Raw genomic sequence first — 144,179 nt, forward strand, 5'->3', positions numbered from 1 at the left:
TAAAATAGCTGTACACGCTTCTTCAGTTTTCTTACTTACTTACACCTGTTACTCCTAATGGAGTATAGGCCGCCAACCAGCATTCTACAACTCACTCTGTCATGGGCCTTTCTTTCTACTTCTATACAACTCTTGTTCATTCTTCTCACGTCTGTCTCCATTTCTCCGCGTAATGTGTTCTTTGGTCTTCCTCTCCTCCTTTGTTTAGCTTTGAGGATTTCAAGTGAGGGATTGCCTAGTGACGTAGTTGGGTGCTTTCCTCAATATTTTTCCTATCTACTTCCAGTACTTCTTCCTAATTTCTTGATCCTCTGGGATCTGGTTTGTACTTTCCTTCAGTTGGTTGTTGCTAACAGTGTCCGGCCAACGGATCTGAAGTATTTTACGTAAACAACTGTTAATAAACACCTGTATCTTCTGGATGATGGCTTTCATAGTTCTCCAGGTTTCCGCCCCATACAGTAGAACTGTTTTGACATTTGTATTGAAAATCTTGGCCTTGGTGTTGTTTGATAGTTGCTTTGAGTTCCAGATGTTCTTCAGTTGTAAATATACTGCTCTTGCTTTACCGATCCGCGCCTTCACATCTGCATCAGATCCACCCTGTTCATCAATGATGCTGCTCAGATATGTAGAGGTTTTTACATCTTCCAAATCTTCTCCGTCAATTGTGACTGGATTGGTGCATGCTGTGTTGTATCGGAGAATCCTGCTTTTCCCTTTGTGTATATTGAGACCTATTGCTGCTGAGGCTGCTGCCACACTGTTCGTCTTCTCCTGCATCTGTTGTTGCGTTTGGGATAGAAGGGCCAGATCATCAGCGAAGTCTAGATCGTCCAACTGCATCTTAGATGTCCATTGTATCCCGCGCTTCCCTTCAGATGTTGACGTCTTCATGATGCAGTCGATCACCAGGGGAAAGAGAAAGGGTGAGAGTAAGCAACCTTGCCTGACACCGGTCTTTACCTCGAACGAGTCTGTCAATTGTCAGTATTATTAAATCCAAATTAATTCACTAATAAAACTATCTCTGAATAATTAGTAATAATAATAATTGAGAGTAATTGATAAGGATTAACAATGAATGAAACAAACACAACTAATCTAACTTGAAGCACTTCAACATTTAACTGGCTAAAAATTATACATAAAACCGTAATGTAAAAACGTTTTTATGCTTCAATAAAATCTTTCTTTGTTTACAAACGTCGGAATAATTTGTTTTATTGAAGTTTAGCAGATAAAAAGATTTTTTTATAAAAGATGATTATTATCTACGTAAAAGACAGTGAATGAAAAAGACTTAGGGCCAATAACGGTTTGGAATATCATGTGACGTATTACACGATCTTATTTTAAGACATAACATGTTGTATGAAGACTGTCAATACAACGGTATACAAACATTTGTTAAATATATTAATTGAGCAAACGTTATGTGTAAGCGAGAAATCATACAAATACCGTTCATGATCTCAATCAAAAACTTAATAATCTCCACAACCCCTATACTGATAATTATCATGTACTCACTAGTGACTAGTTTCGTGAGGAAATTCTCGGAGTTCTAGTGAGAAGCCGTGACCAGTGGAGCTACCAAAGACAATGAAAGATGGTCGCTCAATTTGGTGGATTGGTTGAGGTTAGACAATAACATCATTGGATGCCGGCACAGTGGTCCGGAAGGCTAAGCAATCACGCGCGAGACTGAAGGCCCTGGGTTTGAATCCCGCGAGTGGGATACTGGATGCGCATTGCTGAGGGGTCCCACAATAGGACGAAACGGCCGTCCAGTGCTTCCAGGTTTTCAATGGTGGTCTAACATCAAATCATACAAATACCGTTCATGATCTCAATCAAAAACTTAATAATCTCCACAACCCCCGTACTGATAAATACCATTCTATTGACAAACACATATGTGATGAAATGGATTCGCTTCACTAATTTAAATAAAACGAAAACGACACTATTTGCAAAATCTGATGAACTCATTATATTTTAATTCTTTCTTCTTTATTATATGTTAGCTAATATAAGCAGTCATGAATGGTGGCTAACAGTGAAATCAGTAACGTGCATTTCATCCTGTTTTTGGATTCGTTAGATGAATGTAACTGCATCTCAGAGTTGATGTTCACTCCGAGACTTGAACGCAGTAGCTCATGCTTCAAACTCCATCGCATTATCCACTTAGCTACTGAGTCCAGATAGCTACTGTACATTATAATTAAAGTAAAAAAAAGAAAAGAAGAACAGAGGTACGCCGTTGAACTAACTGAATGAACACAAACATATCAGAAGAATTGTCAAGATTATTAACCCAGAGATATGCGTGTGCATAAAGACGAGTATCAGATTTTTAAACATTTTTCAGTAAAATACCATTTAATCGGTATTTTGAAAATAAATTATTCTAATCAATCTTTATGAGTGAATCATACAGGCATGGATGATTCGGATATGTTACTATTATTAGTTTTAGACTGTAGAAATATAAATTAATAACAATGTAGGTACATTTGTGATTCATAAAATGATTTATTTCTATTTATTATCATAAGAATTTTGTGGTGATTGGTGAATTTTTACAGCTTATATTAAGAATAGATAATAGTTAGACCATCTTTGAAAATCAGAAAGCTTTGAAGGGATATATGTACTAATACAAAATTCCTCCCGTAGTGCACATTTACAACATTATCAAATAGGGATCGAACTTAAAACCGTTAGTTTTGCATGCGAACAATTAACCTCTAGAACCAGAAACCAATAACATACATTTTTAACTTCAACTAAAGATTTTTAAATGAATAACTAAAGATCGAAGAAATGAAAGTGTAAAATGATACTTACAGGAAGATATAAAGAGAAATGAAATGAAAACTCAATTCAACTCTTCAATTGCCATCCAATTTAAGCTAGATTATGCAGTATTTCCAATTACAGAACAATATATTATCATACTTTGTTTTATAAATGGATTATATTATTTTTCAGATCAACACTTGAATTTTATCGATCGTTTTCATTATTATAACTATTATTATTATTATTATTATTATTATTGGCTTTATTCAGTGTTATATTTCCGGTACAATATAGAATTCTCAGTATAAAGTATTTCAAAAAAGTTTCCTTTTCTTATTTCTTGATCGGTTCTTGAGATAAATATTGAGTGGTCGCCAGTTAGATGTTAGCAGTTTGACATTTGAATAATTTACATTGTTTTCGATGCATATTGCGAGCAACCACAATGTTTCTGATTGGGCTCTTTTGTAACTTGTACAGTGAAATATCGTAAACTTTTCACAAACGTTCCTAAATAAGTTATGCAATTAATGGGCATAATGATGTGTTAAAACAAATAAGAAAACAGATAATTTGTTGAAATATCCAGATGGCAAGAACAGGTAGCCCAGATATTCAAACAGGCCTCCTAGAAAGTACTACTGATGAAATATAATTAATGAACTTAAATTACAGATCAAAGGAAATGAATATTTATTTATTTTTAAATTAAAATTTAGTATCTAATAATGTATTAACTCTACCTGTAAACTCTTCTAGGGATACTGTCGGTTCCAAGCTCGGGTAAACAGATAAATAAGTAATAACGCATTCAAACTTTAGTGATTAGTGAGTTTCGAAGTAATAATTGATCCATAATAGTAGAATAAAATATTAGAATTATATATAAGTGAGTACTTAAATCTATTTGTTACTTAGATATTACATATCAATAGATTGAATACTAGATTGTCCTAGGTCAGATTTAATTGTTACCAATATCTGATAATTATATTTATTTTACATTAGTGTTATCACTTTAGTTATATTATAATAAGAGGCATTAATAATTGTAAATGGATGTTTATTTATTTATTTATTTGAACATATAGACATTGATACAAGGGGGCACCGAATACATATGCACCACTCAATAACAATGAGATCAATAGCAATTATCATCGAATTGTGTGAGGGCTGTGATACTGTCCAGGTTCCTAAACCGAAGAAAGTGGTTTTCTTAGAGGACCACACCCCGAGCCTTTTGACCTAAAGGTCTGAGCCATAAGGGAGTGGAGCAACGTTAAGAGATGCAGTCCCATGATGGCCGGTGACCAACAATAAACTCATGTATCTTTTATCCCCTCAGAATCCTGGATTTCATGTTCACTATTGATTTGAAATCAGGATTTTCCAACTCCCCTAGATGGATCGTCCATATCCGCCAATCCGGTTAAAGCGCCGGACATCCAACTTTTGTCCTCTGAATTTCTTAAACAACAGTTACGCCGCGAGGAGTCAGTAAGTAGGATTTCCCAGTCAGTGGTTGTATACGAGTGACCATGTGAGAGCATTTCAAGAAAGAGCACGGACTCTCCTCGGCCGTATCAGGACATTTGGTGGTTAAATGGTTGCGAACTACTGAGGAGTCCCATACTAAGAGGAAACGTCCATCTAGTGTTTTCAGATTTTCACTGGTGGACTAACATTGATCAGTTCATGATTTCAATGCAATCCAATTATCTCCAAAGTCCCAAACTGAAAGTAGTAAGTGTGACTAATACATAAAAATGTATCCATCATCACATTGTATTTTATCGTAAACAACGTTAAAAAATGTGTCACTATTTACATATATTTATATATATGTATGATAGCAAATACTATCTACTGTGCATTTGTTCACTTTGTATCAATCTGGAAAAATAAAATGTTCTAATATTATTTTATTAGTTTGAACTTTGCACACTATGATTTTACAAAATATATACAAGATTTTTATAAGCAAAGATGGATAATGGCTAGCACTGAAATCCGAGATGCGCGTTTCGTCCTATTTTGGACCCATCAGCTGGATGTACCTGCATCCCGGATTTGATGTTCGCTACGGGATTCGAACCCAGAGCCGTTTGCTTCAAACACCATCGCGTTATCAACTTACCTACTGAGTCTTGATACTGGGTTCGAGTCCCGGAGTGAAAATCAACTCTGAGATGTAGGTACATCCAGCTGACGAGTTTCGAATGGGACGAAACACACATCTCGGATTTCAGTGCTAGCCACTATCCATCTTTGCTTATAGAACTTGTGACATAAGGCTATATCGAGGCCATCCGCACAGTATTCACATATTCCAACAAGATACGGATGAATTGCAGTTTTAAATAACAATGGGAAGATACAAGTAAAACAATACCAAGTAAATTAAGATTTTTATAGTTTTTTATCATCATTAATACTCCTAAAACAAATATTATTATTTGTTCAATATCAATCTTAAATCATCACGAGTAAAACAAAATGATATCGTGTTTTTTCGTTCCTCTTCTTCTTCTTCTTCTTCTAGAAAACAAAATGTAAACACTATGATGAACAAGAAACTATTACTTTAGGCTAAATGTATGTGTATAGTTATGTACGGAAGATTGGTTGTGCTTTAAGCTACACAAGTGTAAATGGTTAATATGAGTGTAAAATTGAGGGAAAAAAACTTTTCATGATAAAGTGTAAATCAAACAACATTGAAAAGAATAATGAAAACGATTTATTATTGTGTGTATTTAATATATAATAATAGACAATAATTAATGAATAAGAATTGAATTCTTAATAAGTAGTATAGTTAGTTTTTTTTAAACAATCAGGAAATACTTGATACTGACATTTTATATTTTGTTTAGTATTATTCACGAATAATTTTTTGACAAAAACAAAAATAAATCGAAACATTTTTGATTGAGATCATGAGTTGATCGAAGTAAAACCTGCAATAAAAACCTGAAAGCACCCGATGGTCGTTTCTGCCTAGAGTGGAACTCCTTAACAGTGCACATTTCACTATCCTGAACTTGGGATTCGAACTCAGGACCTTCGATCTCGTGCATGAACGCTTGACTACTAGACCACTGAGCTGACATTCAACAGTGTCAATGTCTAAATCCAACCAATCCACGAAATTGTGCGATCATCTTCGATTGTTTTCGGTGGGTAATTGTCTCATACCTTACACAGATTAGCTCTACTGGTCATAAAATACGACGAAAATATTTCAAAAAAGTTATGTTCATGAATTACAGAACTCGATTATGAAGGTAATACATTTTTAAATTACTGATTGAAATGTTTTATTCTAAACAACTGATATGGAAAAAACATTTCATATTTATCGTTTAGGATTATAATGAGTGTAAAGTTTTGGCAGTCATAGTTTGTTAGTTCTTGGAGCTTGGCGATCATAAAATTAAATGTTGATAAGATTTTAGGCATGCGACTTTGGAGACTCAAAGATGTTTGGATATCACTAACCTAACGATTTTCTATTCATTTACATAAAAATTATTAAATTTAGCATTAACGTTTTATACGCATATTCATTTTCGAGTTCTATCTATTTTAAGGCAATACCTAACATCTCAATAGTTTACATCTCAACACTAGTATAACTCACTAAGCTAAACTAATTTTAAATTATTGATGCCTACACGAGCAAGCGTTTTAAAATATTTAGAATAAAACAATGTATATTTGTGAGTGAATTGAATAAAAGTCATCAGTACAAACTCACGACATTTTCTACTAAATCATGTTATAAGGGGGACAGTTATTACCGATGACTATTGCTTCAGATTGTGATTTGAATAAAGTTATAAATCGAAAAAATTAGGTTACAAATAAGTGGTTTAGACGCAAATTATTAGTTGTGAAATATGAAGTTCTTGAATTCCATCTCTCATGTACTAATTAAGTATGTACTAATAAAACGTCTCAAAATAGGACAAGCATCTATTTACTCCTTCTTAATTCTTGATAGTTTTCCAGCTAGTCATAGCTAGTAATGATAGCCATCTTTTCGCTTTGAAATAATCTATCGAGGGGGATTGGTTCGAATCTCGCATGCAGGATCGTCAATGTGCACTACTGAGAACTCCCATACTAGGGTGGAACAGCCAACTAGTGCGATAAGGTTTTCACTAGTGGTCTAGCATTGATCGCCCCATGATTTCAATCATAATCTACCTAATTTAATCAGGAATCAGTAGTTAAGTAGATAACGTGATGGCGTTTGAAACGAACAGTACTGAGTTCGAGTCCAAGAGTGAACATCAACTCTGGGATGCAGGCGTATCCAACTAACAGGTCCGAAATAGGACGACACGCGCGTCCTGGATTACACGGTAAGCCAGTACCCATTTTTGCGTATAAAACAAAAGTTCTCTAGTTTCAACTTAAAAAGGATGAAATAAGTAGACTTTCTTACTTTTTAGTTCATTTTCAAAATGCCCGAATAATCAATAATAAAAGAAATTGTATATAAATGTACACCTAGGTATAATATTAGTGAATCATAAAAATGGAAGGACAATTACAAAGTGTAATTGAGAATTTTAAAGTGAAAATGATATAAGAAATAAGCTTACGATTAATAGTATAGATACATCTTACTTACGCCAGTTACTCCTCGTGAAAGTGCATAGGCCAAACACCAGCATTCTCTATCCAACCCTGTCCTAAGCAATCCTTTCCAGCTCCTTCCAGTCGTTATTCATCCTTGTCATATCTGATTCTATTTCCCGACGCAATGTGTTTTCTGGCCTTCCTCTTTTCCGCTTCCCATCAGGATTCCAACTTGGGGCTTGCCTCGTGATGCAGTTTGATGATTTGAGTAATGTATGTCCTATCCACCAACTCCATCGTCTTTTCCTAATTTCCTCTTCAGCTGGAAGCTGGTTTGTTCTCCCCACAGAAGGCTGTTACTGATGGTATTTAGCCAATGGATGTTGAGTATCCTGTGTAGACAGCTATTTATAAATACTTGTACTTTCTTGATGATGGTTGTTGTAGTTCTCCACGTTTCAGCTCCGTACAGTAGAACTGACTGTGTTGATGTTCGTATTGAAGAATCTGATTTTGGTGTTGGTTGACAGACAGTTGTTTTGAGTTGCATATGTTGTTCAATTGTAGGAATGCGGCTCTTACTTTGCCAATCCTCTTCTTTACGTGTGCATCTGATCGTCTTTGTTCATCGATGATACTTCCCAGGTATGTTAAGGATTCTACATCTTCCAGAGTTTCGCCATCAAGAGTGATTGGATTGGTGTTCTCCGTGTTGTATTTGAGGACCTTGGTTTTCCCCTTGTGTATGTTGATGCCTACTGATGCAGAGACTGCTGCTACACTGGTTGTCTTCATCTGCATTTGTTCGTGTGTATGCGATAGGAGGGATAGGTCATCTGCGAAGTCCAAATCTTCTAGTTGATTCTGAGCTGTCCATTGTATTCCGTGTTTGTCCTCAGATGTCGAGGTCTTCATAATCCAATCGACCATCAGAAGAAAGGGGAAGGGAGAGAGTAGACAAACTTGTCTGAATCCGATTCTTACTTGGAATGCGTCTGTCAGCTGTCCTCCATGCACGACCATGAACTGTTGTCCGTCGTATGAGTTGCGGATAATATTGACAATCTTCTTAGAAACTCCATAGTGTCGAAGAAGTTTCCATAACGTCTTCCTATCTACACTGTCAAATGCCTTTTCATAATCGATGAAGTTGATGTACAGTGTTGAGTTCCACTCAATTGATTGTTCGACGATGATCCGTAGTGTAGCAATTTGGTCTGTGCACGACCGATCCTTATGGAATTCAGCGTGTCGACCTCAAAGTTGGGCGTCTACTGAGTCTTTCATCCAGTTCAGAAACACTTTGTTAAAGACTTTCCATGGTATTGACAGTAGTGTTATGTCTCTGTAGTTTTCACATTTGCTCATGTCTCCTTTATTTGGAATCTTGATGAGGTGTCCTTCTTTCCAATCCATCGGCACTTGTTCCTCCTCCCAAATCTTTTTGAATAGAAGGTAAAGCATGTTTGTAGTTACTTCGATGTCTGACTTCAGTGCTTCAGCTGGTATATTGTCGAATCCTGCTGCTTGGCCTGCCTTCTTTGTCCTTGACCGGTCTCTCTGGTTTACTATATTTCCCTTCTAGTTTCTTCGTTGTATCGTGAAGCTGTTTGATATTTCCTTCTCTTGCAGCTTTTTCCGCTGTCTTTGCTAGTTCTTCCACGTATTTCTGCTTGTCGGCTCTAGTGCTTTTCTTCACTTGCTTGTTTGCTTCTATGTACTACTCAGCTTGTGCTTGGTTTTCCTCTGCTCGTGTTCAGCTGTTTTAATTTGTTATAACTTGTGAATCTGTGTGCCCTGTTATAGTATAACGCAACGGTACCGCCAATCAGAGAGCAGCGAATTATCGATCGAACCATTGACGCATAAAACACCTGCGAGCAGCCTAGAGTCCTGATTGGTCTCGCCTCCTGTATAGCCCAGCCAGTTAAGCCCAGACCACCAATCTCAGCCTCTGCGATATGAATCATTTATTTCAAACATACTGGGTTTATATACCAACCAAACCGACTACAACGTACTATAAAATAGAAAATAACATTTGTACAGTATTTGGCCAAATGTGGCTGTGAATGAGAGATTAATAGACAGGTCATAACTCAAGAATCACAAACCGTATAATAATGGTTCATAGGTCAAAATAAAACATAATAAGAGGAACATGAATATAAACAGTTTAGTTACATAACAATTATACGATAAAAATATACTCATAGCATTGGTCCATAAATGAATCCCAAAAATTATCGTTCACTTTTCTTATCGGGATATAACTTAATTGCTGTCTTCTTGTTCTTCCTTTCTTTGATCCTGTCCAGTGTCTCTATAGAGATCCATTCCTTATGATGATGCTTCTTGAGACCCAGAACTGAACCTCTTGACACATTGAAGTTAGTGCTTCATTGATACTTTTCCAGTTTCCCTCCATGGTCCTTTCTCCTTCCCTCAGTAGATCCTGTAATGCTTAAAACCTGTTGTTGAGAGCTATCCTGAACTCGTTGATTTTGTTAGTATCTCGAAGGAAGGCTGTATTGAACCTTTGTATTGGTGTTTGTCCAGTTGTCCTGTTCTTCTTTAGCTTCAGTTTTAAATTGGCCACAACTAGATGGTGATCTGAAGTTATGTCAGCTCCTCTCCTGATTCTCACATCTTCCATTGTCCGTCGGAATTTTTTGTTGATGCAAATATGATCTATCTGGTTCTCTGTAGTGTGGTCCGGTGAGATCCATGTAGCCTTGTGTGAAAATATTGTGCCGCCTATGACCAATTTGTTGAATGCACACAGATTTGCAAATCTTTCTCCATTTTTTTTTCTCTGTCTCAATTCATGTCGTCCCATAATATCTTCATATCCGGTGTTGTCTATTCCGACTTTGGCATTTAGATCTCCCATTAGAATGGTGAGGTCCTTTTTTGGGCATTTCTCTATGATTGACTGCAGCCGCTCGTAGAATTGGTCTTTAATGTCGCCATTGCTGTCATTGGTAGGTGCATAACATTGGATAATATTCATTAAGATCCCCTGCTTCTTTACTCTGAATGATGCTTTGATGATTCTGGATCCGTGAGATTCCCATCCTACAAGTGCATTTCGTGCTACTTTGGACAGCATAAGAGCGACTCCCTGAGTGTGTGGAGCATTTTCCCCTTCGTGACCGGATTATGGTAGCATCTCTCCCGTATTTAGCCTTTTCTGTCCAGCTTGGGTTCAGTGGGTTTCGCTGATTCCCAGTACTGCCAAGTTGTATCTCCTCATTTCCGTTGCTATTTGACTGGTCTTCCCGGTCCACCACATTGTTCGGACGTTCCATGTACCTATAAAAATTGTTGCTCTGGTTGTTAGAAGGGGCATCGGCCTCGTGGCTTTCGAAGGAATTGGCTTTCACTATGAGGCGTCATAATTCTAAATGAAGACCTTCTGATTTCCATGGCAGAGTTTAAATGGTTTGAATTATTTTTCTGGTAAGCGTTTTTTAGCGAGTTAGTTTTTTACGAGATGGGGTGGCTAATCCCATGCCCAACCTTCCTTTTTTACGCGGGCTTGGGACCGGCAGTAACTCTAGAAGAGCTACACGCGGAGTTAGTATAGATACAAGGTTAATGAAATTAGTTGTTTGATGAGTCGAATAGTTTTGAATATTCAAATGTATGTTAACATATTACATGAAATAGTTTTTCGTAAAAAAAATTCCCTAATTTGACTAGGAATAATGAGAAGAGCAGTTTCGAAAAAACCAATTTACAACAGAAATGGAAACATGTAGATCCTGTTTACTAATTGTGTTACAACGAATGAGTTACAAGACATAACTTTCAAACAAGAGTTCACTCATGTTTTTTTTTAAAAATAAGCTAATATTTTTGTAATATCCCAATGAGTAGAAAAATTAGATTTTCTGACGTTTCGTGACTTAGTGTAAGTCACTTCTTCAGAGAATAATGATACCTACAAACTTATTTATTTTTTGTTAGCTTATAAAATCTTTTCTCTGTTTGCTAGAATCAAATCTATTTGCGAAATTATATACTAGTCAGGTGAACACTTTATCGTCCTCTGATTATCCTTTTTAGGAAATATCATATCCTATATTAGACGTTACAGAAGCTTTTAAGATATCAAATACTTCATATGATAATTTTCGTTACAGGTGTAATAAACACAAGTCTCAATGATAGTGGAAAAGATTTTCGATGGTTATCGCCAATATGAATTACTATTGGTTGTCTTCTGTTGAAACATAGTTACGTATATAATTTCCTATACCATACTTTGTCTGATCCTATTGTTCAAAGGTGACATTTAAAGATCAATAAAAATGTGCTGGGAGAATACATAACAAGTATTCATATGCATGCAACCAGATATTAACAGCACGTTTATGAAGAAATTGTCCACTGTCAACTCAACCCAATTGAGGGGATTCAGATTACATATAAGTTAGATACTGTATGAGACTTAATAACTGATTCGGATTTACTGGACTTATAGACTTACGGAGATAGAGATTTAACAACATGATCAGATGTCTTAGTTATTACAAGATAATTGGTGGTACCACAATGACCTATTTATTTGATACGCTTTTTATATGTTGATTTGGATTGTTTAAAAGTCTATGTAAATCAGTAGTGCTTAGTACAAACTAAATTGAGGAGACTGTCACCAATAATTTATCAGGTAAATGGGTAAATGAAACACTTTCATAATTCCTATATTCAATAAAGACAGAATGTTGGGACCGTTAAAATTGGTCTATTCATATAGAAATTGGATTTATTGTGCTTGTTCGACCATTTTGTTAGATAGTTCTCTTTGCATCGCAATTTAGATGTTTTGTATTCGAAGCTCATAATAATTAACACGTAAAGAAACATTAATATCACGCTTAATAACTCCCTTTTTATGATATAAATAAATTGTTTTAACAATGTATACGTGTGGCCTTTTATTGAAGTGAATCATATATCCTCCGTTCACTTAGGACAATAGTTCGTTGAATAACATTATTTTACACTAAATTATATTTTTCTATTTATTTCTTACTTTATATCTGAGCTTTATTGAACTAGTCAGTTGTTTGTTTGTTTTTAAAATATTACATTATCTATGACATTAATATTTTATTGCTAAAAATTCTGTTGCCATGGCACCTACATATATTCACTCAATCAATAAATTACCATTTAAATAACTTTGTTTTTTTTTAAAAAAAATATTTTTCACAATTATTCATGTTTATTAATCTACCTGTCAAACTTTTCTAATAGAAAATAGATATTATTGTTTTGATATTTAATGGGTAGTTGAAGTGAATCCTTAAAATAAATGAATCCATATTATTCTACTACAAAGAACTGTAAAAAAACAAACAAACAGAAAAACAAACAAACAAACTTGTAACACATGGTAGATTAAATACAAAATAAATGATTTACAAAGTAAAACTTTCATTAGATTAAATTGACTTTGATGTTGTTTATTTAAATCTTCTCATTGATATTTAAGACTGCAATTGATCAGTCTGTTATTGGCATATGGGTATACTGTGAGAATCGCCTCGATATTGCCTTCATTCACAAGCATTATAAGCAAAGATGGATAATGGCTGACAAGTCCCAAATAGGACGAAACGCGCCTCCTGCATCCCACTGCTAGCCACTATCTATCTTTGCTTATATTTTCTTAGATTAATTTCTAAGCATATTTTAAGAAATTTTCCATTTTTCCATTAATTTGAAATAAATTATTTGTACAGTTTTGATGTAATTGTGACCACAAACTTTATTCAAACGATAATATTATTTATTACACTCATCTACAAAGTATTATATTCCATAGGGGTTTAATTTTAATTATTCGTCTTGTTTCTTTGTTTACATAATGTCTATTAACTAGGCTATATAATCACTGTCATGCCTAAATGATATTTAAAAAGCATAGATCTATATATTTAGAATTGTTACTTAGTTCTATCCAATAGATTAGTGTATTGTCTTAAATGTTACCATATAAATATGTAGTAGTCAAGTTAGTTTAAATAATTAATTCATGTTACTATGATTATTACTTAAAGGAAATAAATACACTATGATTAATTTATGTAATCTATTTTATTGATCGCTTTTTAAATCTAGGCATTTTGTTAAATGACTAAGTATCATACGTAATACAGATGAATTGTTAAGTTTTATGACAAAGTTACAAAGTGAAATGTTCAAATTTTGAAAAATAAGACAGATTTTTTTTATTTATTAAAATTTAGTTGCCATGACAAGTGATAAATACGAAATTTGAATGCTGAGTGAGCTAAAGTTAAATATCCTAAGAAAAAAAATGAGGTAAGTTTCCTCTCATCCCTCCAAACAAAAAGAAAATAACTTCATGTACAAATTATTATATGAGAACAGTGTTTGGTTGCTGTTGTTGTTTTTTTTTTCTTTTGAAACATTACCTATTAAAGAAATAATTAATATTCATTTAGTAACTAATCTATGTTTAATGTTGCGTAGTTTTGATTATAATGAAATTTGCCTATCGGTGAACTTGTATTCAATAATATTTAACTAAAACAAATAGGAATCCTTTTCAATTTATTATGAATATATCCTTTCATAAAACAGAATATGATATAATAGTAAAGTAACTTTATTACTTTTGAGTAAATGTAACTTACAAACTAACTTTTCTTCTTTCTTCTTGTTTTTCTTTTTAAACAGTGAATTACTATTGTATAATAAGTGTAGATTATAAGGAAATATTTTAAGTAGGTTTAATGTAATACAAAATATAATCTTAGAAGAAGAAAAAATATACCAACTTGAGCTATGACCAATGACGCTATCAGACTTAATTTATAACTAAGTTTTAATGAAATAATTTTTGTTGTTGTTGGTGGTGGTGGTGGTAGTGGTTAAATGGCTAATTTTTAGACGATGATTCATATGGATAAGTAACGAAATACAACAAAATATTCCACCCAAAAATAATCATACATAGTAGTAGTCATAGTACTACTACTAGTAGTAGTGGTAGTGTTTATGAACTAGAATGTATGAATGTTGAGGTAGTTTTTCTGTGATAGAAAAGAAAAACGGAAGTTTTTTTTATTACAGAATAAACAATGGAAAGACTATTCGAAATTAGTTACATTTTAATGATAATTGTTATGGTAGATCATATCGAATTTTTAATAATAAGGATTTAGTGATAAGATGTAACTATTGGTTAACTTTTCATCATGTGATCCTCCAAAAAGACATAAGACACAACTGCCAATGATGATTATCAGTGTTTATCTAATCAAAATCAATTCATTAGGTAAATTACGAAATGAAACAATCGCCTCAATATTTTATTGTAAGAATCACTTACTTTCATGAAATAAGTAACAGAGGGATTGTCTTTTATTTTTAGGAATCGTTATTTAGTCAGTTTAAATTGATGGTATTCTTTTGTATGAAAGTAGACTTATTTTCAAATGTAAAACCCATACATACCTTAAAAAGTATGAAATCACAAAATAATATTGTTTTGAGACATCATAACCATGTTTTTCTGCCCACTGGAAATTACTTCATACATTTTAGAAAAAAAAAAGGTATTTATTAGAAAGCAAAATCCATTGAATGAATAAATTTTGAAAAATGTTTAAAATAGTTTTTTTAGTAAAATTGGATAGTAACTAACAGTGGAATACAGAATGAATATTTTATCCATGTCGGAATTCATTGACTAGATGTGTCAACATCTCAGTGTTGATGTTCTTACCAAAACTGTAACCTAGTACCATTCGTTTAAAAAACAACTAATAATTTATTCATTCTATAATATCACTCAAACTATAGAGCTTTAAATTTTCAATGTTCATACTTCCATACACACATATACGAATGTATAGACGTGATTTGATGTAGTATCATTAAGAGTTTTGTAAACTTATAATCACAAATAAAAACCAACTCAATCACTCAATGAGCAGATATACTAAAATTAACTAGTGAAATTCACTTCTGAATGTCAATAATTGTAAATCATAAGTATAGGATTGTGCAAATTATTAAGTTTTTGATTGATATCATGAACTGATTGATGTTAGACCATCACTAAAAAATCTGGAAGCACTGGATAGCCGTTTCGTCGTATTGTGAGACTCTTCAGTAATGCGCATCCACGATCCAGCTTGCAGGATTCGAACTTGGGGCCTTCAGTCTCGCCTACCGTTGAATGACAGCCTGCTCAGTGGTCTAGAGGTTAACTGTTCGCGCGCGAGACCAAAGGTCCTGGTTTCGACTCTCACAAGATGGAATTGTGGATGCGCACTGATGAAGAGTCCCACAATAGGACGTGGTGGCCATTCAATGCTTTCAGGCTTTCAATGGTGGTCTAATATCAATGAGCTCATGATCTCAAACAAAAACAAATTGTAAATCATTTTGATCAAAATAATAATACATAATTAGGAATATTATATATATATATATATATATATATATATATATATATATTCCCTATTTTATGCAACAGTTTGTTGTTAGTGTTCAATGAATGAAATACTATAGTTAAACAATAATTCTATTTTGTTTTTAATTATCATGGTTTGTAAAATGATAAAAGAAAACTAGCTTAATTATAGTTATTCGATGAATATTATTAAACTATATTTCAATCATAATTATATATTCAACTATTATCCTAAACTTTATGTTTAAACAAAAAATCATATTAAGAACTATTTGTTTCTTTATAAAATATAGAGAAATTCAGATTATGAGTAAGTTATCTCCCTCTCACGTGCTTATAGTTGGTAGATATTATTATTCTTTAGTCAACAATGTTAATATATAATCCATTAACATTGTTACTGAATTTGCCACTTAATCTATAGACCATGTAGGTTTACCCTTTTTTAAAACTATTAATTAAGAAAGATAGATAGTGGCTAGCAGTAGAATCCATAATTGGCGTTTCATCCTATTTGGGACTTATCAACTAGATGTACTTGTATCTCAGAGTTGATATTCACTCTGAGACTCGAACCCAGTACCATTCGTCTCAAACGGCAGCACATTATCCATTGAGCTACTAAGTCCTGATAGCAAGTGAATTTACTAATTAGAATATTAGAAAACTAAATGAGTAATAGGAAGTATATTTATTCATTTGAACTTCTAAATTACGTGACTATTTATATAAAATACAATTGTACAACGTATGAATATTTATAAACCTTAATAAGTACACAGCTAGGATATTTTTCAGACAAAGTTGTCTAGCAAACTAAGAGTTAATTGACTGTAATTCATGAATAGAAAAAGGTATGACAAGAATTACCAATTCAAAGGAATGACTTATAATTAGGATAGTATAAAAATATAAGAAAACAACTGTTGTATGAGTACTCATTAAAAAAATCCAGACAAATTCATCAAGGAGTAGCTACATAACTTTGGTGCATCCTTTTACTTACGTTTTGAAAGCATCTACATTATAAACTTAAGAAAAGTTGATACATAAATCACTTATAGTGGTTCGTTATTTACAGGTCAAATAATGTATATGAGTATAGGAAGTTTCTAGAGATTGTTGAGTGTTAGTGAGATCAAGAACTAAACAAATTTAGACAACCATTAAAAACCATGAAACATTAAATAGATGTTTCATCTTTGCACAAGACTGTTAGTGACTGAGCATCCATTCCTTCACTGAATGTTCGTTCTAGAACTTTCATGTCTCTATATGTGTTCGACGACAGTAGTTACGTTTTTTTTATACACGGCTTTAATAACCTAACCGTTTTAGTAAATTAACATGTTATCTGTAATTCATTTCGGAAAACATATTATGATAGCTAAATTACGAGTCAAAGAATTGGTTGTGTTTGGTTAATTTTCCACAGATGAGTAATAATTTAAAACAAAATCTTGATAACAATTTGAGATATTCTCTTGACTAACTAGTACCTATTTTTTAATTAATACTAACCTCAATATCTAATTTCTACAATAGCTAATTTGAAACCTAACCAGTTTATTAAGTAAAAACTGTACTGCCATTACAAGCTAATGAGAATCAGCCACTCTTTTGCTCGCAATTTAGTAACAGGATGATATATTAAATATTTATTTATGATTACATTGTGCTTTGAACATACTTTAACGCTATTTAGTGTCTAAACCGTTTAAACTCTTCTTTTTACGTATGTATTTCTTTTTATAATAAAAGTGACATGCTTATTTTCCTCACATTTTAAATACTTTACAAATAATTGATAATGTGGTGTGTGCTACTGATATCAACAGATATAAGTAGTATGTATCATCAATCGAAAATGAAATGCCTGGCGGCAGAACGTGAAGATCAAAGAGGAGAGAATGAGAACAAAGAATGATTGGTGTGGAAATGAAAGAACAATGAAGTCAGAGACAATTGGTTGACATTTTTCAAATGAAGTAGTTACGGCATGGTTCTCAGATTTTACTAGGAGATTCTGTGATTTTATATTCAAACACATTTTGTTATTTCCGTTAATATTCGCATTCCCCACAATATCAATAGAGTAATAATTATTATGACAATCAACCTACTGTGCATTAAATAGAAAACAAGTAGAGCCAACGACAACAACAAAAGTCACGCGAAAAAGACTTCAAATTCTAAAGGGAAAGAATGAGAAACATTGAAAAAGTTATAAAACTTAATTTTCCAAAAGTGAAAACATTCATTAAGATAGTTAGAAAAGGAAAATGATGGGCAAGATTAAAACGTATATTATCATTACATTGACATCAGATTGTATGCACGCTGAGAAAAATGAATGAAGACGAACAGTTTTATCGGAATCTCTATAGTTACACTTAAGGAAAGATAAACAAAAGAGAAAAAAACAAACACTATATGACATTGTCCAAAAAAGAAGTTTAGTTTTTTTCAACGTGTCAAGAAACAAAACATGTAGAATGAAGTTTACTATGTTTACAAGGATACAGAATACTTTTATATAGTGGTAACATTGTAGTTACCGAGAACACGATGTTGAAAACCAAATGTACTGTAAAACAAAATTACAGAATCTACTAGTAAAATCTGAGAACCATACCGTAACTACTTCATTTGAAAAATGTCAACCAATTGTCTCAAACTTCATTGTCTCTTCGCTTCCGCAGCAATCACTCGCTGTTCTCGTTCTCTCCTCTTCGATTTTCTTAACGTTCTACCGCCAGGCATTTCACTTTCGATTGACGATGCGCACTACTTATATCTGTCGACGTCAGTAGCACTGACAACAATATTACTGGTTAAGTAGGAAAGAATTTTTTTAAAAATCACTACAATGTAGAAATGTGTTTTTCACTATTCAATAATAACAGAAAGGTTTTTGTGGATATTATAGTAATTTCAATGGTTGATATCACGAGTCAATTGAAGCTAGACCATCATGGAAAACCTGGAAGCAAAAACGACCATTTCGCCCTATTGTGCTACCCCTCAGCAGTTCGCATCCACGATCTCGCCTCTCGAGATTCAAACCGAGGACCTATCGTTAGTGGCTGGCTTCAAGATGTATATCCTGGAGTTCTAATGGGAAATGATCGATGATCAGTGGAGTTCAATCGGGTCTGTTGTGAGATGGTAACTCACTGATGACTATGGTGGATATGTCACTCGATTTCGTGGATTGGTTGAAGTTAGACATTAACACTGTTTGATGACGGACGGCTCAGTGGTCTAGTGGTTAAGTGCTTGCGTGCGAGACTGATAGGCCCTGTGTTCAAACCTCGAGAGGCGGGATCTTGGATGCACATTGCTGAGGAGTCCCACGGCAGGACGAAACGGCCGTTCAGTACTTCCAGGCTTTCCATGGTGATCTAGCCTCAATCAACTCATGATCTCAACCACTGATATTCAATAATAAGCTAATGTTGTCATTTATCAACATATTAAATGTTCAATGTATGCTGAGAAAATTATTTATTTACCTTGAATAGAATTTTATCTTTGCATATGATGGAACCATACAGAGAATCACTAAAAAATCAAGTTCCTATAAATAAATGTTTCTTTTGGATTTGTAGGCTTTATGCAGTAAACACCTTACGTCCTATAAACCCTTTATCATGTATATTTTCTACTGAGTTTCATTTTCTATTAGATTATGAATGGTGAGATGGTGGAAAAGATTTGTAGCTCAGGTGGATGATTTTGATGGAGTTTTGTTCTTTGAGAACAAAAAGATTATGAATGGTCACAGAATAGAACTATCGAAGAATGATATTGTAAAATACTTGAGATCACTTATTTTCAAAAGTTATCCATTTAATGTAATTGAAGGAGAGAATATATTTTCAAATTTTACAAATCTCGACAAATTGTATGTATATTTGTATTCTGTGGTATTTTACTCGCTGAACTGAAAGATGTATCTACTGAAATGCAAATATAGCCAGTTAAGTCGATTATATAATTTTAACTAGTTCTAAGATATCAAGTCAAATATTGCATTTTCTTTTCATTCTAATAAAAATAGTTAGGTCAAAAGATGTAACCGGTTATTTGGTAAACAAATCAATCAGGATATTTATGTTTCGTATTAAGGTTTAGTGAAACTTTAAGTGGTAATCCTCATTCTAATGTTCAGGCTGATATCAGAAGTAACAAAAGGTCGATAGATGGCAATCAGAAGTGACCTAAAGGACAAGTGCATTTCTTTAAGGTCAATGGGTCAATTTTCTAAGGTTAGAGTGGTATTTATATATGAGTATTTGTGCATTTCATTCGGTCACCCAATACACTTTTTCGTTCACTTTTGTGTGTTAGCGCATAGCACACCGTGTATCAATATCAGATTTCGGGCACCACACGTCATAACAAAGGCATGGCTAGTGGAGTTTAAGTTAAAGGAATTCAATTAGGACTGTGTTTAGTAGAATGTTTATTTCCGTATTTTGTTTATTAAATTATGTAAACTGATTACTAAAGTGTTAATTCCAATCAGTTTCATCCTAAAGGATAAACAGTGAACTCTGCTTCTTGTTTGGAGGATTCGAGGTTCTTGAGGGATCATGTAAATTGTGTGTGACCAAGTTTGTCTAATGTTGATAACCAAGTCTATCATCGATATAATCCTTTCAGGATTTTTCAGGTTACAGTCTTTAAGTTTCCGGTTTGTGATTTCATAACGCTATTTCACCCTCCCTACTTACTTGGTCTAACCTCCTATACCTTTTTTGTTTCGAAATCCAAGGTAGTTGTGTGAGGTGGAAGTACTGTGATTAATTGGTGACAATAAAATCTGAAATAAGGAGACAACTGTATAGCTTCAATTCTAAGGTCTTTCAGGGATGTTTTAAAAAAATGAAAATGGATATAGAACAAATGTATTGTCAAAAATAAGGTGTATTTCGAAGGGAATAGGACTATTGTCGTTTCTCACTCTCATGTTTCAGTGCCAAGTCCATGTGATCTCTGTAAGACTAATACACTACATCATTAGTCTATATTATGGGTTTAAAGTGAAAAAAATGAGTTATGTACTCTGTATTCGAAATAGATTATCTTACGTTAATCTGTTCTTAAGAGACACTGCGTTTCCCGACTTACTAATCAAAGAATTATGATATGACCAGTAAAAATGAAGCTTCAAAGAGAATAAGCCTTTTGTCTATACGCATTTCAGTTACTAATAATTTGTCAAATTTACTTTCAAGATTATTTACTAGGTAACTCTGTCAAACTTGAAATCTGTTTCATGATAACATCTTCATTTCATGTCTACGCATAAACAATAACTTTGAACAAATTCTGATTTTTGTTTCATCTTTGGAAGTAGTAGGCAACTCATTTATTTATAACTTTTTTAATTTTTAAAATAAAACCAATGCCATTATGTTAAAATTTTGACTTAGTTGTTGTGCGATAAATTACTAATGAGCCTGAATAACAAGGGAATCATTATTGATTTATGGAATAGTGACATATAATTCAGAGAGTGACTCTTTCTCTACCAAACTTAATTATAAAAAAATATTGAATAATAATTTAGTTAGTTGGTTCAGTTGTGCCATTTCCCTATTTATAGTTATATTTGTATTGCACATTCTTAAAAGACAATAAAATGTATCTACTGATACTACTATTACCACGGTTACTGTGGTATATGATTACTATCACTACTACTACTACTACTACTACTACCGTGGTGCGTGCTACTTATATTGATATAAGTAGTATATGACGCGAGTCAGGAATGTAATGTCCGGCAGCAGAAGATGGGGAAGATCAAGAAAGGAAGAGCGGGAATAGAAAGCAATTAGTATGGAAATGCAAGAACAACGAAGTTCGAGACAATTATTGAACATTTTGTTAATTAAGTATTATCGTATGGTTTTTCTATTTTACCAAGTAACTCTGTAATTTTGTGCTAAATATATTCCGGTTGTCCTTACCTGTGCTCTCGTTCACTACAATACTACTACTACTACCACTTGTGTAATGTTCACATAAAGAACTTCAAATCTCCATTGCTTTATTTTTCAAAATTGTTTATAGAAAGGTTTTCAATTTGATGTATAATTGAGAAACGTTTATGAAATAGATAGTCAGTTAATATAAGATAATTTTGTTTATGTTGTTTGATAACTGAAGATAAGCATAAACGACTAGACTAATTTGAAGAGACCTAATTATGTGACAAATCATCGGAGCAAAAGTAAGTTGTTTTTTCATAAAAGAAATGTTCAAACACTAAAATTATATCGTACAAATACTCTTTAAACAGATATTTTCAAAAGAAAAAAATTTTACTTACCGACTTTAGGCTGACACATTCAAGCGTTGAAACTGTCATTACGAAGTTGTTTACGCTCTGAAGCGGTGAATAATATATCACCTAAAACTGTGATATGTATATTCCTGATCGATAAATATTAAAGTACAAATAAATGTTTAGAAGATTCAAGTTATTTTATATTATGAAACGAATTCATCAGTACTCAAAGTCTAAAACAGAATCGAACCAAATGACTGTTGTGATTTCTCAGAATGAATCGCATCATCCATTTACTTAGCCAAACTCCTGTCACCTACATTTTTTTGTTATAGTCTATGATCATTGGTAAGTATCTCCATCGTATTTCTAACTTGGTTTACTTCACAGTTTATGATTCCCTATTAAAATCTCATAGAAGCATTTTCAAGACCAGTCACCTACGATAAACAAGTCTTTATTTAGATAAATGATTTTAAGAAATAGAAGGGACTTTCTTCTCGCAGAACATACTGAGAATAATCAAGTCATCTTTTTGGGATTTTCGAAAAAAAAATCTACTGGAATATAAATGAAAGTAACTGACAGTTCTTGAAGAAAGTTAAGTGCGGATCTGGGCTTCAAGTATTATTCAAATCTTATAGTTTGAACGACTTTATAATTACTTGATCCTAAGAATGCTTTATTATTCAAACTCTCAAAGTAAATGTCGAGTGAAAATTAGTAGGGAGTATAGAGCTGGTAATCCCTAGTTTGAGAAAAATATATTAAAAACATGATATTCCCAATGGAATAAGCCATACTCATTTTGAATTTTTTTCATCTTTTAAACATATTGAAGGTATCTTCAGTTAATTGTGATTAGCTTTTTATTATAAAATATATCAATAAAGATTATGGATATTCTGAGTTCAATTTTGAAGAGATTACCAATAAATAGTGGGATTACTTTGGGTGATTTTTACTTGTATGAATACTGTCGGTTTAATGTGAGCATTCTGACAACTGAATTAAACCTTTCTTGTGTCCATAAAGGCATCAAAATCTAACCTAAGACCTCCTCGTGAAGTTGTTGGATAGTGGAGTTAGCTCCGCTAGCCAACTTAAGCGGTCGTAGAGATCGAACCGATCACCTACTTTGTTGTATCTGATCAATCTTAGGTTCTATACTCGAGGCTCAGTTTACCACTCGAGCTACCCGATATCTCTATAGATTAAGGACATTTTTGGATTGTTAATACAAGTATGTGCTATTATATTCAGCCTAGTTCATAAATAGGTTAATAGACTTGTAACCCTTTGATTCTATCATTGATTTCATTAAACTTTAAGTGGATCGAAAATTGAAAAAAATTTCTTTTTATTATTATTATTATTTCTAAATCAATAAATAATACAATAATATTGATAAATAATCATGAAATACCTTTGAATACACACAACTATATTCAAACCTAAATATCTTTACATCCGTTAACAATTAGATACACATTCATCGATACATACTTCCTTCTTCATTAATCTTATTCATAGAATGAAGAAATTCAAAAAACATTTCCAAAAATGAATGTTGAAAAAAATCAACAACAAGAACAACAACTAAGCAACCACTTATTTTATTCATTTATTTCACTATAATTTAATTTGTTGATTACACTTATCTAACTATTTAACCTACTATTTCCATCTACTTACACAACTACTTATCCATTTATATTAGAATGTAACAACATTTCTATTAATTAGTACACGTCAATCTTCGCCTTCTACTATCAATGATGAGAATATATTGCTTGTTCTGAATTTTTAACTATTTCATTTGTTCAGTTTTATCAAGTACAAATATGCTCTTACCTTCTTTCTTCTTTTTTTCTTCATAGTTCTTACATACAATCTATATATTCATCCATCAATTGAACACTAATTCTAGGAAGAAGACGAAGAAGAAGGAAATTGTGAACGTAAATAATTCAGTGAATGAGTAAGTTAATTAGAATAAAGCAGTTGAGTAGATTTCAATTATATATTTTGCGCTGGTTGGTTGTAAATACTGTATATAAGTTATGTTCAACATAATGGAAATACTTTGTAATAAGAATATTAAAGGTTAGATATATTGTCTTGATGTGGAGGCAATATTTATATAGTAAACAATTAAAACAATATAATTATGAACACCATGAAATTTGTTATCATAGTTCATTAAATTAGAATGATTACTACACTGAAGAATGAATAAGAAAATTGACTGCCAATTAATTATATTAAATATGGCGTCCACATAAATGTTTGGTATATAATCCATTGTATTCTAATGTGATATAACTAGAAAGACAGGCAAACAGACCTCATCAACATAGAGCCTGGTACAGATGTACGTTAGTTCAAAATTATTATACTAGATTAGCTCGACGAGATGAGAATAACAAAGGTGATTGAAATAATATAGTGGAAAGAGAGGCTGAACTTTGGGAATATGGCTTGAAAAGACAGAGTAGAAAGGTATGTGTTATGATATACTGGAATTAAATATCATGGGGAAGATAAAGAGTGAATGCATCTACGCCTTTGTGAATGATTCTGGGTCATATAATCCAAAATCTTCAACCACTAATGGCGGTTAATACATGAACCCCAATCAGGTACTATGGATTCGCAACATAGATTAGACTGATAGTAAAGGGCTTCATGGAATTATGCTACATCTTGATTAGGCCGATTTTAACCTTCTTCCAACCTACTTCTGAACTAGGAAAAAAACTCTCGTCGAGGCAGGAGGTAGTAAAGTATATGTAACACAAGTCATCACTACCTCTGTTGATGAGCATTCACCACCTCGTCAATCAGTTTGCACATTTGCCTACTACCCTACCCCTAAACTCATCAGTGCTCACTCAGTCACTTCATGGAAAGTGAGAAATATTTCAATGAAACATATAACCAAAACCCTTCAACCTACGCAAGTATTCTACTTCTATAGACCATATTCCACAGCCGTAAAATAGTACATAGCAGAGTACTCCGCAGCACATACCCCCGTTTAGTTAACAGAGAGACATCTTGCCTGTCCCAGAAATGACGCAATTTGGCAAACGATACATGAATTTTCTGAGTACAATCTGAGATTTTGTCAGGCTCCGATCCAGTGCAGCTGATTAGACTTCCAAGATAAGCAAAATGGCAAGCGCATTCAATATCTTCACTACCGATCACCAGTTAAGACCTTGACGCAGATTGATCCTGAAGCAAAGGTTTTTTCACTGAAATCCTGAACAGATCAATGTTGGAACACTATTGGAAACCTATAAGCATTAGACATTATTTGGAATTAAATATGTAAGGTAGTCAATTTCATAAAGCATATCAATAAGTGGTATAAAGTAATTCATGATTGACTGATCACTGAGTAGTGCTCGGGGTCAAATTACAATATGATTCACTAGTCTGAGCGATAAAGTTCTATTAATAATGCTTAAATGTTGGCCAGTTTAAGATAGCAGGGAAGCATTCTTGAACGTGAGTTTTATCCTAGTTGGCACTCATCAATCTTTAGTCTTGAAAAAGCCTATGCTAACTCACGGATTTGAACTAATGTCGCTTAGCTTCGTAATCTGAGAGCTTATGGGTGAACATTTTAGTCAGCAACTAGCCTCTTATAGGACTAACATAATTTTATCAACATATCAGCACTTGTTACTCTAGATACTAAAAGACATTTTATTCAAATTCATATCCAATCATTATGAAAATCATATTTCATTTACTACCATGTTCTGGTTTATAATTAAATCGTTTTTTTTTCTTTATTTCAATCATTCTCGTTTCTTTTTCTCTTTCTAATTCTACTTTGTTTTTTTTCTTTCTAACTTTTGATCATGTTACATAAATGTTTTATATAGAATTGTAATAATATTTATTTAGTTTTAATGGTGTTTGTTTTAAGTCTTTCACCATGATTAACCATAACAACAAATCTGATTTTAAGTTTCAAAACAAGAAAAAGTAATTTGTTTTATCTTGTTTATTTAGTTAGATAACATGTTTAACAAGTTACTGTCGGTATTAAATATAATGAAAATGCTGATAAATCTAGTTTGCACTTAATTTTGAATGAAACTATAATAAACATACAGTAAATTTGTGAAAATCGGAGGGTTTTCATAATTTAAATGACAAGCTGATCTTAACTAGATCACTATTGGAGATATGGAAGCACTGGACAGTCGTTTCGTCTTAGTATGGGAATCCTCAGAGATGAGGAACTACAACTCTGTCCAAGACATCCAGTCTCGCGTGCAAACACTTAACCACTAGAAGTCTTAGTTGGTGCTCAATGGTGTACATGTGTGAATTCATTCAGTTTAAGATGTTGCACAAACCCCGTTTACTGCTTTCTGTAGATAATTGTCTCACACCCAACGTGGTTGAACTCCAATGGTCACAGTTTTATATTGAAACTCCAGAAACTACATCTGGAAGTAAATGAATAGTGAGTACATGATTATTATTAGCTTATGAGGGAAGTTATTGGGAAATAGAAAGGATGTTAGTTCTCAAGTTGTTATGTAATAATAATAAAGTGTTTAGATATATCCTTTCCAAATAAAAGCATTTCTTATGATTAAAATTTATACACACTGTCTGGTGTTTCGGTCTCGGCTCTCTAGGAATTCATCAAAATGAATGATTTGAAAGCCACTTAGTGTTGATGAAATTACTGTTTTTGTTTCGATTGAAAAGATAGAGACATGTTACTTACTTAAGTTCCGATTTATTCTCAAAATATATGGATCTTCAAGTAGATGAGGGGTTCTAAACTCTTCAGTAATGCAATATTCAAAATCTCCATACACCTGTTGCCATTACAGGTCCCTACGAGCCTGAAATAAGTTTCTGAAACCGCCCTTTTCGTTAGCAGTTTATATACAAGTATATATACAACAACTTTTTGAAATAATAGAACAGATTTGCAACTAAGATGGATGCTTTTGATGGTGTTATCTTCTCTGATCCAGGTGATTTAGTTACGGAATTAACGTTATGGTTCTTCATAATATTATCACAACTTCATATAGATCTTTATATAAAGCAGACGCTAGTGATGTCGTCAACAACGACGAAGATGCTCCAAAACTAAATATTCAAGCTTGGTGTGGCCCTTCATTTCGACATCAATTAGATCGGACGATGGTGTTATCGACGTACTCATCATTTTTAGTGGCCCATGCATCTGACTCTAGTTTGGTCGTATGAACGATTTCCATCGAAGTACATACCGTCAACCCTCGTATATAATCATTGACTTAAGTCACTTTAGTGAGTAATGACGTTAAGTAAGTCTAATGCGAGAATGAATTCCGAATACGTATATTTCATGCAATCGTTGACCGAACAAACAATCGGGGGAACGAAGCAAATGAAACAAAGAAGACATGTTGTGGAGAAGGCGAGTGAGCCAACTAGTTTTAACCAAGCGTGATTCAGTATTTATATTCAGACGAAAATAAATTACAGGCACATAATGAATAATGTAAGTAATTAACACACATACTATCACATAAAAACAGTCGGGATTAATAAGCGAATAAGTGACAAGGTAAAAATGTAGCTTGAGAAGAATGAATAGACTGGTTAGTTTAGAAGCCAGAATAACCTATGTAGGCTTGAAATAGTACTATAGTAAACAAGACCATAAGTGGGAACAATCTTATGTATTTAAATACAACATTACACAACATCTTGTTATAATCTGATAACCATACAGTAAATACTTCATTTGTAATATGTCAATCAATCGTCTCAAACTTCATTGTTCTTTCGTTTCCACATCAATCATTCTTTGTTCTCGTTCTTTTTTCTTTGACCTTCTTAACCTTCTACCTCCATGCATTTCACTTTCAATTGACGACACATACTTCTGCTATTTGTTGAGATCACTAACACACACTACAAGACCAGCCACTGTATTATCAAAAACTACATAGGAATTGTAAGCACAAAAAATTATTTCGTACAGAAACTTAGTTCCCCAATTCAATAGGTTCTGGAAAACATACTACATATGAATAACATTTGTGGCAGCAGCCTCAGCAGCAGTAGGTCTCAATATACACAAACAGAAAAGCAGGATTCTCCGATACAACACAGCGTGCACCAATCCAGTCACAATTGACGGAGAAGATTTGGAAGATGTAAAAACCTTTACGTATTTGGGCAGCATCATTGATGAACATGGTGGATCTGATGCAGATCGGCAAAGCAAGAGCAGCATATTTACAATTGAAGAACGTCTGGAACTCAAAACAACTGTCAATCAACACCAAGGTCAAGATTTTCAATACAAATGTGAAGACAGTTCTACTGTATGGGGCGGAAACCTGGAGAACTATGAAAGCCATCATCCAGAAGATACAGGTGTTTATTAACAGTAGTTTACGTAAAATACTTCAGATCCGTTGGCCGGACACTATTAGCAACAACCAACTGAAGGAAAGTACAAACCAGATCCCAGAGGAGGAAGAACTTAGGAAAAAGCGCTGGAAGTGGATAGGACACACACTAAGGGAAGCACCCAATGCGTCACAAGACAAGCCCTCACATGAAATCCTCAAGGCTAAACAAAGGAGGAGAGGAAGATCAAAGAACACATAACGCCGAGAAATGGAAATAGACATGAGAAGAATGAACAAGAATTGGATGGAACTAGAAAAGAAGGCCGAGGACAGAGTGGGTTGGAGAATGGTGGTCTGCGGCCTATGCTCCATTAGGAGTAACAGGCGTAAGTAAGTAAGTAATGAATAAGATTAATTTACTTTTGAATAAAAGAATATCTCTAAGACTTATTGAAGAAAATATAGACAAAGCGACAATGAATACAATTTATCTCATTACAATCAGAAAGCAAATATATTGATTCAGTGAAATCAGGAAAATTAGACTTTATATTGAAATGAAAGATTCTTTTCAATGAATTAGTTGAATAATTGGATTGTATACTATTGTTTATTATACTAATTTAAACTATTTTCGTAGATCAAATTCATTCTTATTATGAATAAAAAATTATTTTGTTTATTTTATCATAATAATTACTGCTTGTTTACGTTCAATGTTTATGATTAATTTGATGAAATTAGAAATTTTTAAAATCTAATATGATTAATCACATAAATCCTAGATAGTGTCTGACTCTCCTGAAAGTGAGATTAAGCTGTACTGATCGGGTTATAAAGTTTAAACCTGGATGGTGTCTGGTTCTGATGGAAAAGGGATTGAGCCGCAATATTTGGGCTACAAATTTTAAGCCTGTGTAGTGTCTGGCTCTTCTGTTAAACGGGCTTGAGCTATACCGTTTAGGTTGTCACGTGAACGCCTGAATGGTGTCTGGTTCTCCTGAAAAAAAATGTAAAATTACCCTGACCAACAAGGGTATATTATATATATATATATATATATATATATATATATATAACTTAATGAGACAAAACATATCATGTCATGCATTTACAACAGTCAGCTACAACGTAGGACCAGGCATATACATATAAAGATTGCATATATAGATGTTATACTGTGGTATGTGCTACTTATGCCTACGTAAGTAGTATATAGTACCAACCAGAAATGGAATGCTTGAGAGCACAAGGTTTAGAAGGTCGAATAGAAGAGAATGGGACCAGAGATTAATTGATATGGAAATGAAGGAGCAATAAAGTCTAAGACAATTAATGGACATTTTGCAAATGAAGGGTTGAAGATATGATTTTTACATTTTAACAAATAACTCTGTGTGTGTTGATACATGGTCTGTCGTCCTAATCTGTGTATTCGTTCATTCCAATACGGTGTGCTATGGTAAGTGTTGGTGAGATGTTTTGAGAAAATAGATTGTTCATTTTGTCAAATATTATCATCTGTAGATACATTTAGATTAAAGGCTCTGATTGCATTCAAATATGTTTTCTTATGCAACGTGTATTCTGTGGTCTTCACGAACCTTGGAGTAATTTATTTTCTATATGTGGAGGTATTCCAATAACTTTTCTAATTTTAAGTTTGCTTCAACTAACTATAAATGTTAGCTGTATAACGTATTCCTGGGCTTTTATAAAAAGCATAAAAGCTATTGAAATGCTAGATGTTCCAAAATTCAATTAAGAACACACAATGGTCAATTTACTTTTCTCCTTTTCTGTTCTTTGTGAAAATGAGAGGCGACCATAGTGGAATTCATACTTTAGAGGAGCAAAACGTGAGGGGAACATTTGGGGATGAAGACGAAAGACTGATAATCACTGTTACATTAAATTTGTGGAATTTTTTTATATATAGTGACAGTTTTAATTGATATCAAGTATAGATTAGTACTAATTTGGCATAATTTGCCTTCATAAATCCTTGTTTTATGCAAGATTTAGTAATGAATTACTAATATTTAAATGAATAATATTCTTTACAGTATATTCTTTTCAGGTTCTACAATTATAGTAAAATACAGTGAGTATTAACTAGATTGCTTCTTGCCGATTTCATATAGCTTTATACATTGTACGGTCTTGCACCAAACATTTGATCTGATTTTTAATTGCATTGTAGTGAACGAAGACGTGGTGGGAGAAACCTATACGTTGTCGAATACAAAAATTACAAAATGTCTTTCAAAAAAATGGAAACCACACATTAAATACTTCATTTGCATATCTTCCTCCAAGTGTCGCTTATAACTCTCATCAGTGCTCAATTCCTGTTCTCGTTAAAATAACTCTCTGTTTCCCTTTCTATTTTCTTCAAATGAATCTACTCAATCTTCTGCTGCCGGGTATTTTACTTCTGATTGGTGTTACATACTATATAAGTAGCATAAACCACAGCACAACTATTTCGCTCGCCCTATCTGACACATATTTATTCTGATCATTAATCTCATAATTTCATTTGACGTATAAGCTTATTCAAATTAACGTCTCATACTGGTCATTTCAACATTAAAAATGAAAATGTACTTTGTCGTAAACCTGGCCGCTTTTTAGATTTATAGTTTGAATATATAATTATAGTGTAATGAAAGAGAATACAAGTGGGGAAAACTCATATATTTTAATACGAAATCACAGAATGTCTTGCTAAACTATGTGAATCATACATTGAATACTTCATTTGTAAATTTCAATCATTTGTCCTTCATATTGTGTATGATTCTTCCTATTCTCAATTCCTTTCTGTTTCCGTTTCTATTCTCCTTAATCCGATCTTTTTGGACTTCTGCCGACATAAGTGGCATACATCACAGTAGCTCCTGAAGTGAATCTATTGAAAAGATTATTTTTCGTTCATATATTAGTATTTTAATATGATGGAGATTTTTAAACAATTAAAGTATAGTTTAAAACCCCCCATAGTATATTCAAAAACAAAGGATATTTGAGTTCATATTTTACTCGAATATTCTTTGGTTTTGAATTAAAATATAATAATTAATATACAATTATTATTAACGTAAATCTGTTTATTTTAATTGCTAGCCATTCACACTAAACGTTTAACGGACAAAGCACATATATTTTCTTTACGCTATGATTTCACTCAGTGAATACCAGTAGTGTGAAAGTGTTAATTACTGACCTAATGAATGATTTCGAAGAGAAACTTCGAGTTATATGATCCCGTATAAGTTTAATCAACTTTCTATATATTTTAATGAAAACGTTTAGTTACTAATGAGTAGTCACGTTATAAATATGAATTGTTTTAATGTCAATTAAAAACTATTACAGTATGTATATGTTTATCTACAAAAAACTTATTCTAATATATAAATTGAAGTAACAGTAGATTTGAGGAGTTTAAGGTTCTAGAATTCATTCACTGTCAACTTGCAGATTTTCCTACAGATACGGAATTTGATTCATAGTTACTCTCAATTATTTGGAAGGGAAATATTTAATAGTGGTTTTTCGAAAGGTCGACTGACTAAACAACTACATCAAAAGATGCGGTAGAGTTTATTATGTGTACGAACTTACAAGTGATAGACATAGCTGCAATAATAAATAGGCTATTGTCGTTAAGTCGTATTGCACCACAACACATTTATTAGTTATGAGGAAGATTTGGAATAGATCAAATAAAAATTATTAAAAGGCTCTGAGCAATGAACGTTATGAGGCAATGTAAAACGAATATTTTCACGAGATTTGGTTTGACTTCAGTAGAAACTTCATGCGCTATATGAGGCTCGTTCTCTATGAAAATATCCAAATAGCTATATTTTTATTATTACACTCTATCATGGTATTACTTAAGGACAATGGATAGAGAACTCAATGTTCTTGTGCCGTACTTGAAAAGACAAAACAACTTTACAGGGTCCATAAGTGTAAAAAGGTGTGAGTAAGTGAAGAAAATCACAATGATCGTAGTAACGAAAACTTATTTGTTAATGTCAAATTAATAGTTGCAACATGAAATGATTTTTCCCAAGACCGTTTTTAATGCATTTAGTAAAATTATTGCCTATAAACTATAGGTTTGAGAATAGCTATTATACCAAATACATGTTTACTATAAGAAGCTAGTATATTTGATTCATTCTACATGGAACCAAATTTAATTCTGCTCATAAAATTAACATTATTATAATGTTTCCTTCTTCGATGATTAGTGGATTGATATTCTGTCTATTTGAATGCATAAAGAATTGCTACAGATGAGCTAAACATTCAAAGTCTACAATAGTATAGCTAAATGGATAACGTGATGGGGTTTGAAGCTAACGGTACTGAATTCGAGTTTTGGAATGAACATCAACTCTGGAGTAGAGGTACATCCGACTGACGAGTTTCAAATAGAACGAAACGAGAGTATTGGATTCCACTGCCAGCCACCACCCATCAATAGTTGAATGTTCAAATATGACCATATGAGTATCAGTGACAGTTTTATTTAATTTTTTGTTTCACTACTCTCTTATTTTGTATTTATCTAAATGAAAATAAGTTTTATCATCGAGTTCACCCAGTATAACAACATTTAGTTATGTTTATAGCACCATTTTCATTAGAAAGTCTTTAATAAAATAAATTCCGATTACTGCTGCTATCTTGATGTGGCGGTCGGGTTTTCCCATCATAATGAACCAGTCGAGCTATATTGGCTGGAGTAATCATTTCTCAAGGTCCTATAATGCCAGGCAAATCAGTTGAAGAGTGGTAAGACTAAAAGCAGCAAACCCAAGGTTCGAGGACGAAGTCATACTTCTGGCTGTACAGATCTGTGACGGCAGTAAGGAGTTTGCCCCAAACAACCAGTTCATCAGTGATGCTGCCTTTGCACAAGGAAGGGTGGAATCAGAAAAAGTTGACCCTAAAAATGCACACCTCACCTCGTCCCGTGGACATCAGTCTCTGGCGATAAGGTCTCAACACAAAAATTACCCATAAAAAGGTCATGTGTGACTGGCAGTTGTCTTTTGGGCACTGTCGTCACGCTCTCAGGTCACTAAGACCAACTCTGACACAATTTCCTTTCCAGCTGCTTCCAGAAAAACCCTTCCACGGTGTGGGCAACCAGGAATTGATAACTTCCTTCATACCTCTAACAACACTCAAGATCACTGTATTCATAGTTAATCTCTCTCTTCAATTCTTATTATTCCTCATACCATGACTTTTAACTTTAAACTTCCTCTTTTGGCTTCCTCATCAAGTATCATCATGGCCAACGATTCTAGTGCACGAATCACTACCCCAGGTCTACTGAAATCTCGCTTCAAACTACACGTCTGAGCGTTCAACGTACGCACCCTATGTCAAATCGGCTAACAGGCCTCCTTGGCTAAAACCCTAGAACCTCGTACGGTTGATGTATATGGAGGCTCCAAACCACGTACACAGGATTCTAGTGTGATCACTCACTTGACCTCACCTAGTCAAAACGGGGAGCCGACGAGCTACGCTCTCCGTTTAACTGGCGACCTGATGGCTAGTTCTCGTGGACTGGTGGGTGTAGACATAGCACCAAGTATGAGAGTAGAAAAAGCACTATTAGAATGAATTTCTGTTAACAATCACCTATGTGCCGTCCGGCTAAATGGCCCCCGAAAGAACTTGGATGAATAGGGGCGCACGTCGTTGCATTTTCGTTATTTCTGTCTACTCTCCCATTGACTGCAGCCTAGATGAAGTACTCTTAGAAGGTGGCTTTAACCAAAAGTCTAAGGGACGATTGTGAGAAATGGTGGGCAACGAAAGCAAAAGAGATGAAAAAGGCGGCAGCTGTAGGTAACGCAAGACAGATTTTCAGAATAACAAAGGAAACTGGAATTAAGGACTCAAGTGAGACGATTTCAGAAAAAGACAACACTCTCATCTACTTTCAGTCTAGACTTTAGAAAGATGAGTGGAACACTTTAAAGAGCAGTTCAGCCAGCCCTCAGCTACTCTAGAAGTACCCACCATTTACAAATACCCTGAATGGAACATTGAAGTAGGCCCTCCGACTCTAGTCGAATTTCAAAAAGCTATAGCTAATCCGAAAAGAGGAAGGGTAACTGGTCTAGATGGATTGGCTCTAGAGGTCTTTGAAGATGGTGGTACCGTTTTAGTGATTAGGTTGACTAATATTTTAGCTAAAATCTGGGAGTTGGATGTAATCTCATCCGAGTGATTTCAATTACTGATCGTCCCATTACATAAGAAAGGATCAAAATCATCTTATGATAATCATAGGCGGATTAGTTTAATTAATATAACTTCCAAAATATTAGCCTCAATAATTATCGGGCGCCTAACAAAGAATCATGAACTGAAAACACGGGAAAATCGGGCTGGCTTTAGACCTGGTTTTGGCTGCATCAACCACATATTCACCATTTATCGGGTTTTAGAACACCGACATTCTTATCGGCGTCCGACACTGATAGTTCTTCTTGACTTAGAAGCAGCGTTTGACTCCGTGGCAGTGTCTGTCAATGAAAGGTGTATCTCATAATTACATAAACCTTGTGAGGGCTTATTAGTCGAACCCTGCTGGTCGAGTCAAAGTCAGTTGAATCCGCAATCTCAAGTGATGTCCTTCAAGACTGTCTACTATCTCCATTTTCGTTCAGTTTCTTCATAGACATACCGATGGAAATAACGTTCTCGTCTTCTGAATTTTCAGGCATTGATCTTCTACTAGGAGGTCCACTTATCGACTTAGAATACGCAGATGACATAGTCCTATTTAGCGGGGACGCTGATAAAATGCAGAATTTTCTGGTAGCACTAAGCAACAATGCCAGAATGTTTGGAATGCGCTTCTCTCCCTCCAAATGCAAGTTGTTGCTTCACGACTGGTCTGCGTCAACACCTGAACTAAGGATAGGGAGTGAAGTAGTCGAACGCGTTGACAACTTCACTTATCTTGGAAGTCTGATCAGCCCTTATGGATTGGTGTCTGACGAAATCTCAGCACGGTTTCGAAAAGGTCGTTAGGCTTTTGCCAAATTACGTCATCTATGTTCAAAGCGAGATATCCGTCTATCAATAAAAGGACGAGTATACTGCGCGGCGGTCCGTTCTGTTTTACTTTACGGCAGCGAAACATGGCCATTAAGAGTAGAAGGTACTCGTAAGCTACTAGTATTTGACCACAGATGCCTTAGAAATATTGCTGGCGTCTGTTGGGATCACCGGGTAAGTAATAGTGAGGTTAGACGCAGGGTATTAGGGAATGATGGTAAATCAGTTGTTGAGGTTATGAATCTTCATCGACTGAGATAGTTGGGCCATGTGTCATGCATGCCCAACCACCGATTACCACGACGCACAATGCTGACTAGTGTTGGAGCCGGACGGAAGAAAGTTAAGGCGCTCAATCCAAAACGTTGCATTAGTCATTCAAGTCACTTAGCCATGTTGATAGATGCAGACTACTTGGTTGAGGTCCGTGTGACTATCATAACCAATGGTTAGAGACTCTGTGTGACATGGCTCAGAATCGGTCACAATGGCATCGGTGTATACACTCTTTGTCTTCCCTTAAGCCGTGAGATTAAAATTACTTTATACCGTTCTCTCTAATTCTTTCTTCCTGTGCTGTATCCTTATACAGTCTTTCCTTTTATATATTACCACCATTGAAGTGACCACTTCTATTAATTTGGTGTTCATCTTGTCGTGCTAATAAGGTATGGCAACTTGGACCGATTCATATATGTGCCTGATGCTGCGTTGTATTTGACAGACTAACTGACTACAATAAATTGTTTTGTTTGGTAGGGTCACTAAGCAGTTGACACACATATTCAACCCGTCCAAAAATTAGAAAACTTCATAAAACACTTGAGTAATAAGAGTTGTGTGTAAATTCTATGTTTACTTAAATACATAATTAATACACTACAGGATAACTAACTTTAGAAGATACACGTATTCCAGTTAAGCAGCTAAGACTTATACTGAAGATTCAAATGCAAAGGTATTAAAGAATTTATATAGAATGTATAGTTTTATACCTCTGGATAAAGTATTTCCAAAGTACTTCATGTTTTCGATTTTTAATTGAATTCATGAATCTAAAATTCGCTTGCAAAATTTGAAGTAAAGTCCACATGAATATAATTCTTTTTTATTCAATTTATGAATACATCAAATACAAAAATATAATACTTACTTACTTACGCCTGTTACTCCTTGTGGAGGAGCATAGGCCGCCCACAACCACTCTCCATCCAAGTCTATCCCGCGCAATCCTTTCTAGTTCTTTCCAGTTGTTATTCATCCTTTTCATATCTGATTCTGTTTCCCAACACAATGTGTTCTTTGGCCTTCCTCTTTTCTGATTCTCTTCACGATTCCAAATTAGGGCTTGCCCCGTGATACAGGTTGATGATTTGCGTAATGCATATCCTATGCACCAACTCCATCGTCTTTTCCTAATTTCCTCTTCAGCTGGAAGCTGGTTTGTTCTCTCCCACAAAAGGCTGTTACTGATGGTATCCGGTCAATAGATGTTGAGTATCTTGCGTAGAAAACCATTTATAATTAATTGCACCTTCTTGATGATGGTTGTTGTAGTTCTCCAAGTTTCAGCTCCGTACAGTAGAACTAACTGCCTTGACGTTCGTATTGAAGATTCTCACTTTGATATTGGTTGAAAGTTGTTTTGAGTTCCATATGTTCTTCAATTGTAGGAATGCAACCCTTGCTTTGCCAATCCTCTTCTTTACGTCTGTTCCTCCTTGTTCATCGATGATACTTCCCAGGTATGTGAAGGATTCTGCATATTCCAAAGTTTCTCCATCGAGAGTGACTGGACTACTGTTCTCCGTGTTCTATTTGAGGACCTCGGTTTTCCCCTTGTGTATGTTGATGCCTACTGATGCAGAGACTGCTGCTACACTGGTTGTCTTTATCTGCATTTATTCATGTGTATGCGATAGAAGGGCTAGGTCATCTACAAAGTCTAAATCATCTAATTGATTCTGAGCTGTCCATTGTATGCCGTGTTTTCCCTCAGATGCCGATGTTTTTATAATCCAGTCAACCACCAGAAGAAAGAGGAAGGGAGAGAGTAGACAGCCTTGTCTGAATCCGGTCCTTACTTGCAATGCTTCAGTCAACTGCCTTCAATATATAATACTTAAGGAAAATATAAGTCTAGTTTTTGTTTACCTGATAAGTAAGTTTAAATGAACGTCATTCATTAATCAATTTATCTTTATTTGAATTATTATTAGTATTATTTATTAGAATCTTATTCTCGTCAAATATATCATCCCTCAAGGTCATTCAATAACCAATCACAGACAGAAGAAAATATGAATTGAATTATTGATCTTTTTATAAATAACCAATCCGATTACAGTATTCTTTTTAAAAAAATACTATATATAGTTTTCTTCCCGATAAGACTTATAATAATAGTTATTATTTCCTTTATTTATCTTCATGTTTATCTTCTATGAATAATGAATAAAAATCTATTTAATCTATTTAAAAAATTTCATTATTTTAAAAAAACGAAAATTTTATTATTTTTATTATTTATTGGAATATATACTTTATTAATAAATATTTGGTCATTAAAAGAATTTAATTCTTTGCCAAAATTGAATTTAACTAAATTTAATGAATTTAAACAAATCAATAATGATATAAATAAAAAATGTTCAATTCCACAAATGGATTTATGGCCAAATCATATAAATAATAATAATAATAATATAATATTTCCTAAATGTAAACAATCATCATTATTTAAATTCTATAATTTATCTAATAAAATAATTAGTATCCATGATTATTTATCATTTCATATGGGAAAATTAACAATCCATCATAATAATAATAATAATAATAATACAATTGGATTAAATTCTAGCTTAGTTACATGTTCATTATTTCCAATAAAACGATTAAATGATTATCAATCAATTTATTTAAATGTTATTGAACAAATTTATCATGGTTATCAATCAGAATGGCCAATGTTTATGGTAATGTGTCAACCAAAACAAAATATATTACTTTTACAATCTTATTTAAATTGGAATAATACAAAATTAAATCAAATTGAACGTTTATTTATATGTGGTTCATATCAAAACAATATAAAACAAATCAAATCAAATAGGACATTGACTAAAATAAAACAAAATAAATTAATGTTTAATATATTACTTTTAGGTATAGATTCTATATCACGTTTATCAGCATATAGATATTTAACTAAAACAATGAAATTTCTTCAATCAATTAATGAAAGTTCAATTATAATGAATTTATATAATGTCATTGGTGATGGTACGACAGTAAATTTATTAGGACTTTTAACTGGACAATTAGAATCAGAATTACCAGAATCAAGAAAATCTCATATGAATATAAATAAAAATAATTTGTTATTAAATAAATTTAATAATTATACAATATTAGATAATTATCCATGGATATGGAAAGAATATACAGATTATGGAAATTATGTAACACATTATATTGAAGATACACCTAAATGGGGTACATTTCAGCATAGATTATGTGGTTTCGGTTCAGTTAATAGTCCAACAACTAGTTATGGACGTCCATGTTTAATAGCAGCACATCAAGAAGAAAATTATTCTGGGAAAATACTTGGATGTACAATGTCAAGGTAAATAAATAAACAAACAACAACAAAAACAAAAACGAATACTATCAGAAGGGATCTTGTGGAGATTTTAGTAATTTCAATAGTTGAAATCATGAGTCAGTTGAAGCTAGACCACAGTGGAAAATCTGAAAGTACAGGATGGCCATTTCGTCCCAGAACGGCACTCCCTAGCAGTGCGCATCCACAAACCCGCCCCCCGCGAGATTTGAACTCAGGAACTATCACGCGCGAGACTGATAGGTCCTGCTTCTAGGATTTCCATGATCGTCTGGCTTCAATTTACTCATGGTTTCAACTATTTGAAAATGAATACTATCAAAGATTGAAATTATCTTTGATTTTGTCTCTTTAAATTATATTTCATATGTATGTCTAGAAATTAATTGTTTGTAAAATACTAAACAACGAATTCAATCTTTTGTGTAAGTTGAAATTTGTAACAGACTGAAAATTTTATTAACTAGGATTCTAGAGAATGACATAGTTTATGGTTTTTATAGAAGTATGATCAATAACTATTATGAACTTAGTAGATATCATTATCAAGGCTTGACTTGATAATTTCGAATAAATTAAGCATTGGGTATATTGTTATAAATAAATTAATTGATATATTTGTAATATCCCAATGAATAGAAAAATTAGATTTTCTGACATTTCGTGACTCAGTATAGGTCACTTCTTCAAAGAATAAATAACCAAATCAAAATTAATCCACATTTAAATACTACAATGGAACAACGCTAGAATATTACGTGATCAATCAATAAACGGGTCTGAACAAACCAATGTCATGTTATTTCGTTCATGTATATAAATTTGTGTGTGTGTATGTGTGCACTGTTAAGAATGAAAAATTGTGTGACCTTTATTTAAATGAAATAGCATGGGTTGGTACTGCAGTGTTACCATGTCACAACATAAGAACTCCAAAGAATCTTAAAACAACACAGAATTAAAGTATATTACAAAATGACAAACACACTTTGAAATACTTTAGTTCACTCACAAGAAAAAATCCACTTCATGTTAACAGAAAACTGCATCTATAAATTAGGTTGTGTCAATTGTGATGCCTTTCATATTACAGAGTCATCTCGCGAAATCTTGACTCGAGCCAAAGAGCATATTAGGTACACAAAGAAAACTCCTAATAATCCCATAGAACTGGATAGACTTCAAATTCAATCGGCAATAGCAGTTCACGACACTTTCAACAATCGCAAGATCGATATCAAAGGCATCAAAATAATACAAAAAGGTTTTTTTCTAATTACAAAGAAAGAAGAGTAGCTGAAGCATTCCGTATAATGTTTAATCCTATTTTACTCAGTAGAAAAGAAGGCCTTACCATACATCCTACTTGGACTATCTATCCTAGCCACCCAGTCTGATATAATTCACAATGTTCACACTATTATCTTACAAATTAAACTCTATCCTTTCTCACCATAAATGTCACACAATTTTTCATTCTTAACAGTGCACACATACACACACACAAATTTATATACATGAACGAAATAACATGACATTGGTTTGTTCAGACCCGTTTATTGATTGATCACGTAATATTCTAGCGTTGTTCCATTGTAGTATTTAAATGTGGATTAATTTTGATTTGGTTATTTATTCTTTGAAGAAGTGACCTATACTGAGTCACGAAACGTCAGAAAATCTAATTTTTCTATTCATTGGGCTATTACAACTATATTATTTATTTATTATGAACCTAGGTTATATATATATATGAATGGTTGCAACCTTGTTTGACATTTACCACCTACCATTTAACCTTAAACTTGCATGTGCACATGGAGACATGCTATGTCTGGATTCACCTTGCCTATCAGAATACCTGTCTTGTCCTCGCTTAGAACTCCTGAACTTTATCCTTTATAAGAATCAAGAAAAATATGACACAAACTAGTATATTCAATGTGAGTCAATCTCAGAAGCCAGAACTATAAGCTTAGGAATCAGTCATCATTGCGATAAACTCCAATAATTAAAGTTACTGAGAGATATTTAAAAATAAATGAAACAAAAGTATTCATTTTGTCTTGTTATGAACCTTTTTATAAAAATGTTACTTGCTTGTTCTTTTCCTCTTATTATCTTTAAGCTTTATAAAGTTAAGATTTTGAATAAACACACTACAGTGAAGCATTTCAATCTGATTCAGTCCAAAAATGTATATAGTTATCAATGGTTTGGTTATTTACTAAATTATTATCTGTTGTTAACTAGTTATGCATAATGAATTGTTTTTTGAATGAATATTCAATGTATAAAAATAGTAAAAATATCGATTTCACCTAAATAACACATTCGTTCCATCTCCACTGTTTATCATCTTTAATGTTTCAGTCAAGAAGAAAAACAAAAGAGGCGAAAATACTGATAGAAATGAGTTTGATTAAAATTTAATGTGTACTTGTATTAAAATGGTGTTGCGAGGATCCAAATAAAGTCAAATATGTACTATATATGATATGAAACTCGAGATCTTTAGTAGTAGCTTGATGTGAAAGAGCTAGGAATAGGTGGTTACCTAGTGAACAAAAGCTAATGATAAATAAACGAAGTGATAAACCAAAATAATCGAATGACAGAAAAGTAGAGAAATATGATGTAATGAAGCGAGGGTTATGCTACCAATGAGAGTAAAGATTAATTGCTTTCACAATTAATTGATCACTGGGTGGTGATCAATGTCATGTATGTCAAATCCTTCTTAGTGCAGATCTAATTCTATCGACCAAGTTGCAATGTGGCCACTAGTCTAGGTGACTCGAAACTGCGTGCACTATATATTAAGATTTAGATGGTGGTTGGAGGTAGTCAACAGGAAACCCTGGACTCGGGTTTCGTGCTACTTAGCACTCGTCAGCAAGGTGTACCTGTAATCTTGAGGGAACTGGTGCTCCCTGACGGAGTCGAACTTGCCGACGAGTGCCAAGTAGCATGAAACTCGGGTCCAGGGTTTCCTGTTGACTACCTCCAACCACCATCTGATCAATTACTTTCTTTTTAAATCTAAACCAGCCTTCAGATACTTAAAAGATATGGCTTCAATAAATTTTAGAATATTTGAGTTTAATTGTTTGCTGATTATTTGAAAGTTTTCATGGTAGTTACCTGATGTCTTGAGTCCAGGAGATATCCAGTGATTGTGTTATTGAAGGTATCTATTCTTTTTAAGCGAAGGAAAGTCGCTTAAGCTATATACGTTTTGAATAAAACCTTGTACGATTACTTTCGTACAGTTATAAGATAATAAATAGATATATTTGTAATATAGCAATGAGTAGAAAAATTAGATTTCATGACGTTTCGTGACTCAGTGTAAGTCACTTCTTCAGATGATAAATAACCAAATTAAAATTATCCCAAGTTCCTTTGTACTATTTAAATGTAGATTAATTCAATAATCTTCCATAAAGGATACTTACAACCATCTTAATAGGGGTACTACTATCTCATTTGGTTTTTCATATATTTTTAGACTATTTACACTCGGTATAGTGTCTTTTAGTATAGGGGGTTCGTAAAGTTTGTCAAAATCTGTTGTTACATCACAAAATGACCTTAGAAAGATAACTATTTAGAACCAAGAAACATTGAGTGGCATTTTTCGTTAGTATGGAACTCATCAAAAGTACTCACTCATGACCCTGTCGGGGATCAAACCCAAAACCTTCAGGTTTCGAGATGGACTAATAAGACAACACCCAATAGTTCATATATCTTACTTGAATTAATTTCCGACATCGTGTAACTACCTCCCGATTCCATTAGTGGATAACCGAATGTCACGCAATATTTCTAAAATCCACTGGCGTTGGAAGATGGTTGAACAATATCGGTGATTGATTAAAGTTCACAATGTTCACCATTTGGTAGTGACTCAGTGATCTAAAGCTTAAGCGTTCACTGGTAGGCTTGAAGTTCCCGAGTTGGTTAGTTGCGAATCAGATTGTTAGATTAACAAAATCGTTTAATCTTTTTCTTTTTTAAAAATCAATACACTTAAAAAAGTGATATTTTGTCTATGTGTTGTAATTTAATCATCATGGATTCTTTAAACTTGGTGGTAGTTTAAATCATTGTTTACTGATGTTTAAGGTGATTTATAATTATCCATTTTGACAGCCGCTTGTTTTAGTGATAGTCAAAATAAAACAAAATCCAGAAATGCTTTTCTTTAAGTTCTCACTGAGTTACTGTTAAAATATAGAACCATTTAGTCAACTACTGATGATACATTATTTATTAATATACAAGTCGCATTGTAAGTTTTGTGCCATGTTATTTTCCAAAGAATCGTAAGGTGAAGTCGAATGAATATCTCTGATTTGTAGGATTCTAGTAACGACACATATTTTTAGATTTTCATAGAACATATAAAAAATGAGTAGATCGTAACACATGAAAATATGTTTACATTCTAATGTTTACCTATTTCAGTATATTATTTATGGCTAAATATATGAATGGAATATCATTTATATCTCGACTAATAAGTGTATTTTTCTTCCTATTTCATTTCTCAACAGGTATACACATCAAGTTCTTTTAGAATCTCTTACAGAATTTTTCGAAACCTATTCAGATAGACCGCGTTTCAGTTTGACATTCTTAAGTGAATTAATACATGAGAATCCAGCATATGTAAAACTTATAGATGAAGATCTGTCGAAATTAATTCAACGTATTTACTATGAAGATTTGAGGTTCAATGGTGGAAATATGAAGGCATCGAGTAGCTCAAGCTATCCGTTTGCGAATACATTAGTAGTATTATTCTCTGATCATGGACCACGTATGGGTGATGCACGACTTTCGGTTCAAGTAAGTTACTGAATGTCATAAGTATTTTTGTTTGACAATGCAACTACTTAATATGATTACAGTAGCATGCATCAAAACGGTAATGTTTCTTAACCCGTTTATTTACATCGGCACTGATTTGTAATTTCACAATGTTGATGCCATTGATCAATCTCTGTTACTGTATTTGCACCCTTGGTCGACTACATAGATTGAATGTTATGCCTTAAGTTTTAGCATGCTTGGTATGCAGCTAGCAGTCAGTCAGCAAAACGTAAAATAGAACCTACGCTTGTGTGCATCGTCTCAAGTTGTCACATCGTAGCACAGTTAGAGTCTAAAGCAGTAGACTTAGCAACAAAATCAGTGGCAGAATAAAATATAAAGTATAAACAGCATGATGTGAGGAGAAATATGAATACGTGGAATAAAAAAAACATAAAATAATTTCAAAAATTAAAATCTCATGGAAGGTGAAGAGTTTTTGATGGAGTTTTGTTCTCTGAGCTGGATGGTTTGGTCGTGGAGCTTTCATCGTTCTTCTGAACGACATCATCAGCACAAACTTCGGATAGAAGTGAAGCGTTCGAATGTCTCCATATGCGTTAATGCATCTGAGTCATTTAGCCTGATTCTGAGACTTGTCACCATATAAACTCAAACTAAGTAGTTTATACCTTCCCTCACAGCTCAGCCTAATAGTTAATAAGTTCATGGACAGACGTCACCTCTTGGTTTGAATGTCCTTAATTTCCATCCAACCTAATGATACCCCAACCAACCTTTTTTTTAGACAGGATATTACCGTTTAACTGTTAGTTAGATAGAGATAAACATGAGAAATCAAATGACACCTTACCAACTATGCACAAAAACATTCTAAATCGATCGTGAACAACCGACAACCTACTGATACTATATAAAATCAGCTGCGGTGTATTAAATGAAGTAAGACATTGAATCGAGCGTCCGCTCAGTGGTCTAGTAGTTAAGGAATCGCGTATGAGACCGACGGTCCTGGCTTTGAGTCCTGCAAGTCGGGTCGTAGGTTTGTAGCCGACAAGAACACGAGTTGCGACAACTCAACTTTTAGAATAGCTTCACCTTATCACTCATTCCTGATTCATTAATCAAAATTTTCAATGAAATTCGTTATAATTTTACTTTTCTAGTCACATTTAAACTACTAAAAACGGATTATATAATAGTAAATTCACAGAATTGAATTATCTTTAGTGAATTCGTAAATAAATGTATGAAAATAAATGCAATTTACTAAGCTTTTAACTTTTGATGATAAAATGAACTCTTTGTCAATTTCAGCTGTGGAAACAGCAGTGACATCTATCAGTGATTTAAACCACAGGGTTACAAAGAACCAATGGATTTCTTCAAAGTCTATCACACTGATGGATTCTAGCAAACTCGTCCCATCAGGTTCTGAACATGATGAAGAGCGACAACAAATCAGATCTAGGTTAAGAAAAAGTCTAAGAAACGACCGTGAGCGGTGGTGGGCAACGAAAGCAAAAGAGATGGGAAAGGCGGCGACTATAGGGAACACAAGACAGCTTTACAGACTAATAAAAGAAACTGGAATTAATAAGTCAAGTGTAAGTGAGATTATATCGGAAAAAGACGATACACTCATCTGCTCCCAGTCCAGACGTTTAGAACGATGAGCGGAACATTTCAGAGAACAGTTCAACTGGCCTACAGCTACTCTACAACTACCCTCCATTCCCAGACAGTGTGAATGGAACATTGAAGTAGGTCCCCCAACTCTAGCAGAAGTTCAAAAGGCTATAGTTAATCTGAAACGAGGAAGGGCAGCTGGTCCAGATGGACTAGCTCCAGAGGTCTTTAAGGATGGCGGTCCAATTTTAGCGACTAGGTTGACTAATATTTTAGCTAAGATCTGGGAGTTAGACATTATCCCATCTAACTGATCACAATCACTTATCATCCCAATATATAAGAAAGGGTCAAAATCATCCTGTGACAACCACAGAGGGATTAGTTTAACTAATATAATATCTAAAATACTAGCTTCGATAAATATCAGACGCCTAACTAAGACTCGTGAACTGCAAACACGAGAGACTCAAGCTGGCTTCAGACCTGGTTGTGGCTGCATCGACCACATATTCACCATTCGTCAGGTTCTAGAACATAGGCATACTTATCGGCGTCCGACAATGGTGGTCTTTCTCGACTTAAAAGCAGCATTTCACTCGGTAGACCGCGAGATTCTGTGGCAGTGTCTGTCATTGAAAGGCGTACCACAGAAGTACATAAACCTTGTGAAGGCTCTTTACTCGAACACTACTAGTCGAGTCAGAGCTTATGGCGAACTGTCATCTACTTTTGCAACCTCAAGTGGTGTCCGTCAAGGCTGTCCACCTTCCCCATTTTTGTTTAACTTCATCATAGATCTACTGATGGAAATAACTTTCTCGTCGACTGAGTTCTCGGGTATTGATCTCCATCCAGGAGGTCCACTTATCGACTTAGAATACGCAGATGATATAGTCCTGTTTGGTGAAGACGCTGATAAGATGCAGAGTCTTCTGGTAGCACTAAGCAACAATGCCAGAATGTTTGGAATGCGCTTCTCTCCCTCTAAATGCAAGTTGTTGCTTCACGACTGGTCTGCGTCAACACCTGAACTAAGGATAGGGAGTGAAGTAGTCGAACGCGTTGACAACTTCACTTATCTTGGAAGTCTGATCAACCCTTATGGATTGGTGTCTGACGAAATCTCAGCACGGTTTCGAAAAGGTCGTTAGGCTTTTGCCAAATTACGTCATCTATGTTCAAAGCGAGATATCCGTCTATCAATAAAAGGACGAGTATACTGCGCGGCGGTCCGTTCTGTTTTACTTTACGGCAGCGAAACATGGCCATTAAGAGTAGAAGGTACTCGTAAGCTACTAGTATTTGACCACAGATGCCTTAGAAATATTGCTGGCGTCTGTTGGGATCACCGGGTAAGTAATAGTGAGGTTAGACGCAGGGTATTAGGGAATGATGGTAAATCAGTTGTTGAGGTTATGAATCTTCATCGACTGAGATAGTTGGGCCACGTGTTACGTATGCCTGAACACCGATTACCACGACGTGCAATGCTATCCGGTATTGGAGATGGTTGGAAGAAAGTTAGGGGCGGCCAAACCAAAACGTGGCATCAGTGCTTGAAGACACTAACTTCTAGTCTGAGCCATGTTGGTAGATTCAGATTACCTGGTTGGGGTCCGCGTGGCTTTCGTAACCAATGGTTGGAGACTCTTGGTGACATGGCTCAGAGTCGATCACAATGGCGTCGGTGTATACACTCCCTGTCTTCCCTTAAACTAAGAGATTAAAATCACTTCATATCTTTCTTTCTACGAACCAATTCTTTCTTCTTGTACTATATCTCTATATGCAATCTTTCTCTTATATATTACCACCTTTGACATAACCACTGCTATGAATCCGGTGTTCATCTTGTTGTGCTGATGCGGTATGGCAACCTGGACCGATGCACATGTGTGCCTGATCCTACGTTGTAGCTGACTGACTGACTTGTCAATTTCATAGAGTTCTATGAACTTTATTTCATTCTATTTCACTTGTACATATATATACACCATAATTTAGCAAACTTTAAGTTGCATTATTTTGTATGTTTTCCAAAATTTTTCAAACTAATATTATAAAGTTAGTATTAACATTGTCAGCTTCCATAAAACAACAACAATAACAACAACCATAATTTGATCATGTCACTATTCTATACCCTGAGTGACTGACAGAAATCGGCTTTGGATAAAACAACATTATTTATTGACCTTTATTTAATCTAATGTTCACCGGTTAAAGAGAATATAAACAAACAATAGTGAATTTGAAATTTCACAATGAATAATTTTTTTTGCTTTTTAAAAAAAAATGATTACTCGTTATTTAGGTTACAAGGTTAACTAGTTTATTGTTCATAATCTAGTAACACTTATTTATTGATTTAGATTGAATTCGTTCATGTGGATAAGGTGACTTGGTGAGACTCTAACTTATGGACGAGCAAATCAGAAGCGTTTGAGAGATTTCAAGGTCGCGGCTCCAACTTCAGTACTTAATGCTAACGTACGATCGGTTCACAGGGGATTTTATACAAAACTTGATAATTGAGCGGCTATAACAAATAAAACGACGAGACTATAATTTGTGGACGAATCAATCAGGTATAAGATAACAGACCTCGGATTTTGCCCAAAAGCCTTTCATCCATTTGGCTAAATTGATTTTTGGCATTATAGGTGATGTCAGTTCATGATGAAAACTATATGTAATTCCTAACTAAGGCAGTTTATGACAATTATTGAGAACTGGATAATAAAAGCATCAGTAACACTGACTGCAGCCAGGTACGACAATATATGCGGATGATTCGAGAGCGTACAGACTCCTATATAGGCTTGGTTATGTGCATCGTGTCGTTATTCACAAGTGGCATTTTGTGTACTCAACAACCGGAGTGCACACAAACAATATTGAAGCTATGTGGTCAAGGCTGAAAGAGTTTATGCGTATTTATCACGGCTCCAGAGGTCGACTATTCTGTAGCCATATGGATGATTTCCTCTACTGCATGCATTACGATTTTAGAACCTCTGAACCTTTTTCTAACCTTGACAAATTTTTGAACCACGTATAAGACATGTATCCATTTTATTTCCTTGGTTTTGTATAATATATTTTTACTCTATACTGACTGTTTGCTGATTGGCTAATATTTGTCAAGGTCACTTACGATTCGTCCAAAGGTCGTCCATAAATTATAGTCTCACCGCTTAGGGAAAACGAATGGATATTTTTTTGGTTATTGCAATTTGAATTAAATGTCTATTTCATACACATAGTTCCCTTTATCATTTTGAAAAGAGCAAGAACAAAGATTCTAGCAGAATACTTACGAAATAAAATGAATTCATGCTATTCTGCTAGAATATCTATTTCATTTAAATTAGGTAGGTGAGCAACTTCTAGCTGTAGTTAACATATGTTAGTTACATTTATGTACTTCTAGCCTTAGCTAATCCAGAAGACATCTTGATAGGAAGGTTTATTGGAATTGACCTAAAAAAGGATCGTGAAGGCCACTACTATGTATAATCACATTTACAATATCCTGGGGTTGAAAAATCATCATATTTGAAGATCAATGAGGAAGTAGGGGGGGGAGCGACTATGTCCACGACAAAAAAGAAAAACTACACCCTTTTTAGCTTTTGAGATAAAAAAAGGAATTCATACTTCGTGAAAGGAAAATCACGAAATGTAAGTGACATCTTGGGATTTAAAGATGCTTAACGGTTACAATAACAAGAACAAAAGGCTGTTAGTAATAGGATAGAAAGTAATGTTTTCTAAATTTGAGATAGATAGTTAGGTTACTGAAGTAATTATGTAGTCGAATTACTAGCCGGTTAAAATCTTTTCAGCCACTAACTAAATTATAAACTGACCTTCACTGTAAACTCTAAAATTTACTTCATTATTCAAACCCCAACATGAAAATCATCGTTGAGATTCAAGTACACCCAAATGATATATCCCAAATGCGAAAAGTAGCTTCTTATGAATTCCATTTTTTTCCACAGAACTATGATTAGACAGCTTCAAAATATCAATCGACCCATTTAAGTATCTTAGGAATATATTTAGAAAGTTTAATAGATAATAGAAATGGTATGTCATTAGGTTCGAATCCCGCAAGCGGGATCGTGGATGCGCACTGCTGAGGAGCCCCACAATAGGACGAAACGGCCATCCAGTGCTTCCAGGTTTTCCATGATTATCTAGCTTCGATTGAATTGTGATCTCAACTATTGAAATAGTATACTAATTTTAGAAAAATACCCATCACATATGTCCAAAGATAAATTTTATGTATTAATGTTCTTCTATCATTCATAAAATTTATTTAACAAACAATAATTTCTGTTGAATTGGTTTTATAATTACTATTCTCATAAATACTTCTAATGAAAACAACATTAAGAAATTCATGTATTATAGTTAGGATCAAGAATATTGATCGCAATAAATTATGTCATAAATTTAGATTAGTAACTTAACAAAAGAAGTAGTTTTCAAGAAAAAAAATAAAGAAAAAAGGACATTATAACAATTATTCACAATGATCGACTGAACTGAGGGAAAACATATATATATTGAAATAGTTTGGTGAGAATGTAATTTTTACACGACCTTTGAGTGACGCTAGACTGACCTTCAGAGTTCCCATCTAATAACTAAGACTAAATTAGGCTCATAGATTAGTGTGAGGAATTCAAATTATGATTTACAGTTGATGATTAGCGTTAGGAATTAGATTTAAGGTTTTCATCATGAAACGACATCAGAGATAATGCAAAGACTTTATTTAGCTAAATGAATGAGTGAATTCGGCGTCAAATTCCGAGACCTGTTTTCTTATACCTAATTGGTTCTTCCAGAAATTATAGTTTCGCCAATAGTTCTTGCGATTTTTTCTCATTCCCTTTCAAATCTCGTCATAATTACATGCTACATATTGTTTTCAAGTGATGATCATTTGAATTATGGTGCATTTTTAAAAGAAAATCTTGAATCACTATTTAATACTATGATCAATCAATCAACACGAAATTTAATCACACACTTTTCTCTTTCAACTTTACTTAATAATCTATAGTTCATTTTATATGTTACACAAACTCAATCATCGTCTACTCTAATATACAATATAGAGATTAGGCATAACAAACTCAGGTGCCGTCAAACATAAACATTCAATCAATGTGACATTTTTTAATGATCATTTATGTATAACCTATTTCGCTTACACTCTGTAATTTGTTATTACGATTTTATCTTGTTGCACAAACATGGTATGGCAACTTGAACCGATGAATATGTGTCAGAACCAAAGTTGCATATAATCGACAGACTCAAACAGCTATGAACCAACCAGTTTCTACACGTGAAATACTTTGATATTTTAGTTTAAAGACTGACAATTTACAAACTGTATTAAACCAAAGTGTGACTACTATTAAACCTGTCCTCGTTCTCACTGACTAATGAAGAGTCTAACAATCTGAAGGTTATTCAGACATCGTTCAAATTTGTCAATATATTACTAGTTTTACTAAATACTGTGATTTTGGTGAACGTTTGTCTCGATTGTGAGAAACATATCCATTGGTTGTATAATTAGGGGAACAAATAAATCACTAGATTAGTATGGTCAATCTCTTGTTATGGTGTTCAACTAACACTAAATGTTAGCTGCCTTTTATAACTCAGTCAATGTAACTCACTTCAACTTTACCTCCCATTGTATTTCGTAAAATAATCATTACGGACTACATAGCTACAACTAATATCGGTAACCTTGACACAAATTAAACCACTTCCTATTATTTTCTCTCTCTTATTTCTGCGTACCAAATACATTATTAATATTATAGACAATTATGTTTAACTATACAAAACTATGTATATTTTAAATAATATTTATTAGTAGTCATGATAGAATAGTTAGAGGAATTATTATGATTGATCGCGTATATCTAACAGGACAAATCGATCATAAATATGCTTTCATTAAGTTTGTATAAATTATTCCAATTACAGAAAGCTAAGCTGAAGTTCGCCTTAACAAATTATTAAGCCTATTAGTTTCCAATGGACGTTACATATGTTTTAAGGATAATGAATCTATAAATACAGAATAAGTATAAATTCACTTGTTGTTTTACTTGTATCTTCTCATTGTTATTTAGGATTGCAATTGATCAGTCTTTTGTTGGCATGTGTACATCCTGTGTCGATTACCTCAATATAGCATCAACATATGTCCCAAGCTTTTAAGCAAATATGGATAGTAGCTAGCAGTGGAATGTAGGACGCACGTTTCGTCCTATTTGGGACTCGTCAGCTGAACGTACCTGGATCTCAGAACTGATGTCCACTCCGGATTCGGCTGTCAGGACTCAGTAGCTAAGTGAATAATGTGATGGCGTTTGAAGCGAACGGCATATAATATTTGAAAGTATTTGAATTATCATATGAACTAGGAATCCCAGAATTAACGCAATTGAATCAAGAATTACGACACAAGCACGGACGAATGTATTGTATTGAGAATTCGAAATCAAGTATTCGACAAGTACAAAGGTATCATTAGTTCGTTCAAACACCACACGGCACTGGGTTTGAGTCCCAGAGTGAACATCAAATCCGGGGTGCAGGTACATCCAGCTGACGAGTCCCACATAGGACGAAACGCGCGTCCTGAATTCCACTGCTAGCCGCTAACCATCTTTGCGCAGAATAACTATGCTTTATTTAAAAAAATATTTACCAGTTAGAAAAAGCAAATTTAATATTAGAGAGATATGTTTTCTTAGAAAGTAGCTGATTTTCTTACATATTCTTACTCATTTATTCACTGATGTAATGTTACAGTATTGCATTCAAATATTTGTCACAAATGAAACCCTAATATTAGCTTGTCAAATAGCCCATACAATCTTTAGTTCCATTATTGTATGCCTTGTCAAGTTCGATCGTTTAGCCCACCAGAAGTGGTTTTCAAAATTTCTGAACAATCACAATCAGTAATTTTTGCATGAAAACGCATTTGGAATTCAACCGTAGAAGCTTGGTTTGTATGTTTGAAAACTGATTATCTATTTTCTCATTTGATCTGAGTCATGTTTTCTTTATGAAATAGTGAGTTTTTGGTTATATAGACTCTATATATCACTTATGACATTCCGTATTCTTTGGTAATTAATCCAGGATCATACTTCTTTATTGATAATTAGTGTATATATGAGTTGTAACTTTGCATTTTTCTGAGAACGAATTTCGTTAATTAAAAAAAAGCAGATTATTTTTATAGGTCAGTTATCGCTTTTTAGTAATGTAAAACTAAGATTAAAAAAATGAAGATTTTTGTCATATATTATTCGGTTACTTTAAATGTTTATTGTTTTGGATTATTATATATGTCTCTCTATTATCTTATTGGTGATGGAAACAAGATAGTGTTTTGTAGGGACAATAAAATCAACGAAATGTTTGAATCGACTGGTACTTGCAGTTATTTTTGGGCGTGGGGTCGGCAACCCTATCCTGTAGAAAAAAATCTTCCTAAAAAAACGCCAACATGATTAAACAAATTTTGCAAAATCGTGCATGGAGGACACCTGACAGATGCATTCCAAGTGAAGACCAGAGTCAGAAAAGCTGCCTACTTTCTCCCTTCCTCTTTCTCCTGGTGGTTGACTGAATTATAAAGACCTTTGACGGGAAGGACCGAATACAATGGACAGCTTATATGCAACTAGACGTTTTAGACTTCACAGATGACCTATCCCTTCTATCACATACACGCGAGAAAATGCACGTCAAAAAAGTGTAGCAGCAGCCTCTGCAGCAGTAGGCCTCAATATACACAAAAGAAAAGGAAGATTCTCAAATACAACACAGAGAACATCAACCCTATCACACTTGATCGAGAAACTCTGGAAGAGGTGGAATCTTTCACGTACCGGGTCAACAGCATTATCAACGAACAAGGATTATCTGACGCAAACTTAAATGCAAGGATTGGAAAAGTAACGATCGCATTCCCACAGTTGATGAATATATGGAACTTAAAACAACTGCCAACCAATATCAAAGTCAAAATTTTCAACAAGAACGAAGCAGACATCAAAAGGATGAATAGCAATTAGAAAGAACTGGAGAGAATTGACTTGAACAGAGTTGGATGGAGAATGCTGGTGGACAGCTTATGCTCCTCCACGATAGATAAGAGGCGTAACTTATTCAGCAATCTGTTTGTCAATTAATAATAAGAAAATTAACATATAAAAATAGATGGTTCAACATAGAAATGATACCTACAACTTTAATAACTAAAATAAAATTCCACATTTATAGGTAGATTGTAGTTTACTATTTAATAGTCAAACAAATAAATTAGTAATAGGAGATATAGTCAGTTTTATTGACAATCCATTTGTATTCGTTTATTATAACTCAGTAGTTTGGGAGAACATCTATTTAAATTATTACAAAAGTAGTAATTACTGAAATACTAAAAAATTAATTTAATTTCAAACGTTTATAATAATAAATAATTCAATCAGTGACAAATGTACTTTTTGAATTATATTAAGTGATTCATTAAGTAAATTACTTTTAATCAAAATTCAATAACATAGGACTAACAGTAGTAATTATTGGAGACAATTAAAACAAATTATGACAAAGTATCGTTCAATATTTCATTTATTGTCGAATATATGTTACACTCTCTACGCAAAATACTTCGGATCCATTGGCCAGACACTATTAGCAACAACCTACTGTGGGAGAGAACAAACCAAATCCCAGTGGAGGAAGAAATCAGAAAGAAGCGCTAGAAAGCACCCAACTGCGTCACAAGGTAAGCCCTAACATGGAATCATCAAAGCCAAAGGAAAAGAGGAAGACCAAAGAACACATTACGTCGAGAAATGGAGATAGACATGACAAAAATGAACAAGAATTGGATGGAACTAGAAAAGAAGGCCCAGGACAGAGTGTGTTGGAGAATGCTGGTCGGCGGCGTATGCTAAATTGGGAGTTACAGGCGTAAAGTAAGTAAAGTAAATATGTTAAACTCAAAGTAATAGTACCTACTTACTACTTATTACTTAGGCTTGTTACTCCCAGTATAGTATAGGTCACCAAGCAGCATTCTCCAACCCACTTTGTCCTGGGTCTTGCATTCTAGTTATATCCTATTTTTGTTCATTCATCTCATGTCTGTCTCCATTTCTCAGCGGAATCTGTTATTTGGTCTTCATCTTCTCCTTTGGCCCTGAGGATTCTAAGTGAGGGCTTGCCTGGTAACGCATTTCAGTGTTTTCCTCAATGTATGTCCTATCCACTTCCAGCGCATCTTCCTGATTTTTTCCTCTGCTGGAATCTGGTTTGTTCTTTCTCACGGTAGGTTGTTGCTGATAGTGTCTGGCCAACGGATCCGAAGTATATTGCGTAGACAACTGTAAATAAACACTTGTATCTTTTGGATGATAACTTTTGTAGTTCTCAAAGTTTCCACCCAGTAGAGTAGAACTGTTTTGACATTGGTGTTGGTTGACAGGTGTTTTGATATTATTTGTCTCAGAATTGTGTCAAATATAATCATAAATGTTTGTAACTTTATCTAAAAACTAATGTAATCACTATGATTTCGAATTCTAAAAAAAACTTAGGCTCTTTATGATGCACGATTTAATAAATGAATAATAATTCCTCGAGTATTAAGTAAAACAAATTAACACTAAACTGAAATGTATGAAAATAATTTTACTAATGCTAATGTATTTCTGTGTGTGTGTGTGTGTGTAAGAGAGACAGAGAGAGAGAAAGAGGTGTTACTTAATTTAATAAATTATGTTTAAACATTTTATGATGATGAAATACACTGTTATTCAGTAGATAAATTGAATATTGATGAAATTCAACAAACAACAAATCGGACCATATTTTAGTTAATAACCATAAATGTAGTTCAGAATACATGTTTTGTCATATTTCAGACTTATCAATTAGTTATAAAATTGAAGAGATATTCACTAGCTTTTTGTAAGCAATTATGGATAGTGGTTAGCAGTGGAATCCAAGACGCGTGTTTCGTCATATTTGCGACTTGTCAGCTGGATGTACCAGCATCTCAGAGTTGATGTTCACTCTGGGACTCGAACCTAGTACTATTCGCTTCAAACGCCATCGCGTTATCCACTCAGCTACTGAGTCCTGATAGCCACTTGCTTGTGCAATGGAGTGAATTTAAATTCACTTGATATTGTTTGACTTGTATCTTCCCACTGATATTCACTAGTCTATCAAACAAATCGATAGCTAAATCGAGTCAGTAGTAAATAGTTTAAAAATAAAGATAATTAAGCGATGAAAATTTTCTTTTCGACAAAATAATCAATTTATGATGCAATTTTTGCTATCCTTCGATAGACATGTATTTTCCATATAAATATAAATACGAATGTACAGCTTAAGTAAATGATTTTGCTAAATTTTTCTCTTTATTCTTAGTCAATTGACACATGAACTCAACCATTGAAATTCCTATAATATCCACAAAGCCCCTCTGATATTATTCAACATATGCTCACTAGTGACTGGCTTCAAGAAGTATTTCCTGGAGTTCTAGCGAGAAGCAGTGACCAGTAGAGTTCAACCAAGTCTGTTGTGAGATAGTAACTCACTGAAGGCAATGGTGGATGTGTCGCTCGATTTCGTGGATTAGTTGAACTTAGACATTAACACCGTTGGATTATGGCCGGCTCAGTGGTCTAGTGGTTAAGTGCTCGCACGCGAAACCAGTAGGTCCTGTGTTCGAATCCCGCGAGGGGCGGGATCGTGGATGAACACTGCTGAGGAGGTCTACAATAGGACGAAACGGTCGTCCAGTGCTTCCAAGTTTTCCATGGTGGTCTAGTTTTAATTGACTCATGATCTCAACCATTGAAATTACTATAATATCCACAAAAACACTTCTTAGTAAATAGTTTATTTACTTCAGGAAACTCTAAATGGACAGAACATACGATCTTAGTTCTAATACTAGGAACTTCCTATAATATGATCAGTTTGTAAATTTAGGACATAACAAATTACACAAGACAAAAACATATATATCAATGAAGATTGATTAAATTAAGTTCATGATATCAGCAACAGTTAATTATAAACCCTGTTTAACATAGTTAACAACATTTTGTTAAATATATATCATAAACAATATTACCGAATTAGCTGTTTGATAAATATTTCCAAACAAAATGTCAATTTAATGAATATGACCTAAATAATTTATCAACTGAATGAAGCTATGACTATTGATTCATTGAATGGCTAAAACTGTTTATTTTCAAAAAAAACAAACAAAAAAAACACTAAGTTCCCATTCATATATTCAATTGAACAATGATTATATAATCATTAATATTTACATGTGAAGATAGTTGTTGATAGTTGTTTAAATGTGTATTACACTTCCGCTTTCATAATATTGACAGATTGGATTATATTGAAATAGTTGATCATTTGAAATCATATTATGTGATGTATGTTGCGTCACTGAACTGTGTATGACTATTTACCATGGATAAACTACATAGATTTAGTTAACGATTAATACATTAATAATTTATCTGATATATGACTGGTATGGTTATAGGAAATTTTCAAGAAATCTAGAACACACATTTTTGCTGATTGACACTTGTCAGTAATAATGCTGAAGTTGACATTCAAACTTGTATCATGCATTATTTCATTCAAACAAGTCACCATGGAGCTTTTCCAATGGTTATCAACCTTTTGTAGAACTGAGTTGATATATTAATATAATAATGCCATATTGTCTATTTCTTACTCGTAATGAGACAATAAGAAAAGATTTTAATGGCAGCTTGATAAATCAAATGATCGAACACATTTACTTATACTAATACAAAATTGGTATTAAGAGAGAATTTTTGTCGTATGGTAAACATTGTCTGCTATATATAAACCGGTTAACACAATGGGCTGTTTGTCATAGGAGGAGAAATTCTAATAACTCATTTCTTTAAACAGTGTGTGCTGATAATGATGTCTAAACAGACAATCAAGGCTTCACAAATAACGCATCCAGTTTAAACAGTATAACAATTTCAAAAATACGGTGAGATTATAATTTATGGACGGCCTTTCAGCAGTGCTGAAATGACCTTCTAATGTCCACTTACTAAGGTTAAATAAGGGTTATAAATTAGTGTGAGGAATTAGGATCAGGATTAAGAGTTAAACGTTAGAGTTAGGAATTAGATATAATGTTCTCACCACAAACTGACATCAGCTATAATGTCAAAATGACATTTAGCCAAATGAATGAATAGATGTCACGCCAAAATCCAAGACCTGATATCGAAAATCTGATTGGTTTGTCCATAAATTATAGTCTTGCTGACTCAGTTTTTGAATTAGAACTCAAGATTTACTTCAAAGCAGTTTACTAGTAAGCGAATAATTACTTTTTACCAAATTAACTGTTTATAAGTGTTACCATAAAATACCTTATTTAAAGATAGATTAAATCCTCTACTATTTGCGCTAGATGATGAAATAACTTTCCGAAATCCTAATGAAAATCAGTGGCTGCTAGGTTTTAACCATGTTGGAAGTGAAACAGGTCTCATTTCATATTAATGGATTATGGTTGCGCAGTAACATGAATTGAACAAAGTTGAGAATTTTAACCAGCTGTAATGTTCGCATAATATAATAGCTGCTTTGTATATTACTATACGTTTTCTTTGTTGTTATAACACACTGCTTTCAAGAACGTTAACAGCCCTCTCCTGTCTTTAAGCGCTGGTTCATTTGTAGCTATCAGTATACGTTTTGAATGGATCCAGGTATTTATATATCATATATTACTTATTATACTAAGTAAATAGTCTAACGTTGCTCATCTTTAGACCGAAAGGTTATGAGTTTAATCACCAATCCGTTATTGAGTACAGACTTTCATATTAAAATGAAATAATTGTTCAGTGCTCATCTGTTTACAGTGTTTGCTTGATTCAAGTCTGTCCTAAATGAGAACTACCTTGGATGAAACACTTTTCAAGCCTCTCATTCTAACACTATATTGCTTATTGTACATCTTGAAATCCTGTGTGATCAAGGCTTGTACTAGTAGATGTGTATAACTATGGTAAGTCCTGGTATTTTACCTCACTGTAAAATTAATCTAATCAGCTTCATTACAACTCGAAAAATGTTAGTTCATCTGTTGATCTTATTGAATCACCTACGTCATCTATCTTACAACTAAACGGAATCTTTATAGGGGATTTAAAACTACTCTGAGATTCACGAAAAAACGAAACAAAACAAATATCTATTGTTCTTAATGACATAATCATTCATTTACAACAATTATCTATAATTTCCTTGATTCAAATAACATAGGAATTTCATGGTATACAATAACTGAGATAATTCTTTATGATAAAGTACATTTTCATTAGCTATAATTCATTGGATAGAAGGGTAGATGTTTTATGTAAAGTTTAAAACAGCATTTGACGCCCAAAATATTCTTTTATCTTGGTTTCTCCTCCCTTTCACCGTTTGTCCTGAAAATGTTTTTTGAAAGTGTTTCTTATTTTTGTAGTTAAATTCAATTAATAATTGTAGGCTTATGATTGGCAGTAATTAAAATAGACAGATAGACAAAAAGGAGAATGGATATATAGACAGATATGCTAAATCAACATGGGACCTGATCTAAAGTGTGTATCGATCCAAATAACTACACTTCATTTAGGCACAGCGAGTGAAGGCAACAGAAAGAAAGGTTAAGAAAGAAAATTGATAGCAATAATAACTATAAAATAATAATAACGATAATAATACTTTCAGCGGCTATGAACAATCGTAGATAAGTAAAAAAAATGTCAAATGTCATTACACCTCAAGTCGTCGTCTGTAGAGTACTGACTGGTTTTATTCCCAACGTGCATTTATTGAACGAAAATCAGGAACATCACTTGTTCTCTAGTATCCTCTCTCACCTGAAACTAGTGGTATATTTTTGCTATAGACCTACCAAGGTTATAAGATATATAGTTTATGCTCGATATTTTCTAGTCTACTCAGTTCGGTTGTTCCATCATAGGATGGAACCTATTTTGTAACAGAAACTTATTGAAATACTTTGTGCTGAGAATTCCATATTCTACTAAATGTATAATGTTAAATAAAGCCATTTATGATTATAACAATAATAATAATAATAATATCATGCGCACAACTAAACAACTTAGCCAATAGAATAGTAAGTTCTTCCCATGTCAGTGATCAGACACATTTTATCAAATTTGGTTGATAATAGCTATGGGGAAGGTAAAACTAAAGAATTCTAAACCATTTGTTGCCGACGTGATCGAAATCATCTTTAACACACATCAGAGATTATAGGAGTTCAACAAGCTTGTAATACATTATGGTTCTAATGACTAAAGACGGCTCGGTAAGCAATCGTACAGGGTTTTATTCGTATTTGTCCACCTAGTCATATAACTTCGTTTATCAGACACTGTTTTTGTTGTTACATGATCTTTATTGATGATGCTTCATAGTCTTGACCTACTTTAAATGCTTATGCATTTAACTTTTACCATGTTGTGTTTATTCATTTTATCGGTATTACTTACATACAAATAAATTTTACTGGCTTTTATGTTTTACAATACGTATTTATAAACTGTACATTCATTTAAAGCTTGAAAAAAGTTTGACTGGAAGTGATATTAGTTGTAACGATTTGCATTTCTTCTTTATTCATGTTAATGACATACAACTGATCGGTCTCTAAAGGCATTTGTACATCTTGAGCGGTTTATGTTGATATTGCCATTTCGTCAGAAGTTCGCAGCAAAATATACTGGATTCTAGTGTCAGTGTGAAGAGTAATACTGGAGAGCAGTTTAATTCAAATGATCAATCCAAATTAAGATAAAACGCGCGTTCTACATCCCAGTGCTAACTACTATTGAACTTTAATGAAAGCAGTACTATTCATTCACGTTTTATTCGACTTTTGAACATTTATAATATGTTGTGATTACTTATTTTTCTATCAAACAAAACAGAGATTGATTTAGTGCACGAAAAAGAATTAGGAGAAAACACATCTAATTGTAAAAAACCAGATAGAGAAATCCCATAGTAAAATGTTAGGAATTAGTTAGTTTTTAAATGAGAAACATTCGTATAAGACGTATTGAATAATATCATTTGACGATTAAAATATGAGGTTCCATATTCATTGAACTATAACTTTAATACTCAGTGGTATGATTTTTTCCGCAAATCGATATGTTCATTTGACCTTAATCTATAATTGTCTGACCGAGTAATTAAGAACAATATGTGAATGCTTTACATTTTATTGAAACAAAAACATACTGAGGTAAAACATTGGGTGTCTTAAAATATTGATTCCTCATACATAAGAATGTTTATTTACTAATCCATTCATGGTCAATAAAATTATTGTTAGCCATCAAAATAGAAAATCATCATGTCAATCAATAAGATTGAGATGGTGGAGAAGATTTGTAGCTCAGGTGGATGATTTTGGTGGAGTTTTGTTCTCTGAGCTGGATGGTTTGGTCGTGGAGCTTTCATCGTCCTTCTGAACGACATCATCAGCACAAACTTCAAATAGAAGTCTTCTATCCAGCTCAGAGAACAAAACTCCACCAAAATCAATAAGATTGATGGAAATAATTTGTATTCAGTTCTAAATATTGATTTGATATATGTTGCTGCACAATTATATCTTGTTACTCATTTTAATGAAAGACTTCATTTAAATCATTAAGGAATGAGTTTATGTTCTAGCTATAATTCTATCATATGGTGGATAAGTTACTTTTGAAACAATTTATTGATAACTTCAGCAATTGCTGCATTAAAAGATACCAATCTGAAGCTGTCTTCTGATAGTGATATACAATCAATATTGATGAATAATTTCTATAAAATAATTTAGTTTAAAGGATAATTTCAGTCCAAATTTCAATAATCAATCACTTTATAGACTGATAATAGCAGGAAGATTCTTGAAACAAAAGTGTTATCAAACATTTATATTGTTCTTTTATAGGACTACTCAATAGTATGCACTTGCATTTCTATACAACACAAAACCAAATTAAAATCTTCACATAAATAAATTAATATATTTGTAATATCCTAATGAGCAGAAAAATTAAATTTTCTGACGTTTCGTGACTCAGTATAAGCCACTTCTTCAGAGAATAAATAACCAAATCAGAATTCATCCAAGTAAAAAGGATTTGTTCAGACCTGTATTTTGATTGATCCTACATCATATTCATGCAGTGTACCTTTGTACTATTTGAATTTGGGTTAATTTTGATTCGGTTGTTTAGTCTCTGAAGAAGTGGCCTACACCGAGTCACGAAACATCAGAAAATCTAATTTTGCTACTCATCCGGATATTATAATTATACTAATTTATTTATTTATAATAATCTAACCAATGCTCAATTTATTTGAAATTATCAAGTCAAACCTATGTCAACCAATGGATATGTTTCTCACGATCGAGACAAACGTTCACCAAAATCACAGTATTTAGTAAAACTAGTAATATATTGACAAATTTGAACGATGTCTGAATAACCTTCAGATTGTTAGACTCTTCATTAGTCAGTGAGAACGAGGACAGGTTTAATAGTAGTCACACTTTGGTTTAATACAGTTTGTAAATTGTCAGTCTTTAAACTAAAATATCAAAATATTTCACGTGTAGAAACTGGTTGGTTCATAGCTGTTTGAGTCTGTCGATTATATGCAACTTTGGTTCTGACACATATTCATCGGTTCAAGTTGCCATACCATGTTTGTGCAACAAGATAAAATCGTAATAACAAATTACAGAGTGTAAGCGAAATAGGTTATACATAAATGATCATTAAAAAATGTCACATTGATTGAATGTTTATGTTTGACGGCACCTGAGTTTGTTATGCCTAATCTCTATATTGTATATTAGAGTAGACGATGATTGAGTTTGTGTAACATATAAAATGAACTATAGATTATTAAGTAAAGTTGAAAGAGAAAAGTGTGTGATTAAATTTCGTGTTGATTGATTGATCATAGTATTAAATAGTGATTCAAGATTTTCTTTTAAAAATGCACCATAATTCAAATGATCATCACTTGAAAACAATATGTAGCATGTAATTATGACGAGATTTGAAAGGGAATGAGAAAAAATCGCAAGAACTATTGGCGAAACTATAATTTCTGGAAGAACCAATTAGGTATAAGAAAACAGGTCTCGGAATTTGACGCCGAATTCACTCATTCATTTAGCTAAATAAAGTCTTTGCATTATCTCTGATGTCGTTTCATGATGAAAACCTTAAATCTAATTCCTAACGCTAATCATCAACTGTAAATCATAATTTGAATTCCTCACACTAATCTATAAGCCTAATTTAGTCTTAGTTATTAGATGGGAACTCTGAAGGTCAGTCTAGCGTCACTCAAATGTCGTCCATATATTATAGTCTCATTGAAATTACCGAATCAAACTTGAATCATGAGATCTATAAATGCTTTACATCTCATGACAGATTGAAATCATGAGTAAGTTGAAGCTAGACCACCATGGGAAACCTGGAAGCACTGGACGGCCGTTTCACCCTAGTATGGTACTCCTTATGCAGTGCGCATCCACAATTCCGCACCCCGAGAGATTCGAACCCAGGGCTTATCAGTCTCGCGCCAAGCGCTTAACCAACTAGACCACTGAGCCGGTCGATATCCAATGATGTTAATGTCTAACTTCAACCAATCCACAAAGTTTTCCAGGTTTTCCATGGTGGTCTAGCTTCAATTGACTCATGATTTTAATCTGTGAAATTTCTAAAATCTCCACAAAACCCCGTTTTGATAATATTCTATTTGAGTTTAATTTCTACAACCTATTCAATTCAATAAAATATATTATTGGAATAATTTTTTTTAATAATTTTAATGAATTTACTTTATGTTTTATTGATTATTTTCTTCTTTTTTTTTAAAATTAGGGTAAATTAGAAGAAAGATTACCATTTATGTCAATTATTGCACCGAAATTATTCAAAGAAAAATGGTCTATTCAATGGGATAATATAAAATATAATCAAAATAGATTAATTACTTTATTTGATTTACATGCAACATTACGTGATTTATTAATGAATCAATTAAAATTACATAATAATAATATTGATTTTATTAAAATATTCAATAAAATTCATAGGAATTTGCAAATTAATCCTTCACATGGGTTATCTTTATTTAATAAAATACCATTAAATCGTAATTGTGATGATGCATATATTAGTTCACATTGGTGTGTTTGTTTAAAATGGATCGAAATAGACCATAATAATAATAATGATAATAATAACTTAATATATAATTCAAATGATCTTATTATAAAAAGTACAAATGTAATTATTACTAAAATTAATGAAATGATTATTAAATATAAAGCAAATTTAACTAAAAATGGACAATGTTCAATGATTAAACTTTATCAAGTAAGTTATATTTTGTTTAATGATATATTCTTATTTTATTAAGATTTATAAATGTAGATCTTAGTTCATATGATAGGAATGTTCTTACATAATCATGATCAAAACCGGACGGATATTAGCAAAGAATACATGCTGATTTTGTCGGTCCAATATAACGTAGAAATTACTTGGTTGTTGTAGATGCTTTCATAAAATGGCCAGAAGTATATGACATGCTGGAAATGATATCAGAGAGTACAATAAGAAAATTGTCAGGATTGTTTGTTTTGGGGTTCTAGATATCTTGGTGACTTACAAATGCACTCAGTTTATGTCATCTACTTTCAAAGGGTTTTGTAGTGAAAATGGCATATCACATTTACAGTCTCCTTGGTACCATCCTTAGTCGAATAGCCAAGCCGAAAGATTCGTGGATACAATAAAAAGGGCTCTGGTCAAAGGGGGAGGATAGGGTATCCCAGAACAAGTGATCAGTAAGTTCCTAATGTCTTACAGAGTTATCCCCAATCCGGTAGTACAAGAAGGAAAGTCACCAGCCGACTTTATGTTCGGAAGGAAAATCCGGGCAGTCAAAGACAAATAAATCTACTCGTAGCTTCCAGGTGGGTGAAAGGGCACTTTTCAAATCGTATCAAGGTGATAGGAAGTGGCAACCACGTGTTATGGTACGTCGATAATGTGCTGTGCCTAATTCGGAGAAATGTCGGAACGTGTATAAGGCACATAAATCAAATTCAAAGGGGCGGCAAAACATCGACCACACAAAGCCGACTCTCGTTTCATTGGATCGTGAATACATCTCGAAAAAGCTCTCAGGAGCGCGAATGTAGAAGAGATAAAAGATACAAGGGAAAAGCGGCACAAACTTCGAGAGTGATGAACGGCAAGAGGAATGAGGTCACCAAGTTTCAGGTGGACCCGAGGAAAAAGTCTTACACAACAGACTTTAAAGCGGGGTAGATGTGAGAACAGTCCATGGGTGAACTCGAGGAAGCCCTAAGAAGCTCACGAAGAGCCAAAGATATTCCATCCATTGATCTTTTGGAGGAATATTCCAGAATCCTTACATAGAGATTCTCGATTAAACAAATGCTAATAACCCCCTGTATGCGGATTGGAAGACTATATTGATGATTTCGTTTTTACTAGAAAACTATAAATACCTGACAGTTTTGCATCATAATTGACACTGTTTGAAACAGCATTCTTTTCACTTGTCTTCTTTCTTCTCATTTGCGACTTGTGAGGGTTTTAGCGTTCGAGTGCTCAAGTTATACGTGGTATATTAAGCATCTAAGCTCTAGATATAACAGTGAATACCTTTAGTTTAGATACTCCTTGAATAACATCTTTAAATCCTAATCTTTTTGATTACTGTTTATAGTTTACTGCATCTACCACTACAGGATTTAAATCGACAGTTGTATCTCGGTGCTAATATGGTATGGCAATTTGAACTAATGAATGTACGTACGTACGAAGTTCTACGTTGTTGCTGACTGACTGACTACAGTTTATTAAACATTTAATCTGGATCGATAACAACAATCGAAATTTAATATTTGAGTTGCACTAATCTGATGAAATCTTCAGTATAGTTATTTTTCATATAATGGATAGTTCTATAAAAGACACATTTACAAAGTAGTTAAAATAAATAGTTTGTTCATACAAATTATGTTATCAATGATATACTTAATATGAGGCATCATTATGAAATATTAGTTTGTTTCTTTTTTGATAGAACAATGAGGTCTAAAAACGTGTGAGATATTTGCGCCATACATTTCGTACAATCTTATCACATATATACTTGTCAAAGCATTTTAATGCGCAAGATCATGGATTGATTGAAGTTAGACATTAACATCGTTGGATGTCGGCTCAATAGTCTAGAGGTTAAGCGTTCGTGCACGAAACCGGTTCTCTAGGTTTAAGTGCAACATATGAGATCATGGATACGCGCTAACGAGGAGTCCTATACTAAAAAGAAATAGCCTATCTTAGATCGACTTATGAATCCAACTTTTACAATTACTACAATCTTCACAACCCCCGATTCTGATAATAAACTAGTGAAAGTCAATTATCACGATTTTCGTCTATTTAAACACTCATTTCATTGACCTTTATTAATTTTCACATATAAATGCTTCGATAAGTATGTGTGAGTAGATTATATGAAATGTATAGCACAAATGTATCATATTTTACTAAACATCAACTCCGTCTTCTTACTGTTCTTTGAAAATTTGTAAACGAGAATAATTGCTATAAATTCCAAGTATAAACGCTTAAAGAGATATATTGGAAAGTCACTTACGATTATCAGTATTGTATTACTTTACTATTAAAGTATTCATTAGATAACGGACTACCTTATGGAATATTGCTCATATGATATTTAATTTCTTTAGATAATCAAAAATACAGAATTATCTGTATTCTGTAATGCATGTACTGTGAATTCTCCTTTCTAACGTTTGATTGAATGAAAACTACCAAAAATTAATGAAAGGTGAATATCAAGTGAATTTTACTTACTAACCAGGTTCATATTTATCAGTGAATAAAATACTTACTCCTTACATATCGCCCATTTATTCATTTGACTTTCAACTCAACTTTGAAATATCGTGTGACCTATCTATTTGATTTAGTTTATCTGAACTGATGACCTTACATATAATTTTAGAATAATCAATACTCATTGTGAATTTATTTCAAGCTTATACACTGTAGTTCACTTACTGAAAATCAATATAAGGAATACTCTTTCTATGCTTAACATGAACTCCGATTTTTATTACTATCTATTTATTAATGACAAGTATAGAGAGGATTCAACTGCTAAATTTGTTACTTATTCTTATTGAGAAAATTCACTTCCGTTTGAAAAATAAAAATACCATATAAACTGAATAGTATTGAGTGGTTGTTCTTTCTTAGTGCTCACCTTCAAGAACACATTTTGCTTAATTGAAAAAACAACTTTGTTTCTTGAATATATTTAGAGCGAAGTCTCAGAGAATGAATTTGAAGTAAATCGGCAATCTGGTCCAAGCTTTTTCAAGGAACCATAATCAAACATCAAGATTATCGATTACAAACAGTTAACCGTATACTAAATAGGTCATCTAACCACGTTAACAGTCTATAAAGTGAATTCACTTGGTATTGTTTGCTTGGATCTTCCCATTGATGCTTAGGACTTCAATTGATCAGTTCCTTATTGGTATACGTGGGTTTGAGCACATAAATGATTACATTTTAGGTTTTTCGAGGGAGGGGTATGAGAAACAGTTAAACAGGAAAAGTTTTAGTACATTTCGAACATGATATATTGATAGGAGCAACAAGTGAGTAATGCTGAGATGTGCTGTAAATTAAAGTATAAAATAATAAATCAGTTCATTGGGTTATAAAATCTGAACACTCAAAAGAATGGTAATCAATAACTTAAGGCTTTAGGGGGCATTGGTTCATGCTATTTACATCCCCTCTCTTGATTCTCATAGTAATTCCCTATTGGTATGCTGATGTGAAACGTGACAACTTGATCTGATATACATTCATTCCAAATATACTATTGAAAAGTTCCAAAACCAGTCCAAAATTGCTATCCAATGCCCATTAATTTTTCTATGGTTTCCTATTTGATATTAGTTCATAATGAAAATATTTTTTCATATTTAAAATGCCTTAGTGAATTTGGATACAATAATACATATTTCTTACTTATTTCAGATTAAATCAGTAGAACAAGCTATACTACCACAAGATATGGTTCGATTTATTCGCAGTCAAGATGAAGATGGACGTATACCAATGTTTCAAGAACAATCTACTTCATCATGGTCATTACTAGATTGGATTAAAAAATTCAATATACTAAACAACAATAATAATAATATTAACAACAATATTTTTAATCATGATTTCATTCATGAAAGTATACTTTTACGTATACATATTATAGTACAACCTGAATATGCACATTTCGAAGCTACTGTTAAAGTGAATATAACACAGCATTCATTGAATAATTTTCATGTAATGGATATAAGTCGAATTGATCTCTATGAACAACATAATTGGTGTTTATCGGATAATGAGTGGGCAGAAACTAAACAATATTGTATATGTCAAAAATACACTTAAAAATGTATATAACTGTGAATTAAATTACATGTAATATATATACAGATTCCTAATGGATAGGTTGTCTACAGTTGACTGATCACTAGATAGTACTACAGGAGGTGGGCTGCAATGCGGATAACCTTTAGTGGCCCGTTATTTTACGCCAATCGGATCGTACGATATTGTTGACGAACTCAAAACATTTGTGGCCTTATATCTGACTCCATTAATATCGTATGATTCATTACTATTGAAATATACATGTTGCCAAACCTCGCATATAATTATCGACTTAACTCGTGTTAGTGAATAACAGAATTAAATAAGTCAAACACGAGAATGAATTCCAAAGACGTATATCTTACAATCGTTGATCCAGACAAACGAGGAGAAGAAAGTGAAACGAAATGGCGTGTAGTGGCGTGAGCCAACTCCATATAATCAAGAGTTAATCGATATTTATAGTTGAACAAAAATAAATTACAAGCATGTAATGAATAAGATAAGGAGTGAGCATACATACATCCATATAAAAGCCGTTAACGTTGAAAGGCGAATAGTTAACAAGATCAAAGTGTGACTCAAGGTGAATGAATGGAATGGCCTGTCCGGAAGCTAAGACAAGTTATGTGGGCTTAACATAGTAACCAACACTACAAGTAGTAACTTTTCTGACCTTAAGGTCGGGTGACACGGGATCAAATCTGCCAAGGAGCGTTAGTTCCCTCAAGATTACAGGTACATTTTGCTGTCGAGTGCCAAACAGCAGGAAACCCAGGTTCAGGGTTTCCTGTCGACTACTTCCAACCACCACTTTACATAGATTAACTGTTCCAGTCAAAATAAATCACTAATTAAAATAAGCAAACATATATATGTTTGTTGAGGAAATGTTTAATTTTCATCATGGCATAATTTTATTTGACTGAACACTGAAAATAAAGAAGCACCAGACATCTGTTCAAAATAAACGTTAGGCTTTCATCAAAAGACACTATGAAACAGTCATTATCGTTACTGTAAGTAGTTAGAAATCTTTCTTTTACAGACTCATGTAGATTTTTTTATTGCTCATATCTATTAAACCATACATTGTAGCTACACCTTTGTTGTTTTCAAATGTTGGGTTATCACTTTTGGGCTATGGAGGACTGGACGTTTTTTACTTAGTGTGGGACTTTTCAACATTGTTTGCTTACAACCTCGTCAAGGATTGAACTCATCTCTGAGTGTCATGACAGACAAATACTGAATTTACAGACAGTTGCTTTCGGTTAGGTAGGTTACTAAATCAAACTGGGTATGTTGAAACACGAATAAATACATATGAAACACGTGAGTGACTTTCACTGTTTTGTACCAGAAAATTGAGTGTCCTATTTCGGGTTGATGCTTCGTCGTATTTACGGTATCACATAAACAATACTGGATTAATAATATTAAATTTGTTGTTAGTGACAGAATGAGCTTATGTGAATTGTTTCATAAGCTTAAGAATAAAATGTTTCAGTACACAGTGAGCAGTACTGATGATCAGTTATGTTATCAATTTACTGACAATGACGACAACCTACGTTGTTCGAGAAAATTGTATGATCATTTGGGAAATTCCACTTCTGGACAAGTTATGTGTTTTGACTTACGACAACAGCTCTCGACATTATCACTTGAGAATAACCTCTTCTGATACAGATGGACTTCGGTAAACAATTAAATAGTTAGCCTATCTTGAGAAAACTAACTACATAAAAAAGCGATTGTTTTCAAAGATAAACTTGTGAAAATTTCAGTCACTTTAATTACTACATAAACAAATGCTATATCCGATAACTTAGAGCGAAATGAGTCAAATATATGAGCAACTAGCATAGATCACCATAAAAGATTTATTGCTTCTTCAGTATTTTAGTCATTCATCGAATGATATGGGATACAAAAGTATTATTCGATCCAGACTAGTGTATTATAATTAATGTCTTGAAATATATATATATATATATATATATATATATATATATATAGAGAGAGAGAGAGAGAGAGAGAGATTCGAAAATTTGTCAATAAATGAATGCAAATATCTATGGTAATTCGAAGGTAAACATAATCATTAACATGCCATTCTAGTTGTAAGACAATATTTCATTCATTGTTATATACCCAATTGATATTTCTTTCTATGAACAAATTTATAAAAGCAATGAACAATAATTGAGATTTCTAAAACAATAGTAAAGAACCATTATTATTTTTGTTGTTAATGAAATTACTAGATTTATATGTAAGAGGCTACAAATATGATGTAGTTATAGAAACAATTTAAAAACTGTTGTCTTATATTGACTAATAGGCACTTATTAGTCACATTTTATTGAGTTTTTTTTAATATTTAGCTTAAAAATAACTAAGTTGAGATCAATCAAACAAATAAGAAACAAATATTAGTCATAACAATATTACATTAAGTAATAAACTAATTAGAAAGGTCATGTTTGTAAAACTCAAGAGCACAAGCAAATGAACTTTCATTCCCCCCCCCCAATATAATAATCAAACGATAGTTCCCTATATGACAATGGTTAATACCAATACTACTATTAGTGATCTAAATACTTATAAATAAAGAAGAGAGAAAAGGAGGAAGTCAAGGATGAACGCATTCTGTTACAGTATGATAATCATAATTTATGTTGATGTGTTTGTTTGCATCAGATCTAATTCAAGCATTACATTACGAATTGAATACATACTGAATAAGAATAACATATAGCAGTCATAATTAGCGAGTTATTGGTAATTTGATAACATTATAATAGGGGAATTAAGAATATTCTCTACATAAAATACTTATTGTAGGTTGAAAAACATTAATATGTAAAGGAAAGGAGAGGATAATTTTTTTCTTTAAATCATCAGTGGAAAAAGTTATTTTCTTTCTTTCTTCAAATTACTAACTAGACTAAATGACAATAGGGGAACAGGTCGTGAAGAAATAGGACAAAAAAGTGTATTCATAAAAGGTGAACGTCTGAATATTTGTTTGACAAAACTATTTCTTTTCTATAGCTGGTTCAAATGGAGGTGGTAATTTAATGGTTGATGGCTCAACACCCCATATATCTCGAGCATATTCACGTATAGTACGATCAGAAGAAAATTTCCCGGAGGAAGCAATATTCATAAGCATCATTTTTGACCATCTTAGTTCATCCTACGAGTGAAAATAAAGACGTAATAGTTATTATTAATATTGCTATCATTATTATTGTTATTTTCATAAACTTGAATTAATACCAGTAGTAAAAGTATATAAATTCACCCGGAGCTCCTCCAAAGTTCCAAGCCTGGGAAGAGGAAACAGGCTATAGTTAGCAACCCCAACTCATGAAATAAAACCCTACTAAAAAGACCCAGATTAGTAATAGTATGAGTCACTTTTGTTTATTAAATTATAAGCAACGTGGTAACTTGTTTTGCTACGATAAATTATAAATATTACTTACTAAAATCAGGAGTAGCATTCAGATAACTATTTTTTGAATAAGGAATAAAAAAAATCAGATTTTGCTAAAGCAAATAAAATAGTTCTATTTAATTAGCTTCAAACAACTTAGAATATACTCCATGTGCATCAACGTATTAAAGATTGAAGGAAAATTGAACCAAAGAATAATTACGTCACATTACACTTTGATAGCTTTTTGGTTCTCAATTATTTAGTTAAATCCGTATGGTTACAGACTTTCTATTAATGTTTACTTGTACTTCAGTCTTTAACTTTGCTGTTCCGCTTATTTTTTTATTATTAGTGAAGCTATTAGTTAGTACTTACTTGTTTGAAATTATTTTAACTAGTTTACAGCCCTCGAAAAACTACATATACAGGATAAATTATTCTTATTAGTCTTCGAACTAATCGGATTAATAGTATGTTAACAGCACCAGATTAAAAAATTACAAAGAATGAAATTGAACACATCGTTTTCATTTATCTAGTCTAAAATGGCGTTATCAATGACCATCTGAAGATATTTAGTTTTGACTTACTTTGTAGGCTTCCTCAACTTCTTGTTGCACACGTATATAACTTGCATAATCTGCACATAGCAGGAAGCGATCATCGAATGCTAAGCTATTATATATATCTTTAAATAGATGTGGATTTTCCGGAGAGAAGAAGCCATCCCGAATTTGTTCCAGACATAATTTCAATTCTGGTTCTTTTTCAATATATTCTTGTGGATGATAGCTAAAAAAGTGATAAGGCAGATAAAGACCACGATTTGCTGAGTTAATATAGCAATACTGATTAAAATTGTAGTTGACACTTGAAAGATTATCAGTCTATTTTTAGATCAAAATAATAAATAGACAACATAATCAATAATTTGCATTCGAATCCTGAGTGGAAATCAACTCCACGATGCAGGCGAATCCAGTGGACGAGTCAAAAATGGGAGGAAACACGCCGCCTGGATTCCACTACTAGCCAAAAATCATCTCCATTTATAATAGTTTACATATTTTGACTAAATCACCAAGTATAATCAATCATGGACTAATGTGTGAATGAGAGACACTGGATTTTTTGTGTACATCTACACTTTACGTGATTTATACCAATCACTTAGTTCTAACACAAAGCAAGTTAAAACTAATTAAGTTGTTAATTAACAATTGGACTATTCAAAATAAACTTAATGAACTAATGTATTTAGTTATATTAAGAAAATATTTGTATTTGAGATCAAAATAGAATTATGTCTAAAAAGCAGATTCATTGAAATACTCGCTCCACAAGGAATAAACATATTGATATTAATACTATTTTTAAAATATGAGAAGATAGTAAAAGATGATAATGTAAATATTACCATAAAACTATATTGCTTAACGTTGTCTCTGAAAATGGAGATAATTAAAGACAAATATATCAAAATAAAACTTGACAAAAATGTAGGTAGATTTAATTGATCATATTTTGTTAAAAGAACAAAAAGGAAAAATAACTAATCAAAAGATATAAGAATAAAGAGAAATAATGGATCGAAACATTCTCAAGATTCTGAAGATAAAACTAGGGTGTATGTAAACCGTAGTAAATGACACTGAGCTATATCATCTAGGTCTTCAATCTTAAGTCATCCCAAAAACCATAACAATCAAAGTCTATAACTTCATTCAAGAATGACCAGGCAGAAAGTGTTTTGATAATTTAATGCACCAACTAACTGAGTTGACACAGGTGAACAAACATAATATGTGATTTACACAATTTACCAAAGAACATAAGCTCAACGAAATCGTTAACTTGGTATGGGATTAGATATTATAAAGAGGACACTTAGAAGGAATTAGGAATCAAATACTTTCAACTATGACAGAATTTTCTTGTCAAAACTACTATAACAAAGACTGTTATTAACACATTCACTTAATTTGAGATATAAATTAACTGTAACAGATTGATAAATATAAATAAGAGCATGATAATTAAAGGAACGAGTAGCAGATAATTATATTTCACGAGTAACACTAACCAGATCAGATTATTACATATCCCAAAGGGCCGTTTCATGAATTAGAAAATGAGTTAATCAATAAGGGAAAACAATAAGTTTAATTTAAATAATCCGATAAATCCACTCATGTTAATTTTGTTTATTGGTTAATGAAGTCTCTAATATCAAGAATAACATAAATAAATTGGATAATTTAAGTATATGGATTACATAAATTTCTGACATTAATGAAACGATTCAACTAGCTTATGCGTGTTAAAATCCCTATTGGGTACCAAGAAACAATATAAGTAAGACAAATAAACCTAAATTTTAATCAAACATCATTAAATTAAGTGAACTTATTAGATAGGTAATCTAATAAAAAAATATCAATTGCTATAAAAGAAAAAAAATTCAATACAAGAATACAGAACAGTGAAATATAGGAGAAAGTTGTTATACACAATAATTGAAATTAGAAACATATGTACTAAAACGGGTTTTCAAGCTTTATCTTACTAATGTTTAATTTAAATAGCCCTCAAATACCCTGGTATGGCCGAGAGTGGGGAGAGTCCGCTCTCCCTCTCGAAATACTCTCACATGGCCACACATATATAGCCTCTGCCAGGGAAGTCCTACTTACTGCCTTCTCGTGGCATTACTGTTGTTTACGAAAATGAGAGGACGAAAAGCGGATGACCGGCGCTTTAACCGGATCACAAACCAATGGTGCACATGGGCTCCAGTATCCTGCGGGAACAAATGGCGTATGAACCAATCGTTGCTCACCGGCTACCATGGGATTGCATCTCCTTACAATGCTCCACTGCTTTGTGGATCAGACCTTCAGGTCGAAGTCTCATGGGGTGGCCCCCTAAGAAAACCACCTGCTTCGGTTTGGGCACCCGGGTAGTATCACAGCCCTCACACATTTCGAGTGAGATTTGTGTGGCGCATATGTATTTGGTGCCTCCTTGTACCAATATCTGTGTTAAAATAAATAATTCAATAATTAATTAATTTCAATAATCAATACTAAACTTAGGTACTTTGTATAGATAGTAAAAGAATGACTAGAAACGTGTTTAGTAAAGTGATTTTTTTAAACATCGTAAACATATTTTACAGTTTTTATTTAGGACAATCTAATCAACTAATAACAACATGTAGTTGAATTAAGAAATAATACATTTATATGTGTTATTAATTGTGAATAAATACATCATTATTTTAGGTCATTAATAAAGTGTAACTTGTTTTCATATTTGTTATTTCTATCAGTAGATATATTAGAATTGAATAAACAACACAAGTTTACTATTGTCCATAATGACATTCTGTTAACTGGAATGAATTTTATATTTAAATGGAAAAATAATTAATGTTAGTAAATTATTGTTTACTATGATATAAGAGTGAGAAATAATGAATATTCTACACTAGTTAGAATTTATTGAAATCATAAAATTTATTCACCTTAAATAAAGCAAAGACTTAAGTGATAAATGAAATAATTCAATATTTATTATGAGGATGGTGAGAATCGTTTAGTTGGATTGAATAACATAGAAAAGATTAAGAATTCATTATCAGTGGGTTTGATTTAGTCACCTGTATAACATTTTGGATTGAGTTGTAGAATTGAAACTGTCTATACATAATTTCTTCTTATCACTAAGGTAATACTGTCCCATCTTAAACTACACAAGCGTTTTGTAACTCAGTGCATAATGATCAATTTTTGTAAGAGTTGGAAAGTCAAATATCAGCGTCCCATTTAAGCCATTATCTAAAAGTGAACAGTAGTGGTCTCGTCAGTGATGATTCTATATAGACCACTGTCCCTAATAGGCCCAAATGACTCCCGAGTATCACTTTACGCAGCGAATAACTATTACATTACTTTTAACTAGGTTATATACCACCTTGTTTCGTCATTTCGCGAAATTATATTCGGTTTGGGGTTATGGATCAGATAAGGCTGTAGAGATTCATCACCATAAATAATCTTCAGACGAAAGTCAGCATCTATCCTCATGAACACTGAGTAGTCCAAACAGGAGTCATTCTTTTGTCATCCCAACCGTCTGGCTAATTACTTAAGCACACATTTTAATGTCCGTAGAATCAGATATGACAAGGATGAATAACAACTGGAAGGAGCTGGAAAGGATTGCCCAAGAGAGAGTTGGATGGAGAATGCTGGTGAGCGGCCTATGCTACTTTACGTGGAGTAACAGGCGTAAGTAAGTAAGTCGTACATGTATATATATATGACAGACCCTTTCTAGACAAATATAGAGAAACTAAGATGTACATGATACCTAGTTTATTGTCCAAAAAGGAAAGGAAAATGCAAGTTAGAAAATTCATGTTATTTGCTAAAATGTAGACAGCCATACAATAATTTGATCAACAAGGGAAAAGGAAGCCAATAACTTATGTAAGTCATAAAAATAAAATAATTTCGACAGTTAGGCAAATAAATGATTGAGAAATTCATACTGTTATAATTTTATATTAAATCTTACCCGACTTTGTGAAGAGCATCAACTTGCTCTACGGTTAGACCAAATACAAACATATTCTCTCGACCCATTTCTTCGCACATCTCTACGTTTGCTCCATCCATAGTACCAACAGTCATAGCTCCATTAAGCTAAACACAGAACAGTATACAGAAATTGTTTCTTAAACATGTGTGTGTAACAATAACATTTCCAGAAAAAAATAACCATCAATTTTCATCTTATAATAAAATATCACAAACTATTTTAAAACATATTAACGATACGATGTTCAATAAAATCACCAACAAAGTCTAAAATTAAATACAAACAATACGGAAGCACAAAACAAAGTGATCTGATAAATTTTTTAACGATAATAGTACAACAAATGTTAGAAATTTCAGTGGAAAAAAGACAGGGTACTGTTCCTCTCTAGAGTGTTACTTCTAAGAAGTATTATCACTTAAAATCTATTTACTATAAAAATTAATTTAAAATTTATCAATGTTCAAACTTAATAATTTCACTATAGTTAATTGGAATAAGATTAGGTTTCATCAGAAAGTGTTCCTGTTTTTAATTTGACACCAATGAATCTGAAATGAAAAATCAGTTGTTTCTGGGTTTTAGAAAAAAAACTCAAGTGAAATCAATAGATTTTTTGTGGAACCTAAACCTGCTAACGACACTGTTATATAATAACAAACTCTAATGAAACTTAATCTCTTTTTGATAGAAGAGTAATATTATCAAAAGACCATGACTATACATTTTCTCACTCAGCATTTCAAGAAAGTTCACAACCTTCATTTAGTTTAGTAATTACATTTCGTCTCTTATTCAGCTACACTACATTGGTTTTAAAAATAGTAGTACAGCAATTGTCATTGTCTCAATCAAGGTTAGTATATATTTTTTTCGAGATCACATTCTAAGTGTCTTGTTACTTAGTCAAGATGATGTCAATTTCATATAATTTTGAACAAAAAAGGAAATCTATCAGCCTCCACTGAGAACACAAATTAATACGTATCCCGTATGATAATGATTAAGAGAAGTAAATACAATAATGTTTGTTCAGAAACAGTAAAATACATTAGAACTACAACTCAAAGTAAGAGAGATGATGTATTTTACCTTCTAAAATATGATAGTTATTTTCTAACCAAGTATTAAGTTAATGCAGAACTTGGAGAAATCAGAAATTCAAAAAAATAAACAGAATGTTTATTAACAAGTCAGTATTTCGCATTTTATGTGTAGACTAAATCTAAACAATTTTAGTGACTTACCATAAATTTCATGTTACCGGTACCCGACGCTTCTGTACCAGCTGTAGAAATTTGTTCCGACAATTCAGCGGCGGGGAATATTTTTTCAGCCAAAGATACACGATAATTTTCAAGGAAAATAAGCTACGATACAAAACGTGTGTAGAAACAGAGATGGAAATAACATGTATGTTGATTACAAAATACCAATACAGAGTGGTATGGTTGCTTGTTATGTAAAAACTAGGTATATGCAAGCATAAAATTGTTATTATGTTATTAAATTGGACTCTATACTGCGGTTGACGTTTTGGCTGCCACGTGTATAAGTTTGAAGTCGAATTCCTAGTGAATTTTTCATGGGATTAACCGCAAAATGGGCAAAACTGAATGTGGTGATTTCCAGAAAGTTAAAATATTTACTAGCGAGGAAAAAAATTTTCTATTTGATCGAGATTATTTAGCTTAATTAGGACGTTAACATTCAATTCGTCCAATTTCTTTAACTATGAATTTTTCAAACCAAAGTAAGTACACAGATATCCAAGTGTTCTCGGTTCTTTAACCAATATGTCCATTAATTATGATATAGAACATCTATATTTCCGAATTTGCTAGCTAACAATAACAAACGAGGAAGCTTAGTCATACAATTAGTAAGAAAATAACAGGTGTAGAGTCATATTTCAATTATAGTCAATTAGTGAGCAATTTTTAGTTTTTCTGTAGAATGCCTAGTGAACTACCAAACGGATACAACAATAATTATTAACACTTACTTTAATTCTACCACGTACAACTGGATCATTATTGACAACTTTACCTACGGAATTGATCAACTTGATAATAAGTTTGGCCATATGATAACCTGGAGCAGCTTTACCCCCAATCATAACTGTACGTGGACAGATTGGTATTTCAGGATTAGCTTTAATACGATTGTACAAAGTGACGACATGTAAGCAGTTTAATAGTTGACGTTTGTACTCATGAATTCTTTTGACCTAACATTTGGAAAATCAAGAAACTTCCGTCAAAAGGATATATATATATATATATATATAATTGGAAAAAGTGGTTATTGAACTTCAAGATAAATAAAAAGATTTTGAAAGATCGAACGTAGAATTTCGAAGGTTCAAATAGTTGGCGTTCACTGTATGTGGTAGGAAAGTTAAGTTTAATATGGGTTGTATGATAGCAAAGATAGGAAACCTGAGAAGTTTTGACATGTGATGCTGAATCCTATGGTATGTAATGAATCTATTGACTTGTCCAGTATCGGAGATATTTTTTGTTAAATGAACCAGATTGATACTTTGAGATAATTGACAGTATGATAACAGAGTCGAAATGAAATCTTTTAGTGAATGTTTGATACTAATTTATGCATGTTCTGTATGTAGTTTAGGAATTTTTATCACTAACCTAAAAATAGAAATAGTACAATTGGAAGAAACATTTTATAGCCTACCCGCTCTACATTAACTGTAACCAAGAGAAGGGAATGTTTAGTGAAAAACTATTCATGCTAAACCCTGAAAACTCAGTGATAAATGCAGAAGAAGGAATAAAGTGCTTCTCAAATAAATAGAATCTCTTAGTAGAAGTTCATGAGTTAGAAGAAATTTACTCATACTTTGACCGACACTTAAAAAATTAAAATCATTCTAATACCAACATTCAGCTGTTTGTAAGAAACAAGTGAACAACCAAACCTTTATTTTACATAAATGATTGGAACACATCAGCAGTACCACTTAGTGTAAAGTGAATGCATCGAAGCGGGTTTTATTACGTGAATCGAAACGTATTTCTAACTAAAAATCTTATTGAATACACCAAAGAGGTACACAACTCAATGAATTAGCATTAGTCTAATGGAAAAAATAGAACTGACAATATCAGCAATGAGATATGTAAGGAGACATTATGACTCAAGTTTAATTCCTCATCACTGGTTGTGTCGGTTCTGAAATTCTAATCTCAGTCGGTTTATGATGCGGTACCAGCACCATTCGATGATTTGAGGTGTCAATCAAAACAAATATCAAGCTAAATACCTATCAAAGACGCCACAACGTTCAAAATTAAGGTCAGTTTATATAATTAATCATTTTAAACAATCATGATATTGGCAATTTATTTTCGGAATAATTACATAATTATTCATCAACATATTTTACCAAAATTAACTGAAGCAAGTAAATCTCACTTGGATATCAAATAGAGATGCTGGGTTGATTGTTACACCATAATGTTGTTCCAGATAAGAAGCAAATTTAGCCTTGTTTTCCCGTTTGATACGTATCAACTGACGTAGAAAATTAACATCATTTACACGTGATTTTAACTGAGCGATTTCGTTAAGGTTAACAATCCATGATTCACTGCCATTCATTCCTTCCATAATTAAGTCTGACAAATTTGGATTACATAATAGCAACCAACGACGAGGTGTAATACCGTTTGTTTTATTCTGAAATTTATTTGGCCATAATTCAGCGAAATCTTTGAAACTGCAGCGAAACAAAATTGTACAGGTCAATAAGGAAAAGAGGATAATCAATGGTGAGTACTGGAGGTATAAGATAAGTCTCAGTTAGTGACTATATAAAGAAATAACTATATGAAAAATAACAACATGTAATGGTTATCAGACTAAAAGTTTAAACACCTGCTGACTGTATAGCGTTTCTCTTACAACGAAATATGAGCCAATTTTACTTTGTTAACTTGGATGACACTAAGTAACTATTTAAATGAGAGAAATTGAAATGAGTTTAAAACTTTATCAGTAAATAAATTTAACTGACAAGTCACAATTCATTGAGTAGAAACGAACAATTTGTATTGAACAAAAGATATTTTAGCGATTATAATTTAATGTTACAAGGGTTTGAATCATGAGTTTTACATGAAAACTAGAGATATAATTCGACCATTCAGACTGAAGTGGACTGGTTTTTCAAACATGTGACTAAGCCGGAAAAGCCGAGTTCTTGTGCCGCGGAAGCTTTATTACATAAGTTAACAGAATGATTTTATCCCATAGATCCTAAGCTAACTGGATGAAAAACTAGCAGTTAATATTGGATTTGCAAAGAGAGAAACCGTTACGAATGATGACAAACATTAACGATGTGATGGACTTCTCAACAAGAAAAGTATTAGTTGCTGTAATAAAACATTGTAAAACACAATAAATAAAGATATGAACAGACGATGATGGTATCTAAGTGAAAACCAAAACAATTATAAGGAGAAGTGAACTTTCTAGGAAGTATAATAACTTCTATTCGCGAAATAAAACACCATCTATGAAAAAAATCACACCAACTGCGGAAAACACAACAACTTTCGCATATAAGAGCACAGAATAGGAATGAGGTGGCATGATATGTTATCATATCAATGTACGTAAAAAACAATAGGCATGAATTCGGTTACGAAAAGCCACGAAATTATGGACTGAGGATCTTTTAAAGTGCTGGGAAATTTTAAGTGGTGTCTCATTTAGATTAACTGACAGTCAATATACATATCGACAGACATCCCATTTATCAACTCATACTTAAAAAGTCAACTAATCACATGGTCAAAGCTCAACTGAAAAAGACAGTCAATATGAATATAACAATATATAGAAACAACAAAACCAAGGAAGACAACCAATTACAAAGCAAGACAAGCAATACGCAAACCCCATTCTGATATATGGAACGGTTGGATTCACAAACTGATATTAGCTAGACCACCAGTGAAAGCCTGGAAGCATCTAACAGCAGCATTCACTCATGACTCCCGGAATAGCTCACTAATGACCAGCTCTCAGTTCAAGTATGAAGCCATGACCAGTGGAATTCAACCACATCGGAAGTGAGGCAACTATCCACCGGAAGTAGTAGATAAAAGTTGCGGAATATCTTTAGTTAGTTAAAGTTGGACATGTGCAACATCGGACGCCTACTCAGTGGTCTAGAGGTTAGGCGTCTGCTCACGTGTCCGGAGGTGTTGGGTTCTATTACAGGATGCTGGGTTATGACTGTGTATTGCTGTGGATTCCCATAATAGGACGAAACCTCTATTTAGTGCTTTTCGGTTTCTAATAGAGGTTTAAATAGTATTAGTTCATGATTTGACCTAGGAAAGTTCTACGGTCTCCATAACTCTCCCTACAGTAATGAATGAAATAACTGAAAAGCTACCTTTTAAATGAGGTAGGGCCTGATGATGTCAACAGAGGCGATGAAACATTCTAAATTAAGCGATCTAGAGATCAGATAACGCAACATCATCAAAAACTCTATACTTTACAATCCCTATTACTATAAACTATCACTATCGGTCGTATTTTATTAGTTGGAACTCCGTCACTTTGAAAGTTAACTTTTTGCAACCCACATGTAAATTACCTTTAAGTAATATTAAATAATAATAAATTGTAATGACGTGAATCTATTATAAAGTAAAAACTCTTACGTTTGAGTTTTCAATAAGTGTGAATGTATTGCTGCGACTCCATTAACTGTGTGAGATCCTACAATACACAAGTAGGCCATATTAATACGTTTTTCGCCTTCTTCTTCTACCAATGACATACGACGAATACGGTCATCATCGTTTGGCCATTTCGCACGTACAATCTAGATAATAAAAAATACAGAAAAAATCAAAGGAAACATACGGTACAGACGCTTATTTACGCAGGAACCAGTAAATGTAAATCTGTTGATTTATGTAAAGATAATCTTAGGGAAAAAAATTTCGATATGTATTAGAACACAATTAACATTTCAACTTTTAAAAAATATTTTCATTAAGTTAGCTTGTCTGTGAAAATGACGTGAATTCGATTTTGTAAAACTTGGGTAGTAATGTGATAATAGAGTTTAATATCTGTTCATGTACTTAGTGAGTTACTAAGAAAAAATTATAAAAGCCCTTGACTTTGCGGGCAAGGTCAAAAAGTGAAAACTGTTAGTCAATAATATTTGGTTGGCCAATTCAGTAAGCTTCCATTATAATGTACAAAGTCTATAGTTATTTGATCATAGAAATCTTGCACATGCTGTCTGCATGTACCAAAAACACAAAAGACATTTAAAGGTTGAAAGACTACTTTTAAATGACGAATGAAATCAGTTGGTTATAATTTTGAATTGATCAAAATAAATGATTAAAGTACATATGGAGAATGACTACTTTGGAGGACTGTGATGATAATACTAAAATTCAAAGTTAAAATTCCAAGGCATTCAGACCCAAAAAGATTGTTTGATTTGTGCTCAGTTATTACATTCCTGTCTGGAATCCTTAAAAGAGCCAGATTGTCAGTCCATGTTAAGTTACACACACGAACTACATGTACGAAATATTACAAAATGATGAATCAGAGTGAATGCTCAATGATGTAATTCTGATCAGCGTTTGCTTTGAATTGTTCCAAATGAAACAATTGTCTAAAACAAGTGAGACTGTCGGAGTACCATCAAATCAAAAAGTTAATTAATTTCGATCCATTGTAAAACATAAGTTACCATTTATGCTGCTTTCTGTACCTCTGTTCAACCAAGTGGAGTAAGATGTAATAGATAAAACGTGGCCCTTAGTGCAGTTCAGGACGCATATGTCGTCCCACTTGAGACTCAACAGCTGAACGTGCATGGACTCGAACGCACTACCGTCCACTTTAAACACCATTGCGTTATCCACTTAGCTACATTCGATCTATTCTATATAATAAAGGGATTTTACACAGAATGCACATATGCCAAGACTGATCAAATTTCAGTCAAAATATCAAAAATGAGATAATCCAAACCATTTCAGGTGCTGCAACGTCCATAAGTACAGTAAACAGAGACAAACCCTTTTGAATTCAATCAAACGTTTGCAGCTGATGGGGAACATAATACATACATTAGTAAACATTTTGTGAAAATATTTAATCTGTTTTTGATGCTCGAACTGTAAGTTTTCAGTCAACTAAACTAAAACTCACCATACCAAACGTTTCATGAGTTAATTAAGATACTTTTAGGGGAGAAAATACACTGCTGAAAGATGATGTTCAATTTACTTTATACTTTCCTTATTAGTAGATCTGTGCATATGATAAGTCACCCAGAATTTCTATTTTATAGAAAAGTTAATATCAGCTATTTTGCATTATGTACACTTCATTCATAAAATCTTATAGCAAAATATCATTACATTTGTATCCTTGTATATATATATATATATATATATATATATATATATATATATATATATATATATATATATATATATATATATATATATATAGATTCACATTGAAACTCACATCTAAGAACTCAGCATTAATTTGATAGATAATTTCTAAATGACGTGGTAATATATGCTCCAATAATGTGACAGGCCAACGTTCCAATGCTTCAGGTAAGATTGTATGGTTTGTATACGCAAATGTATGGTAACTTATATCCCATGCCTTTTTATGTGTAGATAAAGAGAACATAAGATTAGGTTACGAAATACTTTACAGAATAACCTAAGGAGGATTAAGACACAAGAGTATTTAAGAGGTGAAATATGAAGTTAATAATATTATAATTTGCATCATATTACTATTATTCACAGTTTGTGAAGGATGTGAATAAACTAAATTTTTTTAATCATAGATAAGAACCCAAAATATTTAAAGTAATGATTAGTTTACCGGTCAGTCAGTCATAGGTAACGTAAAAATTAGCATATATGTGCTTTGGATTAAGTTGTCAAACTGTATCAGCACAGTGTGATTAAATTATCGGGACAAATGCCAGATTATTAGCAGCAAAGTATCAGTGTTAGTAGAAAAAACTAAGAATAGTGACAAAAAATAGCGATTTGAGAAGGGGGAATTAATTTGTGGAATCAAAAGTACTGGATAACTTTACGACTCAAGATCTCAGAAAAGATGAGGACTGAATGTATCTACACAATTGAGACTGATTTTGAGACGTCATCCAACTTCTTAAACTATTGGTTATGGTAATCACTCATATAGTCTAAGCCTACCAACAGTCAATGATTTGATTGGCCGATACTATGAATCCATTTAGTCGTCCCTAGCTTTTTTCCAAACCTGTTTCCAACACCCGTAAACATCATCTGTTGAGGGAGGTGGCTGTTAGACAAATGCAATACATGATTTTGATTGAGATCATGAATCGATCAATATTAGACCAAAATCGAAAACCTGGAAGCACTGGATGGCCGTTTCGTCCTAATACGGGACTCAGCAGTGTACACCCACGATCCCATATGTGGGATCCGAATCTAGGACTTTCGGTCTTACGTGTGAACGCTTAACCTTTAAAGAGAGCAAGAAAAAAGATTGGTGCAGAATAATGTGGGTCCATTTTATTTCGTTAGGCTCTCATCAGCTACTTACAACCTAAAATGCTTGAAAATCAGAGTTATTATAGTGATTGACATACTTATACATAAGAGGGTGATTAAGGATGAATATATGTATCACCACTGAGCCTACATCCAATGATGTTGATGTTTAACTTCAATCGATCCATGATCTTGCTCAACCCTTCATCCATTGTCTGAGGTAGATAACTGTCTCCAACTTACATGGATATGACCCCACCGCTCACAGCTTTTCACTAGAACTCCAAGAAATACCTCTCGAAACTACTCACTAGTGAACACATGGTAATTATCAGCATGGGTTTGTGATGATTGAGTTTTCGATTGAGATCATGAGTCGATCAATGTTAGACCACCATATGTCTTAACCCCTCTAATCGATGAAGATTCAATACTTCATCAATTTATTTGCCATCGTCGTCTAATATACATGTGTTTAGCATCAGCATATTTTACTACAACATACTATATTACTAATTACGGTGTTTGTTAGGTGTTATAATATTCAATCACTTACTGAGAGTAATCAAAATGGTAATACGGCTTCCGGTACATATTAAAATTTGTCTTCCCAGACCATATACATAGTATGATAGCTATGTTTATTTTCAATGGAAATAACCAGGCTTGGTGACCAAACTCGTACATTTTTGTGATTAAGAGAGATATCACTGTATCATTGTCGGGTGGAATACTACCTAAACTCGAGTCAAGATCAATCTTCCCAAGTAAAATGTGTCAGTGGTTTGACATATTCTTATTAGTGCCGTTTCGTAGTAAAAATATAGAATGGTAGATAATATTCTGTCTATTTGAAAAAAAGAATTTCAAGTGTCAGAAACTTGAGTGATTATTTAATTCAATGTTAGAAACTTACTTTTTTCCACTCTAAACCTTCCAAGTCAACTAAGATACGTAGTAATTCAGGAATTGCCAGTGAGGGATGTGTGTCATTCAATTGGATAGCAACTTTGTTGGGAAATTCATCAAACGATCGATGGTGGGAATCATTACTTCTAAAACGCCGAATTATATCCTGTAAAAATGAACAATTAGAACACAAAGGTTAATATATGCATAGATGAATCAACAACAAAAAGGATTCTTTTTTATAAACTCAACATATTAATGAGAATTTTATTTTGATGAATTCGGTAACATTGCATGTTGGCTATGTTATAGGGTTGCTAGGTAAAAGCAAATTATACACAGTATACTTACAAAACACTAATTACAACTATATATATATATATATATATATATATATATATATATATATATATATATATATATATATATATATATATATATATGTCTTGAAAATGTGAACCATAGAGTTTAGACTCGATGGTCTAAAACACTGTCAGCTTCTATTTTATTCATGAGAGTCACATAGAAAAATGGAAGAGTTGGTTTCGTAAGATTTGTCTTTACGGAGTTTTTATATGACAAAATTAGGTAGAATGCTTTCAGGATATTACCTGCAAAGTGGCAGCAACTAAGAAATACTCTTGACGAAGGCGAAGTTCCTTCCCAACAAAGAAATTGTCATTTGGATAAAGAACTCTGGATATATTTTCCGCATGATTACGTGCACATACAGCCTAAAGCAGAGAAAGAATAAAAAGAATCATAGTATTTCTGGAAGGGTTAAATGAGTGTGATGAAAATAGAAAAGCAAACATACTACGATCTTATAAATTTTCACTTATTTTCACAAAAAAGTATGTTTTGTCTTGCATAACGCTGGAATAGATAATAGCATTGAACAAGATAAAGTGTGACTAAAAGAGGTAACCTGCTGCACAGGAATCGAGTTAATATTGTTCAATAGAAAACTGCTTAAGATGTAACCGAATACAAAATGGTATTGTTTCGAAAAGCGTAATTGGCAACAGCACAGGACATCTATTCTGTTTAGACTGCAATTATATAAAATGGTAGTTTCAATGTCAATATCAATATATCAGTTAACGGCAAACAAATTCATACTGTAACTAACATTGTTTTCAGCCAAATCAGTTATGGTAGTTAAGAAATTTCAACAGATTTATAAGAGATTTTGGACAAATAACAAATTATCTTACGTTTATGTAATCACCCATATTAAATATACCGAGATCAAAACTTTTTGGAGCTTTGGCAGACCACAGCCGAAGAGTATTGCAAGTGTTATTTCTATACCCTGGAACTGGGGTGTCATAGGGCATTGCAAAGACTGGATGAGCATCAACCCATCGTCTACGTCCATTTCCAGCATCTTCAACACGTCCGTAAAAGTTGACAGGATAGCAATATTCTGGTCTACCTTTTTCCCAAGGGTTTCCAAAGCGTAACCACTCGTCGGGTTCTTCAACCTACGTACAAAGTGAAAATAAGGGTAAATATGCGATAAACTTTAGGCTAGAACAACCCTAGAATTACTAACTCTTGTACATTTGATCAACAACAAACATTGTAAGCCAAAATTTTCCTTGCTAATTTATCCTAACTAAAGAAAACTTATGCAAGACTATACATATCATTTACCATAGGATTTTATATAAGGCAATTATATCTTGAGGTAGCTTGTGGTAACAACGGCTATCACAATATCACTTTAAATCAGGATGAGACAGCTTCTTTCTCTTACTTGTTCTGATTACTGCAAAACGTAAAATTTGTAAGGATGATTTATTCGGTAAGACTCCAGAAGAATTCGAATTACTCTTGAATTTGTTTAGTTATAATAAGACTAAATTCAATAATTATTAATTAGGGAAATTATTGAGTCAAACAGTTGTCACTTGAGCACAAAATAATATGACATTAATGCAATTGAATAATATACTTAATAAAAGTCAAGTGAGCAAAATATCACAGTTAGTTAATTAATATAAATCTAATGAAATACTCCGCAAACCTTGAGCTGAATTAATCCACGGCCAAATGAACAGACATCACACTGGATTAAAATGAACAATGAATCTAATTTAAAAATCAATGCTTGTTCCTTCACCTAATTTCTTTCTGCTTAATCGTATTTTGGAATTTATATCCCGAAAGTAAGGGTTAGTTCAGCGCTTATTTTAACTTTTTATTATGATATACAGTTCACAAGTGTGCTTACCTGCCAGCCATCGCGAATAGACTGTTCAAAAATGCCATAATCATAACGGATGCCATATCCATAAGCGGCCAACCCTAATGTTGCCATTGAATCCAAGAAACAGGCAGCTAGACGTCCTAACCCACCATTGCCAAGACCAGCATCAGACTCCATTTCCTCTAGTTCCTCGATATCCAGTCCCAACTGTATTCAGATAAGCAAAATCAGAAATTAAATACTTTAATAGTTATGTCAGACAGACTATCTGAAACCACTCACTGACGAAAGCTCTTATGAACTGACTGATTAATTAGAATGACATAGACCAAAACACCACCACATTATTTTAAAACATTTTTGAATCTTGTTTTGAGTATAGTTTCGTTATCCATGTGAAGGGTATTGTTGGGGACGTACCAAATTAGAGAAGTATTTGGTTACATTTCAAAAGATAATGTTGACAAACAAAATATGGGTCTCTTATGTATACGTCAATGTCTATCAAAAATACACCAAAATACTTCTGCCAAACATGAGAATACACTAAATAACAAAGAAAAGATATGGTTATGTAGATCAATGGTTTGTTTGTGTGGCAAAGATACATTTAAAGAGCCTTCTGATATCTCCTTTTGTCGTCAAAGCCCATACACTCAATTACGTTTTGTATATGACGAGAAAGCGTTTTCATGCATGGTGTCTGTATGCGATCGACAATAATCGGTAGGAGAAATAAAAATGACACTTGGTGAGTACAATTTTCAAAATGTTTCTTTAGCGTGCTAAAGACCGAGATGACTGATCAAAATGGTCATTATGAATTCAAATAAACGTTGAGACAATGAACAAAGTTGAAACATTTTACTGCTAAAGGTGGCTAATCTTTCTGGAGTGTGAACCTCTCAGAAAATAATGGTGTAGGAGAAAGCTATGGATCAAGCTTATGTAATACGCTATCATCTATTGTTTGCTAAAATTATGAGAAGTGAACCAATAATAATCGGTATTGAGTGGTTTAACATGGTACTACTACGCTTCCATTTAATTTTTGTATGGTGAAGAACGGATTTAATTGCATTGAAACTGACTAGTGACTTTTATTAATCAGTTAGTTTCATATCTAAAAATACATAGATCAAGGAAAAATTGACAATTAACCGTTAAGACTATGGTTTGAGGGGTTTGAGAATCTCACATACCATTTGCGTCAATAAACGAAGCGCTTTACCTTTGTATTAGATCTACATGAAATAACCCTATCAGCATATATATATATTATATATATATATATATATATATATATATATATATATATATATATATATATATATCACCAATGAAATGCTCCTTAGTTGTGGTAAAGTTACAACTGAAGTAAGTCTTTGGTTCACTGATATAAGCACGGTTTCAAACTTTACTCAACTTCGAATTTCGTTAAACCCAAAAGGACCTGGCTAGTCACTACATTAAGGGTTTATAATGTTGTAATTAAGTGTACGTTTTAAAAATTTGGGGGTGGCCAAATTGAAATATGATATTGCTCTTTGAAGCCATTGATCTCTGTTAAGAGCGATTTAAAACCTTGAACTTGACAAAATAATAAAACTCACTTGGTACATCGCCTCATCTACTGCAGCAGCAATATTTACATTCAGCATTGTATTGGTCAAAGTGCGGCCCATGTAAAATTCTAAGGACAAATAGTATATGCGCTGCAATATGAAAACAAGATAATCATCTTTATTTGTTTGTAGTAAGATAACAGGAATAATAATACTGAGCAACAGAATCCAAATTGTTTACAAGTTTGTACACTAAGACGAAGTGGGGTGGGGTTGAAATCAAACGATAAGCACGTGGTTAACGAGATATTTGATAGGTTAATCTTCTTGTGACTAAGAGGCGCATCACAAAAATAAACAACACCTCATTTACATCCTTTCAAGTTAATGAATTATAATCAATTCGCACAACATAAAATGTTGTTCCTAAGATAGTAACACATTTACGTAGTCAGTGCCGGATATTGAGTCGTAGCAAAGCAAGATTTAAAAGGTTTCACTAGTGCGAATCGACCTCTTAAAACTATTTCGTCAATGTCTAACAAGATGGGATGATCAGAAGAAACATATAATGTTTACACAACCGTTTTTAGTGCTAAACAAAGTAGTCTAGCGAAGTGGCGCATAACTTACTTCTTTGGAAATGGAAGAAAATACATCACTTTTGATGTCCGCACACGGAGAGACCTCGAAAATCACCATAAAGTAACCTTAATTTTGATTCTGTAGTTTTAGGGTACTTTATCAAACGATTGCCAGGTGGCTAGGTCAAAAGAAATGAAGTAATCACATCGGCCACGTGAGTATTAAGACCTCCGTGTGCTTTGTATATCAATTTCGACCAGACAAGGAATCAGAATAGTTTTAGCAATCCATAAATTATAAAGACAGCTACTATCAGTGAAGGCAATGAACCATCAGTTAAATCAGATTTTATTTGAACCTCAGTTTTAAAACGTAAGTAAATTCTGTATTCGATCGCCAATAAGTCGTTTCGCTATTTTCACCATCACAATGTTTGCTCACATGGAACTTTGTCTCACTGAAGTGAATTACATAAATACTGATAATAAGCTTATTTACTTATTTGTTTGTTTGTTTGAACACATAAATACTGGTGCAAGGGGGCACCAAATATATATGCGCCACATAAAACAATGAGAATGAGAAGAGAAAAAGAGAATAGCGACGAGATTAGTGTAAAGTAGTGTAAAATAATCATAATGATAATAATAATGGGGGAAACGGAAGGGTATAATAAGCTGCCAAAAATGCTTATATTTCGAAAATCCCATACACTGAAATGACCATAGGTACATATTACACGTTCTCCAGAAAATGTGTGGTGCATATTTCACCTAGCACAAATTACCAACGAAGTAACATGTCAGAATATAGTAACGCTTCGAATAATTTTGTCATAATTTTAGGTTGCCAAACCTCAAAACATTGCAGGTTTTTAAAGACTTGTTCATTAGTCCACTGATCAAAAGTGTTGAAAACATCATTGTTTTTTAATACAAAGCCAACATTTTAAGATTTTTCAAAGATGAGAATATACAAACGTTCTGAATATATCACAAATAGTCCGTGACAAACTTCAGTCGAAAAGAATTTCGCCTGTTGTTTGCTCACTTTTATACAAAAGAATAACTTTACGATGGGAATGATCAAAATAATCTTACTTCACAAATACTTTATTAACGCAAGTGAGTTAACTGAGTCTTCCTAAGTAAAAAAAACAAGAAATCGACACTTCAAATTACGCAAAAACAGTAAGATATCGAGAATATGACTAACCTTTGGATCCTCTCTATGGTAAAACTGCTGAGATCGAATCCATCGAGAGCAAAGATGATCCCAAACTGTACGTGCTAACGCTTGATAGAAGTCGAGGGACGTTGCGACGTTCCTATCTTTAACACCATCAAAATGCAAGTGTCTGTTGAAGTCAGATTTAAGATTTGTCACATTTTCCAGCTGAGCAATCCCTCTAACACTTATTTGCTTCCTTTTCTCAGCATCAGACAACATATCACAATTTTGTAGCTTCAAAAACGTTAAACGAGTTGATGCAACCGAAACAGTAAAACAAATGGTGCTTCAGCAGCATTGAACAAACTACATTGAAACTCAAACATGATGTTTTGTGACATTTTGTCGCTCAATAACCTGGAAGTCTGCGTAAATATTCTTTCAAAGTGTTAAAAAATCTTTTAATGGGATACTGAAAGTGAACGGATAGCTTTTAGTTCGAACAATAGTCTAATAGAGACGAATCAAAGTTTTATTTAGTAGGGAATCACCACAAATATTAATCCAACTCTTAAACGATATATATCGCAGAAGCATTTGAAGTCTGGTGGGCACGACTGCCAAGCCAGCGGTACTACGATATTCTCACACTAGACAATCACGATCAGGTAGAAAGCTCTTGTTTAGAAAGCGACGGCAAGGCAAAAACGGTAGGCTCCTTCAAATCTGTCCGCCTTTTCGCTTCAAAAACCTTGAACGGCCCGACTAGACGCGGTCATTCCGTATTTCAATTGCCGTGTCTGTTGGGTCGTATGAGTAATAAGATTTCCATATTCAAGTCATCTTTTGCTGCATGAAAAAGCACAAAATAACTGCTAAGAGCATTAATTTAGCAGTCTTTGTTTTTCAGTGTACACATTAGCTCTGTTGTTGCTTCGTAACTTGGTCTGTAGTCCCACAACACCTTTATATAATTTGTTGATAATGTCCAGAAAACAACGTAAGAAAGATAACATAAAAAGTTATAGATACGCAGAGCTTTTGTGAGTCGCTGTTAAAGAAGTTAAGACGAAATGTCAACTCATCGGTAAGTCCTAAATATTTGTTGTACTTCTTTCAGTTTTTTTTCAAGGAATAACTTTTTTGATAATTAATGCGTGTTGTCTGTAGTGCTTCATGCCAAGGGAAATTTCAGTGGACGTAAGAGAGGCGTTTCAACGTATTATGCTGAACAAGCGATTCGGAAGCTGGATTGAATTTAATAGTGTGCTAAAGAATTTCCATAAAGTATGGAAGAATAATTCTACGTTTTATCAGATTACCCATACGCAATATGTTCACGCAGAGAATAAATTTTTGAAGGATATGAGATATAAATACTTGTTTGTGGTGTTTCATTGCACGTTTGGTCGTAAACGTAAATCAGAAAGACTGACAGTGAATAAAAAACGTGAGGACTTCAACTACTCTGTGACATTTAAGGTCTAAGTTTTTAAAATGCCAATATATGTTTCGTATAAGATTAGAAGGTGAAGAATACGTCATAAAATCTTACAACATGTCTCACAACCATCTTTGTAGTAGTTCATGGATGGTTTGTGATCCGTGGAGTTGAAGATTGTCATCCGAAGAAAAAGAAGACTTGAAGCCAGTAATATTGCACTGTTAGTCAGCAGATGAGGTTGTAGAAAGTATTAAAGAGAGAATAGGTAAGCAGGTTACCACTGCTGATGTCAAAGCTATGAAAGGTAAACTTGTAGAATTATGGTCTACTATGATATTAGTACTGCTCTAAAAATGACCTAATCCTAAATTTGTAGATTTGTCATGATATAACTGCCTAATCTATAGGATCTTACGTGGAAGTCACACCATCGACTAGACCAACTCACTGTATCGTATCAATTACCAATACATGATGTAGAACAAGGTTAGGCTAGAGAAAGAAAAATATATTTAATATGAATAGAAGATATAAGGTAACATTCAGCAGAGACCACGCCTGCATGGCCAAGCCATGCCACTCGATCAACTCCAGTCCGTTCAATTCATTGTTCGCGCCTTCTTCATTCTTAGGTATTTCTTCGTGTTAAATATTGAATATCTATTTTCTGAGTAGTCTTGTGTTCAGCTTCGAAGATTGTGTGGTTATGGTCCAATGCCACTACAAACTCTCCACTGGTAAGTGTATATTAGTATATTTCAGGTTGTTCTCGAAAGAAGGTAATGCATATGCTGCGACAAAACGGTGAAGTTAGGGAGCATGTAGAAAATGGGTATATCACGAGAATATGCTTCAGCAGCTAGGACCAGATACAGTTGTACGATCAGTATCCTAAAGTCGTGTGTATTTATTCGACTTATAATACCAATAATAAAAAGTTATTGCGCTCTTTGTTACATGACACTTCGTAGATATTCCTTATACCGGTTGGTCGTAACAGATAATTTTGGTCGTGGGTGGCCTGTAATGTTTTGGTGGACGAAAACGAAAATGCGCGCAGATGTTACATGAATTCTAGAAAAATTCAAAGAGTTTGTTGGAAATACATTGAAAACCCAGGCCTTTCTTATGGACTGCGGAAGGCATTATGGAGTGGATCTAATCACTTGTCAGTGCAATTGTAGAATATTTATTACGTCTCCATATCCTTGCCACCATCTGCTAATGGCATATATTAAAAGACGAACTCTTACAGGTAAGCTTAGTCACTTACGAAATATAAACTATATAGCCCATCAAATTCTTAAGCATTGTTGTAGATGGAAGTTAGGCAATACGCACAACTTACAAAGCAACACAACGATTTCATTACCGAGACGGAGTGAAGGATATATATGCAAATTCAAAGGCTCCAAAAAATGTGCAAACAACAAATTATTGAGAAATATGGCGAACCATTCGCGAAAGACGTGGAGAGAAAAGTCTACAATCTCCACTTAAGAATTATAAAAAACTAGACGGCACGTTCACGATAAAAAGTTCTTTGTGGCCTTATTTTTGACTTCACTATATATACAACTTGTAAACTTATCTTTCTACTATACTAGTCATAACAATTCAATAAACTTTTTCCCAATTTTTATTTCCGTCTTCTTCATATTTTCATGGGGAGGTATACCAATCGTTTTAATGAATAATTGTGTGTGAGAAATAAGAACTTGTACTACTGAATTAGTTTTTAAGTGTCGTTAGAACTTAGAGTTATATCATTGTTAATTGTGACTTTTACGTAAAACCTTACAGATTAGGCAGCCGCCTGACATACTTTCCGTTGTCGGATTACATCTATGATCCTTAATGTTTCCTTAAGTCCAACACTATACAAACTTTGACCTGTTCAAGCATATATATATATATATATATATATATAGTTATTATTGATAATCTAGGTCATTCCGATTCTTCACTTTCTATTATGTCAATTGTTTCATACTATTTCTCACCTCAGTCTTAAATTATAGTACATATTTAGTTGCATACAGCTTGTGAGAAACTACGAAGTATAATGCAGTCACATTATTCTGCATCAATATTTGTTTTGGCTTTATTTAGACCATAAGTATACATACTTAAGGGATTTATAACGTTAAACACTGGGTATGGTTGTTATATTTATATTTAAATAATTCATTAGATGAATGAACATGGCAGTAGGCAATATAAAAGTTATCGTGAACTTGTAATCCGGTTTTCCACACGATCTTCCATAAGCTTCATACTTTTCTGAAAAACAACAAATCAGTCTTGAAACAAACAATTAAACTTCGTTATCAGTATCACATTCAACAAGTTAATAAAATATCAGGTAACAGAATGTACCTATAAGTCAGTGCTATTCATTAGAGATTTTGGATTCCGTTAATAGAAATTCATTGGTAATCTTTAGAACAGACACATCACAAATTAGTGTTATTTACAAATTACTGTAGTTACTGTCATCACAACATACACGCATCGTCCGACTTATGAGGAAAATGCGACTAATTAATGTGGCACAAAGGAGATATGAATGCTATAAATTTTTGATTTAGATTCGATCGCGTGTCCACTTTTCGTCACGTATTTTGCATGAATTACTTTGGACTTATGCCGAGTCAGTCTGTAATGGAGTAGAAATTCAAGAATTAACTCATTAATAGTTGTTATTTGATTCCAGGGTTGTGTCTTATCAAGAACTGGGAGCTTCAAATCCTCATCATATAACTGTGAACGCTTCACAGTCTTATGACATTTTTTTGTACCATGTTTATGATGTAAATGAAATGTTAATGCTTTCACAGTTCATATTGCCTGAAAACTCTGATTTTAGTATATCTAAGACTTCACTAGCTGGTGACAATAAGCTATAAGTTTCTTATTTCATGTAAACAGCGCTCTTCATTTTCTAACCCTTCTCGTATTTTGCCTAGACATTTGGTATTAACAAACAAATTGGTAAGCACATTTTAGATATTGCTCGACAATGTGCATTATAACTTTGTTTATAATTTGGTCAGTGATTGCGGATTCTGTTTACAGAAACTTATTCGTTAACCCTATAACAGACAAATCATAAATCAGTATTAACTACGACATGGTTTTGTCACCATGCTCAAAAGAAACACGCATCGTTCTACTTATGAGGTTTTTGTGACTAATTGATGTGGTACTTCCAGTGGTGTTATGGACTGTTCATGTATACGTTCAGAGAGCGGATGGAAAAGACCATCAACGACAATTGTTACTCACATGATTCTTCTCAGATACGTTACATAATAATATTTCACTTCAGTGCAAAACGATGATACTTATAATGGATATAACTGTTCATGGCTAAATATTAACAAGTTATATAATATTCATAAACAGATTGACGCTTAATTGCTTCTACCTACATTTAATAATCAACAACCAACATCCATGTTCATCATCACTATTATCAAAAAGGTGAACCATATGTAACAGGTTTTAAAGCTTATTTTCATGAAAATTCAATTTGTGATCTATTTTTTGGCTTGAAAAATGGTGAATTTCACTGGCTTGAGCTTGTATTGTTACAAATAACCATATTAGGCTTACTAAAAATTCACTTAGGTGGTGACCAACAAATACGTCAAACTGCTAATAAATTGGAATACAAACTATGTAACAAGCATAAACAATACGAAAATTGACGTGTGATAGAGAAAATGCTGTTAATAGCTGATGAATAACGACACAAAAAATCCATGACAGTATGTAACATGTACGCGAAAGCCCCTGGCTTACCCCTGTTCCCGTGTCGAAAGCGACTTGTATATTCGAAACAAATTCCTAAAAGGCGCCGTCATCCAGCGTAATTTAATATACTAACCATTAATCCGTTCTAATCTGTATTCAGTTATTCATTATAAAGATAGTGTAGCAGTAGATAAGTCGACAAAATAAAAAGTCTTCAAAATTTGACGTCACCGCATTAATTTCACTGGACTCACCTAGCTGAAGTAGCTCGGTGACGTATCCGTACCAGATCACCAGTGGGTATATTATATCTCGATTATGAAGATGTTACTGGTAAAGGCATTGTCAAACTTCGAACATTTGTGGCATACTTAATAGTCTATTCAGTTTGAAGGCGCTTCTTTTAGTTTGGCTATTTTTCTATGATGTATATATATATATATATATATATAAATCAACGAGAATTTAAACCCAACCGTTTTTTAGTTTCTCCAAACACATAATAAAAAGATTTGTTTTTCTAAGCATTTAAGGACAGATAAGTTATCACTTCTATCCCCCAAAATATCAAGTTCGAACATCATATTGTGAATATCTTTTAGGGTTGAATTATCGAGTGGCCGGACCAAGTCATTTGAAAGCATAACGTGATCGCTTTCGTATGTTAGTTCTGTAGAAAATCATTGTAGCTGATCTACGTCAATCATTTTGGTTCACTCGAGTTGGACTGGAACAGTATGGCGTCGCACATCTCTGTTAATACCTAACGCTGATTATTCTACCGTCGTATCCGGTTGCTGCGGTCTGTTTAGGACAAACGGGACACTGCAAGAGAAACGCATTAATTGGAATAGATTTTAGAGACAAAGTGCAACCGATGCAGCATGGGCCAGTCTATTGAGTGCAATTAATTTATATCCGTTAGCTGTACTGGACTATGACGGGGATCCCAAAAGTGTTTGACATTCAGTGATCCGAATAATGAACGAATTGGCTAGGCCCTAGTGGTATTCCACTAGCCTTACATTCTCATTCCCCCTCTGACCACAGTGCTTTATGGGTGAGGCTTTAGTTTTAAGAATAAATTAGGGTTTGAATGTGCAAATACGTCTTCCAAAATAACAGCACGTGAACTTCGTATTGTTTGTAAGATAAAACTAATCTAGTAATGTTAGGGCAAAGAATATCCTATCTTAACTTGTACAACTTTATGCGTCAAATTGAAGTTGTGTCATGAAAAATCAGAATAAATGTGGGTAACATAGGGTAAGAGAAATAATGTAATTACAGCTCCGATCAAATGTTAGGTGAGGGCAATAGAATGCGTGAAGTGATATGAATTCAGTAAAAAATAGTCAAGAATATCCATCCGGTTATCAAAGAGCCTGGGATTCAGAAACGTGCTTCGACCTACAAACAACAAGGTGCTGAATCTGAACGCACCGGGAAACCTAGGAAAATAATAACGGCTCGTGATGACTCTCTCATAATCATGAACCTCGAAGACAACCCTGACCTTCCTCTTAGTTTGCAGGACAAAAATGACGGGATACTCTGGGGAGGATTTAACAAAAAACTTGAACTTCCTAGGATAGAGCCTTTGACGGTCACACAGCTCACTCGAGGAAAGGAATCTAAGCATCAAAATCATCCGAGGCTACTCAGTGTGACGCTTAAGAATTCTACCGACGTAGAGGATGTCCTGCTAGCTAGTCATTTACTGAAGTCCAGTGGGAACGTAAGAATACTGTCCGATATACCGTATTCTGAGCGCAATCTGATCCGGAACATCCCTAAAGAATCTCACGAGATTTTCCGAGGAAGAAATATAATTGTGCAAGGTGCATCGCAAAACACGGACCCTAGTCAAGCAAACTATGATATTAGGGAATGGAAAGTCATCAAGCAGTCCTTGAGGCTCAAAAACATACTGACTCAACATGTGACGAGACCAGCCAAAAATGACAGTGATTCTAGACCCCGGCTAATGACGATAACTTTCCCATCCTCCCATATGGCGGCTGCAAATCTCGTGCAACAGACGTCTGTTGCCAACTGGAATTCATATGCACCCGGAAAGGCCAAATGACGCCAGGATCAAGCACAACGGCAAGTTGGAGCTGACCATTCTACCTGGGGACTGTCTTGATCATTAAAAAAACGTGTAAAGGACAGGGCCTTCCAATTCAGCAAACCTTATATAAGTAGGCGACCTGTCCATTCACGTAAAGCTCATACAGATAAACAGAAAGAAGCTCACGCGTTCCAAATTGAAAGCATAAACTGCTTATACATGAACGCCGCGAGTCTACCAAATAAAATGGATGAGCTACGTGAACTTAGCAATGCTAATAAGGCTGACCCGATAGAAATATCTGAAACTTGGATAACTTCTCAGTTTAAGGACCAGGAAGTAGCAATGCCTAGGATGACTTTGTTTCGTAACGACAGATAAACAGGAATCGGGAGTGGAGTAGCCGTATACAAACGATCTTGCCTGGAGGTACAACAAGTTCACAGCCATGAGTTTAACAATCTTGGGGAATCCGTATGGCACTCAGTAAGATTGTCTACTACTTCGAGGTGCCTAGTCAGGGTCACCTATAGGAAGCCCACTTCTGACACCGAGTATGACAGTCGTATGCTGGAAGGACTATCCCGCTCTACGCGTCTCGGATTCACTCATATCCTGATTCTAGGTGACTTCAATCTCCATAGAGTCAGATTCGCGGAACATACGTATATTGGAGATGAAAACCCAACTGAAACTCGGTTCTTCAACCTCAATGAGGATTTGGGATTATACGAAAATGTGAAGTCGGCAACTCGTTGGAGAAACAGCTAGGTACCGTCCTCTTAGACTGGGTATTTACAAACGAAGAATTTCTAGTTGACAACCTCTTAATCCTGGCTCTCCTGGGAAAAAGCGATCATGCCGTCATAACATTCACTTTTGTCAGCAAAACTAAGCTAATGTATCCCAACAATAACTTGCGTTGGAATTTTAAACGGTTGAATGTGCCAGCTCTACACGACTATCTACAACAGGTGGATTGGGATGTTCACCCCCAACTCGATGTGGACGGTGATTGGGACTTCTTACTGCACACGCTCTCATGTGCTACAAAGCAGTCAATTCCTCAAACGGTCCCCAATAACTACAAGCAACCTACAATCACCAAGATCAGCACTCTTCGTTTGCTAAGCCGCAGAAGGCACTGTTGGGCGGAATACAAACGAACTAATAACGACGGAGCGTACGGGCAATACACACATAGAAGGAACATATGCACGAAGGCTATAAGAGAAGACAGGATTCAGTACCATATAAAGCTTATGGATAAATTTGTCTCCAATCCGAAAAGCCTACTCCGTTAAGCAGCCTCTCTTCGTCAAGGAAAACTGGGGTTTCCCAACTGCTAGGTTTCAATGGCTCGACCAATAACTGCGGTTACGTCGCTAACCTTTTGACTGAACAATACTCTGGAAAACTCTTGAGCGTATCCAACGGCGAGCCACGAAATCAACACCTTATGAAGAGCGCCTCCAACCACTTAATCTTCGCTCATTAGAGTATAGGCGTCTTAGAGGTGACCTTCTAACGGCTTACATTATCCTTAACACTTTTGGACATCACTTTATACACCTACTTAAGCTAAGTCCCAATACAAACCTAAGGGGTAACACCCAGAAATCGGAGATACAACATAGCAAAACGGACTGTAGACACAACTTCTACTCCTTAAGAGTTGTCAAATGCTGGAATTCTTTACCAAATGAACTGGTCCAAGCGACTTCTCAGGAGTCGTTTAAGAGGAAAGTTGACCTTTTCTTATGGACTAGGTATAACATCTTATTGTGATTTGCCAAGTTCTTTTCTTTTTTCCTCAATTATCGTTAATATACCTAGATTCCTGTCTGGAGGTATTGGTGATCCACTGCTACTAGACAGGGGACCCCGTTAAGCAAAAGCTTCTATTCTGTCCACAACCATTTGAACCATTTGAAGTGATAACTAAGTTACAAGTGTAAATAAATTAACATAGTTTTAATATCTGAATGAATAGAAAAATTAGATTTTCTGACGTTTCGTGACCCATTATAAGTCACTTCTCCAGAGAATAAATGACCAAATTAAATTCAACCCAGGTTTAAATAGTACAAACGAACAACGAAACAATATGATGTGCGATCAGTCAAAAACAAGTCCGAACAAATCGATGTCATGTTATTTCGTTCAAGGTGATTCATAAGCGACATGTGTGTAAATTTGTGTGTGTATATGTACACCGTTAAAGATGAAAAATGTGTGACCTTTATGGTGGGAAAGTATAGAGTTTAATTTGTAAGATAATAGTGTGAACATTGTGAATTATATCAGACTAGATGGCTAGGATAGACAGTCCAAGTAGGATGTGTGGTAAGGCCTTCTTTTCTACTGAGTAAAATAGGACTAGGCATTATGCGGAATGCTACAGCTACTCTTCTTTCTTCATAATTGGAAAAAAATCTTTTTGTATTATTTTGATGCCTTTGATATCGATCTTGCGATTGTTGAAAGTGTCGTGAACTGCTATTGCCGATTGAATTTGAAGTCTATCCAGTTCTATGGGATTATTAGGAGTTTTCTTTGTGTACCTAATATGCTCTTTGGCTCGAGTCAAGATTTCGCGAGATGACTCTGTAATATGAAAGGCATCACAATTGACACAACCTAATTTATAGATGTAGTTTTCTGTTAACATGAAGTGGATTTTTTCTTGTGAGTGAACTAAAGTATTTCAAAGTGTGTTTGTCATTTTGTAATATACTTTAATTCTGTGTTGTTTTAAGATTCTTTGAATTCGTTCTGTTGTACGGTGATGGTGTGGTAAAACTGCAGTAACAATCCATAGTGTTTCATTCTAATTATTATTAATACTCAATCGATCGTCGCGTTGTAATACACTTCTAACAATGTTCGTGCGAAAACTACTAAATAGTGAGATGCTAATTACATCCTTTTGTTGTTTTTGCTTGTCTTCTTCCGATGTGATAATCTGGTTAGCTGTTCTAAAAATACTTAGGGCTAGAGAGAACTTTGAACTAAATGGATGAGCTGAATTGCTGTCAATATAACGGTTTGCGTGAATAGGTTTTCGGTAGATGGATAGATTTAGAATTCCATTTGGGTTTCTTTTCACTAAGCACTCTGGAATTGGTAGCCCACCATGTTTATTTTCATTCTCGCTTGTAGATTTGATGTGCGACGAAAGGCATCATCTATATATGGAAGCCAAATTCGTGGTTTAATGTCGTTGGCAAAAATACTCGATTTTATGTGTGCTATAAACAGGTTGTCTACAATCGGGGACACTGGGGATCCCATTACTACACCGTTCGCTTGTTTGTATAACGTCTCGTTAAAAATAAATAGTGTCGAATTCACGCAGAGTTTTAAGGACTTCATTGTCGTTCTCTAGTAAACCACTAATGAATTATGAGCATTTATCTATAAGAATACTACCTCCCTACCACCCTAAAAAGTCAAGAGAACTGCATAATCGACCGCCTACTACCAGTGATCTAGCATCTATGGAGCCTAATACCCATCAGTTGGTTAGGACAACACAAAATAACATCAACACCAAGTTAGTGTGAGTCTCTTCCTGTTTATTCTCTATTAGCTTTTTACTGTTCAGTACACTATGTTGACTAGCAATTAATATTATTTCTCCACTCGTTAACTTATTTACAACCCATATACTTCTATACTTTTACGCCTGCTTTAATAAACAACTACCTTACATTATACCCTTCTTAATGCTTATACTCTAACCCACAGTCCATAACTTGTGACTGCCTCATAAGATTGTAAAGTGGTACTTATAAAAGTAGTGTTTTCCAACAGGATGTAAAACACAGAGGATTGTGTGGGGTATGACATATATCCAAAAAAGGCTTAAATGAGCTTAACATCACAAAAAAGGGAGGGTGGAGTTACTGACCAGCAAGCATTGATGGTGAAGGCGATGACTTCAATCCACCCGTGTTTGTGGGGCGGAACATTTTGTATGTATCAGGCTCTTTATGATTGAGAACAAGTCAATCAATCTGTGATGTGGATTGTCTTCCTACGCTCACCACTCAGACTCATGTTTCCAATTTTATGCTGGATTAGCTATTCTACTAAGACAACTTATAACATGCTAACTCGAACTTTTACACTAGGATTGTGTGGCTGGCATTGGATGGACAAAAAAAGAAAAGAAAGAAAAATTAGATAATAAAAGACATAGTCGTTAATATTCTTAACACTTCACTTTCTATATGCGCACTCCCTTCTAATAAACCGCTTTCCTAGTCCCAACCTTGACTTCCCTTTCTTCATGTGATCTTACTGTAACTTGTTGAACATCACTACTCATTTTTCTGTATTACCACATTCTCTTATATGAAGCCTCTGACTTCATTTGACTCTAACAAGAAATAATATGAATTTAATCTAATTTATTATTCCTCTGTTCTACTACAAGATGTTAAGCAACGTTTGGCGTTCATATCCAAGTGCCTTGCTGCTCTTCTGTTTCTCTTTTTTTCTTCAGAATCTTGCTCTGAGGGCACAGCCATGGAACTTCTGACGTCTGGAACAAACTTGACGTACTCGTCCCATCAAGGTCATGGCTTACAGCGAGCGCTCTGCGAGTCTACTTTATAACAACTATAATCTTAATAAGCTGGGAAGCATGCTGTGCGTCAACAAATGTTGTGATTTGTAGATCATGCCTGTAAAAACGGCGTGTACCTGCTCATGCACAAATATGTTACTATTATATAATGAAATAACGTCTTAGCTTACCATAATTTCATTCTTTTCGATAATTAATTCCGACACTTTTTATTCAAAGCTATAGGAATATTTAATCATATTATATGAGTCAGGCTTCAGTGGCTTCATCATGCTGCTCAGATATTTCGATAGTGCATATGTTGGTATGTTTGTGAGGCCTACTATAGTTCTTATAGGGATGTCGACTTTATCAATTTTAGGTATATCATGAAAGCGTGAAATATTACATGACTTGGGATATAGAGCGAATCATAGCGAGACACCAACGGCTGGCTTTGGTTCTTGCAAAAGTTGAGTTGTCATTGATTTGATTTTATTTTTAATCGTTAGAGAATTCTTTGGATAGATATTTTCATATGGTCCTGTGGAGAGATGTTCAAGATCTTTATTGATATGATCTTTTTTATTCATAACCACTGTTGTTTACCTTTGTGAGCTGTTGTGATTGTAATAGATTTGTCCTTCTGAAGCAAATATCTTATGGGTACATAAGTGATGTGAAGGAACCAATTCAAGTTTCTTCCAAAATGCAATAGTACACAAGTTTCAGTAATCTTAACATTACATTTGCCATATTTGCAAAAGAGCAGGAGAAAAAGATAATGATAACAGAATAATAATAAATCAGGTTCTGTACAATTGAGAAGAATAATGAGTTGACTTTAGAGATTAAAAGGGCGTTATAGTGTTTTTAGTCAAAATATGGGATGTCCTTTGACGTAATAAATGCGACTCTTTTTCCTGTAGTTGTGCGATTATTGGTTCCAATTTGTGAAGTTAAACCTCAGTAATGATACCTATAGGTTACAAGTGTATTTGGAATTGTGAAATAATGGTTTGTAGAATCATGGTCTACTTCGATATTAGTACTGCTCTAATAATATACCTAATCCTAAGCTACTAGATTTGTCATGATTTAACTGCCTATTCTATCAGATTTTATGTGGAAGTCACATTATTATCCACACCAACTCATTCCATCGTAACAATCACCAATATATGGTGGAGAACAAGCTTAGGCTGGAAACAGAACAATATATTTAATATGAATGAAAGATAAGGTAACATTCAACAGGAACCACGCCTGCAAGGCTGAGCCATGCAATCCGATCAACCCAAACTAATTAAATTCCTTGTTCACGCCCTCCCCATCGTCGGTTTTTTCTCCCCGTTAGATGTTGAACAACTTTTTCCCCAATTGTCTCGTGTTCAGCTTTGATGATTGTGTGGTCAGGGCTCAATGTCACTACAGGTTAAATAATAATAACATTAGTGGTGACATTAGTATATGTGTATAAATAAAAAGGACAGTAACATTTAAATTAGAAAGTATGGATATACTGGCCAAATTAAGCCATTCTGTAATTAATACTTCTACTGGGAAATGGGCCCTTATATTGGCCAAGGTAACAAAAAGCCTTGATCGTACTTCCTTTTTGCATACTGTCGTGACCTCTAAATTTGAGTACTTGCTTTTACAGTTGGGAGAACTTTGAGTCCTCCAGACTTTGGTAGAAAGTTACTAACCCGGTAAAACACTGAGAGTGATTGAGTTTTGCTGTCGCTATAACCATTGTGTAATAGATGGGCTAGTATTGAGCCAAATAAGATTATGACTATACCCTTGGTTAGTCACGCTAGATGTTTACGTGAGTGAAAATGTCGGTTCCTTGAACACTGATCTGTGTTGTTTGCTCGAGAAAATTAGTCGAATTGAATAGTTTGAAACGAGGTGGCCATTCAAGGTAATTCGTTTTTTAGCCTTGGAGTGCATAGGAAATTCAGTGATGAATTTTTTAAAAATTATTTTACTAAATCAATGGATTACTATTTCACTGGCTGGATCACCTTTGAAGTGTATGCGCATGGACGGTGTTTATAATTTTATTCCCAAATGCGTGGTTACATGAGCTTGTGTACTTGCTAGGGTATCTGTTATCTTATCGGTAAATAAAATTTCAAAATGAATGTTTCTGTAAGGCTGACCACGTTAGTTCTACAAGACACGCCGTAAATGAAGGCACTCGGTCATGCATCCGTGCCAGATCACTAGTGGGTATTTCGAGCCACTCATCCGTTGCAAATACTAGCAAACTTGGATCAATCGCTTCTCGACATATCGGTAAGCCTCCAAATGAATTTTCAGCTTTATTCATTCCTGACTTCTGATTTGACTGGGTTGGTGTGTTTCCATCACAAAGGTGTTACGTGCAAAACATTTTCAAACTTCGAATGCCTATGGCATCTTTAGTGGTGAGCCCGATGTGATCAGGCACAATAAACAGTAAACTGTAAGTCTGTTCTTTGTCGGAACATCCTGTATCATTTTTTAGTTTTCGGTTTTACATATTGTGGTATTTTTGGATATTTTTTCCTCGCTTATTGGTATATTTCATCTTCATCATGACAGAACAGTCACCTAATCTATCTAAGATTGAGAATCTTTTGCCTCCCACCCTTTAGCTCATTCCATTCTGGACGAACAATATGAAAGCCTGGTTCTGCTACTCGGAAACTGACGTTTAGGAGTACGGTGTGACAGTCACGTGCGCAATTTCTCGCAGTAGTGAAGGCGGTACAATGCTAATTCACCAGGTACGACACATCTAGTATGCTTACATGTGATGTCTCGAAACCTCCTAGAACTTTAGAATAGGCCATCACTATACGCGGGATATAATCGACTAACAAAGTTTGTATCAACTCCTCCACACCATCGAGCTTAGCCACAGAAATGTTGCTCCCTATGCGAGAAGTCATCAGTCAACGGACCTTGGATGAGTGCCTATTTAGATAACACTTCTTGTTTACGCTTCCTTGACAGGTGCAGGCAGTCCTTGTATATTTTCAAATCAAGGTTGTAGATGAACCAACTGCACCTGGTAATTGGGTTCTGGAGATCGCCAGAATTCCGGCGCTTTTTATTCTATCCAAGAAAAGCTTCAAACAACACAAAAATGAAGTCGCAAACTTTTGTCACACGATATTCTCCGTAATCTCAGACGCTCTCAAACTCGTCGAAGAAATGTGTCACAATAAATATCTGTTTCTAGACACAGAGAGACAAATAATCTTGAATGGTGTTGGTTCCACAATAAACACGGTAAGTCCTCTTCAAATTGAGGAAAATCCTCAAATTTCTTGACTTCCTAGTCGTCCGACACAAAAAAGCTTCTGGAAAACTTATAGGGGTATTTGGCCCTAACCACACTATACTCAAAACTGAACACAAGATAACTGGGAAAATAGATCTTCAACATTTAACGCGGATATAAGACCAACAGTGAAGGCGAGGAGAATTAATTCAATTCAATCAGATGACATGGTTCAGCCTTGAAGTTTTGGCTATTCTATATAACTTGTCTTTACTCACATTATAAATATTATTCTATACTCATTCTAAATGTGTTCTTTAAAAACACACTGATGCGACTTTCACGTGAGATCTCATAGGTTAGGCTTCCACATCATGACATATCAACAATAATGCAGTAGACCATAATTCTACAAAATTGCCCACCGGCACGCGTTAACGGTAAGCGTTACTGAAGTACATAGCTGTCTGTTATACATCACGTATATGATAACGAAAAGTCTCTATCTTGTCGACAGCAACGCAGAAGTAAGCGTTCTTCTCGCGAATTCTATCGACCGTCTGCATGCAATAGTCTCGACTTACAGGCGTCAAACGGGAAACCAATCGTCAAGTAGGATAAGATATATATTCATCTTATCGTAGGTTTACTCAAATCCGTTCACTAGATGTTTTTCTTACCATTCGCCGGCAAAGACATGTTACAACACCACATTCTACTCGTCGAACCGAGTAGATGGGGATTAATAGACAGGAATACGAAGTTATCTGTTTGTGTGACATGATTTTCGAATTGTAGATTATCCGCGGTTATGCATGAAATTGATCCGTACATTCAACGTAAACTAAACAAGTACCTCGAACTTACGAAAGGCTACTAAAATCAGAGTGCGTCACCCGCAGCGTTACACACCACATCACGACTCCAGGACTACTTGGACTATTGAAAGTTCCCCCATTAGCTCTAAAAAACTGAGGTTGGCCGAAAACGAACTAGACAACATAAAAGATTTGGGAAATATTCGATTAACAAACGGCTCATGGGTATCTTCCTTGCACATGACCTTATAAAAGGACGGAGACTATTGACTTCGGGCATGAGACTGTTGTTAACTTAGTGAGAAAACCACTCCTGATCGCTGCTCTGTCCCCGACATCCATGAACTAATCGGTAGCTTAAAAGATACAACTGCTTTCTCGAAAATCGATAAAAAAAAAGATGGACGCCAGCACTTTGATTCGAAATCCCACCTTTCTTCTTCTTGTTTCCCTTTTCTTTGCACATAATGGATGTTTTCGGATTCATTATCAGACCTTAGATTACTACTCTAATTACAAGCAAAATATGTATACAAAACCAGTGAAAATGATAAAACCCTCACTAGAATGGCGCTTCATTGGTAATTTTTGTTTTCGAAAAGCATTGTGAATAATGGTTTCTTGGAGTTTATGTATCACGAATGCTTATTTTATTTTGTTTGAACTCTTGGATTCAGAATATTTTGGTTGCGCTACTATTTCAGTTTCTAATCGGATTTCGTCACGAATATGAATAACAGGCGTAGTTCATCGTTTAAAGAAATAAGTATAGTTCAAGATGCAAAAAATCTGAGGGATTCATTTAACAGAAACTTACATTTTTACGTCGTCAAAGATCGTAACATTGCTACAATGCGTGATTTTTATGTTGCTCTGGCTAGGACTGTCTGGGAACAATTATGTTCTCGTTGGATAAAAACACAGGAAGTTTATGCCACAGAAGATCCGAAAGTAAGATTGTCTTTGCATGTGTTTATTCATGCGCTTATTCTGTCAAGCTATCTAGATATGTTGTCGAGTAAGGATGCATATGCGAGAATATCAATAGACAAATACTCTCGTATCATGTGATGATTCAGTAGTCATTTTTACCTAGTTCTTTGAGTTCAAACTTATGTAACGATTCAATATATTTTTTACCAAAAAACTGAAGCAGTCTATCAGTCATCAATAATTTAGCCTAGTGAGGATTTTTAAGATCGTATTTTTGATAGTTGTTTGGTAAAATATCATATGTAAGAATCAAAGTGTGTAGCTGTGTTATATTTGAAAATACTGTTTGTGAAAAGATTGAGTGGGTAGTGAAGGCGCGACACGTGTTCCTGAATTTCAGAATAAAATAGTATTAGCTTTGTAAGGAATGTGTTTTACTAGCATCCAAACATTCTCACCAAGTGGACTCAGAAGTTGGAGCTACAATGCATATTTTTTCTCTTAACTCATTTTTAGTGTGTCAGGAAGTGTAACTTAACTTACTAGTATTGAGAGTGGGATATGTTTTTCAACACTTCAGGCTGGTTGGCGGTCTATGCTCCACTGGGAGTAACAGGCTCAATTTCTTATTACTAAGTTCAGACAAACAAATCTACTATTCTGGTCAATAAATAATTAACTCCACCCCAGATACATCTAGCTTCCTCTTTTGTATATTATTATTAGAGTGAATCTAATTTGTTTTAACTAACAAACTGTTGTAAATAGTATTTATATAATTCACTTAGCTTTTCAGATTTGTGTAGTAAGGACAGAAGGCCTACGGCCCATGTTATTTCTTTTCTAGTATGCTTCTGTGAGTGTCCAGTCTTCTCTTGAAAGAGTCGGTTGAAGGTGCGGACACCACTGCTTCGGGCAGCAGGTCCCAAGTATTGATGACTCGGTGTGTAGTAAGGACAGAAGGCCTACAGTCTATGTTATTTCTTTCCTAGTATGCTTCCATGAGCGTCTGATTTTCTTGAATGAGTCATTTAAATGTGCAGACACCACTGGTTTGGCTAATAGGTCCCAAGAATTGATGATTCGGTATGAAAACCTGTATGACACGGGTATTTTGCTCGTTCTTGGCTTTTCTACTCGCCTGTTGTATCCTTTGATATGTCCAGATCTTGCGGGAAGAGGAAAAGAGGATATATTAGGTCCAAAATCATTTCTTAGTATCCTATACATCAGAATCAGATCACCTGTTAATCTGCAGTATGACAGAGTAAAGAGGTCTAACTTTCCAAGTCACTCATTGTATGGCAAACTCCTGGGTTCCAGAATTGCACGCGTAGCTGCCTTCGGTACTTTTTTTAAGATATCCGAGTCACCTGTTAAACAGGGGCTTGCAGCCTAAACGCAGTTCTCAAGTTTAGTTCTCACTAAGGTTGTGTATACTGTAATGAACGTGGTAGTATCTAACTTGGTGAATGTCCGTCTTGAACTCTATTGGGTTCTAAACCCCTTGGCTGCAACGTCGTATCAGTGGACCGTGGTCTTAAAATATGTGACTCACTGTAACCTCAAGAGACCAGACCACGGGTACGGGCTCGTAAGTAAACTGGAAATGACCAGTTTTCCTCCTGGGGATTATCAAGTTAACCTAAATTATGTGTAGGGCACAAACTTGCTTAGCAGTTGTGTCAAAGAAATGGACGTTTTTAATACTATACCAAATATGAAGCATAATATACTTTGAAACGACCCTACGCAATGCGTCTAATCCAGTACTTTGGACGTGTTTCTGTATTTACCCCTTACTTAAATTCAAAGAGAAATGTAAATGACCGCATTCTTAAAAGCTTTTCACCACCGGCATACGATTCCTGGATATCGTGCAGGCAAGACGTCTGTTTTGTTATCAAGAGGCGAGTGTGCCTCACTGCAGTTTACTTTGTTTCACTTCATGATTCTGAAATATGGTGTTTTAGTCGGTCAATCACATGTACCTTGATCCGATATGTCACAGAACATTAGCATACTAAGATGAAATTACTAAATTGAGTAGCTAAGGAATCTAAATAATGCGGAAGGTTTAACGATATTAAAGACTAAAAACTGAGCACCTGGTTCCAAAAAAGAAAATGAAAAAAACATTTGTTCAGGAATTCGTGATTTCGAGGTCTAGGGAAAGGTAAAAGGTGAATTTATCTGCACCATTTTTAGCTGATTCCCAATCATGTCACATAACACCAACAACGGATCGCGCTGACCCCAGCCAAGTGTTTTGGATCTACCAACATGACTCTGTAGTGTGGCGTCGAGTCGCGGTTGACTATGATCACCACTACAAAAAGATTACGTACCAGTTAACCGATAGGATTCCCCGTAGGTCAAATATCAGAAGGCAGTAGATGGCTGTAGTCGAGATGTATTTGTTGGCGATCTCGTGGTATCGAAAGAATACCGAAATCATGCCAGGTTACAAGTGTAGTTACTGAGCGTAACCGGATTCGTTCAAGGTCACAATCAACAGAAAAATGTATGTATTTTGGCACAGTTAAACAAACAAGTACGGTAAAACAATCCCTAGTACAATTGGTTATAATAATAATTGTTTCTATTACACCAATCGCGTTCTCTTGATAAAATTAGGTCACCACAACTCTGCCAACGTTTAATGGACTCATATACTCATGGCATATTTTATTTTCGACACTACTAGGGATTAAATAAATTACTCATACACCAGCAAACGCCGCCCTTTGAGGTAGGCAATGGTTGGTCATATGTAATACATGTTCCGACCATCTCTGTTGACGAATAATCATGACCTCACCAACTGATCCGCTATTTTCATCTCTTACCATAATTGTGGGTAATGCTTCAAAAACATGCATCTTATGCATGTCCTCTACTTTCACAGCCCATGTTTTACAGTCACAAAATAGTACGGAAAGGCCTTGACCTCACTATACTAGCCCGTTTTTTGGCAGACGGGCATCTCATGTACATCAAAAGTAACGTAATTTGACAGAATACAAACAGGCTTTCTGAATCTGCATCAAGATCCTAACTAGGATAGTAATAGGTCTGAAAAACTCTAGAGGTGGGGAGATTAAGACATAATTTCGGTTGATCGTGTAACTGACTTAGTCTGGGCCGTCTCAGTGGTAGTATACTCCCTAGTTAAAATCTGTTTGAGGGCTTGTGGTTAAAAACTGGTAATATGGAACGGCATCAACCTCAATACCACAGTTACATTTATTCTTCGTCTTCTTATAAATTGCAAGTTTATTGTCATTTGACACTTCATCGTTTGATTTTATTTGTCCCTTTTAAACTAAATATTTGTGTTTAGTTTTTGTTGCAGTGAAACTTGTTTTCTCTACTCTGTTTTTAATCTTGTTAATCTTCCATTAAGCTAATCCAGGGTGTGGAAGCTTGGATCAACACATATTTATTCCAGCTCATAAGCTTACGATAACTAACTAGATACTCTCATTGTTTAAGCGATTTGTGTAAGTTAAGGATGTCTGAGAAACTTTGAAACTATGATGTACTTCATTGATAATTTTGAAAAAATTACAAGTTAAGGAATTCCATATATCCATTAAGATATGGTCAGGCCTAATTAAAGAATACAATATTTTGATACGAAATTATACATGCTGAATAATCTTATGTAACTGAGATATTAACAGTTTTGAGTTACTATGAATGAAATACGGTTTGACCGTTCACATACGTTATGACAAATGTCCATATTTTAGTATTAGTGAATTCATAGGTTTTTATTTTATACAATTAAACGTTTCTAATCATCATTCAGCGAACAACATGATCATGTGGATACAATCATTAAATTATAACTGGTACAGGAAGTTAGTGTTGATGTGTTAGTTCAGTAACAAATGCATATTATGCAAAATGAGTGTGAAAAATAGTATAAGTTAGATAACTATACATTTTTTATCACTTCAGTTTGTGGAAACGGAATAATTTTGTCAAGGTCAACATAGAACAGGACTCTATTAATTTCATTGTACACATTTCCAAGTTTATGGCTTTGATCAAACAAGTGAAGTAAATGACAGGGTGTGCAACTGTCAGTTTAATTAAAATCCGAGACGCTTTTTTAGGTGTGTTTTAGCTGTGATTAGGGATAGCCTTATTTATCGCTTTGAATGTTTAGTAATTTTGAATAATAACCACTTCAAACTAGGATTGTCTCTTCCTTTTCTAATAAGTTTCTGGACTGGTCTATCAGTAGAACAGAAAGGACGGTTAATTGGTTCTTTTGTTTCTGATGTGCGAAAGTATTTTAAATGCTTTTGCAGGATTAGACTCATGAAAACAAGATTGATTTTTGTTAGGATCGAAGGACTAAAGTGATTAGCTTTCGTTGGTAAATGAGCTCGAGACAAATAACCTATTGTTGTTTGGTAATATGTGTTGATCTTTTTTTGTAACTGATATCGGAATTCAGAATTTACATTTCAGATTGTATACTAGCAAATGTAATGAAGCGCTTTACTTTGTAAATTCCTTTTATAGATTATCCTCAATAATGAGACTTAGTTTTATGACTTTCTGATTGATTTGTTTGGTTAATAAAAGTAAAAGTAAAATAAGTAAGTGAGGAGCTGAAAGTATTTTTAGCCATTTTATAATATTTTTTGGAAGACAAACTGTAATTCTCAAGATAAATGGAGTATGTGCATGTTTACTTCCTAAACGTCCGTCGGTAAGTATAATCCGAGAAATGTTGGATCTAAATCACAAATATGATGAGAAAGAGTATTTTATTGACTCAAGAATACATTTTAGTTACATATTTTATTCTGATCTTGACATATTAGTCTAAAATATTAAATACAGAAGTTTATGTGAATTAAACCATCTATCTATTGGAATACCGACTAAATAAACTTCATAATAGCTTGAATTTTATTTATAAATCAAATAATAATAAGAATGATAGCAAACTGGATTTTATAGTTTATACTCTGTAAATCTTGGGAGACGTATACACTTGCATTTAGTTTTTTCTCTTACTGATCATGCTAATTAGTTCTTTTGTAGATACCTATATATATATATATATATATATATATATATATATATATATGGAGGGAGATTTAGAGAAAAATCTAATTTGTGAACCTGTAATGAAAAAAATATTATCAACTTTTATATTCTAGATGGTCTACTTTTTATCCATGGAGTTTTTTATGGGTCGTACACTGAAGAATACAATGCTTAACGTAGACACAGCAGAAGCTCTGGATGAAGCAATGTATCAAGTGAGTAACAGGCATAAAAACATGATTTATTTCACGAAAGTAAATTCACTACCAGAATGCTTTGGGTTTTGATATCCAAGTGCCAGCGAAACTAGACGTATTCTATGGTCTATACCTACAATTAAAACTTTAAGTGGATCCCGATTGTACTAATGCTTATCTTAGAAATAATTAGGCTTTTCGTACTACCTTGCCTCAAAAGAATATACTTTTAAGAATGAAATAGCTAATATAATTGAACATAACATAAACGGAGTATCTTGAATTGGTCATAAATCTCTGTAAATTCCGAAAACAAGCCACAATCATGTCCCACTTCTAGACTTTAATCGGTAGTAATCACGACGTATCCTGGTCGTACTTCGTAATAGCATGTCTGATTAAGTCAACTATTTCTATAGTTTTATTGATATTCAAAATTAAACTTCTAGAGGCTTAAGATTTCAATCTAGATGTACCTGAAATTATTGTGAGTGATAGTCAGTCTATAACGCGAATTCACTGAAACTGGTAAATATGGATAGTTGAATTATGAACAATTTACTCATTGGTATAACTAGTCACACAATGAGAAACAGTTGTCCAGTGCTTGCTGGGTTTCATTCATCGTTTTTGTCATTTTTACAAATTAATAAAATCAATATTCATGTTAATCGATTTCTTACATACTATTTATTGGAAATGTATTATAAACATGTACAATTTTACTATAGGTCTTTTAGACAAATATGTGTTGATAAATTTGACCGTAGATTAATGTGTAGTTTAATAGGTCTAAAGATAATCTAATTTATTATATGTTTAAGTCTTTGATGCAAAGAATTGTTTTACATAAAATAATCTGTCAGATGGGTAGGAAAACCATAAACTAATTCTATGCGCAATTTATGTAAGAATGAGTCATTAACAACAGTAAAATCAGACAAGTTTAATAGGATCAGCAATATTATTATTGAAAGAGAAATCGTTCAATCCAATATTTTTTTTGTTTTTGAAGAGAAATGAACTTATTTAATGATTATCAAGTTAGACCTAATTTTGATTGAGGTCAAAAGTAGCAAAATACTCTACTGGATCATCGTAAACAAAAATAAACCGCAAATGGGGTTTCGTGGAGATTGTAGTAATTTAATAGTTGAATTCATGAGTCGATTAAAGCTAGACCACCATGAAAAACCCGGAAGCACTGGACGGTCGTTTCGTCCTAGTATGGGACTCTAACAGTGCGCATCCTCGATCCCGCCAGCGGGATTCTAATCCAGGGTCTTCGGTTTCGCGCATGAACGCCTAACCTCTAGACCACGGAGACGGCATCCAACGGTTTTAATGTCTAAATTAGTCTGGATATTTTTTGACTTCAGAAGTGAAAAAAATATCTGACAGTTAAACTGAAATTCGTCAACATATACAGAGAAATTTTAATATTTGGATACAGTTAATATACTTCACATATTTAATTGAAGTGTCTAAGTTTCGAGTCGATAGTTAAGTTTTCAGTATGGGGTTGTGGAGATTGTTGAGTTGCATTGAAATCATGAACCGACCACCTAGGTTCGACCACCATCGAAAACCTGGAAGCACTGGACGGTTGCTTCGTTCTGCTATGGGACTCCTCAGAAGTACGCATCCACAGTCCATCACGTGAGACTCGAACACAAGACCTTCGCTTTCGCGCGTGAACGCCTAACTACTAGACCACTTAGTTGTCGTTCAACGGTGTTAATGTCTAACTTCAATCATCCCTTGACATTATCTTAGTCGAGAGTCAAGAATATTCCTGAGCTCTCGTAACTATGTACCAGCATAGTGTGGAAAATGAGACAACAAATCTATTAATAGTGCCTTTCTTTATAGCCTAGTGGATAGTGATCACTATATCAAAGTAGAAGCCTTCTCTGCCTTATATCGAGTCTCAAGAAATCTACTAGTAGGAGTAAGATTACTCCTCCTCTACATAGGTGAAGCCGTAGGGATTGCATCCAGAAAAATTAACGAAGATTTCTAAACTCGGTATACTTAGCCCCCTTGTTCATTATGGCTCAGGATTCGGACATCTAATCAAATCTCATGTTTATTTCTGCACTGCCCCATTATTAATTTCATGTCCATCTTTCTCAATTGATATGGAATTTTTATAATTATTATCGTAATTATCCTGGAAACATTTATCCTATTATATATTATCTTCGCACGAAGTTTATTATTATTATTATTATTATTACTATTATTATTACTATTATTATTGTTATTATTATCATTATTATTACTATGACTAGTACTATAATCATCATTAGCATTGTATCATTTAATCACAATGTATGGTTTATGTTGGCCATTGTAATAGAACTATTATAGAATGATAGCTGTTCTTATAGATACTACTTATCAATTAGACATGAGGATATGTTCATAAAATTCACTTTTTATCTGATGTGAGATTCAATCAAGAGAAAATGTACCAATCATATCTAATACACTTGTTACTAGATTGAGATTGTTTATTATGTAATTCTATGTTCACTTGAGAATAGTTTCAATGTATTAAATTACTGTTCGGTTTAGCGAACTATGTTTGCACACTTATGAGGGGATATTGTTTAGTTAAGAAAAAAGCACACTCAAGTTAATTGTGTTGAAGAAAGATTTTCACTGAAAGCACTTCACCTAAATATATCAATATCTCGAAAACACCGACCCATAATGGATAAGCTAACAAAGGAGTATTTATGCAAATGAAAGTACCTCACAGGGAAAGTAAAGATTGTCACTAAATGAGATAATAAAAATATCCTTCATAAACTTTGTTATGTTTTTAGAATGTAATACCATATTTAAGTGAAACTTCTGTGGTAGCTTACAATGGAATTCATAATGCACGTTTCGTACTATTCGAGATACATCAGCTTGGTACGCTTGAATCCGTGTTGATATTCATACCGGGCCTCGAACCCAGTACCTATCGGAGCACTCAGCTAGCGATACACCTATGTCAAAGAAACTGATCAATTTCAGTTCATAACACTAACAAATAAAAGATCAAAGCCTTTATAAGTGAAAATAATATCATTATATTTAAAATAGAAGACCAGCAAAACACACCAACATGTTATATTCAGTATTCTCAAATTACCCGCATGTTGAATTCGGAAAGCATGTTTGTAATTGCTTAGAGTTGATTTAGAAATATACATTCTTAGATGAAGAGGTTTATCATCATTCCTAGTTTGTCGTTTATTTAGACAATGTTGAATTTGACACTGATGTTGTTGAATAAGCATGCACTAATTTAGTTAAGCAAGATTATGAGTTACATGTTAGTTGATATGGATACCAGTAAACTGAGCATCTGATTTGCTCACAGTCTCACTTTTTATAGATGATCAGACTGCCTACTTATGAGTAGCTAAAAGTTACGATGTTTGGTAATTATTCTAACGTAAACAGTTTAAGCTAAATGGTTGCGTAAGCGATCTCTATTTTCCACTTTGTTTCAAGGGAGTAGATTTATCCATCTTTTGGTTCCGAATTTTTTTATCTTTGTTGCTCAGCACAAATACATAAAAATAATTACAGTATGTTAGATAGAATCACAATATGAAGGTAGAGCACACTTAGTGTCCTTGATCACTATAATAATCCTTTTTAGATATCTGTGTCACCAACCTAACCACGCAAATGCAAACTACAGTCTTCGTTAACTGAACTTCTCTCGGTTGTCAGTAAAGCATGACACAAGTTTGGAATGATATCATGAATGGTACAATGGTAAACCATCATTGAAAACCTGGAAGCATTGTATGGCCGTTTCGTCCTGGTATGAAACACCTCAATAGTGCGCATCTACCATCCCTCACACGAGACTGGAACTCAGGACCTTCGGTCTCGCGCACAAGTATTAAACATTTTACTTTCAATTGTCTATAAAAACTATATATTAATTCATTCCACTAACTTAACAAATATCACCATTGGTAATAATAATGATAATAATAATAATAGTAATAATAATAACCTCGATCCTGTTTTTCTGATTAGAGGTAAATAGCAGAAACGTTTACATTTATTCAGTGTCTTACAATCTGATTATTTGTATAGGCATTCTGCATGTTTATTAGATCATTACAAAGTCGATTTTTAAATGAATCTCATCAAGAATTTAACAGTAGTGGAGTAGTGAGTTCTTTGTATGATAGCAAAGTGTATATATGAGGCAACTAAAGTGCTCGATAAAGTAGAACATTCTAGTGTTTTGGTATCTTTGAACTTTCGTAATATGGTACATCAAATATGAGCACTTTTCTAACCTATTGGTAATTACTGCGCGAAAATTCAATGACTTTTTATTTCAGTAATGATCGCTCATTTATTCTAGCTTGGTTTGGATATTGAAGAATTAGAAGAAATGGAATGTGATGCAGGACTTGGCAATGGTGGTTTGGGTCGACTGGCTGCATGTTTTCTTGACTCAATGGCTACAATTGGTTTAGCAGCTTATGGTTACGGAATACGTTATGAAAATGGCGCTTTTCATCAGATGATAAAGGATGGATGGCAGGTAAGAATTTTAGAAGTAAACCTATTTCTTAAACTGCTCTTTGAAATATCTCATTATAATTTAAAAAGTTATAATCAATTGGCACACTTCTTTTGAAATTATAGGTTGAAGAACCGGATGAATGGTTACTTTATGGTAATCCTTGGGAGAAAGAACGCCCTGAATTCACTCGCATAGTTCAGTTTTACGGTACAGTTATGCGCAATCATTTAGATCAATGTAAATGGGTTGACACAGAAACAATATGCGCCCTACCTTATGAAGTTCCTATACCTGGATATCGTAATCAGACATGTAATACGCTTAGATTATGGTCCGCTAAGGGCAGGAAATACTTTGATACGAAAATTATTCATAACAATGATTATATAAATGTAAGTTACCAAAAGAATATTTTTGACTTATTGTCCGCATTTTACGAATTTACAAAAATTCACCACTCATTTGTGGCTAACTTCTGGATAGATTGCTGAAATTCTGGGGAGAAGTTTTTACCGATAAGACTCAACCCTTATCGGAGTTAATAGAGTCATCTACAATAACAGTGAGTGATGGTCTCACAGTGTTGTGAATTATCTGAAATGGAACATGTCAACGATTAAGCACCATTTCATTAGTTCAAAGGTAATCCCTTCATAATAAGGCCCAGAAACCTCAAATTCCAGACTTAGTGAAATCCTAAGTAGACGCCACTGAGGAGCTCGATACTAAGATGAAATAAATGTTCACTGCTTCCTGTTTTTCAGCGGTTATGTAGCTAAATTCAGTCCATGATACTAGACTAAATTTATTGTACACTAATCGTTTTGGTCCGTATAGTTAACTGTTTACTTTTTGAACTACATCATTATAATGTTTTTAGCATATTTCGGTTACTAGCTTTTTCAGAACAGCTTGCTTATTTAATAGTCGCTTGCTTTAATTTTTTTTGTAAATCCACTATTTTACACTGTATTAGCAGTAAAGTTGTTCTGGTTTCAATTAACACCATTTGATTATCATATTGATTATTTTGGAATAGAAGATAACAGAAAAAAGTGACAATTTAAACACAGAGAATACTAGAAGGAAGGGTTATTTTCATAATAACTTCATCATCAGGTTGACTGACTCACTCTACTGTTATAAGTTCATAACTATTGTATTACAATGGCAAAAATATGGAGTTTATTTATGCTTGTCGTACGTAGTTTAGTAATATGCTAATTGGATGGTATTTTTACGATTATCATACAGTTACTTAGTATAATTGTATCAATCATTTTTATTTCAAACTGATTTATTTAACCTCAAATAAGCCTTATTGTTTTGATCTTTTTGATCTTGCAAATGGAAATCAGTCCACTGAAATACATTTTTAAAATCAAACAATTGTCAAAAATGCGATTATATTACGTGTTTGATACTTGATGAGCGATTATCCTGACTTCTTTGTATTCGAACCAAAACAGTTTGACTACAATACCAAGTAGCATTCAACTAATGATTAAAGAAGTTTTTCGTTTTAATCATTGTACGAGAAAATAGATTATTTAAGATTAAATGCTACGTTTGCAAACACCCACCTGTTGTTTCTGAAGAATTTTCAGGCCTGTTGTTAGCCTATGTCAAATAAAGCAAACAAAACAGACACGTCTCTTAGTTTGCAAAATTATTGGAAGTTCTGACCCGTCAAACATGTGTCTTTAGAAATTTCAATTCGAAATTCTGATATTAAAATCTGCCTTATACCAGCGTTAAAATCTTTGAGTTGTATGCAACGTAGAATCTGTTACATGTATGCATTAGTTAACATTGCCACACTTCATTGGCACAGCGAGCTCCCAGAGTAGTAGAAGTAGTAACATTATTAGTGGTAGCAGAAAAGAATAGGGAAAGCAGATATAGTTCAAGAATAATATTTGGAATTGTGGAATAAAAATAACTATGATATGATTTAGAAAGTCAAGATTTAAGGGAAAACAAAGAGTGAATGCACCGGCTGCATTGGGAAAGATTCTGAGTCATAATACTCAAAGTCCCTTACCTTTGGTTAAGAAAATCTCGCGGAATCCAATTAGTTGGTAGTCACCTACCTACTTGGTCTGTTCTAATTGACACTGATTTCATTGAATGATGTAATGGCTTGGTTAGGGTGCCCTTGACTTTTATAACGTACGTATACACCAGATAACATCATTCATCAAGGCAGGCGGTAGTTGGGCATACGTAATACAACGTTTAAATGACTAATTTTTATCAAGTATACGCTACAAATCTTCCGTTCTAACTTAACCATTTTTTCGAATAAGAGGACAGTTTAAACTTTTGAATATTTTCGCTTGTATAATAATTATTTATTACTTTGATATAGGCTACTTCGATTTCTGTAAATAAATTCTGTATTCATGCAATTGGTTCCCTTTATGAATTTAAATAGAGCAATATTACACCCTTGAGTGTGGGATTGGTGTGGGATTGGTGCTCTATTTAAATTCTGTATTGTTGAAGTTATCATTTTACCACAAAATGACACATCTCTTCTTTGTTTCCTCTCACTTTTATGTTTATGAATGAATGTATCCACGGTAAATAAGGTGCTGTTCATATTCTCTCGTAACTTATCTTTTTCTTCATTATCTATGCAGCTAATCAGAATTCTTCGTTATCATCCATTTTTGTGGCATCAATGTAACACTGAACAGTAAACTGTTTTGCCACAATCGATCTACAAAAAACAGCATAAATTCATGTATTGTTTTGTTAATTTAGGCTTGCTCTGTTCTATTTTTTTAATCCTTGGTAAATAACACATTTTGTCATGTATTTACTTCTCGTAAAGTCTTTAATTCACAATGTTTTTGCAATAATAAAGCCTAATTTAAAGTAAACTAGTATATTCAAAGTGATAATTCTCTTCGTTTTTTAAAAATCTTAACAATCAGGCTATACTTGGCCGTAATGAAGCTGAAAATATTTCTCGTGTTCTTTATCCAATTGAAAGTGCATTCGAAGGTAAAGAATTGCAATTAAAACAGGAATACTTTCTTGTATCCGCTACATTGCAAGTAAGCTGAAACGTTTATCTATCATCCATGATTTCATCTGTGGTTATGTATAATATGATTTATTTTAGCCATTCGATAATAACTGCGACTAATCGATTTAAACAGTTGATCACCTTAACATAAACATCAAACACAATTTACAGTTGATTGATCATTAGGTAGTGATCAGTGTTACGTGTGTTATGTTATTCTTAGTGCAGATCGAATTCTATCAACCAAGTTGCAATGTAGTCACTGGTCTAGGTGACTTGACACCGCGTGCTCGAAACCTAGGTTCAAGGCTTCCTGTTGACTACCTCCAACCACCATTTCACTAAACACAATGAATAAACAATTGTTCAAACAGTTTTATGGGTCTTTTTTGGGGGGTGGGGTAGACGGAGAATAGTGAGGATACTTTTAGTTTAGAGTGTGAATCGCTTTCAACAGAGAAAGATATATATAAATCATGTGGTCAAGTTTAAAAGTAAATGCTCATATCGAACCACACAAAAAACATGATGAAACTATGGTGTGTAATGTAATCTTGTTATAATATTAAATAATTTCATCTTATTCGTATTAATTAAGTGCCACTCATATTACTAAATAGTGAAAGAAAACTGTATTACTGTATCTTAAAAGTTCTCAATCCATTTACTTTATGAATTTCATACTGAGTAAAATATACTTACTTACTTACTTACTGACTTACGCCTGTTACTCCCAATGGAGCATAGGCCGCCGACCAGCATTCTCCAACCCACTCTGTCCTGGGCCTTCCCTTCTAGTTCCATCCAATTCTTGTTCATTTCTCTCATGTCTATTTCCATTTCCCGGCGTAATGTGTTCTTTGGTCTTCCTCTTTTCCTTTGGCCTTCAGGATTCCATCTGAGGGCTTGTCTTTTGACGCAGTTGGGTGCTTTCCTCAATGTGTGTCCTATCCACTTCCAGCGCTTCTTCCTGATTTCTTCCTCCGCTGGGATCTGGTTTGTTCTCTCCCACAGTACGTTGATGCTAATAGTGTCCGGCCAACGGATCCGAAGTATTTTGCGTAGACAATTGTTAATAAACACCTGTATTTTCTGGATGATGGCTTTCGTAGTTCTCCAGGTTTCTGCCCCATATAGTAGAACTCTCTTGACATTTGTATTGAAAATCCTGACCTTGGTGTTGGTTGACAGTTGCTTTGAGTTCCAGATATTCTTCAGTTGTAAATATGCTGCTCTTGCTTTGCCGATCCGCGCCTTCACATCTGCATCAGATCCACCCTGTTCATCAATGATGCTGCCCAAATATGTAAAGGTTTTTACATCTTTCAAATCTTCGTCAATTGTGACTGGATTGGTGCATTCTGTGTTGTATCAGAGAATCCTGCTTTTCCCTTTGTGTATATTGAGACCTACTACTGCTGAGGCTGCTGCCACACTGTTCGTCTTCTCTTTCATTTGTTGTTGCGTTTGGGATAGAAGGGCCAGATCATCAGCGAAGTCTAGATCGTCCAACTGCATCGTAGATGTCCATTGTATCCCATGCTTCCCTTCAGATGTTGACGTCTTCATGATCCAGTCGATCACCAGGAGAAAGAGAAAGGGTGAGAGTAAGCAACCTTGCCTGACACCGGTCTTCACTTCGAACGACTTTGTCAACTGTCCTCCATGCACGATTTTGCAGTTTAATCCATCATATGAACTCTGTATGATATTGACTATCTTCTGAGGTACGCCGCAGTGTCGAAGAAGCTTCCATAGTGTTGTTCTGTCCACGCTGTCAAATGCTATTTCGTAGTCAATGAAGTTGATGTAGAGTGATGAATTCCATTCAATTGATTGTTCCACAATGATCCGTAGAGTTGCGATTTGGTCTGTACACGATCTATCCTTACGGAATCCTGCCTGTTGGTCACGAAGTTGTGCGTCTACGCAGTCCTTCATCCTGTTTAAGACTTTTCCCGGTATTGAGAGAAGAGTGATGCCCCTGTAGTTATCACACTTGCTGAGATCGCCTTTCTTCGGTATTTTGATCAGGAGTCCTTCTTTCCAGTCTGTTGGTACTTGTTCCTCATCCCAAATCTTATTGAAGAGAATGTGGAGTATCCTTGCAGTTACCGCTACGTCTGCTTTTAGTGCCTTTGCTGGGATGTTGTCCGGTCCTGCTGCTTTGCCACTCTTGATTTGTCTGATGGCCATGCTGATTTCTTCAATTGTTGGTGGGCCAACATTGATTGTGAGGTCCGTGTGTGCTGCTTCGATGTTGGGTGTGTTCAGTGGAGCTGTTCGATTCAAGAGTTCTTTGAAGTGTTCTACCCACCTGTTTTGTTGCTCTTCAATGTTGGTGATTACCTCGCCTTTCTTGCTTTTCACTGGTCGTTCTGGTTTGCGGCGATTTCCAGAGAGTTTCTTTGTCGTGTCATACAATTGTCTCATGTTTCCTTCTCTTGCAGCCTTTTCCGCCGTCATTGCTAAATCTTCCACATATTTACGTTTGTCGGTTCTGATGCTCCTCTTCACCTGTTTGTTTACTTCTGTGTATTCAGCTTGTGCCTTGGCTTTTTCTGCTCTTGTTCTACTGGTATTGATTGCTGCCTTCTTGTTCCTCCTTTCTTGAGTCTTATCCAGTGTATCAACAGTGATCCATTCCTTGTGATGGTGCTTCTTGTGACACAGGACCTCATGACATGTTGAAGTGATTGCCTCTTTGATCCCCTTCCAGTTGCTCTCCACAGTAGTTCCTTCTCCATTGAGTAGATCATGAAAGGCCTGAAACTTGTTGCTGAGAAATATCTTGAATTTGTTGAGTTTGTCAATATCATGAAGAAAAGCTGTATCGAACTTTTGTGATATTGTCCGCCCCGTCGTCCAGTGCCTCTTGAGTTTCAATTTCATCTTGGCGACCAGCAAGTGATGATCTGATGCTATATCAGCTCCTCTCTTGGTTCTCACGTCTTCTATAGTCCTCCTGAACGTTTTGTTGATGCAGATATGGTCGATTTGGTTTAGCGTGGTGTGATCCGGTGAAGTCCATGTGGTTTTGTGTATGCGTTTATGTGGGAATATGGTGCCGCCTATGACCAGTTTATTGAAGGCACATAGGTTTGCAAATCTCTCACCATTTTCATTTCTTTCTCCCAGTAAAATATAACCTAACAAAATATTTTTATGTTTATATCATAACGAAAGTTTTTTTTATTATAATCAGTATAGGGTTGTGGAGATTGTTAATTTTAGATTGGTATCATGAGTGGACCAATATTAGACCAACATTGAAAACCTGGAAGCACCGGACGTCTTTTACGTCCCAGTATGGGACTTTCACGATCCTGCATGTGGGGTTTGAACACAGGGTTTTAGGTCTCGTGCGCCGATACTTAACTTCTAGACCACCGAGTTTACATCCAATGGTGTTAATGTCTAACTTCAGCCAATCCACGATATTACACGATCGTCCACCATGGTCTTCAGTGAGCAACTGCCTTACAACAGACACAGTTGAACTTCACACGCGAGACCGAAGGCTCTGAGTTCGAGTCCTCTTGAGGGATCGTGGATGGATCCCTATACTGGGACGAGACGGCCGTCCGAAGCTTCCAGGTTTTCAATGGTGGTCTAACATCAATCAGTTCATGATCCCAATCAAAAACTTAATAATCTCCACAACCCCATACTGATGAATTCTTAACGTTTAGTATTCATGACCGTACGTCAAACTGAATTCACAAAGTTCGGTGTTCTATAGAAAAATTTTCTTGGATTAAATCAGTCATCACAAATCACATCACTGAACAAGAACATATCGTTTATAAGCATTCTTGATATCAATCTTAACTTTATTATATAATTTATATTTTTGTTTGAATAATTAATGTAAAATTCTCATTGTTATTTTGTTTTATTTTCTAATTAAACAAAAAAGGATATACTGTATCAGTTTAAATCATCTTATCCAACTTATGAACTATTTGAATTACCAAATAAAGTTGTAATTCATATCAATGATACACATCCAGCATTAGCTATTCCTGAACTATTGAGGATTCTAGTTGATATAGAGTGTATGGATTGGATTGATGTAAGTAATAAAAGTTTGGTAATGAGTCTAAGTATTTTAAATAATAATCGATATCATACGTATATTTAGAAATTTATGGTCAGTCACGTAAACTATTAGATACCGTATTAGTGGTTTGAAATTTCGGCTCTTACTTTGGAACCTGAAAGTCTTGGGTTCGATTTATAGTAGGATCATGGATACTCACTGTGAAGGTGTCCTATGCTAGGACGAAACAACTGTCTAGTGCTTTTTGGTTGTCGGACTAATGTCAGTTTTGTGAAGCTAACTATTGTATTTTAAATGCACTGTCAGTCTTACATGATTTTTTATAAAACAAATTCTGGTTAAAACTGTCTAACTCATAGAAATCAGCATAATCTCAAGACTGTTTTTGATCTACAAATCTTTTTCCATTATTGTAACTTGTGTACTGATTACACGTGGAAATATTATTAACATTGTGTAGTACACATAAAATTTTTTAAGTATTATATTCATATTTTTTATTTTATTAATAGCTCGTCATGTTATTCTTACTCTAGAATTAACTGTGTTTAATTAAATAAATAGTATCATAAACTGCATATGATGGGTGTTTACTTCTGTATGATTTAGTTTGTCCTTCAGATATAATACTAGAACTGTAAACGCGATACTGGCGCTCCCAGAGTCTATGTGAAAGCTGTAATCTGAACACGGACAACTTGGCTTTAAACTTTATGTTTCTAAACGTAAAAACAATTAGATTAGTACAATAATTAAAGGAATTATAGTCAATAAGTGAAACGCGTAAACATACTCACCAGTATTTCGTGTCTTGTCGAAATGAACAAAAATTATGAGTTACACTAATACAATTGGCAGGTCGCATGCAACAAGAATATTCTACAGACACATCATACCAGATTGACGTGGTGCAAGCTTGAGCAACGATTTGATTGGTTAGTTATAGACATAACTAACAACCTTCTTGTTTAATTTCAAGCTCGTTTAATTATTACCTAGCTGAACTTTCAGTTTTAAGTTTATAACATACTACATATAAGAAGATATCTAAGAAAATTTCAATGATTCCAAAACGAATATGGATTTGACTAGAATAGTATTGATTGTCTAGACAATATTTGTTTTTAATAACAGAATAATAAGTTACATTCGAAGGATGTATACGAGGAAAATTCATTCAATTTAACTTCAGTTAACCTCGTAGTTTATTACGTCTTGATGACCAACATAATAGTGTAATGACGATTATGAATCGCTATGCTTCATTTTTTTTTTCAAAAAACGGTCTCTGTACTACCATCACGGAAATAATAGGAGTTATACTTAAAATATTGTTAGAATTAATTGTACTCGATACTGGAGATAATTTTTCTATTGTTTTTCTACTCAGGACTTTTGTAAATTTCCAACTGGCTTTATTATTTCATATAATTCCCATTATCTATAAATTTAACTAACGCAGAAACAATGAACGGAGTAGAATAAAATGAATTCATTTTATTTCATGGTTTCTCATCAGCTACTTACAATTTAAACGTTATGATATTATTCACTAGAAATCGGTGTACATAATTTACATTCATAATATCGAAGAAAGTTTTCACTAATTATTATTATTATATTTTTGGTACAATATAGAATTCTCAGCACAAAGTATTTCAGCGAGTTTCCGTTTCTTATTTCTTGATCGATATTGACGATAAATATTGAGTGATCGCTAGTTAGTTATTAGCATTTCAGAAGTCGATATCTGAATAATATTCATTCTTTTCAGCGAACATTTCCAACCATCACGGTGTCTCCGATTGTAAATTTTTGTAACTTGTACAGTGAAAGGTTGTAAACTCTTCACAAATGCACCTGGATAGGTTATACAATGAATTAACATAATGATCTGCTAAAACAAACAAGGAAACAGATAACTTGTTGAAATATCTAGATGGGAGGAACAGGTAGCCCAGTTATTCAAGTAGGATGCCTCTGAGAGATTCATGTGGAGAGTAATAAGTATCGAAGAGCTATAACTGATGTTCATATGTTAAATAATAAGAATATTTCTTTGTTGAATATTTGAATATTCTAGAATGAATGAACTGGGGCAATTAGAAATAAAATATTTATGTTCAAGCTTTTTAATCCTTAAAGCATAATATAACGTTTAAATTAGTATAGATCAAATGAAATGTGTGAATTAATAATAACTACTGTCATAGAAAGAAGAAATGATAGTATTGGCATAAAGTATGTACACTGATTTTTAATGATTAATACTATTATTTTTAGGTGGTAAGTAGTGGATTAGAAATTGTGAAATAAAATGAATTCATGCTCTTGTTTTGTTGCTATCTATTAACAGGACGAAATTACATGCTTTATTACATTTATCAGTACTGATTCTTTTCATCTATTTTACTCTAAAAGGCATGGGATATATGTTCACGTGTATTTACTCATACAAATCATGTATCACAAGTAGAATGTTTAAAGTATTGGCCATTAGATATGCTTCAACGTGTTCTACCTAGACATGTGGAAATTATACGCAATATCGATTATCATTTTAAAAGTGTAAGTTCAAATTTATTCAATGTAACTATTTTAGGGGGAAAATAATGTAACTCGTGGATTTATAAATATGGGTGTTTATTTATTGCCTCATGGGGAAACTCAACAAATTATGTCAGTTTTCTTTTTTAATTTTGAACTGTAAGTAATTAAAAACAAATACTTACATACGAAATTCCAAATCGCTCATGCTAAAAGACTAAACGGGAAATATTTTTTAGAACTTAGATTCTGACAATAAAGTTTTTAATGTGTATCTGGCATCATTATGAAAATCCGACATGATTTTTCCAGTAGGACTTGACATTTCAATAAAAAATAACCAAGTTTCTTCAAATATTTACAATTAAAAAGCGGAAGAATATAAATTGTTGCATATAATAGTGAATATCATACTCTGCCCACTGTTTGTCTGTTATCGTGATTCAGTAATCTAGCCTATCACACTGAACGATGGGCACCAGGTTCGAATATCATTTTAAACATCACCACTAGGATTCAGGCAAATCCGGTTGGTGATCTCAAATAGAAAGGGATGCGTATTCAGGATTTCACTGCTATCCATAATCCAAATAATATAGTCAAATGTCAATTAGAGGAAATATCAAACCCTTTACTCAAGGAGCCTATATACCGACAGAGATTGGCTAAATTTAACCCTGAATATCAGCAACGGAAAATTACATACCCCACAAATAATGTTATAGGTATCATTTTTTGTTCGCTTCAGGGATCAAACACATTAGGATTGTATTAAAGCTTCTTATGATGATTTAAAAATAACATGGAAGTGAGTTGTTCGAAATAATTCATAACATTTATTGCTAAGATATCTCTACTTTACTTGTTTCCAACGTAGCACCGATAAAATATGAAGTTTTGTTCAAAGAATAGTGAATATATTCATAGACTAGATTTGTCTATTGTTCGACAATCAAAGTTGTATTCATAAATTGTTTTTGTTTATCTTTAGGCACTTAATCCTGGGTCATAATGATTAAAGGACTGAGGGAATATTTTACTCGATTGATTGTGATCTCAACTAAGATGTCCTATAATTAATTCAAATCAAAGAGTGGTTTGTAATTTCTTAAGAAATCCCTGCTGATTGTCAGCATATACTTTAAAAAGAATTAAGCTATCAGGATTTCTATACAATTGTTTAAAATCTTTCTCCATCAAGATGGAATTTAATCTAGTGTTGTGCATAATTGTTTGGTCGCCATTTGGATACATTTTTTGATTGTCTTCTATCTATCGCTTATCTTGAAGTTTTTTGTAATTTTTCCTGTCGGCGTGCAGATTACGTTCATTTGTCTGTGTTTTGTTTGTCCATTATTTCGATATCTTCCTAACTACATGAAAAAAACCTCAAAGATCACAACCACTTGGAATAATAATGGCATTTATAAGAATAGAGCGAAACTGTATGTAGTTCATGTAATAAAGGTGATATTTTGTTATTGATATTATGCATGAAACCGATTTATTTGTACAAAGGATTTCGTAACGCCAAACAAATTGATGGTTACTAAGTGAGCCATTTTCGGATTTTTACTTTTTTCCATCACGCCTACAAAAAGGCTGTTCGAATGTTTATATTAAAAACTTGACTGTTAAAAAACTGTTAGTATTCTTTATCATAGGTCATAAACAGAAGGTGGCCAAGTGACGAAAATCGATTCCAACGTATGTCGATATTTCAAGAGATCAATGAACCTGTTGTTAGTATGGACCATTTATGCATAATTGGATCACATTTTGTCAATGGTGTTTCAATTTTTCAAACGAACCATTTAGTAAATACCTTGTATGTTGAACTTTTATTTAGTATTTCATTCAGTATAACTGCGGTTAATTACAACGTTTTCAATGTTTTATAAGTGTTATGTCTAATGCATTCGGTAGTTTTGTTTCATTCATTTAATAAATGAGTATCACATATTATAGATCTGTTTTTACCAGAGATTTCATCTCAAGCCTCAAATTTCGTTATGAGTGTTTTTTATTACCTGCGCCGCATAAACATATTCATTACAGAGAGTTGGAGATAACTCCAGACACTTGAAATAAAATGTTTAGTGAAATTTACTCCACATCATCCATTATTCAATCGCCAGAAAGCCTTAGCCCTTAATATTGGTTGTATTTCTGATTGATCAACCGTATTTTGCTTTGGAATACTTGAGTCATTTTATTAATTTACTTGTATGGTTATAACAGAAAATAGTCATTACTTATCAACGTATTCACGAAACGTGTTTATCAGTTATAGTAGGTCACATTTGTAGGTGAATGTTTTATGTACTAAACAAAAACAACTAGTCAGTTCTACACATGGGGTGATTAAAAACCGATATACAACCATTTATTTATTTTGTTCTGTTGATATTTCATGCAGAAAAATATCCAATTAACATAGACCTTAAGATAGTCTGTTAATTATTCAAATTTCTATGGTTTATACATATAACCGTATAAGGGATTCTAACCATATGGACAAAATGAGTTTCTCTGACTTCTCAGTACAAGTAATATACACTTTCAATGAAGGGTGATGAAACGGAAGATTATAAAGTGAATTTCAGTAAATAATTAGATATATTCCATTCTTTCATGCAGTTTAATATTTATTTATTTATTTGAACACATAATTATTGGTACAAGGGGGCAACAAATACATATGCACCACAAAATAACAATGAAGTTGTGAAGAGATAGAGAATGTAAAGTGTGTACTATAATAAGGAGAGCAACGAACAGAAGTGAGTGTATGAGAGTGAATCAATAATGATAATAATGGGAGAAACAGTTCAGTCAAGAAAAATATAACCAGAAATTCTTTCAATTAAAGAAGTGACGTTCGCTTTCATAATAGAAGTAAAAGGAAGTTACAGCGGGACCGCCACTGGCTTCTATTTTGAGACATGTCTGATAACGTTTCTAACCACTGTTTCATATCATCTCTAGGACCCCAACCAGGGAATCGTGGAGGTCCAACACAAGGCAGTTCTGTATAGTTTTTTTTCATACCACGACACTATATCATGCACTGATCACCTCTCCGCTTTTTCCAACCAGTCTCAGCATCTGCAAATAATGCACGACGTGGAATTGTCTGGGACGGCATTCGTAGAACACGTCCAAGTCACCGAAGTCGATGTTTCAAGATAGTGACACTAGTTGAATTATCGTCGCTGTACCCGAACACACAATGTTGAACCCTTGAATTACTAACATCGTGTTGCCACTGGATGTCAGCAATCCCCTGGCGATAACAGTGACTGTATGGCCTGGGTATCGTCGCACAGTAAGACAATATCAGCCGCATACTCAGGGTCGAAAAGTCTTTCTCCGGGCAACAGATCCACACCACTATTACCTACATCTATCTAAACTGTTTCCAGAACGTCATCGATAGCAAAGTTGAAGAGGAAAGGTGAGATTGGGCAACCCTGCCTAAATGGAACAATGGATAGAGGTGCTTGTACGTCTTCACTGTACCCGAGGTGTTTGTATAAAGGGCTTTACAAGATCTGCTCAAAGAGGAAACTACTATGGAGGACAAGCCGAAAGGGATCAATGAAACACTAACCTCAGAGTGTCATGAGGTTCTGGAACACAACAAGCATCATCATAAGGAATGAATCCCTACCGAAATTCTGAACAGTATTCAAGAAAGGGAGAACAAGAAGATAGCAACTAACAACGATAAAACAAGAACAGAGCAAGTCAAGGCACTAGTTGAATACGCTGAAGCAAACAAGAGAGTCAAGAGGAGCATTAGAGCTGACAAGAATTAATACGTGGAAGACCTAACAGCGACACAAGAAAATGATGCTAAACAAAGTGTTGTGGATGCGGAGGAATAGACCAATAATTATCATGTTAAGTCCAATGGTGTCCTTGGACTTTAAATGGACATTTTCTATTGGTCGATATCTGTTCACTTGTTGAATATTGTACAAAATGTTGTTTTCTATTTTATGGTACGATGTGGTGTGCTTGATTGGTATATAAACAAAGTATGTTTGGAATATAATGATTCATATCTCCGAGGCTGTGACTTGTGTTCTGGACTCAACTAACTGGGCTAGACAGGGAAGTGGGACCAATCGAGACTCTAGGCCGTCCGTGCGTGTTTACGTGTCACTGTAATCGATCGATAAGTACGCTGCTCTCTAATTTTCCAGTCAAGGACACAACAATTAGCACAGGGTAAAAATCGACAGATACCTAAAGTCATAACACAAAGAAATATCAAACAACTATATAACACAACGAAGAAACTGACAAAAAATATAGTTAATCAGAGGACCGGTGTCAGAGAAGACAGATTAATGTATCTCCTTCTTTCTCTCTCTTTTGATAGTTGACTAGAATGTGAAGACTTCCACATCTCAGATGAAGCACCATATACAATGAACAGCTTGGGTGCAACCAGTTCACTTGATACTTCAAGTAACTCTTGCTGATAAGTTACTACTAGCTCAAAAATTAGGTCTAGAGTGTCTTCTCGACTACGTCCAACTGCTTATCATAAACGGTTTTATAGAATATGAATAGAAAGAATTAGGAAATATTAATGTGCTTAATGTATTTCTATGCATACTGAACTATCGAAACACAACTACTGAATTGAAACTATATTAATTACAGTTTTTGTTAAAACGAATTTTTTCTTTCGTTTTCTACCAAATATGGTTATTGATGCTTATTATAATATTTCTAGGTTACTATTCTGTGTTTCAAATTACTTTCCTTAGATTTAAGGATTTTGCCGATTTATGGCCATCGAAATTTACCAATAAAACAAATGGTATTAGTCCGAGACGTTGGTTATTGGTATGTAATCCAGGCCTAACCGATCTTATTCGAACCACCATACAATCTGACGATTGGGTAAAAAATCTTATAATGTTGAATCGATTGAAAGAAAAATTAAATGATGCAAATTTTCGAAATCGCCTTATATTAATTAAACAAGACAATAAAAATCGATTTGTTGCTTATATGCAACAGCATAGAAATATTCAATTAAATCCAAGTTCCATTTTTGATGTTCATGTACGTAAGTTAATAATATCATTGAAATAATACTATTTGAGTGCCAAGTTAAAAATAGTTTTCTTTTATCGAAAAAAATTAGAGTTCACAAGTAGTTATAGATTTTGCGTGAAATGGATCAAGATCGATCACAATCATCTAGGTGCAAATACTCTTTGTCTTTCTTTAGATCTTGAAGTTTTTAAAACGTTTTATAGTGTTTTTTAATTCCACGAATCCACTTTTTCTCCTCAAATCATATATCTTATTCTTCATTTTTTCTATTGCTTCCGTTACTATTACCCGTTCTACCATTATTCTGGTAATTTCATCTCGCTATTCTGTGAAAACTTGAACCGATGCACACATTTATGTCCGGTTTCATATGATTAACTGACTAACAAACGTAGGTATGCTGAGCAAGAGAAAACTATAGCAAGTTATAGATACTGATTTTTTATTTATGTTTTAGTAAAATCGTTAGATCATAGGCTTTCATTGTTAAATATTACTTCTAAACAAAAAAAATACTTCATGTGACGGAGTATCAAGAGATGAACTATTCTAAACAAAATGACCATGTTCTAATGAGCTACAGCAATTGAATTAGTAAATAGATTTATAGATTTAGTTAAACTTGACACTGTGTTTCTTTTGTTAACTCATTATTAGTTTTTTGAAAAAGATAGGTGTCTTTCTTATGGTATTCCTTGAACTTTGCTATAAGATCATCATAAACATTTCCAGTAAACTAGTTTCAAACCAGGCATTTTCTAAGTACTGTCGATAACATCACTTTAGTTTTTGTTTCAAAGATATATATTGTTAGGGACTATAATGAATGTGTATTTCTTCAAAGTAATTCAGGAGCAATTATCCATTCCTTCTAGATTTCTTTTCAGTGAATTATTTCAGCTTTCTCAAACAAGTATTTAATTAAACTTTGTATACTTTGTCGTGTAATTAGGCTCAAAAGATGGATATATTGTCCTAATGAAGTTGGTTTCCGGTAAACAACTCTTTCTTATTCCATCTGTTATTTGCCTAGTTTGGGAAAAGGATTACTTTTATAGAATTGCTCATAACTTTGCGATAAAAATCTGGCATCGTATAGTTTCAATTAGTCCTTTTTTTAATAAAACCATTAACTCTAATTTCCTTGAAAAACCTTGGACCAGATTGCCAGGCGAAACGTTGAATTTACTTCAAATTTTTTCTCTGAGATTTTACAAATACATTCTTCCTCTTTAATGTTTCACATTAACTGGGCGCCCAAATACTGTGAAACTATTCGATTAAATTTAGACGAAAGTTCCTATTTATTATTCTGCAATCGCATCAAATTATCGAAGAAAATGTACAATTGCCTTAACTCTAATGATGATAAACCAATAATAATTATTTTCTTAAACGCCTTTGTAGAGGTTTTTGAATTTTGTAGTCTAAACTGATCTTAGTAAAGCACTCATGAAAAACTATGAAGTCCTGAACAATTGTCTTGTTCTCATATGGAACTCCTCACTAGTGTATAGCTACGACCCCACGCACTGGAATGGGATTCAGGAACTAAAGTCTCGTTAGCGAGCACTTAACCTCCAGATCATTGAACCGGCATCCAGTGGTATACATATCTAACTTCAACCAACCCGAGATGTTACAGAACTCCCACTCATTATTTGGAGCACATAACTGCTTCACATCTTACATGGTTGAACTCTAGTGGTCACGGCTTCACACTAAAACTCCAGGAGCTGTGTCTTGAAGCTCATCACTAGTGAATTATTTCAAAAGTTTTTGTTTGAAGCCGTGACCAATGGAGTTCAACAATGTGAGATGTGAGGTAGTTATTTACTATCCGTGATGTAAATGTTTACCTAATTATTTCATTGCTAGTCCTTTTGATTATGTTCTAAATAGACGTCTAAATACAAAATAATGAAAATTTATTACCGTTTACAGGCTAAACGTAAATTTTTTAACTACATAATTAAAACCAAGTGCTCTTTTTTGAAGTGTTTATCTAGAGACTTTTCTTCCTTACTCAAATAACTATATTATTTAAATGTTTGCTCAAAATCTTTTCATTTTATCAAAAACAGGTAAAACGTGTTCTAGAATACAAGCGTCCACTTCTACCATGTTTATATGCTATAACTATGTATAACCGTTTAAGAACAAATCCTGAAATGAAAATGTGTCCTAGGACAATTATTATTGGTGGTAAAGCTGCGCCTGGATACCACATGGCTAAAATGATTATAAAATTAATTAATTCAGTTGCAAGAATAATTGATTTCGATCCAATTACAACGGGTAAACTTAAAGTATGTTTAACCTTTTGTACTTTTAAAATAAATATATTTTTATTTGCTTAAAATTAAAAAAAAGGTTATTAGTCACTGAAACGCCAACTGTAATGAACCATTTTGAATGTTTTAAAAGATATCTTTAGACAACATGTGTGCTACTTTTATTGACATAAGTACTATATGACGTTAGTCGTGAACAGAAAGTCTGGCATCAGAGAGACAAGAGGATCGAACAGTAAAGAATGGAAACAGAATGCAATTTGTGTGAAATTCCAAGAACAATGAAGTCTGAGTCATTAAGAGACAATCGATAGACATTTTGCAAGTTAAGTATTTACTTTTATGTAACGGCGGCCTGCTTGAATATCTGGGCTACCTGTTTCTGCCATCTAATTATTTCAACAAGTTATCTGTTTATTCATTTTGTTTTAACGTCTCATTATGTCCATTAATCGCATAACATATACAGGCGCGTTTATGAAAAGCCTACGACCTTTCGCTGCACAAGTTACAAAAACGTACTATAAAAGACATCGTGGTGGTTGGCAATATGCATTAAAGAGAATGAACATCAATCGTATGTCGATTCCCAAACTGCTAAATTCTAACTGCCAATCACTAATCAACAAAGTGGACTATCTTCATTTCCTACTAAGTCAAAATATGTATCGTAATTGTGGTGTCATCACAATTCAAGAATCTTGGTTAAATTATTTACAGGACGACTGCCTAGTATCACTACGTGATATCGAAATTTATCGTCAGGATCGATCAAACAATAAAAAGAGGTGTGGCGGTGGTGTAGCTACGTTTGTAAACGTAAACTGGTGTCGATCTTCGTTTGCGTGTTTCAAGTCTTCAAATGACTTTATCGACTGTCTAACTCTAAGATGTCGTCCAAAACATCTGAATAAATACAAATATGTTTATGTTACCAATATCTACGTGACTCCAGATTGCACATCATCTGCACTATCTGTTTTTGCTGATGAATTCACTGAGTTCGCTGTTACTGCCTTCAGTGATTCACTTTCAGTTGTATATGGTAATTTCAATTCATGTGACTGTAGCTTCCTTACGTCACTAGGTCATCAAAATGTAGTGGATTTTCCTACCCGTTTGGATTCTCATCTAGACTTCGTCTTCATTAAAGATGTGGGTATATATATGCGACTCGTAAACGTGCTCCATTGTCTAGCTCAGATCACTGTATAATTCGTGTTCTACCTAAAGTATATGGAAAGCATGGGAAGAGTACACTCTTACGTCAAACCAGGAAAGTCAAATATAGGAATTACTCAGAAGAAAATATCCGAAATCTGGAAAACATGTTTCATACAACTAACTGGGAATTATTTACAGATGACTCACTCGAAAACACTACTGATATTATCACCTGTTACCTTAAATTATGTTTTGATATTTCTTGTCCCACTGAATCCATTTTTGTAAGTTTTGATCGACTTACATCTACACAACTAAAACGACTACGAAGGATGAAAGAAAGAATGTACAAGGAGAAGAACTCTAATGAAGTTCGTAAGCTAAATGGTCTGATAAACCTAGAGATTAGACGTCTCAACTTTATGTTTACTCAAAAACTCTTGTCTTGCAAAAACTCCCCAAGTATGTGGAAACTCTTTAAAGAACTTACAGGTGACAGACAATTTAGAAGCGATAACCAACTGAATGTTTGTGACTTAAATAAGTCTTTACGTCAGTCATCTGATGTGATGCTCCCTTCATCCATAGGTTTAAGTAATAGCTGTGTTCCTAGTTTCACTGAAACTGATGTTCGAAGATATCTCCAGTCACTTAATTCATCCAGATATTTAGGACCTGATGGTATCCCAAACCTCTTTTAAAAAAATGTACTGACGTTCTATGTTGTCTATTCACGACTATCTTTAACAGTTCCTTCTCATCTAATCTCATTCTGAAAATGTGGAGAAAGATGGAGATAATCTCTGTACCCAAGAAAGTATCTGGTGATAAGAATGTGAAATTTAGACCTATTGCAATAACTTCACCCTTCCTCAAAACAATGGAAAAATTATTAATAATTCCACTTCAACCTGCGATAAAAGAGCATATTGATCCATATCAGTTTGCTTACAGACGCAAAAGAAGCACTTTAGATGCTGTTGCTGTTCTGCATCACAACATAGTGTTCAACTTAGAAAAGGGTAAGAAGTATGTTCAAAGGTGCTTTTCTGGACTATACTTCAGCTTTTGACTCTATGCCAAGACGACGTTTACTTAACAAGTTAATCAGCGTCAACACTGACAGCTGGATAACCAACTGGCTATGTTCCTACCTCTCTGGAAGGGAACAGTACACTGTGTTTGGAGGAAAGTGTTCAGAGTTTCTGCTGTCTCATGAAGGTGTACCACAAGGAGCTGTTCTTTCATCTCTTCTTTTCTCTTTTTTTCTGCATGATCTGCCATTTTTTACAGAAAACGCTTTTTTGAAATATGCGGATGATCTCACTGTATGTATGCCTATCTCTTCCTCTTTACATCCCATTGAAATGAATGATTGGTCTGTCGGTAATGGTCTTATACTTAATCCGTCTAAATGTCAAGCTGTTAACTTTAGCATGAGACATGAACGGAATCTAAACACCATTTTGAGATCCCATAATGCTTGTGTCATTGGAGACTCTTTGATAAACACAGTGTCGAAGGTCAATTATCTTGGTGTTACCTTTTCCTCTGATCTGTCTTGGTCTTCCCACGTTTTATTGTTATCGAAGAAGGTTTTCCGTCTAACTTACTACATAAAGAGATTGCATGCTCGTGGGATTACTCGTCATTTACTCTTACAATTTGTCAATTCTTGCATATTACCTATTATTCTATACTGTTCTCCATTATTCTTTCCCGGGCTTTTGAGAAAAGACTTTGCTGTATTGAGGAGAGTGCTGAAGGCAGTTAGCAAGATGTGTGGTAAATCTTTCGAGATCATAATTAATATGGTTGTGGATAGACATCTATAGTCATGCAAACTCCTGGCAGGTGTTATTTTATCAGATACTAACCACCCCCTTCACTCTTATCTTTCTCCTTGTATATCTTCTGGTAGAACGGGACGTAATTACATTAAAATCCATGCAGGCAAGCAAAAGTATGAAAGTTCTATAATACCTTACCTAGCAAATATACTCTGTGACGAACAGGTTGTTAGAGTTAACCTAATCAATAACCTGCATTCTTAACATATCTCTAATTTGAAAAGTTGTACAGTTTTTCGGTTTTTTTTTAAAACCTTTTTTTCCCTTTTTTGTCTTGTTTCTGTTTTTTGTGTAAGAAAATTGTTGAAATACCCTGTGCTGAGAATTCTATATTGTACCAAAATACATTATTGAATAAAGCCATTAATAATAATAATAATACTTTATGATTGTTAAATTTTATTAATAAGTCCCGTAATTTTGTGTTAAATACATCTGATTGTCCCCACTGGTGTTCTTGTTCACTACACTACCTGAGATATGTTATCTACTTATACTACATACAATGATAACTATCACCATTTACTTAGTTCTAAGAAAGATGTGAATAATATATATCCGATTTTTGTACTACTTTGGGTGCCAGTTGTCCTAAAATGGTTTACTTAAACATTAGGTCCAGTTAAGATTTACAAATGATCTCTTATTCTTTTGCCAAATTCCATTTATGATTTTTTTTATTCATAACCAATCAGGTTGTGAACGATATTTTGACTTATGAAAATTCACGATTGATGTTGGTCTGTATTAAGACTGTAAAAACTAATGTAGTTTACATAACTATCAAACCATAAAACTGTAATCCATCGAAACTTAATGTAACCAGGGATTGATCGGGAAATGCATGGTTGGTTGGTCTTATGTACAATGGTAAATAAAAGTAAGAAAATTTTAACGGCAAGAATATAGTACAAGGACGAGGTTAAAAAAACTGCGACAACTTTTAGCTAGGTGTTAACGTCTTAGAAAGTGGCTATTGTAAACGTGTAGGATGTGAATAAAAAATATGAATATTACTAATGATACACAGATTCTAAATAATTAATGAATTTACTAAAGTATTCTACAGGTTTTTATATCTGTTAATAGAAAGACAATGATTTCGAAATTCGTTCATATGAATATAGAAAACCCATATTGTCGAGCTTTTATAGGGACCCGAAAGATTTTTTAGGAGTTCCTACATTATTCTCTTTTAGGGTTAGGATTAATTGTTCATGGTTGAGATTAATGGTTAGTTTTGAGGATTTAAAGTTGAAATTCATGAGTTTAAGTTCAGGGTTTTTTTTGTTAGCGGTATAACTAAAAATTTAAAACTTTAAGGTTTGGGTTAGGATCGAGGCTACTTGTCCAAACGCTGGCTAATTCATGTGTTTTGTACAATCTATGTTAAAGAAACTGAGAACTGGGTACATTCAATACTTTCATTTTCCATCATTAGTGAAAAAAAAGTTTTATATCATTTTAAGTTTTTTAACCACTATATAAGGCTTCTCGTTTTACCTAATGTACGATAAAAGTCCACTAAAACTCAACTGTTGTTGTCTCGATTCTGATATCCTTGTCCTTATACTATACTTTTACCCATGTAAATGACTGCATTTCAAACTATCAGTCCTTAAATACCGTACATCCTAATCATTAGGACAAGGTTATATGATAAAATTTTGTAATGCATTTTTTCGTAGATACTTGAAATTTTAGATATATTATTATGAAACAGTAGTTGTAATTTTTTCACCATATAGACTGATATGTTCATATTAATTCTAAGAAAGCATATGACTGTGTAGTAAACTTTGTTGACCTTGCGACATTTAGTAAACCAACTTCATGTCATAAATTAATTGAGCCTATTCAGTTTAAGTTTGATAAGAATCTGATTAATTATCAATATGTAATGAATCTCTAAAATTCAATGTATTTTGTATAGTCTGAACTATGTATGTTTTGGCGGTCTAATAAATCACTATGTTTTCATATTTAAAATGCCTTTGCATCAAACCTTATATTGTTTGTCTATGATTACGAATTGTATGCTGCTTATTGATACACACTAATTGTTTGCAGTCACATCCAAATTCACGTTTATAAATTGTAAATGGGTAATGATTATTGATTAACTGGTTCTGTGATACGGTTACAGAAAAATTAGGATTTTTGTGTATTTGCAAATAAAAATTTCCTTAATGGTATGGTATATAGAAGTAATCTTGGGCGATTCTTAAAGCCAACTTTTATCCAATGAATAAAAACTACAAAAATTCATAGTATTTAGTTACTGAAGTACTGAGATCACTAAGATTTTAGTGATTGTAGCACGTTTATAATTTTTTAAATATATCACTAAATAACCTAATCATTTTAAGTACAAAATTTATTCACATTAAAGGCTTTTTTGTATTTTCTGATAATTATAAAACAGTTTTATGGCAAAATTTTGATCGTCTACAAAAATTTTATTGACTAATTCGTTTGAGAGTTAGGGCGATCAAGTTATAAGGCAGCAGTATGAGAAAGTTGTATTTAAAAATTGTTAATAATTTTAGCATTCCTACATCCATGTTCATCGATTCATATGGTGGACTAGTAGTAAAATTATTTCCTTACAAGTTTATTGTCGACAGATTAGATTTTTAAAAACTTATGAACCTAAAAACGTGAACTCTTCATACACTTATTTATTTATATTCTACACTGATAAAAATTACATTTTCTAACCATTTTCAAAATTGCTAACCATTTTTACATCACAGCACACATCATGAACTGATTTCAGCTAGACCACTGTTGAAAACCAGGGAGCAGTAGACGACCATTTCATACTAGGGTGGGACTCCTCAAGAGTGCGCATTCACAACCCTTCAAGAACGAATCGAAACCAGGACATACGATCTCGTGCGCAAACGCTTAACCTATAGAATACTGCGCCGGTATCCAACAGTAGTGATGTCTATTTTCAGTCAGTTCACGATATTACACAATCCTCACCCAGTGCGTGTGGTGGATGACTATCTCTTACCCGACAATTATAATAACCATGTGCTCACTTGCAACATACTGCTGGAAAGTCCCATACCAGGCGGAAACGGCCATCTGGGGCTTTCAGGTTTTAGATAGTGGTCTAACCAAGACTGTATTTGAATTGCAAAAGTTTTATAATCCTCATAAATCCTCTTTATTAGTAATTTTATACCAATCTTTTTATTACTATCTTTTGCGTGATCAACAATAAATTCCTTTCACTTATAAATCTCTGAAGAATCTGACTACCCTGTTTCCATAAAAAAAACTAAAATTTCTAACTAATAACGAAGTTAGAGAGTGGTCAAAGTGTTTTTATAAAATAGATGTTATTTTTACAAGAAAATGATAATAGAGGAAATATAGTGTATTTAATTGTAAAGTTTCTGCTTTTGTAGGAAATATTACAATAACTTAGTTTGCTATCTCGTTAGTTTTCTTTTTGAGAGTTGTAGTAGCTCAAAATTATTTTTTATTGCTCATGAGGATCCATTATTTATCAAGAAAAAAAAAAGAACTGATATTATAATAAGTGTTGTGATTAAAGGATTTTTAAATTACTAAATCAATGTTTCAAAATTATTCACTGTGACAGCAGTGTCTAATGATTCAAACTATGATAACTGTTTTAAATATGTTTCCCATGTCATATTTCTAATATAAGTATTAATATATATAATATTTTTAAGTTGACTATAAGCTCTCTTGTTTATACATTGTTTTATTAGCTTATATTTTTACGAAACTATCGGGTCAGTTTGGCTGAACGTATTATACCCGCAACAGATTTATCTGAACAAATTCCATGTGTTGGAACAGAGGCATCAGGAACAGGGAATATGAAGTTTATGGTAAATTCTAGGTGAAAAACATTGGTTATAAAGTTTTATATTTAATTTTTATGTATCAGTAACGTACGTTTTGGTTTTTAAAATTTTATCTTATATGCTTTGATTTTATTTGGTTAGTGATAGAACTCAGGGTATATGTTTCCATTGTATTTGGTATTACTCAGTTGATTTTACGTGCAGTACCTCACCTTTCGAATGGTTCATATCTCTTCAGCAACTGATCATTTTATATATGAGAGCCAAAAACAGGAATGTACACACCCTTACGACAAAAACAGAAGGGTTTTCAATGTACGTGAATTTGATCAGTTTCATAAATTTAAATGAAACAAAAGTGGCGAAATTTTCAGAAAATAATCAATTTATTGTATTTTCACGTATTCATCTCATCTGCATGTGAACTAATAAATATCCTAAAAATGTAGAAGAAAAGGTTTAACGGACTCGATTTTAATTATAGTTCAAAGAAGATAAGAAGCCATTCACGTTGCTTAATTGTTTTTGTTTCGTTAAATAAAGATTAACCTTACGACCGGACATTATAACTTGTAAAGTTAGAGAATGCAATTAACTGAAAATAATTTGTCTCACTATACAGACTTTGTCATTTACACTTTATTTACATTTGTAAAAGCAAATGGTTGTCCTGAATTATTCAAAATAAATGAATTCCTTTAAAAGAAATTTCCACCCATAGTCTACAAATTATCGAATGGGATTAAAAAAATTCTATTTTACTGCGTTAACTTTCTAGATTCTTTAGAACTCATAAGCTACCTCCCTATCTTCTGAGTATTTGTCAAATCACATTGTTTTATATAGAATCGTCAACAAAAAACAGCCAACGGTCTTTTGGAAATTGATAATTGGTTTGTTCATTTCGTTGGAAACCTTAACGCTCTATATTGATTAGAATTTATCGATTAGCTGCATCATATACAGCCCCAAATAGATAAAATAAAGACATAATACTTATCAGGTCCTTAATGAAAGATAAAATACTGAATTTTTTAACACTTCAATCAAATTATCTAACAAGGTGTTTGGAGTTCAATCTGAAGAATTGTATTGTGTCACAACCTTGAAATTCCTTACCAGGATAATTAATACAGAAGCCCAACTAAAAATGTTTCTTAAATAACTCTCTATTATCAGGTCGATAAATAAAGAGACCGTGCGGCTAGTTCATGTTAAACTTGATTGATAACAGTGTTCAGTTTCATAACACACATATTCTTCAGTTCAAAACCATGACAAAAGATAATTGCTATGTCATACTAAGAATTTGAAATAATAACACCACTGTGTGATGATTTTATTTTATTATACACAGAAGTTAATATTGATTCTGTTGTAATACATTTGAATTCAAAGATAACACTTCACACATGGACAAAACTGAGACATTAGGTAGTGGAGTAAGTGAATAACTTCAAAGGTTACTACAGAAGAATTTCATCGATTAAATGATTTACGACAATCTTAAAGGATGGACCCTAAGTATCCTATTTATATGTAGCATAGCCAAAGTGGACAAACTAATTACCTCTATGATAAACAACCAACAGACTTGAGTCGACTTGCAAAACGTCCACTTTCAGTGAATAAAAGATGTCTCTCGAGTTTGCTTAATTGGTTGACTTACTAAATATCTCTTTAAACAACTTATATTTCCTTACGAATTTTACTAAAACTTTTAAAGACAAACTGTTCTTTAGCATCGCCTTAATTTTTATTCGGTTTGTTTAAAGTATTGGAAAAAAGATGATAAATCAATACAACGCTGGAAAAATCTTTGACTGATTAGATAAATTATAACCTTAAATTTAAACCGTACACGTCACTATGGAGGGAGTAAGTTAACCAGTATTTGGTGTAAGTTAAATGGCAAATCAGATTTAATTGCGATATATATAGTTAGTGAAAATGTGATTTAAATTGTGTGATTATAAGGATAAGTT

The 144,179-nt window shown here is 33.8% G+C and overlaps 3 protein-coding genes across 3 annotated transcripts; 2 read left to right on the top strand and 1 right to left on the bottom strand.

Moving 5' to 3' along the window:
* The first annotated feature begins 28,227 nt into the window (after nt 1–28,227).
* On the top strand, nt 28,228–69,686 carry MS3_00004565 (uncharacterized protein). Its single transcript, XM_051212502.1, has 5 exons — nt 28,228–28,582; nt 38,237–39,296; nt 43,856–44,150; nt 63,869–64,366; nt 68,114–69,686. The coding sequence occupies exons 2-5, from the start codon at nt 38,329–38,331 to the stop codon at nt 68,525–68,527; spliced, it is 2,175 nt and encodes a 724-aa protein (XP_051072687.1). The 5' UTR covers nt 28,228–28,582; nt 38,237–38,328; the 3' UTR covers nt 68,528–69,686.
* A 458-nt stretch (nt 69,687–70,144) lies between these two features.
* On the bottom strand, nt 70,145–92,132 carry MS3_00004566 (uncharacterized protein). The gene is made up of 14 exons (XM_051212503.1): nt 91,652–92,132; nt 89,900–90,001; nt 88,311–88,493; nt 87,289–87,558; nt 86,683–86,805; nt 86,079–86,237; nt 84,123–84,269; nt 82,277–82,440; nt 80,010–80,313; nt 78,574–78,798; nt 77,816–77,938; nt 76,545–76,672; nt 72,554–72,755; nt 70,145–71,717 (listed from the first exon to the last, which is right to left on the bottom strand). The coding sequence occupies exons 1-14, from the start codon at nt 91,883–91,885 to the stop codon at nt 71,556–71,558; spliced, it is 2,526 nt and encodes an 841-aa protein (XP_051072688.1). The 5' UTR covers nt 91,886–92,132; the 3' UTR covers nt 70,145–71,555.
* A 24,015-nt stretch (nt 92,133–116,147) lies between these two features.
* MS3_00004567 (uncharacterized protein) lies at nt 116,148–122,140 on the top strand. The gene is made up of 4 exons (XM_051212504.1): nt 116,148–117,664; nt 118,122–118,327; nt 118,432–118,701; nt 121,252–122,140. Exons 2-4 carry the CDS (start codon nt 118,175–118,177, stop codon nt 121,381–121,383), a joined length of 555 nt encoding a protein of 184 aa, XP_051072689.1. The 5' UTR covers nt 116,148–117,664; nt 118,122–118,174; the 3' UTR covers nt 121,384–122,140.
* Nucleotides 122,141–144,179: the final 22,039 nt, after the last annotated feature.

The sequence above is a fragment of the Schistosoma haematobium genome, chromosome ZW (genome assembly GCF_000699445.3).
Source record: "Schistosoma haematobium chromosome ZW, whole genome shotgun sequence".
Taxonomy (NCBI): Eukaryota; Metazoa; Platyhelminthes; class Trematoda; order Strigeidida; family Schistosomatidae; genus Schistosoma; species Schistosoma haematobium.

What these genes read in the sequence shown, in the direction of transcription:
- MS3_00004565 (XM_051212502.1), top strand. Translation starts at nt 38,329, where the DNA reads ATGGATTTATGGCCAAATCATATAAATAATAATAATAATAATATAATA. An exon ending in CTTGGATGTACAATGTCAAG is followed by an intron (nt 39,297 to 43,855) that starts GTAAATAAATAA and finishes ATTTCTCAACAG; the next exon opens with GTATACACATCAAGTTCTTT. An exon ending in ATGCACGACTTTCGGTTCAA is followed by an intron (nt 44,151 to 63,868) that starts GTAAGTTACTGA and finishes TTTTAAAATTAG; the next exon opens with GGTAAATTAGAAGAAAGATT.
- MS3_00004566 (XM_051212503.1), bottom strand. Translation starts at nt 91,885, where the DNA reads ATGTTGTCTGATGCTGAGAAAAGGAAGCAAATAAGTGTTAGAGGGATT. An exon ending in TAGTTGCTGCCACTTTGCAG is followed by an intron (nt 86,238 to 86,682) that starts GTAATATCCTGA and finishes TCATTTTTACAG; the next exon opens with GATATAATTCGGCGTTTTAG. An exon ending in TTAATGCTGAGTTCTTAGAT is followed by an intron (nt 82,441 to 84,122) that starts GTGAGTTTCAAT and finishes TTTATTATCTAG; the next exon opens with ATTGTACGTGCGAAATGGCC.
- MS3_00004567 (XM_051212504.1), top strand. Translation starts at nt 118,175, where the DNA reads ATGGAATGTGATGCAGGACTTGGCAATGGTGGTTTGGGTCGACTGGCT. An exon ending in TGATAAAGGATGGATGGCAG is followed by an intron (nt 118,328 to 118,431) that starts GTAAGAATTTTA and finishes TTGAAATTATAG; the next exon opens with GTTGAAGAACCGGATGAATG. An exon ending in ATAACAATGATTATATAAAT is followed by an intron (nt 118,702 to 121,251) that starts GTAAGTTACCAA and finishes CTTAACAATCAG; the next exon opens with GCTATACTTGGCCGTAATGA.